Source organism: Marmota monax, unplaced genomic scaffold (assembly GCF_021218885.2).
Source record: "Marmota monax isolate L192 unplaced genomic scaffold, Marmota_monax_Labrador192_F-V1.1 WCK01_AAM20220418_F8-fsc00045, whole genome shotgun sequence".
Classification (NCBI taxonomy): domain Eukaryota; kingdom Metazoa; phylum Chordata; class Mammalia; order Rodentia; family Sciuridae; genus Marmota; species Marmota monax.
Window position 1 is genome coordinate 6,518,543 of NW_026692132.1, and position 144,179 is coordinate 6,662,721.

At 34.1% G+C, this 144,179-nt stretch overlaps 1 protein-coding gene and 1 non-coding gene across 3 annotated transcripts; one reads left to right on the forward strand and one right to left on the reverse strand.

The window, feature by feature from the left end:
* Positions 1-8,000: 8,000 nt before the first annotated feature.
* Positions 8,001-102,407, forward strand: Cwf19l2 (CWF19 like cell cycle control factor 2). Of its 2 annotated transcripts, XM_046466429.2 has the most exons (18): positions 8,001-8,156; positions 9,618-9,728; positions 10,869-10,991; positions 19,960-20,073; positions 21,225-21,344; positions 26,490-26,583; positions 31,646-31,761; positions 33,127-33,785; positions 44,464-44,554; positions 45,782-45,874; positions 60,453-60,566; positions 62,379-62,516; positions 78,049-78,261; positions 86,531-86,647; positions 89,886-90,041; positions 91,834-91,914; positions 98,242-98,343; positions 101,172-102,407. In XM_046466429.2, the coding sequence occupies exons 1-18, from the start codon at positions 8,052-8,054 to the stop codon at positions 101,313-101,315; spliced, it is 2,691 nt and encodes an 896-aa protein (XP_046322385.1). In that variant the 5' UTR covers positions 8,001-8,051; the 3' UTR covers positions 101,316-102,407. The 2 variants fall into 2 exon arrangements, 1 of the variants encoding a protein (XP_046322385.1); XR_006856612.2 differs by lacking the exon at positions 101,172-102,407 and having other exon boundaries at positions 91,823-91,914; positions 98,242-98,301.
* Positions 80,360-80,492, reverse strand: LOC124108781 (small nucleolar RNA SNORA66). Its single transcript, XR_006856779.1, has one exon. It is a non-coding gene; the product is annotated as a small nucleolar RNA SNORA66 (small nucleolar RNA).
* Positions 102,408-144,179: the final 41,772 nt, after the last annotated feature.

Genomic DNA, 144,179 nt, shown 5'->3' on the forward strand with positions numbered 1-144,179 from the left:
ATCCTACTAAATACAGTGAGATGACAGAGAAAAGGAAAAGTGGTATGGGAACAAATATTCCAACCCCATAGGATGAGCAACACTTGCTTGAAGAAGTAGGTTTTATTTATTTATTTATTTATTTATTTATTTATTTATTTATCAGGAAGTAGGTTTTAGATGAGTCTTGAAAGTATGAATTGAATTAATGATCATAAGTCTGAACAATATCAATAAAATAGCTTTTCTCTAGTTATGGATGCTGAAAATGAAATTTTAAAATCTATATCTAAGTTTGAATTTTATATAGATAGCATTTTATATAAATGAGCTTTCTGGTGTCAAGAGAATAGCATTTTATAGGCTGTGTCCTCAAGAGGAAAAAAGTGTCACTGTGGTCATTTTGCTGTTGTAATTCTTTGTTGTGATAAATGCCATAACCAATGAACCTGCACTAAGGAAACATAATAAAGGAATAACATGAAAAGAAAATTTAGTTTTGCCCTTGATAATTGAGTCCTCATTCTTCTCCTGGTGTCTGGTTGTAAAACATGTTATTTGTAATTATCTTAGAGAAACATGGATTATATATAATCATCTGTTGAGTGTAATCATATAAAAATATAAAATATATAATATTTAAATACTACTTAATATATAAAGTACCACTTAATCACTTTAATTTTGAGCAGAATCCATCAATTTTCATGTGCTTTTCTGTGGCTCATAATTTTGTTTTGAATCATGCACACCTTCCAAGTGAAACTCATTGGTATACTTAAGACAGATTAACTTATTTCTGTATCTATTAAAGTAGTTGAAAAAACCTGGGAAACAACTGGTGTTAGGAGCCGTCCCATGGGTTGTGTGTGGACCATGTTGCATATCGTAGCCTAGTGAGGTGATAAAAAGTCTGGCATTGGGAACTTCCTGTGGCACACCCCACCACCTCATGGATTGACTGCCTGATGCAGGTGAACTCCCCCCTCAAACTCTGCCAAAGAACCCACACAGCACCCAATATGGGTGTGACTTGCCAAGATGCCAATCAACCTGCTTACTACAAAACATCATGAAGCAAGACTCACCCTTGAAATGTTATCCCTGCCTTTGATGTGCCCCCTTCAGTAAACCACCAGAGCCATCTTTCCTTTGTCTAGTTCCAGCACCTATGTGGACTAGATCTATCACGTGCTCTGAGTTATGTAAATATATTTCTGACTATTTGTCTTTTCTTCTTCACTAATTAATTTAGACTTTAAGTTTCCAGGTGGCTTGCACCCTCCTCAGCAGGAAGAAGAACCCCCCCCCCCACAAGGAGATGCTGGCCATCACCCCTGTTAGACTGGTACATGGTAAATCCCTCAGATTTAAAGAATAAATAAACAAATGCTTTATTTCATTAAAATTATTATCAAACCATTTTAACTAATTGAAAAGCAAGAAATTACTCAGTAAAGACTAAATTTTCTCATTTGTCATTAACAGGGAATGTAGAATGTGGCTAAATAGTCACATATGGGACTACACATTACTGGTAGAATATATATTACAAAAGTAATCACAAATAAATATACCACATTTAGATGCCTTTTTGTTAGCAACATTTTTTGTGAATAGACACAGAAACTTTGTATTAGAAATTCAGACTTTGGATAATTTTTTTTTAAAAAGCTATTTTTTCTTTTTTTAACACATTTTTATTGGTGTATTATAGTTTTATATAATGATAGGATTTGTTGTTACATATTTGTAAATACACAAAATATAACAATATAATTTGTTCAGTATCACTCCACAGTACTTCCCCCGTCCGTCTCCCATTCCTTGGTCCCTTTGCTCTACTGATCTCCCTGTGATTTCAATGAGATCTGCCCCAACTTTTCTTTTCCTTTTTAGATTCATATAAGAGAAAACATAAGTACCTTGACCTTCTGAGTTTGACTTATTTTGCTTAACATGATGGTCTTTAGTTCCATCCATTTTTCTGCAAATGACATAATTTCATTTTTCTTAATGGCTGGCTGAATAAAACTCCATTGTGTATATATGTCACATTTTCTTTATCCATTCATCCAAGCAACATTATTTTAAATGTATCTCTCTCTCTCTCTCTCTCTCTCTCTCTCTCTCTCTCTCTCTGTCTCTATAATGATAAAACAAAATAGTTAAGTTAGTATCATTAAGAACCAAAATTTGTGTGAATAGGACACAGATATAGATCAAAGATAAGTAAAAACCTTGGAATCTCTTATTCAATTTGGAAATATCTGTATGAATAAATAGTTTATTTTTATCCTTTGAAAAAAATATATATCTCCTAGTAGCAATGAACACCACTCATGCCCAAATTGTGTTTTCTAAGTATCAGTTTTCTTTAAAAGGAACTAGGGGGCCTTATAAAAGCAACTGATTGTAAATATAGGGTAACACATAGAGAGAGAGAGAGAGAGAGAGAGAGAGAGAGAGAGAGAGAGAGACAGACAGACTCATTTTAATGCCAAATGCCAGAAAGCAAGGAGGCTACAATGCCACTTGTGTTATGTGCAATGAATGAATACAGAAGGCCAACCCAAAAGGGTTCCCACTGACTACAGGTGGCCACTTTTGAAAATCAAAGGAGTAATGACTTTAATGGGCTGACATAACGCTGTATAAAACATGACATGAGCTCATAACGATACTAACCATGCTACATATCACTGATTCCTGTTGGAGACTATTAGGGAACCAATTTATTATTCTGAAGATTGATTAAGAGAAATAATAAAACATTTATCCTCTTTGTCCTGTATAGTTTTTATTTTAGGGTACCAACCAGTGATAAGAGATTTTTTTAAATAGAATAACCCCATCTAATGAATGCAGAGAGAGTGGTAAAATTTGAAAACCACTGTTGTATAAGCCCTTGAAAAAGAGGGATCTTGACAACCATCATCAATGGGGTCAAACTAATGGACTGATGGAGGTCCTGATAATGGATCAATTCAGGATAACAGTGCCTAAATCCACTTATCAGTCTTAACATTATGAAAAGTGTAACCGCTGTAAATGTGCAAGACATGAAGTAATAGGAAATAGAAGTATGTTTCAAATAATAGTGAACTGAATCCAGTCAAATCTCAAAATCTAACTACCAATTTTTAGCAAACAGGGGATAAAGATATATGTTAAAATAAAATTTTTAAAATGATGCAATAAACTAAACCCAGAATATAAGATATCTGAAAAAAGAGACCCAGTTTCTTCAGTACATAAATGGCACAAAAATAATAGAGGATAAGTGAAAATTGTTATAGATAAAAGAGACTTAAATATGTCTTCCTGTTCCATTTATTTTCATTCAGTGTCTGAACAAAGTATGCATCAATGTGGGTGAATTGGGAGAAGAGGTTCAAAGCACAAATGGGGAGAGGAGGGTACTTAGGTGTTGAGAGCCACAGTTTAGTCGGAATGACGCCTGGCATTTTGCTAGAGGGAATGGTTGAAAGGTGACCCTGCTCTGGGATTAGGGTGGCTCTGGGATTAGGGTGGCTCCGGGATTAGGGCAGATCCTCAGGGAATAGGGCGGCTCCAGGGATTAGGGTGGAGTCTGCTGGGATTAGGGCGGATCCTACTGCTTTGGAGTTCCCATTGAGTTGAGTTCTCCTGGGGTTCCAAGAGAATTGGCGAGTGGAGCCTGGTGGAGGGAGTGTGTTCCCGGGGAAATGTGTGTAGAGGGCCGGTGAGAGTTCGGGAGTAAAGGTTGCTGTTTGAACCTACAAGGTTGTGTGCCGGCTCGGTTATTTTGTGCCCGCCAGACTGAGGCACTTAGGTTGTGAGGAGAGTTGAAACATGGGTGTTACAGTCCAAGCAGAACAAGAAATGCTTGTTTGGGAAGATGATTCAGTTTAGAGTTTTGGAATGTGAATGCGTATCCTAACACAGAATGTCAATGCCTCAATCAGGTAGGGAGGGCATCCATTGCTAGGGAGAGGGCGATGATGGCAACAGGAAGTTGGTTACATACTGGATAACTGATCAAATTAGTGAATATATTAAGTATAATAGGAATAAAGTCTATTCCTGTTGGAGAATGCATTCATAAATATGGAAATGAAGGAAACCAGAATGAACCCTGAGGTATTTAGACTTAGAAGTATCTATATGAACTCATTGGTTTTAATATAGATATGTAGATACAGAAATAATAGTTACGTGTATATATATCTTTATATGTATTTGTTTCCCCAGCTCTGCCCACTGAGATGACCGAGGCTTCTAGAAAGCAATGACATCAAAAATCTCCCTAGTCTTTGGTTGTCCAGGAATGAGCTGTTGTCACTATATTCTAGAAAATTGTCTCACTCCTTGTTTATCTCACTCCCTCAAACTTGGTCTTTCTAGCTTTTAGTTAACTTTCCATTGCTGTGATAATATATCTGACATAAATAGCCTAAAAGGAGGGAAGATTTATTTTGGCTCATGGTTTTAGAGGTTGAGTCCATGATCACTTGGCTTCACTGTATGTATGTCTATGGTGAGGCAGAGCATCATAGTGAAGGGTGGTGTGTGTGTGTGTGTGTGTGTGTGTGTGTGTCTGAGCAAAGTTGCTCATTTCCCAGCATCTAGGAAGCAGAAAGACAGAAGTGGGCTGGGGACAAGGGTACACCTTCAAGGACCCACTCTCTGCAATTATGCCCACCTCTTAATAGACCATTCAGCTAGGAACTCATCAATCCACTGATGAGGATAGCACTGTCTTGACCCAATCGTCCCACCCCACCCCCAAACGTTGCTGCATGTGGTACCAGATGTTTAACCAGAGCCTTTGGGGACATTCTGGATCCAAACCATAACACTAGCCTTTTTTTTTTTTTTTTTTTTTTTACTTTTTCATATAAAATAAACACCCTTTCTGCTTGATCTTTGAGAACTTAATAGATCTTAGTTTCAGAATGTTCCTTTACAATGATCCTCCTCTCCACATTGCAATAATTCTTTTAAATAAAGTCTTTCTTTACTTAAATCTGGATTTGTTTTGGACTTGGCAGCTTATAACTGTCATTTTAAACTAAAATAGACTAGGGATTCTGGGAGTTGGGAGAAGGCAGATTCTAGGCTTAGGAAGAGAAAGTACAAGATGTACCTAAATCATCTTCTACCATAAAGTGAGGAAATGTTTAAGGAATATGGATGCATAAATAAAGACACAGAAATCAGCATGAAGGGGCTCTCACTGGCCAAACCAGGGACAATTTGAGCATCAAAGTAAACATTGGTAATAACTTATTATCTCAAAAATAGGAATCCAGGAGAAATGATTCCATATGATATAAAAATAAGCAAAATATTTGAAAATTTGATCCAGAATTTACATAGTTTTAAAAAACCACATCTCACAGTACTTATTAGCTTTATAGTGATGAAACCTAACATACAGAACATTAAATGATCAGAGTGAACACCATGATGGAATGCTGATGGAACAAAGGAAATCACATCCTACCCAACTTATTGAAATGCAGGAAGAGACAGATCACTTTTGTGAATAGTCTTGCTTGAGATGCCTAATGTGAATCTAATCACAAAGAACTCTCAGATAAACCCAAGCTGACATTCTATAGCAGAATTGTCCTGGAATCTTCATAACTATTTTGTAGTTAGTTGTGGCCATGTGACCTACATCTGACTCAAGATTTAAATGGAAGAAACCAGACCATTTGAAAAGCCATAATTTTTCTAATAAAAATTGGGGTTGCCTTAGCTAATAAAGACCTTACTTTTAATTCTTTCCTTTTATTATTGTGTTCAATAGAGGCCATTAACAGATGTAGAGGAATGTGGTGCCTCTACTTGTGATTACAAAGACTAAAGTCAGACTATGACAAAACAAAAAGGGAGAAATAAGCTGGTCCCTTCAAAATCTGCATCCAACCTGAACCAGCTACCTATAGGCTTCCTATCACATTGCCCTAAATTTGATTAAACTATGTGATTGGATTCCTATTATGTGTGGACAAATATAAACCTAGCTATTAGTCAGATTTTTGTAGCTGTGACCAAAATATCAGACACAAACAATTTGGAGAAGTAAAGCTTCATTTGGCTCACAGTTTTATTCCATGGTCAGATGGCTCCATTACTCTGGGTCTGAGGGGAGGCAAGAATATCATTGTGGAAGAGCAAGTCAGAAGAAAGTTCCTTAGCTCTTGGTAGCTGGGAAGCAAGTTGGGAGTTGGGGAGAAGGAAGGGAGGGGAAAACAGAGGAAAGGGCCAGGGAGAAGATAATATCTCCCAGGGCATGTATCCAGTGACATACTTCCTCCAACTAATGATGATCTTATCTTTTCTTAAAAGCCTTAGGTCCATACATTGCTGCACTGGAGAGCAAGCCTTCAAGTACAGGAGTCTTCTAGCACCCTTCATCACCAAACCACAACACTACAAAATAACCTGCTTTTCCTTTTTTTTTTTTCCATTGTATTTCAACAGGTCTAGTCCTCCTCACTGATTTCAACATTGTTTTTCTGATTGGCAATTTTATTTGTATATCACCATAATAAAAATTAATATATGAAGAATTAATTTTTTATGTGAGTCTTCTTTAAGCACATGGTATAGCTCTTCATTTGTTCTTGTCTTCTTCTGGCGCACAATAAGATTGTAAAGTTTTCTTTATATCACTTTGCACATTGTTATAGACTGAATCACTGTGTTCTGCCCACATCCTATGTTTAAACCTAATCCCTAATGTGGGAGTATCTGCAGGTGGGGCATTTGGAAGGTAAGTAGGTCATGAGGGCAGTACTCTCATGAATGAGATTATTATGCTTACAAAAGAGGTCTCAAAGACCACTTTCACATATGAGGCATAGCAGAAAGATTGCTATCTATAAACTAGGAAGAGCCCTTTCTGAACACAAAATCTGCCAGCATCTTGATCTTGTATTTCCCAGCTTCTGTAAGAGTGGGAAATAAATGTTTATTTTTGTTTCAGCAGTCTGAGTGGACTGAAACACACAATATTCTGCTACAATCATTATTTTCATCTGTCCTGTTATTGATGCAAAGGAGTTATGTATGTTTTTTTCTGAATCCTGAATCTTAAGACTAATGCTAGTTAATTATGACAATATCAGTCAAATATCACAAGATCAATTAGTAAATTAAAATCCAACTTTCTATAACAAATTAGTAAATTCTATTGAATATCAAACAAGAAAACATTACATGTTCAAGATTAGGACTTTCATAGCACGGTAAAAAGTTTCTTTCTTGTACATGCACATCCTATTTTATGAAACCTGAAAATAATATTTACTTCAACTTGGCTTATGCTATTCCTAGTGTTTTTAAGGTATCTAGTTTACAATTAGTCTCCTCAGCCTTCTTTATCTTCATGATGTTTTATAGTCTCAAAACAAAATAATTACTTTAGAATGTTTTAATGCACATTGAACTGAACTATGGGAGATACAATGATAAACGCCACACAAATTAATTGACCACAGTAATGAAAAATGCTGGATGGATTTAACTATGAGCAAATGAGGGCAGAGGAAAAAAAATGCAAACTCCTAACAATTTAAATAAACACGTATAAGTCACCAAGTATAATGCAAAAATCACTATTGCACATATTTTAAAAAATTCATCAAAGCAAAACACTTAATCTCCAAAGCGATTTTGCTTTTCCTGTCAGTTCCCACTGACTTTCAAATGTCTGATGAGAACCAAGTACTTCGGTGGAAAACTTGGAGATATGGACTTAACGTCTGGAAGCTTCTAACTTGTTCTGGAGAGTTTAAGAGGTAATCAACTGGATAAAGCGGCAAGGTGCAAGACGCATAGCAAAGGTATTAGTCCTGCTCACAGCGAACCCAATGCGTGAAGCAAAACAACACTAAAGCCGGTTATCAGGTTTCCTCTGAAATGGTGGAATGAGCACCGGAAACTCGAGCGAAACTCAGATCCGCGCATGCTCTGTTGGCAGAACACCGCCCCTCCTCCCGTAAGTCGGAAGTGCTGGTTTGTTTATTAAATTGCGACTGTCGTAAACTGGGATTTCCTGGCGGCTTCCTAGCTTTACGATGACAACAACTATGGCGGCGTCCAGTGGTAGATTTGAAAGTGCGAAGAGTATCGAAGAACGTAAAGAACAAATCCGAACTGCCAGGGCTGAGATCTTGCGTCAGGTATCTCCGTTTTGGGGCTTTTGTGGTTATTGAGAGTTGTGGGAGTTGAAGGCTCCTGGGAGCAAGACCACCCACTCTTCTTTCACCATTTCAGTAATCTCAGATTGTCTGGGTGTTATCTCCCTTTGCATTGCCGGGAGACTCTGTGTATCTCTTGTCTCCTAAATGCTGTGTAGGTTCCATTGACCATTCTCCTTTCAGAGAGATGTTTCTTCTCTTCCAAGTTTCCTTACTTTTTAAATCGTCCATCTTGGCTTTATAAGTACTTGCAACGACTCTGCCCAGGTATTTAGCAGCCTCAGCCATTGCTCCTGCTGTATATGAAATGAAATTTATCTTTTTCAGGAACACAAGTAAGGCACGTTTAAGTATTTGCCGTTTCATTCGCCTTACTATTAGTTTCGATTCCAGACTTATTGTCAGCTTTTACTTATCTAAAAAAGTTAACACAAGAGACTCAGAAAATTTAGCCTCTCACAAAAGATTGCTAAACATTGTATTTTTGGTTAAGATTATGATAACGTAGAGGTGATATATAATAGAATGGAAGAAGTAAACTATGGTGTTATCTGACAAGCAATTCAAGATTTAAGAAGTGTGACAATGAAATAACAAAGTTGTAGTTAGAAAGCAACATAGGACACAGTCAAGTTTTTGCTTTTTGTTTGTTTTAAGATGGAAGAGTTTTAAAAGTTGGAATGAGGGTAAGAAGGGGTTAGTTGAGAAGAGGTAGAGGAATGACTACAGCCAAATTTTTAAAGGGAAAGAGCAGATGATTAGTTTTATACTGGTGAAAGGTTGTTATTCCCCAATTTCAGTATATGTGTAATAAATATTATTTATTTTTTTCTCTGGTATTTCAAGCGTTTTTTGGAGGGAGTAGGGTTTTTAAGCTATGATAAATTTTATAGTGAAGATGTGTATAGAGTTTGAAGAGGAACAAACCCAGATTTGGAGTTTGGGAGTAGTAAAGAGAGGGCAGGAACAACCTCCTGGGTAAAATCTGCTTTATTTGACTATTGTTGAATGAATAGAAATTAGCAATATAATCTTTTATTTTTAGCAGGATGATTTTTCCTAAGGTCTTTTGGTTTTCAGACATTGCATATTGAAGGCATGGAGGTCAGTCTCTTACCAGTTGCAGAAGTCTAAGGCAGTAGCCACAAAAGTGGTGAATGTTTTCCAAGAGTCCCAAGTCATATTTGAGATTGGGAAAGGGGAAGGCATAAAATAGATTCCAGAATCCTGTGTTTGGTGGATTGACTTACTAGAGACTGATAATGTGGAATGAAAGATTTTATTACATTTTAAAAAATCTTTTTTATACTGGTAGAAACAGATTACTGGCAGGAACAGACCATTTATTCATGAGCAGGTACCTTTATACAAAGGTGGTATCAGTTTTTATTTTACTTAAAAAAAATGAAGCAATTGTCAGTGCATCTTTTCATGTTCTTGTAGGCCAAAGCCAATTTTGAAAAAGAAGAAAGACATAAAGAAATTAAGCGACTTCGGGGCGATGATACATGGATGCTACCTGATGTGAATGAGAGAATTGAACAATTCTCACAGGTGAATATTAACAGTTTTACTTGCTATATCTATCTTTTTTTGCACTCTCCAAGTTAATATTAAGAAAAGAATTTAATACACTGTTTTCACAAGTTACAGAATGAATACAACATAGTTGGCATTATTGAATAGCTTTCTCTCTCTGTCAAAAGTAACCTATTGTAATATTTTGGACATCATGACATTGAAAAATTTTATTACTTGAGTTGGGTAATAGAAAACTTAGCTACAAATTTCTGACCCACATATGACAAGCTTATGGTTTGAAAATATTGGGCATATTATGCTCTTCTCTCTTCCCACTCTGCCCCTTTTATGACTCAGGCCTTGTTTTCTCTTATGATTTAATTTTTTTTTAATTTGTAAATAATAATGGTGTATATTTGTGGAATACAATGTGATGTTTTGTTCTATGTATACAATGTGGAAGATTCAGTTAAATTAACATTTCTATTACTTCCCCAACTTAATTTATTTTGTAGTGAGAACATTAAAAATCTATTCTTTTAGCAATTTTGAAATATGCATTATTATTAACTGTGGTCACCATGTAGGGTATTAAATCACTAAAACTTATTCCTGCAGTCCAACTTAAACTTTGTATGCTTTGATCAGCATCTTTCTTCCTCTATAACTTTCCATATCTCCCCTCCCTTCTAGCCTCTTCCTACATTTTAATTCATATTATCCTATGTATTTATGGCCTAATAATTGTGTATAAATTGTTTGGGACCATGCATAAAAAGTGTGTGTGTGTCTGTGTGTGTGTCTGTGTGTTATATGTTTGTGAGTACACTCACTTATGTGTGTGTGTGTGTGTGTGTGTGTGTGTGTGTATGTGTTTACTTGATTATATGTGTGAATCACATAAATCTACAAATAAAACCAAATTTTTTTTTCTGGTAAAAAACCAGGTGATATTATATTATAGATATAAAACATGTATCTATATTATAGATGGCATGTTAAGAGTTCTTTGAAGATTTTATTTGTTTAATCATGATCTTTAATCATATTCAGTGTCTCTATTCATGAAAGATTTTAAGTTTTTTGGAATATGGATTTTTTTCCTCCTTAAAATGCTCCTTATAAAGTATAATAAAACTAAATTCTTTTCTTACATGTTTAAAATAAATATAGGAACATTCTGTGAAGAAAAAGAAGAAAAAAGACAAGCATTCCAAAAAAGCAAAGAAAGAGAAGAAAAAAAAGAGTAAGAGACAAAAATATGAGAAAAACAATGAGTCCTCTGATAGTTCATCGGTAAGTATGTACTAAAACTAACCAAAGCAAATGAGAAAATTTTATTTAAAGGAACCTAAAATATATGAGAACTTAAAAAAACTACTACTTAATGATATGAAAATGGCTCAGAGGCCTCTACTTGGAGATGTCCAGGAAATATTGGAAATGTAGGTCTTGGGTTCCAAAGAAGGATGAGAAGATGGGGATATGACTTGGAAATCATTGCTGTTGGAATGATTAGAATGGATGAATGACTAGGGAAATTGAAAAGAAAGAGAAACACCATTACTGAAGAAACACATAGGAAGTAAAGGATGCTAATTAAAAGTGGAACATTAGAAGGAGAAGCAGGGAAGAACAGTATTGCAAAAATAAGGGAAAAGAGATTCAAGATATTTAAAAAGTCTGTGACACCTACTGTTTTTTTATAGAAATTAATATTTACATTTTTCAAGTAGAATTTGTTTATATATTTAACCTTTCAGGACAAAAGAAAGAGTGCTGAGTTAGCTGTATCTCTAGCCAGTTCTAGGCTGCAAGAATTCACAATGAAAAATAAAGCAGGCTGAATCTTTCATACTTGTTTTCAGAAAGAAACAGTTATATTTAGAAAATGATGAGCTAAAGATGTTTAGGGAAAATTGGTCTTTTAAGTATGATCTTCAGTGAGTTATCCTCTCACTTGAGTAACCAGAGTCGAAAGTCTGGCCCACCTGTCCTTTCAGAAACTAAATTTTTGGCAGTACTGTCAAAGATAAATGCAGCTGGATATCAGTTAAAGTGGTGAAAATAGATTTTACTTGGTAATTATTGAAAGTAGGGCAAATTGCTAAGCTACATTCCCATTTGTGAGATGATTTGGTGTTTTAGAGGGAGAAAAAAGGAGAAGAAAGAGGTAGAGAGTAGAGTCAGAAAAGTTAAAAATTATAAAGGGTTAGTCCAGGTAAATTGACATCTTAAAATACTGAATCTTCCTGTTCATTATGTTTATGGTTGGGAAGGTAGAAAAAGAATAGAACATATTTAACATCTCTTCATCAAATTTAAGTCATTATTCATTTCTCCACATGTTGTAAAATTTTCAAAGTAGAGGTCTTTTACATCTTTTCCAACTTTTTTCTTGGAATATTATTTTAGAATGGATTTTTAAAAAAATTTATTTTCCATGTGTTTGTGTTTAATATATTATTATACAATTGCCTTTCATATTTAACTTTTGTCTTATCACTTTGATAAATTCACATATACTAGTATCTTCATTAGGTTTTTAGGTAGATTTCTTAGAATTTGTAGGTACATAATTGTGTTTCAATCTCTGCCTTCCATTTCATTTAATTTTTTGTTGGCTGTATCAATCAGAAGATAGGACTTTGAAATAGTGTGGACTGCACGTGCTGAGAGTGGATGGACATAGTTGCCTTTATCCTGTCTTAGGTGGAGAGAATTTAGTGTTTGGCTTTTAATCATAATGTTAGCTGTGGACATTTTTTTTTTTTTTTCCTCTTTCCTCCCCCATCCCCCTCCTCCTCTTCTTTTTTTTTCCTGTGATGCTGGGGATCCAACCCAGAGCCTTGTATATGCTAGACAAATGCTTTGATCTGAGCTACATATGCAGCTGCCCAACTGTGGGAATTTCACATATACCCTTTCAAATTGAAGAAATTCCCTTTCATTTCTAATTTTCTGTAAGTTTTCTTGAAGTTTGTATCTGGAGTATTGAATTCTATTAAATGTTTTTTTCCTGCATACATTGATCGTAAGATTCTTCTCCTTTATTCTGTTAATATGAAAGAATTACTTTAACCTGCATTCTTGGGAGAAACCAAGTTTGGTTTTGTATGAGTGTATGTGTGTGTGTGTGTATGTGTGTGTGTGTGTATTTACATATATAGTCACATGCCACATAAGGGTGTTTTGATCAGTGATGGACTACTTATATTCAGTGCTAGTCCCATAATATTATTTTGCCTAGTGACATCATAGTCTTCTTCTTTTTTTTTTTTAAAAGAGAGAGAGAGCGAGCGAGAGAGAGAGAGATTTTTTTCTTAATATTTATTTTTCAGTTTTCGGTGGACAAAATCTTTATTTTATTTTATGTGGTGCTGAGGATCGAACCCAGGGCCCCGCGCATGCCAGGTGAGCGCGTTACGGTTTGAGCCACATCCCCAGCCCTCATAGTCTTCTTAATTTGTGTAAATACACTTTATGGTGTTCATACAATGATGCAATTATCTAATGGCATATTTCTCAGAGTGTGTTCCTATTTTTAAGCAATGAACGGCTATAAAACTTATATTAGTTATGTTTCTGGGTTTGATTTACCAAAAGTTTGTTGAAGATTTTTTATCTGTGTTCTTGAGAAATACTGGGATCTTGGTATAAGGATAATGCTATTCTCATACATGAAGTAAAAAGTATTCTTCCTCTTCTGTTTTATCAGTTTGTGCAGGACTGGTGCAATTTGTGCCTTCAGTGTTTATTAAAATTCACCAATGAAGTTATTTAGTCCTGCTGCTTTCTATGTAGAATGGATTTTAGTCACAAATTCAATTCTTTAATAGTATATTAAATATTTTCTATTTAATCTTGAATTTGTTATAGTAGGTTGAGTTTTTAAAGGAATTTATTTCACTCAAATAAATATTCCTTTTGTCCTTTTAATGTCTGTAGAACCTATAATGATTTTTTATTCCTGAATTTGGTAATTTCTATTTTCTATTTAGTTTTCTCAGTCTAGCTTGAAGTTTATCAACTTTGTTGATCTTTTCAAAGAATTACATTTTGGTTTTGTTGATTTTTGCTTTGTTTATTTTCTATTTCATTGATTCAGCTTTATTATTTTTTCTAATACTTATCTTGTATTTAAGTTACTTTTCTTTTTCTACCTTCCTAACATGGGTGCCTAGCTCATTGATTCTCTTTTTTCTTTTCTAATAAGTACTTAATCTGTTAGTGCTCATCTTATCACTGTTGTAACTTCACCTACCTCATTTTTTAAAAAATGTTTTTCTTTTTTTTTAAGTATTTTATTAGTTGTTGAGAGACCTTTATTTTATTTATTTATTTACATGTGGTGCTGAGAATCAAACCCAGTGCCTCACACATGCTAGGCAAGTGCTCTACCACTGAGCCACAAGCCCAGCCCAAAATGTTTTTCTTTTTTAGTTGTAGATGGACACAATAACTTTGTTTTATTTATTTTTATGTGGTGCTAAGGATCAAACTCATGCCTCACATGTGCTAGGGGAGTATTCTACTACTGAGCCACAACCCCAGCCTTCGTCTACCTCATTTTGATGTGTCATATTTTCATTGATATATTATTAAAAATATCTTAAAATTTACTTGTTTTTACGCATGGATTATATAAAAGTAAATTTTGAATTTCCAAGTATTTGTACATTTTGCCAGTTATTTTAAAATTTACTTGAATTCTATTATTGACATAGAACATACTTTGTATAATTTTAATTAAAAATCTATCCAGATTTATTTTATGGCCTAGTCTATGTTCTATTTTGGTGAAAATTCCATGTGTATTTGTTTTTTTTTTTTTTTTTGTGATGCTGGGGATTGAACAAGGCAGTCACTCTACCAACTGAGCTATATGCCCAGCCCTCCTTGTATATTTGAAATGAATGTGTAATTTTGCTGTTGTTAGATGTTGGGTTTTAAAAACGTCAATTAGGAAAAGTTGATAAATAGTGTTAAGTCTCCTGTATTCTTGCTTGTTTTTTCTTTACTGGTTCTCTTTCAGTTTCGAGAGATTCATACTGAAATCTCTTAACTGTAATGGTTGACTTTTCTATTTCTGTTTTCAATTTTTGTCTTACATATTTTGAAACTTTACTAGGTATGTACATTTACATTTAGCATAGTTACATCTTCTTGATGAATTAATTGTGATATTATTGTGAAATGTTTCTCCTTATCTCTGGTAACACTGTTGTCTATATTCTGCTTTGTTTTGTATGAATAAAGCCTCTTTTATATTATTTGTTTTTTATGGTTTATATGTTTTAGTTTTAGCATATCTTTCTTTTATGTTGAAAGTGTATTTTTTTGTGGACAATGTAAATTTGGAATTTGAGTTTTCATCTAGTCTATCAATTTCTTCCTTTTTAATTAGAGAATTTTTTTACACTATCCAATGTGGTAATTGTCTATAGCTTTTTAAAATTTTAATTAAAATTTATTCAAATTATATATAAAGCAAAAGAGAGGGTAAGAGAAGATAAAACTTCAAGAATTAATAAGGACTTGTAAACCAAAGGCTTTGATTTTTATTCCATAGGAAGTGGGTCATCTATTTAGGGTCAGCTAAATTTATTAGAAAAATCTCAGCATACTCATTGGTTGAACAAGATAGAAGTTTTTGTTTTGTCTTATTAAAGAAATGAGTAGACCGACCAGGGTATTATGGTCTTCTACGACCAAGGTTCTATTGTATTGGTCTTTCTTTTTTTTTTTAATATTTATTTTTTAGGTATAGATGGACACAATGCAATGCCTTTATTTTTATGTGGTGCTGAGAATCCAACCCGAGTCCCGCCCGTGCTAGGCGAGCGCTCTACTGCTGAGCCACAATCCCAGCCCCTTGTATTGGTCTTTCATCATCCTTGCTGCACTACCTCTTAGTTCAGATAATAGGAAATAGTATATTCTTTTCTTTCTTAATTTGACTTCCAGAAAGTCCCACTGAATACTTTCATTTACATCTCATTGGATACTTGATCATGTTTCACTTTCAGGCACAAGAGGCACATTATTTCTCCAAATAAGATTGAGTTCTATTCGTAGAAGAGTAATAATTAGTATCTTTGGGACAGACAGCCATAGAAGAGAAGCACTGTGGTTGAATGTCTCCTTCATTTAACTCTAAATGCATTTAGGGGAGTTGGAGAAGAAAGACTGGAGTCTAAGAAACATTTTTGGTCTTTATTTCAATTATGTACATAAGAGAAAAAATATCTAATTTAAGACTGCTACTTTAAGAATGAAAATGAGGGGATATATATTGGTTGAAGGTAATGGAAACCAAACTTAAATTGGCTCATGCAAACAAAAAAAGGGAAGGATTTATCATTAGCGTACAAAAATCTTACAGGACATCTAGGTGTATAAAACACCTAGGAATCAGCTGGCTTCAGGAATATCTGAAATTAAAGTCACAGATGCCTTTTATAATCTTGCCATTTTCCATGTTTTTCCTTTGAGTCCTTTTGTTTTCTTGTTACAGATCAATTTCTGTTGAATTCCATTCTTTATGATGTAAATAGCTTTTGCCAATGCCTTTCCTGCTCCTTAGTTTTAAATCAGCTCCTTTGGATTTGATTTCAAATTCTTGAAGAATAACTTATATTGAATTGGGCCAGCTACCTACGTTTGGGTCAGCGCTGGTTAGGTGGAGGTAGGCTCCCATGGCAATCATGTGGTGTTTTCTTTGTGGTATATTTGGTAAGTATTTTAGAGTTGAAAATTTATAGGTTTGGATAGGTGATCTTGATCCTGGTATTTCTGACTTGGTGAAGTAGGTGGTTGATGGTGCCAGGTAACTCAGTTCAATAATAGAGTAGGAGGAACAGGTGTTACAGAAGAAGATGATGAGTTTATTTTTTGTCCTTGAGTTCAACATGACATCCAAGTATAGCAGATAGTTGATTGAGTCACTGAAACTCACGTTAGGCAAATTTGAAAGAAATAAGCAGGAATGATGGTAGTTGAAGCTGTGAGAATAGATTTAATGGCTTATGGGGAATGTTTAGAGCATACAAAATATAGTGGGCAAAGAATGGAGCATGGATAGTTTAGGACTGAACATAGGAAGAAGAATGCAGGAAGGAAATGGAGAAAAAAATAAAGAGGGGGAGAATTGGGAAGTATCCTAGAAGGGAGAACTAGGAATTATCCTAGAAGTTAAGACAATGAGTCATTAGCAGGGTTGTATCTTGTAGAGAAGTTTAAAGAGATAAAGACTAAAGCATTTTGTAGAATTTGGCAAAGTGGAAGCCATTGAGTTTTGAAGAGTTTTCACTAGATTAATGGGGGAAAGCAGCAATTTTGTAGAGGTTGGAGAAATGTTTGAAAGTGAAGGTGTAGACACAGTGCATTTAGTACTTCTTCAATAAGATAGTCATAGAATAGAATTTGGAAGATGAATTGCTGCTAAAGGGATATAGAGGGCCTCCTTTCCTCTAGAGGAAAAAAAAAAGTAAAAACACTTCACATTTCTAGGCCTTTAGAGACCTTTGGTAGAAGCATAAGAGAAGGAGATAATTAATGAAGCAAGGTTCTGGAAGAACAGGAATGGTTGGGATCAAAATCTTTGGAGGAGGACTTTTCTTGAATCGTAAAAGTTAACAGAGGGTTAGGATTGGCACAGCTATAAATAATTTTTGTCTAGGGTAAACTGAAGGTGAAGTGGCCTATTTTTTTCTTGATGAGGTAAAAGGAGAGATCATTTGCTAAGAGTATGGGGAATGGGAGTTGGTAGAAAGCTTGAGGAGATTGTTGAAGAAGGGAAGGATAGTTGCCCAGTTGTTTAGCAAGGTACTTGGGGATACAGAGTAGACCAAAGCAGATGTGGTTCCTGTCCTCATATAACTTATTGCCTGATGAAGCATTAAATAAATAAATCACACAAGTAAATGTAAAAGGATAAATGCTTTAAAGGAGAATTAAGGGAGTAGAAGAAAGAACTCACCAAAGCCAGTAAGGGGAAATTCTAGTTTGGGTTGAAAGTCTAGTTCAATTGAAGTTACAGATCCTGCTGATTGGATTTCTCCAGAGTAGGAAATTAATTGCAAGTAAGGTGATGAAGCAACTGATGGCTCCAGTTAAAGAATTTCAGAGTCATTGGTCAACATCTGATGTTTTAGTCAGCTTTTCATTGCTGCAATAAAATACCTGAGAAAAGCAACTTAAAGAGGAAAGATTTATCTTGACTTATGATTTCAGATCATGGTTGAGTCCGTTGTTTTCATAATATATTGCCAGAGGTGAGACAATATATTATGGAAAAAGGGTGTGGAAGAGCAAAACTTCTCACCATATGTGGCTATTAAGCAGGGAGAAAGAGCCAGTGAGAGACCAGTAATAAGATGTGCCTTTCAAAGGCATGCCACAGTGACTTATAGGGCCCCGCTTTCTCATAGCCCATTCATAGTGTCCTGATCTGTTCACTTCCCAAAAGCCTCACCTCTGAACATCACTGCATTGGGGACCAAACTTTTACCACGTGAGTCTTTGGGGAATACTTAATATTCAAACCATAACATCTGATAAGATAGAGAAAATCCGTAAAAGAATCTTGTAGAACACCAAGTTTTAAATTATGTAGAGGGCCTCCTTTCCTCTAGAGGGAAAAAAAGTAAAAACACTTCACATTTCTAAGCCTTTATAGACCTTTTTGCATTTTATAGGGGAAATGGTGTTTTGTGGGCTTATTTCCAAATAGTGGGTTTAGATATTTTTTCCTGCATTTTATTGCATTTTATAGGGGAAAGACTAAGGTATAGAGATTAAGAAACTTGCTTAAGATTATACTGTCATGTAAAATTTGATACAGCTTTTAGCAGATTGGTGTCCCTAAAGAAAGTGCTGATTTTTTTCAGACTATAAACTCTTATTTTAATGAATGACATCAAGAATTAGGAATAAGATTCACTAAACTGAATTGATGATGTAAACATGAATAGACCAAAAATGCATTTATAGAGATTATCTTAAAAAATTTTAACTATAGGGGCTGGGGTTGTGACTCAGTGATAGAGCGCTTGTCTAGCACTGCAGGGTTCCATTGCCTGCACCACATTAAAAAGAAGAAAAGAAAAGAAACAAAATAAAGGCATTGTGTAAAAAAAAATTATAGAGTTAAGTTTTAGGGTTTCTGTAAATCTAAATGAAGGCCTAAATGAATGAATGAAGAAAATTTGCTTTGCTTTGGGAAACAGTTGGCTGTTGAGGTGGCAGAACATAAATATGTTTACTCCACATGGTTGATACCTTTCAACAGACATATTTATGTTAATTTAAGCTTTTGGTAATTTTCAAGAACTTCATGAAATGGAAGAACACTGTCACATTTCAAGAAATTCATATTTCTTTGCTGTTAAATCATTTTTTCCTCTTGGCCTCAAAGTTTCTTAACTGTATACTAACAGTTGGTTTGAACAAAGTGATTTCTAGAATCCTTTTTATGCTTTAGTTCTATAGCTCCAAAAAATAGATTTAGAATCAGACAGATCTACATTCCTATCTTGGTTTTTACAGTTGGATATCATGTAACCTGGGCAAATTAATTTTAGGGAGCTTTTCTTATCTATAAAGTCAAAAGAATATAGAGTTACTTTAAGGATTTAGGGTGATAATTTATGTGAACGTACTTAATATACTACTTGATATAGCAGAGTAGTTTGATATATTTGTTGAAAAACTCCAAACCTGGCATAATAGCACATAGGGAATGATAACTGAGTATACTCCTTAGTTGATGCAGTAATCTGATGTTTAAACATATTAGGTAAAATACCTTACCTGTCTAGCTGTTACTTGAGATCTTTGCAATTTTAGATTGAGGGAAATCTCAAAATTTGAAGCTTAGGGGCATACAGCAAACTCATTTATTTGAGTGTCATTTCCCCTCTATTCTGGGGAACATGTGAGTACTACTTGATGTTGGTAGGAACTGAAACTCTGTTTTGAAGTAATCTTTCTACCTAGAAGATCTCACTTTTGTTTTTTGCTTTTCTTTAGCTCTGTAATATAGCTGATAAAGAAATAAAACTAATTTGGTGGTATTTTATGGGTTTATTTCCAAATAGTGGGTTTAGATGTTTTTTCCTCTAATTTTCAATGCCATTTTAAAGGGGGCATAATATAAGAATTTTATCTAGAAAGTTAAGTTGTTACCATTTAACAACTGCATAGAGATTTTTTTTATATATATGCAAATTGTGAGTTTTACTTATGTGCTAAACATTCTTAGAGCTCTGAAGATGAGTGGGTTGAGGCTGTTCCATTCCAGACTTCTGGCAAGGAAAAGGCCTGGAAAGTGAAAGATGAAAACTCTGGAAAGGACGAAGACAGTCAAGTTATTCAGGTAAGCAAGCCACATGATTTTACAGAAAGAAGTGTCAGCTTCTAAGAATAGATGAATATTGAAGTGAAAGGTAATTAATTTCTTTAGGAGAAAAATTAGACTTTGAGAGCAATATATATTTTGAATAATTTAGACAGTAATGCTTTTTGCTGAGTGTTTAGGCTCCTTTCTTTCTGCTGTGAGAAAGTAAGTGTTTATTCTAGTCCCTCAGAGATTATCCTACTTTTGGTTTTTGATAGAGAAGCGGCACTTTCCCCTCTTGTGCATTCAGCTTTGACTCTTACCTCTGTCTGTCCTTTCCATGATGGGTAGAGCTCAGTTGCAGTTTTTATTCCTCTTCTCCGTATGTCATAATTTACTTAACAATACTAAAAGTTGAGTAGTTTAGAAATTTTGGGTTATAGTTCAAATAGTCCTGATTATTTTTTTGGGTACTGGGGATTGAACTTAGGGGCACTCGACCACTAAGCCACAACCCCAGCCCTATTTTGTATTTTACTTAGAGACAGTGTCTGAGTTGCTTAGTGCCTTACTTTTGCTGAGGCTAGCTTTGAATTCATGATCCTCCTGCCTCAGCCTCCCAAGCCGCTGTTTTTTATAAGGACCCCTAGTTCCTTTTAATGAAAACTGATACTTAGAAAACACAATTTGGGCATAAGTGGTGTTCATTGCTACTAGGAGATATATATTTTTTTAAAGGATAAAGATAAACTATTTATTCATACAGATATTTCCAAATTGAATAAGAGATTCCAATGTTTTTACTTATCTTTGATCTATATCTGTGCACTACCATGCCCCGCTTTGGGTTATGGTTCATATGCCTGAAAAAGAATGTAATTTCTCCACTGATGGCCAAAAAGGAAGGGAAAAAAGATGAACAGGAACAAATGTTTGGTTCTTTTTTGTTTGCCAAGCACTGTGTTAAATGTTTTCTATTATTTTGAACAATAAATAATCCTGAAATGTTGACATTTTTTTGCATTTTATAGGGGAAAGACTAAGGTATAGAGATTAAGAAACTTACTTAACAATATACTGTCATGTAAGATTTGATACAGCTTGAGTGCCTCCCAAATCCCTGCTGTCATTAAGTTCAAACTAGTTCAGACTGAAAAACTTCCTTTTTTTTTCTTTTTTCTTTTTAACAGAGGGATGAGTGGATGACTGTTGATTTTATGTCTGTTAAAACTGTGTCATCATCATCACTCAAAGCTGAAAAGGAAACTATAAAGAAAATAGAGCAAGCAAAAACCCAAGCACTTGAACAGGTAAGAGAATATTTACAACGTGTTAACTTTCTAATTTACCTTTATTAAACTGGTAAGACATTCATATAAATGCAATTTTACTTGTGAAATATTTTTATCTTTTGTGGTGTTTAATAAAATTAGTGTGAACAACAGTGAAATGTGATATAAATTTTATTTAAAGTAAGTTTCTTGTATAGAGAGTCAGTTTAAAGGAGTAATAGACTTATAAATCTAGAGCATATATAGTTGAGTTATATTGAGTTTATGTTACTATCATAGAATTAAAGCTGAACCTTTTCAACTTCTATTTCAGTGTACATAGTGAATTAGATACCATAAAAATGCTTCCATTTCAAGACACCTAAAATTTCTGGATTTATTGTTGTTACTGCTGGTAAGAAAACAGCAGGAAATCTTTTAAAGGTCAAAAGATTAGGCAAAAGCATGGTTCCAGAAAGTAAAGAAGTACTGAAGCTGGAGGCCTTCTTGGAAATACCACACAATCCTAGTAATCTAGAATTTCGAATGATTGCTCAGAGATAGCATATAAGGCAAGTGCCTGCATGAGATAGGAATGTCTGATTGATAAACACTTATAAATCTGGGACCCTCCTGGGATTTATTCCTGATGAAAAGATGAACTTGGAAAAAATTCAGTCAAAGGCAAGAAACGGTTTTTTGTGTGTGTGTGTTTCTGGGGATCAAACTCAAGGTCTTATACATGCCAGGTAAGCATTCTACCACTGAACTACATCCACAGCTGACAACTTGCCTATCTTCTGTCTTGTCATGCAGTTGATTTCATCCATTATATCCCACAACTAAGTATATCGAATAATTTTTTTAAATATGCACCTTTGATCATGGTATTATTCCTTTTAGAAGTCTTCTTTGATTCAAATTGAAAGAATGCTTCTTTGCCATTTCTGATGTTTTCTTTTTAGTGAAGTAAGTTTTACTAGTGATATTTCATGCTACTTTCTATTCTCACTCTGTCCCTGAAGACATTGAATAAATTTTCTATTGGAAAATACTGGAAAGAATAAACTGATCAGGTTTCCTTAGCTCTGACTATCTTGTTTATGAAACGAGTTACCTGTGGAGACCAGGTGGGAACAAGGGAGATACAGGGTTTGGCTTGGAACTTTCTGTAATTGGTAAAGTCTTCCTCATTGTGGGATTTAGTTTAGTAGGTCCATTTGTCTTTCACTGAAAGTTTTCTTTCAGTTTAGCCTTTATTGGTAATACAGGTAATTTATATTTTATCTTCTATGTTCTTCTTTCTCAACTTGTTCAGAACTTAGACTGAAAAAAAAGGTACTGTCATTGTTTTTTTTTCACACCCCTAAAGCTGCCTACAAATGTAGCCCAAACCCATTAGCATTATGCTTAAGGCAAATTTTCTTTTTCTCAGGTAATTTATATTTCAGCTAAACTAATTTAATCACTTTCACTCATATTTTTTTACAGATCTCTGCCTCTGAATTGTTCGTGTGATTCTTTTTAAATGAATTCCCTTCATCTCTTATGTTTTCATCTTGCTTATCCTTCAAGCCCTCCCGATTTCATACATCCTATAAGACACCTGCTATTTATTTTCCATGACTAAAATAAGTTATGTTTCATGTTTTCATATCACTTTGTTTCTTTGCTGTAAGTTTCTGGTACAGTGATTTAGTGGTTGTATCCTCTTTCCATTAAAAGTTATAAACTTTTAAGAAACTGTTTTATTTTATTTGTATCTTCCTTTACAGCCAGTATAGAACTCTGCACATAATACATGCTTTTTACCTACAAAATTTACGATATGAAATTGTATACTTAGTCTTTTTCTCTCCATGAATTCTAGTTTACTTTGCTGCTCTTTGAATCCTTAGATTTAGTTCTAAAGTTTGGTAATCTATAGTAATTTGGAATTTTTGCTTAGGTAAGAATTCCAATCATTTTGTGCAGCAGTAAATTATCTAGGCTAATGAGTGAGATTAGCCAATTTTTACATGTGCACATTTGGATGTGTTGTTTTTTTGCATACCATAATATTCTTAAAATTTCTGAATGTTCGAGCCTTTTTTGAGGAAAAAATGGCTCTTGCTTTAGAACCAAATGTTAATTTTTTTTTTTTTTTTTTTTTATCCTCAGCCCTTTTTATATTTTATTTAGAGACAGGGTCTCGCTAAGTTGCTGAGGCTGTCTTTGAACTTGTGATCCTCCTGAGTTGCTGGGATTATAGGTGTCAGCCACCACACCAGTCCAAATGTTAATTCTTATAATGGCAGTGAGGATAAAAAGAAGGTAATGGGAAAAAGACCAAAATGAATGTCCTTAATTGTTTGGTATGAAGCTTGTTGATTTTGGACCTTTATATTGGAAATTTGTATTTATCTAGCATTTATCTATAGACCAAGTCTGTACCTTTTACCAGTTCTATAGTATTCTTTTGCTAACAGGAAATCTTACCCAGGAGACCTTTGCTTCATGTAGACTGGCTCTATTTCTTTGTCTCAGCTGGAACACTTAGTATTCATTATCATATACAAATTGAACTCAGGATGATCACATTTGGCTTGCACACAGAGCCCAGTAATCCTGTGGCTTCATTTCTGTGTACTGCTTTGCATTTATGTTCTGTTTATGGTCCACAGAAATATTTATCTTATGTTGAATTACAGTAAGTTTTACATTATGTATCTTTTCTATTTGTGCTAAGCAGAGAGATAGTGATGAAGTGGAACCTTAATAAGCCATCTTGGCTAGAAGGATTGAATGTATTATAGAGAGATCAATTAAGGTTGATATATTTTATTTTTATTGCATTCATTTCAACTTGTTATATAGTCTGTCATCATCTAACTGTGCCATACTGTAAATGTTCATTCCTTTACTTATGGACACTTACATTGTTTACTGTTTTTCACTAAACAGTTCTGCGACAAAGACATTGTATGTATTTTCTTATGCATACATGTATGAATTTCTTCATGGTACATATCTATGAGTCGAATGGCTCAATTACAGAGTATGCACCTATGTTCTTTTACAAATATTTGCAAAGAAATTATAACAATTTATATAGCTTCAGCAATGTATGGTTCTTTTGTAATACTTAGTATCTCTAATTATCAAACAATTTTTTGAGTTTAATTAATGGGTAAGAAATAGTATCTCATTGTTTTTGTATGCTTATTGTTCTGGTTTGGATATGAGGTGTCCCCCAAAAGCTCATGTGTGAGACAATGCAAGAAGATTTGGAGGAGAAATGATTGGGTAACATCCTTATCCTAATCAGTGAATTAATCCCTGAGTTGTAACTGGGGGCAGGTTGGAGAAAGTGGTTCATTGGGGGGGCGTGGCTATGAGGTATATATTTTGTATTTGGAGAGTGAAGTCTCTCTCTCTCCTTCCTGAGCATCAGGTGAGCTGCTTCCCTCACCACACTCTTTCTCCATGATGTTCAGCCTCACCTTGAGTCCTGAGGAATGGAATCTGCTGTCTATGGATGAGACCTCTGAAACTGTTAGCCCCTAAGTAAACTTTTCCTCCCCTAAAATTGTTCTGGGCGGGTCCTTTAGTCACAGCAGCAAAAAAGCTGACTAAAAACCACTTATATATTATGTTACATATTTTTATATATTTTGTATCTCCTTACTATTAGAGAGATCTTTCCTTTTTTTGTGTGAATTGTTTATGTTTTTTGCTTACTTTTCTACTACAGTTGTTTCTCTTTTTCTTACTAATTTGTGGAAGTTCTTTATATATTCAGTTTTTTATCATTTATACATTTCCAGATAGTATCTTACAATTTGTCTAGACTCTTGTCAGCTCTCCTTTTCAGTGTGTAATTCTAGTTTTTTAAAAATCATGTCAAGTATCTGATGTGTATGTCTTTGAGTATCTAGATAAGAATATTGGGAGAAGTTCCTTGATGATAGATATTGAGAGATTTTATAGAAAGTAACAGGGAAATTAATTTTTTGCTATAGATAATGTAAGAAATCAAATCTGGTTTTGTTTATTCCTCTGAGTTAACCTTTAACTTAAATTTGTCCTTTCAAGATTTTTTACTTTTTTTGTCAGCTCATTTAAAAAGTTATCCAACATTTTTGTTTTTAGCAGTCTGGTTGGTTTACATTCTGGGAAACTGAAATCTCTAACATTCAACACTTCCTGTTCCCCCCATCCTGTTGCCATTATTAGTTCTTGTAGGAAGCATTTTCTGATTTCCTGAGGTTCAGTTTGTGTCATCAGTATATAGTTCTATATAGCTTCCTTTGCTTTCAAAGCATTTATGTGTATTGATGTTGCTTAATTGTCTTTCCCCTTTCCTTAGACCATAATATCTTTGAGGACCCAGCACCTGTCTTATTCCTTATAGCCCCTGGGCCTGATATAGTGCTTGGAACACAGGCTCCCATCATCTCTTGCTTGGATTACTGCCACAGTCTTCTGACTGGATTTGTAATCTTGCTCTTCTCATTTTTCCTCATGCCAAGATCAGTTTGTTCTGTGTGTAACACCATTGCCCCCAGCATAAAATGTAAACAGCATTTCACAATAGCTCATGTGTTGTAGTCTCTGATTATCCTCCAATCTAATTTCTTTTCACTACTTATTCACATTTCTGAGTTTTAGCTTGTCTGAATTACTTTAAGTTCCCTGAAAGTGATGTGTATTTTCTTTCTCTATGGTTTTATGAATGTGAACATGCTGGAGCATGTTTATGCTCTTTCCCTCATTCCCCTCAAAAGAAAACTTAGCTCATTTCTGCATGTATTTAGGTCTAAGATTGCACATAATGCTTCCTCTAGGAAGTCTTTGATCCTTTAATGTATGAGAGGTTTAAATTCTTTGTGTGGCCTTTGTACTCTGAATTTCTGTCTTCAAAGCATGTATCAGTTATTTATTGACCATATTGTCACTATAGTATAAACTAGTCAGGGCCAAATAAGTATTATCGACTGTTATATCTTCTATATATAATGCAGTTCTTAAACATGATAGGTATTCAATTAAAACATTGAATGAATGTAAATTTAAACATTATTACCTGCAAATTACAGAACAGTGTCTTAAGAGTGCTTTAAATGATTTGTCTCAGATTTATTATTAACTCTTTCACGGTGGATTTATTTTTAAATTCTAATTTCTGAAAATGTTTTTTTCTAGTCCAAACTGCTGGAAAGAGAACTGAATCCATATTGGAAGGATGGTGGGACAGGTCTTCCATCAGAAGACTGTAGCGTGTCATCAGTTACTAAAGGTATCTCTATATTGTGGGTGCTGACACATAGGCATTTCTTATAAGTTGGTATTTCTAATGCAAAGACTTGAGTTTACATGGCAGTAAAGCATTGATAAAATATTTGCAATCTTTTTAAGTCTTTTATTTAAATCATTAGTACTCAGTTTTATACCTGTCTTATAATGCTTTTATGTATGAATTTGTTTCAAATGTGCTAATGCTAAGTATGATTCTGTGAGGATGTAATAATATAATTCATTTGTTTTGTAAAAAGTATTGTGTCTGAATTTCACTAAAATAGTATGTAAACAAAGATCTGGTTTTATATCTTTAGAAATTTCTATTTTGCCAGCAGCCACAAAATTTGTAATAATGTTGAGTGCTATTATTTTCCAGCAGATGGAGACAAAATATTTGTGTCACATAAGCATACTTTGTAATATAATTAAAAAGAACTTACATGACTATCAAGTGTTGTATTGATAACTCAATGAAAAGTTTATTTAATTACAGTGAGCCCAGCGTATAATAGTAGTGTTGTAAATTATATTACTTTTTCATTTTAATATTTTATTAGTAGAAAGTTTTCTTCCTTTGTATGCATAATTTGTTTTTATTTTGGCTATTTGTTTAAATTATTTTATATTTTATGTGTGTATCCTTAGAGCCACCTTATAGGCTCCTTTATAATTTTTTTTCCGGCAATTTAACTAAAGTTGTTAGTAATCATAAATTTATTTTTAACTTTTTGAATGCTGGGTTAAGTAATAATAATTGTAGTTAAACAAGGTTCTCTTTGAAACACTGTTTTATAGAAACAGTTTGGGGAGCAATAAGCTAACCCAGCCTAATTTTGTGATCTGGACTTTTATCATCTCTAGTGTCAAGACAGTCAATAAATTTATCTTTGGGGGAAACCTAGAATTAGCAAACTCAATCTTTGTTGTTTTTAGTCAATAGGTTCTTAACTTCACTAGGTATAGAAGACCTGGAGTTCTGCTTTAGGTAGTAGCTTTTAGCTGGTGGAAACAGCACAATGATTAAGGAGGAGAGTGACCTTATATAAAGCTTTTGGAGAGCCTTTCTCCTTCCTTTTCAAATCATGCCTTCAGACTCAGCTCCCAGGGAAATTTAGTTTTAAAAATTATCTGCAATTGAATAATTATGATGAAACAAGGAAAAAACAGTCTGCAAGTTTTACTGCTTATGATAGTTTTATCCTTCTACTTAGATTTGTGGCAGGGCTAAAACTGTAAGGCACCTGGAAGTGTTAGAACATTAGTATTAAGGAAGTATTGATGTTAGGGAGGTAGAGGTGACACAGTGTTGTTCTTATAGACTCAGATTTTAGAATCAGTCTAGTTGGAATTAGAATTCTGGCAGTCCCATTTACTAGCTTTGTCATTGTGGGAAAGTGTACTGATCTTTCTGAGTCCAGTTTATTTATCTTTAAAAGGAATAATGATGGTAACTATCTTATAAGTTAAAATTAGAAATAGTACAATATCTAGAATATAGGAATCAATGGATGATGATGTCAGTTATTCTGTGATTAAGTGTCTTGGGAAGATTATATCAAGAGTCTTGGTAATGTTCAATGTGCCATATTTTCAATTCATTAATCTTTAGAGAAAATTAAATGGAAAACTCAATGATTTTTAAAGCTCATAAAAAGAAAATTTAGTAATGAAAATTTTGTGCAACTTTAGAGTTTACATGGCTCACTTATATATCAGTTTATTTTCATGGTAACCATGAAAGGAAAGCAGAGTAGATGTTATTGTCTCAATTTTATAGCTCAGGAAACAAAGACTGGATAGATAATTTCCCTGTCATCACATGAGAACCCAGAATTCTGATTCTAGTCCTGGATTAGTTACTCTACATTCTTTTTTAAAATTGATTTAAAAAAATGTATGCAGAATGCATTACAATTCTTATTATACATATACAGCACAATTTTTCATATCTCTGGTAGTATATAAAGTATGTTGACACTCAGTTTGTGTCTTCATACATGTACTTTGGGTAATGATGTCCATCATTCCACTATCCTTGCTAACCCCCTGCCCACTCTCTTTCCCTCTCACCCCTCTGCCCTATCTAGAGTTCATCTATTCCTCCCATGTTCCTCCTCCCTACCCCACTATGAATCAGCCTCTTTATATCAGAGAAAACATTCAGCATTTGTTTTTTTGGGATTGGCTAACTTCACTGAGCATTATCTTGTCCAACTGCATCCATTTATCTGCAAATGCCATGATTTTATTCTCTTTTATTGCTGAGTAAAATTCCATTGTGTATATATGCCACATTTTTTTAATCCATTCATTACTCTACATTCTTTAGGAGACCATTTCTTACAATGTAGTTAGTAGAAATTCTTGCTTACAACACTTCTATTGTGATTTTGCTTTTCCTATTGATTTTTTTTTTTTTTTTTAACCTTCTCCAGTTTTTGGCTTTCTGTTAGAATCTTTGAGTTGGAAGGATTTTTAAAGGTGGCATTAATCAGCTGCGTTTTTTTTTTTTTTTTTTGGCAGATTAAGAAGCTAAGGTCCAAAGAAGTTAATGACTTGCAGTTGATCTTAGAACTGTTCAGTTTTACTGGCAAGACTAAAATCTAGGTCTTCTGATACTTTGTTTATTGTTAAATCTCTATTAGCCTATCTTTTAAAGAGAAATGGGAACACAGCCTAGATTCATTTGACTGTGTTCTGTTTATAATAATATAACTTACAATTATGATGGAAACATAATTTTTGACTTACTATAGAAAACAAATTTGAGATATAAATTTTAAGTGCTGCATACCAGTAAATAAGTATACTGTAATTATTTGATATATCTTCATCTTAGCATAGAGGATGGGGACCAGGCCTTATGAATATTTTTATATCCTAATGTGTTTAGCAACTTTTTATATTAATGATAAATATTCATTAAATATTAATTGAATTTGAGGATGGTGCTGTAAGTTGGTATTTTTGTTTACTCTGTAGATAATAAATTTGGTGTTTTCTTTTATTAAAAATACTTTAATGATAGCATCCTAATCATAAGATTAATAGCACTTTTGATATTGAATATACATCAGCTAAAGGTGATGATATTACATAGATATTTCTAAAATTGTGGATTTAATTCACAAGCAAATTAGCTGAAAGTGTTTATTCTGTTAGATTTTCTTGATAAGTGGAAACAGAGGAATTAAAGCAGTTTTAGTTTAGCTCAGATAGTTTTCTCTGAGTTTTATTAGTATTTTGGTGATTTTTTCATGGTATTTTCACTGTGCCCATCTACATGTTATTGGTTTCACAGATAATTCTGTGGAGTAAACAATTTAATTATAAAGCTGGGATAGTAATAACGATATTAATTATTGTGGGTTTCTTTTACTTATCACTGTATAGATTACATTTTTAGATTAAGTTCCTTGAATGGTTGCCCCATTAATTTTGAATTTATAGACTATATACATAAGAAAAAAGATCAAAAGTAGAATAAGTTTTTGAATGTAAAGAAATCTTTGAGTTAACTAGAGATCTGGGTTTTAGAGTACAGAGTATTTTAGACCTTTAAAGAAAGATTGCCAGACATGATGGCGCATGCCTGTAATCCCAATGATTTGGGAATCTGAAGCAGGAGGATCTCAAGTTCAAAGCCAGCCTTAGTGAGGCCTTAGGTAACTTAGCAATATCCAGCTCAAAATAAAAAATAAAAAGGGCTGGGGATGTGAGTCAGTGGTTAAGCACCTCTAGGTTTAATCCCTAGACCACATTATTATCTTAGAAGAGATTGCTTAATAAAGATAAACTGTTGAGATTTGAATGATAGAAGTACTTTAAATAGATTTAATTAGAGGATTGTAATCATTTTTTCTCTTTTTTTCCTTAAAGTCTAACTTACATAGGAAAGTGAGTATACAACCATAAGTGTACGGCAGACTGTTCCTTTTCACAAAATGAAAACATCTATGTATTCAGCACACAGGTCAAGAAACATTATTAGCATCTTGTTACCAAAGGGTAATCACTATCCTGGATATTAGCACCATAATCATTTGCATACATTTTTGTTACCATCCTCTTTTATCTACAGTTTGAGATTCATCCATAATGTTATGAATATAGTTAATTCATTCTATTTGCTGTGTATGTATCTTATGACTGTATCATGGTTTATGTGTTCCTTCTTTTGTTGTTGGACATTTCCTGGGTTGTTTCCAGATTGGAGTTATTGCAGATTGTTTTGTTGTAAACATTCTTGTACATGTCTTGTGGAATCTGTGTGTATGCATTTTTTGTTTGTTTGTTTGTTATAGACCTGGAGGATGTTAAAGTATCACTTGAGGGCAAGGAAAATCAGGACCAGAATTTTAATTCATGTAATTGATTTGATTTTCTCTTTACACAGATCTAAAGTGTAGGAAATGTAAACAGCTTAATAAAGTTCATTAGGAGCATTCACATGTTCATAGTTGGTAATCATGATGAAAGTAGGACAATTTGTTTTAATATAATTTCAGCATTTTCTTCTCTGACTTGTTTGTTCTTTTTATGTTTCTGTGGTAGCTTTTTCTCCTCTGTGTGTGTCCTTATATCTGGGAGTGCCCTTTGTACTCTTAACTTTTTCTTTTTTTTTTTTTTTTTATACAAATTCAACCCATTTCTTAAACTTAGTTTGTGGAATTTTTCTTGACTTCGTAGTTAGAAGTAATCCTTAACTATTATCATTATCATTTTGTATAACCCTGCATATCTTTACATAATAGTTGTTACATATTATCTTTATTGCATTTATATACTTTTGTATTCATTCTCTTAAATTGTAATTTTCCTGAGGATAGTTTTACTTTTATTCTTTAGTTTATTATTTATCTTTTCCTTTCTCCAACTGGCAAAACTCTGTAGCTTGCATATGTACACACTCAAATATATGTTGAAATTTAAATGTGGTTATAATTTTTACATATTGAAGAAAAAATATTTAATTTTATACTTTATAAGTCAGAATTAATTTGATGATAACCTCATTCAAAAGTATAACAAACATTTTCTAATTTTCTATTGGAATTTAGCTTCAGGAGTGGAGGATGGTGGATTAAGCTGGCTAAAGAAGTCTTATCAAAGAATGAAGGAACAAGCTGAAAAACAAAATAAAAAATTTGAGGATATTGTAGCTGAAAGATATGGGGTAGGTATCTGAATTAAGAACATGTGTACTATTTTCATAATTATATAAAAGATTATGTGGTTTAACTTTGTTTTATGCTATGACACACTTTTGAATTGAATTGATATTAAATTTCTTATCTTTGTACTGCTGAAATAACTTCTGCTTTTTTATTATTCTGTATACTTGGGTAGCATATCTTTGCTGACATAAATAATGCAAGACTTAAATCTGTATTTATTTAATGTAAAAATAATATTTTATCATTATGAGAAAATTAAGTAATGCTGAAGAGCTTTCCCAGTATACCTCTGGAGATAACCACTTTTGAAATTTTGGTATATTCCAGACTTTAGTATTTTTCCATCTTTTGGCATTATCCAGGGTTTTTTTGTTTTTTTATTTTTTAGAAAAATATATATACACACTCTAAAATGAAAACTAGAAAGTGTTGAGGGTGCAGTTTAGTGGTAAATAATAACCTCTGGGTTCAATTGCGAATACTCAAAAAAAGTATTAGAATGTGTATACTCTTAGAATGATGTAACCATGCCCATGCATTAGTATATAGTATTTTAGAACCAACTTATTTTCTTTCCTTTGTAGGTAATGTGTTATCTACCCACATATGCATCTGGTATAGTCTTTGTGAAGAAAGTTTTATTTTTGAGTTTGTAGATTCACAAATTAGGAATTTTTAATATAGAAGTCTTTTTTTTCTTTTTCCATGCAAAACTATTAGATGAGCCCTTCTGATCCAGAAAATCAACTTGGAAAATTTTCTTACATACATTTATTTTTTTATTAATGCTTTGCTTTCATCATCTTTTCTCCTTTCTGGAAATAACAGTGCACATGCATTAACTTCTTTAGAATCAATTGTGCATGTTTCTTTTTTCCTATAATTTATGTTTATTTATTGTCATTTCCTAAACTTTAAAGAATTCCCAGGCTAATTTGGTTTTTATCACTTTCTATTCTTTTCAGTATTTCAGGGCATTTTTTTTGGATACACAGTTTTTCACTTCTTGTACTTGTAATGTTCCTTTTTCATGAGTCTATTATGTTTTAGCAGTACAGTAACTTCTTGAATCGTGATTACCAGTTATATGTCTTCCGTATTGTATGTTAGACTTTGTTAGTATAGACCATTTGGTTTAAGAGTGTCCCCTTTGAGATTTTTTTTTTGTTATTTGGTAATTTTTCTGTATTTTCTCATTCTTTTTAGTATTTATTTTAGTGTAGGATGATCATTTGGGTCTACCCTTACCTTGGTAGGTTTTTCTTTCATTGTGCCACTTGGCGGTGGTTCATGGCCAATGACATGTGGGTAAAACATCAGTGAGCATTTTATAACTTTCAATATGTTATTTTTCTCCTTTGTAGTCAATGGAATTATTTCAGTCAAAATTAGAAGAAGCTGAAAAAACTGCCTCCAAAAAAGAAGATTCTAGACGAGAACGGTGGAGGAAGCCCACATATTCAGATAAAGCACAAAATAGTCAAGAAAATAAAAAATTAGACTTAATAAAATACAATAAAAGTTCAAGGGATAGATATGGTACAACAGAGATCACAAACAATAACAATAAAGATAAATTTAGTGGGGATGAAAAAGATGAGAGATCTGGGTCTTTAGAAACGTGTAGAAGAGAATACAACCCAAGGCAAAATCAAGAGCTCTCTTCTGGAAATTTGAGACCTAAATTTTTAAGACCCACTGATGATGAAGAACTGTCATGTCACAGCAAGGGACGAAATTTTGAACCATCTAGTTCATCTTTAGCATTAGTGACTCAGGGTGCTTTGCATTGTGGTTTTCAAAAACCCACAGAGAACAGTGAAGAAAGTTTAACATCATGGAGTTCATCTTATGGGAGAAAAGAAGAGAAGAAATATTCAAATCAAAAGGCATTGGAAACTAGTAGCAGTATTGACTATCAACACATTTCAGGAGACACCAGAGAAAAATTACAGACTGAGAGCTTGAGTGATGACCCTCCAACGAGAAAAAATTTGCAGGATGCAAAGGCTACATATACTGGGTATTTTATCATTTGTTTTTTAAGATGATATTAATATTAAGTCCCTGAGGATCCAAAGAACTAAACTGTTCCTCAGAATGTCATTTGTTAATTAGACATGAGTATGGTATCCTCTTTCTTAAATTGATGGAAAAGATAAAATACGTAGATTTAACAATGTAGTGGTTTTGTTTTATGGATTGCATTTAATTTCACAGTTTTTATTTAACAAGGATCTGAAATAATTCAGTAGCCATAAGTTGCTCAAAATTTGTCGCTTCTATAATTTAAAAATATGAATGTTATTCTTTTAAGTAAATGTGCTATAGAAGACATTTTGGTAGATTTTGTTACTTTGTTATTTCCTAAGGAAATTACCCCATCATTAAGTTAATAATCACCATAACTACATGAGTCAAGGAGGTCTAGGAGACGGAAGAAAAATTTGCTGCTATCGCCCAAATACAAAGTTACAAAGCTATACTAAAGATCCTGCAGTGGGAACTGTGAATTATGGAGTTATTTTACAGAGAAGGAAATAATTTACTTTGGGAATTGATGGATTTCAAATGTGATGTTAGAACTTTAAAAGTGAAATTTAAGATGGGATAGTAGTGGTATCCATAGTGATTAAGAAAGTAGCACCTACTGGTTTTATTTTTGTTGTATCCATTGCCTTTGTATAGGACTGGATCCAAAGATGAAGAAGCACATATTGAGTGGTATCAGATCTAGACAAACTTTATTTAGACATGGAACTGGCCCCACTGGCGATAGAAATACAAAAATGTATTCAAAGGATAACTTATACAATAAAGTGACATATTTTTATTGGTCATTAGAATATGTTAAAATACTATCAGTTAAGACAATAAGAGAATAAGTTTTAGGAAATAATAGAAACCATTGTTAGTAAGAGGTATAATTGTGACTTGAGGTGGTAAGTCTGGCAAATTGCTTTTGTTATTGACTCCATCTGAAGTAGTGGATTGTAAGCACATTGTGGGACTTTCAGTAGAAGGGATCTGGCAAAGTCTGGACCAAGTGATGGAGCCCAGTAAAATGAGCTCTAGTTCAGATTGGGGCTTTCCTTCCTGGAAACTGAAGGATAAATCCAGTTGTGTTGACTGCATGTATGTGGCACAGATTAGCGAATGTTTGTGAGTGTATGAATATATAATTGCCCAGGCTTCATTCCAGGTGCCTTGAGTGGTAGACTGTTTCTACTCCACAGTTGGTGGTGGGATGAGTCTTATTTCCTGGTGATCATTTGAGTTGGTTTAGCATTTGGGCAATCTGTGGTTCTTGATTTCTGTGACTACAGCTAAGCAAAGTATATAGTGCAGTCTTACTATAAGTAACTCTATCTGGTTGTCTAATTGCCTCATATTTGTATATTCTCTTTAAATTGTTAGCTTCTGATAAATATAACATAGAATTATGCAATAACAGCAGTTTTGGAGGGTGAGGTCTGAAAGCAGTATTCTTTGTTAGATTTGTTAATTTTGATGTTAGAAGGGTTTGAGGTGTTTGGTGAATTCCATGACACGAGAGGAGAAGAAAAAAATCTAGGAATTTTCCACATTTATGTGAAAGGAAATACAATTTCTGAGCTTATAGAGTGATGTATTTTTTTAAAGAGAGAGAGAATATTTTAATATTTATTTTTTAGTTTTCGGCGGACACAACATCTTTGTTTGTATGTGGTGCTGAGGATCAAACCCGGATGCCAGGCGAGCACGCTACCGCTTGAGCCACATCCCCAGCCCTATAGAGTGATATTAAGAAACCAAGATAGGACTCTGAAGAGTGCTAAAAAGATTGAGTGAAGAATTGTTAGTGGCTATTAATTTGTCTGACTATTATCTTGGAGATATGTTGAATTACTTAAAAAATGATAGAATACTAGGGAGTTTTAGAAACAGTGACATTTAGAATTAGAAAAAAATTAAAGAACTGATTTTGAAACTAGAAGAAATCATAGTCTGAGCCTTACATTTGCAGATATAGAAATTGAGGGAACTCAGATTATGACTTGCACAATATTATGTAACTGAGGTTGCCAGATTTAGTAAATAAAAATAATAATTCTCTTACAGTATTTGAACTTATGAGAAAAAAAATCTTCATTGCTTACTTGAAATTCAAATTTAACTGGTGTCGTGTTTTTTATCTGGCAGTTCTGTAAGTAACAATCATTTCTTGGATCTGTGACCTTTTATAAGGTATTGACACTTGACTTTCTTGTGCTACTTTCCTTGACTTAAAACAAAGTAATATAAACAACTTCATGGAGTTACCTCATGAGTTAGTATATATGAAAATGTATAGTATCCTGTACACATTTTTATTGTTGCTGTTAAAAGTACTATATAGTTATTTGCAAAACTTAGATTCAGTATCTTCTGATATCCATTTAGCATGGTTTTCAAATAAGGATTAAAGGAGAACCATAAACTGGCTTTGAATTAAAACACTTTTCTTTTATACACTAATTGTGAAAAGTTATTGATAACCTTAGTGAGATTTATGTTGGTAGAATATGAGAGAAGTTGACCAAATAGAGGCATAAGAGAGAAGAAAAGAGATTAACTGCCCAAAGTAAAGCATTTTCACTAGGCCTAGAAAATACTTTTGAGTTCATTATAAAAACAGACTTTGGAATAGTCAATCTCACATTCTGCCTCAGCCCCCTGAGTTGCTGGAATTACAGGCTTGTGCCACAATGCCTTGTTCTGTGATTATTTTAAATGGCTGGAAAACATCTTCCAATAATTGCCCAGGTAGTTAAGAACTTATTATAGTTGGAATGAAATATATTTACAGACATATTTTTCTTTTGTTGGAAAATATATTAGCTAAATACTTTTAGGAGTTTGAAACCTAGAGTAATATGTAGTAGGGGAAAAAAACCTAACTAGATGTCCTTAAGTTAGATTTTATAATTTTGATCAGAACTAACTCATTTAGTACCTTAACCTTTAGATGTTATTCTTGGCAGAGTTTGCTTTTATATCCCAGAAGGGCAAGAGAAAGATTCCATGTTGTCAAGGTTGTGAGTATAGTGATAAAATCCTTAGGCAGGGGAGAAAATATGAAAATCAGTGGTAAGGAAAAGAATAATTAAAGAGAGATCTTTGAACACTATCAGGAGGAGAAGAATAATTGCAATATAATCAAGGTTTCTGAAATATCATTAGTCTAGAATTCTTTTAATTACTGCTTCCTGAAAAGTTTTCAGTCAGTGTTAATGTGTGTGTACATATATTTTAAAGAACATATTTTAATGAGGTAATTTACTTTTTAGAAATAAGTTGTAATGGGAATGTGTGCACTATAGGTGTAATCCAGGAAAATGCTAAAGCTTGGGACTTCTGGGTTTAGACTAATTGCAGATATTATGGTTATGTTTCTTTTAAAGCATCTGCTCATCTCTATAAATGCTTAGAGAACATAGGAAAGAGTTTATTATTATCTTGAAACTTGGTGGCTTTTGGATAGACTAATAGTGCCTTCCCTTGATTAAATCTTTAAGCTTCCAACCTGAGAAGGGCAGGGAGAGGAAAGTTTTTCAACAAAGGGAAGAGTAAAGTAAAATCACAAAGGTGTGTCCTTTGGATAAATAATAAGAAGTTTTTGACAACTCAGTCAAGAACATTTTCATTGTGAAAGGATACAGAAGCCAGATTTCAGTAGACTAAATTTGAGTACTGGTTTTAAGTTGGCAGAGATAGAAAGTATATGCGAGTGAAGAGGTTAAATTTAGTACCTCCCTCAACCCCTTTATCTTTGAGGTGTAGATACTTAAACATGTTTATATTTTAATGGAAGAAATCAGTTTTACTTTAGAAAAGAGCTCTGTATAGAGTTGATAATTGAGCAAGATCCTTGAGGTTATTAATATGGGTCCTGTTTATTCATCCAAGTAGGAGGATTAGCCATGGGTAGAAATGTTTTAAAGAAGAGAAAAGTGTGGCTAGTTAGGCAGAGAAGATTCTTTCTTGGTGACTTATATCAGTGTTTTTCAACATGTGATCCCCTAGAATGTTCGTGATTCTCTAGGTCCTTATAAGGAACACAGGAGTTTGGAAGCTTCAGGTGGGAAGAGAAAGGCAGTGTGACAGTTTGGTTCACAAACAGCTCACACAATTGAAATGTACTCTCATTGTTATGACTGTTATTAATTTTATTCTGTTTTTACCTCCAAATTTTGATGAACTTTTAGAACACAATTACTCCAAATGCTTTGTCCCCGTGCCTATCATTTCCCTTAAAGGATCCTTGGATACTGAAAGATTGAGAACAGACTATTTCTTTCATTCATTCAGATTTGTAAAAGTGTATCTGAATTATGTGATAAGGATTGTTTATTTTTGCCTTAAATATATGCCTTGAAGCTTAAGTTGGATCCCTTTCATTCGTTTTGCCATTTATCTTATATTCACTGAATATTTTTATTTCCTAGATCTCACGGTACAAAAATAATTTGACATTGTATCTGCCTTCAAGGAACTCACATTGTAGGAGAGGAAGTCATATAGATACCTAAACAAATATGGTACATACTTGAAGTTACAGGTATTAAGTATAGAAGGTTTTATAGTTATTACACATAGGGATGGGATAATATTAGGGGCAGGATAATAATAGTGGCAACAGGGTCTGGTAAGATTGTTCAGGCAAAGTTGTAAGGTCTTTATGAAGGATGAACCTGTTGGGAAAGGACAATCAACTTGAAGAAACTGGAAATATGAGACAGCATAGTGTAGTTGACTATTTGCAAATATGTTTTAGAATTTGTGATAAAGTAGCTCTGAGAGCAGGGTATATCTCTTTCTAATCTGTTTCTCTGGATCCTGATGTAGTGCTTAGCATATGGTAGCTTCCCTCTGATTTGTAGAATTTGGTTAAGAGGAAGACATATGGGAGGAAGTATACAAGGAAGATGCCTTGTACACCTTGTTCCAGAAGTCATGCTTACAAGTGGGACATCATTTTATGAGTGATAAAGAAGTATCACAAGGATTTTAAATAAAAAAGACTTGGATTTTTAAAAGATTCCAAAAGCACTGTGAAGGTTAGATTGAGAAATGAAACAGATTTGAAGCAAATGCACTGGTCAGTGTAACTATAGTTGAGAGACAAGAAATTCTGAATCAAAAAAGTGAATGTAAAAGAGAGAGAGCGCTTGAGTTGGCATCCATGACCCAGTGATGAAGCTTTTAATTCTGTGGTCTCTTGAAAAAATTTGATTACTTCATATCTGTGCATAGTTCTAGATATTCTAGTTTTAAATCTTTTCTTGAAGAGATTTTGCCATTGAATTTTAAGCATGGCGAATGTAGGAGTGATTGGAGAATCCTCCTGTGACTCAGTAATTGGCTGTCAGTGGCAAAGGGAACTAATGATTATTGAATACCAAGGTAGGTATTTGGAATTTTGTTACATTATTGAAATTACTGTAATTCTATACATTTCTGCATTTAAGTGTGATAGATATTAATCATTTTCTTGATTTTTATAGTCACAGATTATGATGCCTATCTAATCTCATAAAGCTAGTAAATGGCAGAGAATGAATTTGACTCCAGAACTTCTTTTCTCATAGTACTGAGAAGGATTTCCCATTTATGATCAAGAAAGAAGCAACTAGCATAAAGAACTTTTGAGTGCTTCATGAAATTTTGCATCAGGAAGTTGGAATTTGAAAGTCTTTCACTTTCATTTGTACTTAGTGTATTAGTAGGAATGAATCTATTTCCTTATTGACACATGAGATATAGTAGTTTGTGTTAATATTCCTAAAACTTTGCACTTCAAAAAAAGGAAATGACTTGATGGATGAATTTTGTCCTTCCTTCTTCTGATCCTATCAAAATTAAGCTTGCTTGCAAGATTGCTTACTTTTTGAGTGACTGAGCTGAGTAAGAGATCTTGTGTAAAATTGTCCTTTATATCTGGATTTAAATAAGCATCTTTTGGAATAACAGAAAGAGGGAGAAATAATGGGGAAACTACCTTCTTATCCATTTTACCTTCTCTCAGTTGATTTTCTCAATTGATTGCTGTTGAGATGAAAAATGGATAAATAGACAGCTTTGTTGGGAAGGGAAATCTGGTTAGGTACTTGAGTTCTTGGAAACCGAAGAAAAGCAGAAAAGGTAGATGGAAAAGCAGCCAGGAAATTTGTCACTTAGGAAACAGGAGAGTTTGAAAGGCAGACCCTGGAGCAAGCCATCTTCATGGGGGCATAATTGGACTAATTCTGTTTTGAAAGGATGTGTCCTGTGGTTATTTATTTTATTTTGCATTATTCATATAAAAATATCACTAATACTGTAACAGTTAAATCTCAGATAAAGAATTTTGGAAAATTAGTTGAATAGGAAAGACTGCAAGTTGCTTAGGAAGTAGAAGTTTATGGAAATATGATTGGGTTGCTCCAAATTCAATAAATTATATTTATAATACAGTGAAAATTGTATGTACCTCAATTTAATTTGAGTAAAAGTACTGAAAATATTTTCTTTATAAAAGTACAACTAATTATACAAGCAATGACTCAACCCATAGAGGCATATAAAACGTTTTAATGTTCTTCTGATCACATGAATGCAGTGCCCCTACTGTTTGTTTTAATTGTTTTTTAAAATATAGACTGAAAGAACATGGTGGGAAGGATAATATGTTATGGAAATGGGTTCTATAGCAAAGATATTATCTTAAAAAAACTTAAATGCTACATGTTAAAGATTTCTTTTTTATGACAAGAAATTTGCTACTTAAAAAAATTCCACATAGAGTTATTAGGCCAATTTTTGAATCATTGCAAATATGAACTTTGCTATTCCTTGCTAAGAGGGTATATTGAGAACATGACTGGATGAATTTCAATAAAATAGGTTAAGAAAACTGAATTGGTAATGTAGATAAATCCTTTATATTTGAGATTATGTCATTGATTATGATATATTCAGCTTTTAACTGTTTCTCTGCTTTGAAGATTTTTAAAAGTAACTTTACTGAGGTGTAACAGACATTTGATAAACTGCATATATATAAGAATGTAATTCAATAAGTTTTGAAATGTGTATGTTCTCATGAAACCATCACCTTAAACATTTCCTGGTGCCTTTTATAATTTTTTCCTTCCTGTCTCTCCCCATATCCCACCTTCTACTGCAGGGCTCCCATCCATCTGCTTTCTTTCATTATAGAAATATTTGCATTTTCTAAAGTATTATGTAAATGAGATCATACATTATGCATTCTTTTGTGGAAGGAGGGAAGTCTGACTTTTTCTTAGTAGCACTTTATCCATGTTAGTACATGTATTAATAGTTTATATATTTTTTGGTCCATGGGTACTACACTATTGTTGTATATACCACAATTTGGGTTATCTGTTCTCCTGTTGATGTGTATTTTGATTGTTTATGGGTTTTGACTATTACAAACAAGGCTCCTCTGAACTTTCATGTACATATGCTATTCTTTTGGGTAATTGCCTAGGAAAGTAACAGCTAGATCATATGGCCTTTATATGTTTAAATATTAAGAAAGTGCTAAGTTCTGTTGGTCTTTGCCTCATAATTTAAAGCTCTGTTATTAAGTACATAGACATTTAAGGATTCATATGAACTCTAAATGTGTCAAACCTTTTTCTTATGAAGTCATCCTTTTAAGTCCCTGGTTTTATATTCACACACACACACACACACAAACACCCAGGGATGCTTAACCACTGAGCCACATCCCCAGCTCCTTTTTAAAAAATATTTTTATTTAGAGACAGAGACTCGCTGGTTTACTTAGCCTCAGTCTCCTGAGATACTGTGATTACAGGTGTGCACCACACTGACTAATATTAACATGGAATATCTTTTTCTATCCTTTTGTGTTTAACATATTTATCCTTTTATATTTTTGGGGCTGAGGACATAGCTCAGTTGTTAGAGTGCTTGCCTCATATGCACAAGGCCCTGGGTTCAATCCTCAGCACCACCAAAATAATAATAATAATAATAATAATAATAAGATAAAGATTAATATCTTTATAAAACATTTTTATAGTTGTTTTTTTTCTTTTTTATCTATACAAAATTTCTGCTTTTTAATGTAGGTGTTTAGACCATTGATTTATAGTGTTGTTATTATTTTAGATATATTGAGACTGGTTTTTTGACTTAGGTTTATCTTGATTGATGTTTTGTATGTACTTCAGATAAGTATCCCTTACCTGAAATGGTTGGGACTAGGAATGTTTTTGATTTTGAATTTTTTTCCTTATTGTGGAGTATTTACATACATATAATAAGATAACTTGGGGATAGGACCCAAATCTAAATATAACATTCATTTATGTTTTGTATATATATCCTGATGGTAACTTTCTATAATATTTTTAATATGCCTGCATTTTGAATGCAACCTTGTCATATGAGGTTAGGTGTGGAATTTTCTATTTGTGGTATCATGTTGGTGCTCAAGAAGTTTCATATTTTGGAGTACTTGGGATTTCAGATTTTCTGATTAGGGATTTGTAACCTGTAATTAGGTTCATACCTGTAATTTTGTTATTTGTCCATCTGTTTTTTTTCTCTTAATTTTTTTGGATTGAATATTTTTAATTCCAATTCATTTCTTTTGTTGCTATATTATATATATCTGCTCCTGTATGGTATATGAACTTTATACTAGAGTTATAGTATAAACTTTCCTTTCTGCTAGTGTTACCATACATTTTATTTGAACTTGTAAAGCCTCAATAGATTGTTATTTTTCTTTAAATAGCTCTCTTATAAAGAGACTTAGGTAACAGAAAAATCATATATATTTACTCTAGTCATTTCTGGTGTGTTTTTTTTTTTGTTGTTGTTGTTTTTTTTTTTTGCTTTGGGTTGATCCATATTTCAGTCTTCTATTTTTTTCCTTCTTCCTGAAGGTTTCTCTTTAGCATTGTTTCAGCTTTTTTATGTCCAAAAAGTCCTTGTTTCCCTTTTGTGTATTTTCTCTGGGTGTGGAATTCTAGGTTGACAGTACTTTAAAGATGTTGATCCTTTCCTTGATTGCATTGTTTTTAAAGAGAAAGCTGTCATAGCAATCTTGTTTCTGTGGGCACAAATGATGTCTTTTTCTATAGTGCTTTCAGATGTTTTTATCACTACTTTTGAGCAGTTTGATTATGATGTGTCTTGGTGTCATTTTTCTCATGTAGTTTTCTTTCAAATTCTTTGGCTTCTTAGTTTTCAACAAATTTGGGCCTTTGTTTCTTATATCTTCTATTCGTTTCTTTTAGGGACTCCAATTTCATGTATGATTGGCTTTTTTCATTTTTTTAATTCTTTTTTTCCCCTGTATGTTTCATTTTGCATTATTTCCATTGCTTCAAGTTGACTATTCCTTTACAGTCTGATTTTCATTAATCTTGTCCAGTGTATTTTTACCTCAGATATATAGTTTTTATCTGTAGAAGTTCAATTTGTGTATTTTTAATGTCCTTATTATCTCTAATTTTTAAACACAGTTATAATAACTTTAAATATCCTTGCCTGCTGTTTCTTACATCTGTGTCAGTTCTGGATTGTTTCTGATTGATAGTATTTACTTCTAATTTTAGGTTATATTTTTCTACTTATTTGTATGTTATAATATTTGGATACTAGGTATTACAGATTCTTGTTGAGCGTTGGGTATTTTTGAATTTCTATAAATGTTTTTGTACTTTGTTCTGGGTCATGGTTAATTGGAAACCATTTGATCTTTTTGGTTCTTTATTTTCACATTTGTTAGCTGGACCCAAAGCAGCATTTCTTCTAAGGCTTGTATTTCCCAAGATCCATAATCCTCTACCTACTACTTTCAGAATTAGGAGGTTTCCTACTTTGGGTAGTGGAACCAGACACTTCCCAGGAGTGCCAAATACTGTCCTTCCATTCCTTTAGGATAGTTCTTTCCTTGGCTATAAGTATTTTCTTCCTAAATACTCAGGTGAACTCTCTGGGATTCTTTCGCCCCTCAGGTATTTTATTTAGTAACAGTGGCTGCTTTGTAATTCTTGGATTTGAGCTATTTCTCCTTTTGTTGGGTTCTGCCTGGGTCTACCTTCCCTGTCCTACAACCTTGAATCTTTCTTAAGGCAGTAAGCTGGGGGAATATGAGCTTGACTGGAACTTTCTCTTTTCTTTTATGAAGCTTTTATAGTATTGGTTTGTCATATGACCTCAGTTTTTAGTTTATGTGTCTAATTCTGGACTGACTTTGAAAAAGAAAGTGTGATTATTGTTTTTATTCTTGACTATGGTTAAAAGTATCATCTCCAGATTATTAGTATCTTAAAGTATTAATAATATTACATTGAATGATAGGCTTTTGCCAAGATGTGTAGAATTGTGGCCTGATTCTAGTATTTGTTTTTTTTACAATGAGTATGGAAATATTAAATAATGAAGAATGGTTGATTTTTGTATCATTTACCTCATTGTTGCTGGAACTTTTTCCTGTTATTATATCTGCCATAAGCCATCATGGGTTTGTGACAGAGAACCTTGAAATATTAAGTAGCACATTGAGTCTAATTTTTAAACCTTAGAGTCATGATCTCCTATAGGTGCTGAATACTTTGTTGAGGAGAGTTAAAATAATATTGGAGTTGCACCTGTATTTCATTTGCTCTTTGTCTGTTCTATTCAAATGGCAGTCCGAAGGATGAGTCCATCCACATCCTGAGTATGGATGAGAAGAACAAGTTGGGTGCCAGAATTATCAAGGCAGAGATGATGGGGAATTTGGTAAGATTCTTAAATATCTTTTTTTTTTTGGAGGATAGTGATTAAATATTTAACTTCTTGTAAGTAATTTGGGTAATTCCTCAGCAGTGGGGATGTAGCAGACTTTGAAAATAACTGCTATTTATTTATTCCTTGAAGAAATTCTTAAACCTTTCTAGAAATAGTACTATCTTATAAATAAATTATCTACTTTCTCTATCAGATTTCTGAAATTTTTATTTATTTACTTTTCTGTTTGCTATATTCTTGTAATTATGGAATGTATTTGGAGGAGTTAAAGGTATGACTATTTTCTTTCCCATTTTTAGTTATTTATTAAAAATTCTCATAACAAAACCATTTTACTTAGAACATAAAAATTGAAATCTTAAATAGGTGATTAATTCATTTATTCAAAGTTTAAGGTGATATGTTTGTAGTTGATACTGTGTTAGATACTTTGTATAGTTTAACTCATTTAATTTCTGTAATATGTTTAAGATCGATTTACCTCAAATTAAATAGAAATAGTGACGATTTGATAAGAGCTGTTTTCATTCATTCATTCGTTCATTCATTATGAATGTTGTACTATTGTACTTACTTGTGTTATTGCACATGGTAGAACAGCAGAACTTTCCACTCTCTGACACAGTAGATTCACTTTTGGTAATGTGTGTGCATTCATCTTAAACTCAAATACTTAAGTGATCTTTAATTGATCTTATGAGTCACATAAATTTATTATTTAATTTGCTAGTTTATGGTTTGTTGCTTTCTATGTTAGGTGTTTTATAAATTTCTATAGTAATTTTTTAGAGTAAAAATGAAATATATTCATAATTTTTATCATATTACTTATAACAATGAAGAAAACAGTATTTTAAATGTCATGATAACTTCCTTGTAGCAAGTAACTGATTTTTTAAGTATTGAAAGCTTTAATATCTAAGGAATTATAAAAACTTCATTCTTGAGGTTACATATTACTTTCATTATCCTGTCTCCCTCAAAATGTATGTCTTTGAAATGGTTTACCTTCAAATTGTAAACAAATGCCATAGGTACTTGAGAAGTTTGTAACTGAAATAAGTTCATTAAAATGTTATGTATTAGGCTGTGAATTGGTAATTGAAATTCGCTATTGGTTACATAGGGTTTTATTATGCTGTTTTCTGTTATATAAAATTCTGTAATGAAGAATTAAATGACATATCATAACTATTTTGCTTATTTTTCTTTTCAAAGGAATTAGCTGAACAACTTAAAGCCCAACTTGAAAAGGCAAATAAATTCAAAGAAACTGAAACACAGATATCATTAAAAAAATCTGGGGTAGAGGTAAGTAATAAAAGTTTATTTGCTAGCATATAATTACCTTGTGTAATATTATTAATTTTCAGTAGTCATATTTTAATTTGAGATATGTTAGTATCTGTGTCTGTGTTTATATGTGTATATTTGTTCACTTGTTTTTTAAATTTTTTTTTTATATGCATTCTCTTCCATTTCACCAATATTTCTCTGTTAGAATAAAGCCTAGACCTGGGACCAAGGAGAGCTGTTTTTGTTTTAGACTCTGTTGCTTGACCTTATGTAAGTCAAACTGATCCATAAATTCTTTCCTACAGAGTTAGAGATTTCAATTGGATATCCATTCCATACAAGGCAAATTATTTTGTTCTTGTTCTTCATCTACAATACAAAACAGATAAAAACACTTATTTGCATGGCATTTTCATTTGGTAGAGATGGAGAGACAATAAAATAATAGCTAAAAATATGATACAACATATTAGGAAATTATACATTCTGTTGGAATGTAGTGGAGATTTTGAGCAGGTTGAGTACATGGGCCAATTCTAATTGAGTAAGTGACATTGATGCAAAGATTGGAAATAAGTGAAGGAGTGTGTCTGTGTATCTGAGTGAAGAGCTCTCTAGGTATAGGTAATAGAGAATTAGAAGGCCCTAAGATATAATTTGTCTGATGTGTAGGAAGAACAGCAAGGAGATCAGTGCTACTGAAGTGGAATGAATGAGAGAGAGGGAAAGATTAGGGGATCCAGGTTGGAGACTATGGGAAGCCAGATCATGTCAGATTTTGAAAAAATATAGTAAGGAAGGAGGTTTTATGCTGTTTGAGATGAGAAACTATTAAGAGTTTTTGAGCAGAGAGTATTTTTTGTTAGCACTGGCCTGCCTGTGTTAAAAATAGATCAAATGAGAGTAAGGGCAGAAGGTGGAGTTCAGGTGTAGGCTCTTGCGATAATATAGATAAGAAAATGATAGTAACTTTGACCAAAGTAGTAGCTAAGGAGATGGGTTGAAGTGATTGTGTGTGTGTGTGTGTGTGTGTGTGTGTATTTCTCTTTATTTTGAAAGGAGAGCTATAAGGATTTTTATTTTCATGATGGTTTAGATTGGGATGTACTAGATGGGTAATGAGTAAAGAGAGGAGGCAAAGCAGTCTTTAGCTTGAGCAGCTGAAAGAATAGGGTAGCCATTATTTGAGTTGTAGAAGAAAGGAACAGTAGGTTTTGGGGTGAAGATAGAGGCCTGTTTCAGATATATTGAGTTTGGATACTCTAGATGAGGAAAAAGTAGAGATATTGAGTGGGCAGTTGGATAGTGGAAGGAGCCTAAATTGCAGATAGAAATTTGGTACTTATTAGCATAATAGTATTTAAATTCACAATGCTATATGAAATAATCATGTATATAGAAGTTGAAGGGCTGAGATTGATGCAATACAGTGTTGAGAGGTTAGATGAATTAACTCACTTAGTTTTCACAATATTCCTTTAGGTACTTCATGTCATCAGCACAACTTTGTAAATTGAAAGACTGAGGCAGGCATACTTCCTCAGACATAAAAAGTAAATGAAGAAAATATTTAAATCAATAAAAGTACTTATATATCCATGATACTTCTTTGATGCTAAAAGATAAAATTCATAGCTGAAGAGTCACTTTTAAGACAGGATAAGGTTTATAGTGAATTTAAAGAGCTGTTCTCAAAGATTAATTTATACAATTACTATCATAGAGAGATTAGAATGTTGAGTTCCATAGAATTTACTTCAGGCTAAGATTATTAATGACTTAGATAATAGCACAAAGAGTATGTTTATAAAATTTGCTATTTTCCCTATGGTGTAAGAGCTAATATTTTTGAAATAAATTATTAAAAATTTCTCATAGACATAGAAACTGAGAATGAGAAATTACAAGTATGATTAAAAATAGGGAGTAATGAAGGAAAGCTAAAATTAGATATGTTGTTCAGTCTCTCTTACATACTTTTGCCCAGTTAATTTTTTCAACAATCCTGTAATCATAATAGTTTTGTACTATGAAGCTTTCATTGGTTTCTTAGAGCCAAGCAAATTAAGTACAAGGTCTTCCACAGTATAGCTCCTATTTCCAGCCTTATCTTGGAAGCTGCTTACACACAGATAACATGTCTTTTGGCCGTTTAGATATGTAGTATATTATTTGTCTCATAAATATCATCCTCTTGAAGCTTATCGACTTCTCAGTGTTTGTCTTTACATCTTTTACGATGCTTTTTTTCCTGATCCTCTTAAAAGATTGCAACTTTTTCCTCTTTTGAAACCTTGAAGACAAAAGAGTTAATTTTTTTTTTTTTTTTAGTACAGTTTTAGGTTCATAGCAAAAAGAGAGCTGAAGGTATAGAGATTTCTCATAAAACCCTACCCCTATGTATTTACTGTGTGCCCTGTTATCAACATCACCGACTATACTGGTACATTTGTTATAATTGATGAATTTACATTGATACATATAATCCTCCAAAGTCTGTAGTTTACATTAGGGTCCTCTCTTGTTATTATATATTCTACAGGATTGGACAAATGAATAATGACATGTATCCATCATTATAATATTATACAGATTGTTTTTATTTCCTCAAAATCTTTTGTGCTCTAACTATTCATCCCTCCCTATTCCAAAATTCCTAGCAACCACTGATCATTTTACTGTTCTCCATAGTTTTACTTTTCCGGAATGTCACATGCTTGAAACCATGCAGTATGTATCCTTTTTAGACTGGCTTCTTTCACTTAATAATAATGCATTTAAGGTTTCTCCATGTCTTTTCATGGTTTGATAGCTCATTTCTTTTTTAGTGGTGCATAAAAATTTATGGTTGATAGGTACCATTTTTTTAATCCATTTACCTGTTGAAGGACATCTTGGTGATTCCAGATATTTGCAATTATGAATAAAGCTGCTCAGAATATCTCTGCAAAAATTTTGCTTGGATGTAAGTTTTCTATTTCTTTGGGTAAATACCAAGAAGTGCAGTTGCTGAATCATATGGTAAGAGTATGTTTAGTTTTGTAAGAAAACTCTTTTAAGATTTTTAAAGTATTTGCTATGGCATTTATTCTTTCAAATTTATGTTTATATACTTGTTACCACCTTATAGTGTATATCTATCTCTTTCCAGACTCTTGTCTTTTTTTGTGTGTGTATGGTGGGGGTGCAGGTACCAGGGATTGAACTCAAGGGCTCTCAACCACTGAGCCACATCTCCAGCCCCTTTTAAAAAATTCTATTTAGAGACAGGTTCTCACTAAGTTGCTTTGCACCTTGCTTTGGCTGAGGCTGGCTTTGAACTTGTGATCCTCCTACCTCAGCCTCCTGGGATTACAGGTATGTGCCACTTAGCTTGGCCAGACTCTTGGCATTTTTATTATAGGATTTTAAAAACATGGCTGGACTTCAGGGGATTTCTGAATCAGGCATTTATTTTCCCTTTAGATTTAATTGTTGGAACAGTTATCATTATAAGAAAAGTCTTCTTGAGATCAAGTACTATTTATTTCAAACAATGGTGGGGACATGGCTGTTTCACAGTAGGTAGTATGGACACTTATCCATTCATCTGTTAAAGGGGACCTAAGTTGGGTTCTATAGCTTGGCTGTTGTGAATTGAACTGCTGTAAACATTGATGTGGCAGTGTCACTGTAGTATGCTGGTTTTAAATTCTTTGGGCATAAAACTAAGGAATGGGATAACTTGGTCAAATGGTAGTTTCATTCCAAGTTTTGTATGGAATCTAGAGTAATTGCAACAATTTACAGTCCCACCAGCAATGTATGAGTGTACCCTTTACCCCACATCCTTGCCAACATTTATTGTTTCTTATATTCTTGATAATTGCCATTCTGACTGGAATGAAATAAAATCTCAGTGTAGTTTTAATTTGCAAGGTAGTACAGACTTCACAGGAGTAGTGCTGTGGTCTCCAGAGTGACTTCCAGTTGGTGGGACTAACAAAACGTCTCATACTGAATACTCCATCTCTGCTTTTGCCTCTCTTTTTGAATAAGTATGAAGAAAAGGAAACATGATGATTCATAATTATTCTTTCATTTTACTTTACTCATATGCAATAGAATCAAAAATTTTTTTTGAGGGTAGGATTTTTTTAATGTCTAAAGAGGCATTGAATGTGTGTTAGTATTAAGGAATACTTCGTTACTTGTATTTTAATATATTTATTGAATTTATTAGTTACAGAACCTGTTCTTTTTTAATCCATTAAATATTATTGATAACGTTAATAAAATCACTTAACTAATCTAAGAAATATAACAGATTAAATTTTTTCAATACCAATTTCAGTGCTAACTAATTAAATTCCCTTATATTTTTAAACCATTATTACTTTTTTTTGGTACCAGGGATTGAACCCAGGGATACTTAACCACTGAGCCACATCCCCTGCCCTTTTTATTTTTTTATTTTGAGACAGTTTCTAACTAAATTGCTAAGGGTTTTGCGAAGTTACTGGGGCCTGCCTTGAACTCGTGAGCCTCCTATCTCAGCCTGCCAAATTGCTGGATTACAGGTGTGCTCCACAATTACTTTTATATACCTTATTCACTTAAGGATTTCAAAAGCCTTCAAAAGATTTTTTAAAAAGTTTTCAGAGCTACAATGATACTTTTACCTAAACTCAATATAAAAGGTTAAGTTTGATTTATTTTTTAATCTCAGGTTTACAAAATTACTTAACCAAACTAAGGGGAATTTACTGTTTCACGTTGGCTAAGATCTCTCCATAGAGGATTTTGGAACTTGATACACTTAACAAGTTTGGAATAATTGATGAGGGATTTAAGATCAGTATGAGAGACCCTAGACAATAAGGTTGAACCTGAGCTTGAGATTTTTGTTGATGAGAGATTTAAGATCACTATGTGGGACCCTGGAAAATAAGATTGAACCTGAGCTTGAGATTTTTGTTATGTGTCATTTCTTGTGGTCAAGCTCTGCTGGACTTCTCAAATGAACTGACAATTTCTCATCTTTTGGTTGAAATCTGTCCTGTTCCATAAGATTTCATTTCTTAAAACTAAAGTGAAAAACATTTTTTTTTCCATAATTCTTTGTAGTTGCTTAATGTGAAATCAGATTTTGAAGTATCTAAGACAAGCAAAAGGAGCGATGTAGAGAAATACTGATGAATCTATGCAGTCTGAAAATGCTGAAGCTACTTTGTGGCTTGCAACACAAGGGAAAAAAATTGAAGCATATATTCTGTAGAATGACGTGGCGATTCAGTAGAGTAGAATTCAAAATAGTAGATAAAGTACAATTTCTATTTGCCAGTTGTTTTGGAAACTGTATAGGCCTTTGAAGGTTCAAATAAAAAGATTTTTATTCTAAGGATACTTTCACCAGAAATAAATATTTTCATCCTTGTGAAGATGAGATACTTGCACATCTGGTTCAAGCTTTTCTGGGTATATGTGTAAAACAAACCTCTTCTAATAGTTCTGACATAATTCTTTACTGCTGGTAAAGTAAGATTTTCTGTCAGCATCAGGACCTTAACTTACCTAACTTTCAAAGTAGTTTTGTTAAGAAATGAGGGTAGCGAAACCAGACAAAGACACTTCAAAGAAAGAAAACTACAGACTAATATCTCTAATGAACTTAGATGCAAAAATCCTCAATAAAATCCTGGCGAATCGAATACAAAAGCATATCAAAAAAATTGTACACCCTGATCAAGTAGGATTCATCCCTGGGATGCAAGGCTGGTTCAATATACAGAAATCAATAAATGTTATTCACCACATCAATAGACTTAAAGATAAGAACCACATGATCATCTCGATAGATGCAGAAAAAACATTTGACAAAGTACAGCATCCCTTTATGTTCAAAATGCTAGAAAAACTAGGGATAACAGGAACTTACCTCAACATTGTAAAAGCTATATATGCTAAGCCTCAGGCTAGTATCATCCTGAATGGAGAAAAACTGAAGGCATTCCCTCTAAAAACTGGAACAAGACAGGGATGCCCTCTCTCACCACTTCTATTCAATTTAGTTCTCGAAATACTAGCCAGAGCAATTAGACAAAAGAAATTAAAGGCATAAAAATAGGAAAATAAGAACTTAAATTACCACTATTTGCGGATGATATGATACTATATCTAACAGACCCAAAAGGATCTACAAAGAAACTACTAGAGCTAATCAATGAATTCAGCAAAGTGGCAGGATATAAAATCAACATGCATAAATCAAAGGCATTCCTGTATATCAGTGACAAATCTTCTGAAATGGAAATGAGGACAACCACCCCATTCACAATATCGTCAAAAAAAAAAAATACTTGGGAATCAACCTAACAAAAGAGGTGAAAGACTTATATAATGAAAACTACAGAACCCTAAAGAGAGAAATAGAAGACGACCTTAGAAGATGGAAAAATATACCCTGTTCATGGATAGGAAGAACTAACATCATCAAAATGGCAATATTACCCAAAGTTCTTTATAGGTTTAATGCAATGCCAATCAAAATCCCAATGGCATTTCTTGTAGAAATAGAGAAAGCAATCATGAAATTCATATGGAAAAACAAAAGACCCAGAATAGCAAAAACAATTCTTAGCAGGAAGTGTGAATCAGGCGGTATAGCGATACCAGACTTCAAACTATACTACAGAGCAATAGTAACACAAACAGCATGGTACTGGTACCAAAACAGGCGGGTGGACCAATGGTACAGAATAGAGGACACAGAGACCAATCCACAAAACTACAACTATCTTATATTTGATAAAGGGGCTAAAAGCATGCAATGGAGGAAGGATAGCATCTTCAACAAGTGGTGCTGGGAAAACTGGAAATCCATATGCAACAAAATGAAACTGAATCCCTTTCTCTCGCCATGCACAAAAGTTAACTCAAAATGGATCAAAGAGCTTGATATCAAATCAGAGACTCTGCGCCTGATAGAAGAAAAAGTTGGCTCCAATCTACATATTGTGGGGTCGGGCTCCAAATTCCTCAATAGGACACCCATAGCACAAGACTTAATAACTAGAATCAACAAATGGGACTTACTCAAACTAAAAAGTTTTTTTCTCAGCAAGAGAAACAATAAGAGAGGTAAATAGGGAGCCTACATCCTGGGAACAAATTTTTACACCTCACACTTCAGATAGAGCCTTAATATCCAGAGTATACAAAGAACTCAAAAAATTAGACAATAAGATAACAAATAACCCAATCAACAAATGGGCCAAGGACCTGAACAGACACTTCTCAGAGGAGGACATACAATCAATCAACAAATACATGAAAAAATGCTCACCATCTCTAGCAGTCAGAGAAATGCAAATCAAAACCACCCTAAGATACCATCTCACTCCAGTAAGATTGGCAGCCATTATGAAGTCAAACAGCAAACAAGTGCTGGTGAGGATGTGGGGAAAAGGGTACTCTTGTACATTGCTGGTGGGACTGCAAATTGGTGCAGCCAATTTGGAAAGCAGTATGGAGACTTCTTGGAAAGCTGGGAGTGGAACCACCATTTGACCCAGCTTTTGCCCTTCTCGGACTATTCCGTGAAGACCTTAAAAGAGCATACTACAGGGATACTGCCACATCGATGTTCTTAGCAGCACAATTCACAATAGCTAGACTGTGGAACCAACCCAGATGCCCTTCAATAGATGAATGGATAAAAAAAATGTGGCATTTATACCAATGGAGTATTACGCAGCACTAAAAAATGACAAAACCATGGAATTTGCAGGGAAATGGATGGCATTAGAGCAGATTATGCTAAGTGAAGCTAGCCAATCCCTAAAAAACAAATGCCAAATGTCTTCTTTGATATAATGAGAGCAACTAAGAACAGAGCAGGGAGGAAGAGCAAGAGGAAAAGATTAACATTAAACAGAGACATGAGGTGGGAGGGAAAGGGAGAGAAAAGGGAAATTGCATGGAAATGGAAGGAGACCCTCATTGTTATACAAAATTACATATAAGAGGTTGTGAGGGGAAAGGGAAAAAAAAACAAAAAACAAGGGAGAGAATTAAATTACAGCAGATGGGATAGAGAAAGAAGATGGGAGGGGAGGGGGGATAGTAGAGGATAGGAAAGGTAGCAGAATACAACAGTTGCTAATATGGCATTATGTAAAAATGTGGATGTGTAATGGATGTGATTCTGCAATCAGTATACGGGGTAAAAATGGGAGTTCATAACACACTTGAATCTAAAGTATGAAATATGATATGTCAAGAGCTATGTAATGTTTTGAACAACCAATAATTAAAAAAAATAAATGAGGGTAGAATACAAAGTTTTTTATGCTACACAGAAATTTGATGACTTTCTGGAGGAAAATCCAGGAGTACTTCGCTAGAAACTTTACCCTTTCAGGGAAAAGAAAACCCCATTCATTAGAACAGTTGAACAGGAAGGAATTCTTCATTTGTTGGAAATGCTAAGTTATAGGAAGAAGATAAAATCTCTCATTTAAAAAATTCAATTTAAATTTATTTTTACCTTATGTATAAAAACTCAAAATTATACTTACTGGAGAACTATGTGATGTTTCAGTACATGTGTACATTATGTATTGTTTAAATTAGGTTAAACATATCTGTCTCCTCTTTTATCATTTTTTTATGATGAAACATTCAAAATTCTTCCTTCTAGTTTTTTGAGATAGGCAGTACATAATTGTTATTTATACTCATCCTACTGTGCAATAATAGCTCACCTTTCCAGCATTCCACCAGAACTTCTTACTTCATTCTATTTTCAACTTCTATGAGATTGACTTTTTATATTGCTGCACATATGAGTGAGGTGATGCAGTACTTGTCTTCTGTGCCTGGCTAATTTCACTTTACATGATAGCCTCCATTTCCGTGATATTATTGCAAATGACAGGGTTTCATTCTTTTTGTAGTTGAATATTATTGCATTGTGTATATGTGCCACACTTTCTTTATCCATTGATCAGTTGATGGACACTTAGATTGTGTCCATTTCTAGGCTATTATGAATAAACATGTTATGCATACAATAAACATGGGAATGCAGATGTCACTATGAAAATATGTCCTTTGTGTATATACCCAGCAGTGAAATTGGTGGGTTGTATGTTAGTTCTCTTTTTAATTTTTTGAGGAATCTCTGAACTGTTTTCCCTAATGGCTGTACTAATTTATATGCCCACCAGCAATGTGTAAAAGGATTCCATTTTTTTTCACGTTCTTGCCAGCCCTTGTTATTTTTAGTCTTTTTGTTAATAGCCATTCTTCCTGGGGTGAGGTAACACTGTAGTTTTGATTTTCATTTTCCTGATGTTTAGTAATATTGAGTATTTTTTCATGGACTTGTTGTTAATTTGTATTTCTTCTTTTGAGAAATGTCTATTTAGATTTCTTGCCTGTGTTTTAATTGGGGCTTTTAACTATTGATGTTTGGAGTTCCTTTTGTATTCTGTATATTAGTCTTTTGTCAGACGTGTAATTTGCAGGAACTTTCTCCTATTTCATAGGTTGTCTCTTTACTCTGATGACTGTTTCCTTTGTTGCCTAAACAATCCATTTTTAGGTTCCTATACTCTGAAACATTTCTCCGTTTTTCTCTTCTGTAGTGAACAACCTGTTCTCTTGAACTGACTGTGGTTGTAATTAGAAATATAGTAGAGATTGTTCAAAAGTCATGAAAAAATTAGAATAAAAGCAACTGCCTATTTATTGAAATTTTAAAGATTAGGTTGAAACAGGTGCCATGACCTTCAGTAGTGGCAGACTTGGGGAATATCATCATCAATTTGTGGAAGATCAGTGACCACTGGTGGGAAAGCTGATCTAATGGAAGAGTTTGGCATTATTTTCAAAATAGTAGAAAAGGTTTTTAAACATTTAGAATTTTTAATACCAGCTTTGACTCAAAGCCATGTATACTTTTTTCTTTTTAATCAATGTTACATAAAGCAGTACTAAAAGGATGTATTAAACAACTAAGTCACAACTATTCAACTGCTGTTGTAGCATAAATGCAGCCTATATAATATGTAAGTGAATGGACAGTGGCTCTGCTTAATAAAACTTTATGGCTACTAACATTCAAATTGCATATAATTTTTATTTGTCACAAAGTACTATTCTTTCAGTTTCATCCTGATCACATAAAAAATGTGAAAACCATTCTAAGCTTACAGGCTGCGTTCCCTTTCTGACAGATATTCTTAAACCTCATTTTCCATATTAATGCAGTAGCAAATTGGAAACTTACTCAGTATTTCTGGTATCAATATTCTGTATTGGGTAGCAAATTTGGAAAATGTAGTGTCATTTTTGTTGGCTTCTTTGAGAAACGGAAAGTAGGAAAGTGGGTAGAAGAGGAAAGTTATCGGGGAAAGTGGGCTAACCTTGGGAGTATAATTAATCTATATGAGATACTCGTTTGTTAATTCCATTTATCAAAGATTTCTTGAGTGCCCACTGTTTGATACCGTTCCATGTCCTTAGATACAAAGAAATACATTGCTTGGCCTTTGTCCTGGAAAGGGGGAAAGACAGTTGAGTTTTAAATATCTGTTGAGTTACTATAAAATCAATAATGTACTTTGTGGGAGATTATTATTTACTTTTCCATAATTATTGTAAATACCAGTTGGGAAAGTTCATTGTTGGCCATGTTAGTAAACTGATTTTATAACTTCATGTAAAGTGTTTTGTTTTCTCCTTTCTTCCTTGAAATAAGAATTCGTGATTTCCATCAGCCAGAGGGATGGATAATGATCTGTGGATAATGAATGAATGGTCCCTGAACATTTTGAGAGTTTGTAATAAGTGTCTAGATAAGATATTTAGAATAAAGCAATCATTTTTTGGTGTTTTCAAAGTAAAAGTCCTACAGAGCAAACTGCAGTTGTTGGGGATAATTTAAAAATCTGGAACATTAGGCATTTTTATGAAAATTAAACAATTTTATAAATGCTTTCCAGTTGTACCAAAATGTGTTTCTGCTTTCTTTGGAGAGAAATTAGTAAATCACATGGGTGATTAAAATGTTTGTGCCTATTTTTTTGTGTAGAAGGAGCTTATTTCTATCTTTGGTTTTAAACCAAATAGATGGTTAGAATGCACTCTGTCATAAGTACCTAAAGTGGGATAACCTCATGTCTTTTGTGTTGGCATGCCTATAGAAAAGAAGGTAGACAAAGGTGGTCAGGCAGTGAGAGAGTCAGCTAAGAGGAAAAGTTGGTTAGCTTTGGGAATATATTAATATGTTTGAGGCACCCGTTTGTTAATTATATTTGCCAACCATTCTTGAGTACCCACAGCAGTTTACATTGTGCCAGGTCCTATAGATACCAAGTAGTATAGTTTGGCCTTTGGCTTAGAAAAGTTGGCAAAGACAGAAAATGATAAGTAGTGAGATGTAACTAAAAAGGTTATGTTCTGGCAATGTAAATGTGCCTGAAATTATTGGTAACAGAGCATTAAATGTGATTATATCCTTAGTTTCCTAGTTGAGCTAGAAGGGCTATGTTCCATGCAGAGGAAATAAAATGTATAGTAAATATATAGAAATTATGAGGAGGTGGAAAAGCAGTCAAGAGCCAGAAATTAAAGGCTTTGTATACTATGTTAGTGTTTGAGTTTAATTCCATTTCTTAGTACAGTGCTTCTTAGACCATGGTATAGAATCAGATTTATTATTTTATATATGTTATATGTAGTATACATAAATATATAATATATAAAATATATATGAATATATATAATATACATATAAACACTCACGTTTAAAGTTTTCTGGTTCATCATGGACTAATTGATTTATAAGATGCAATAAAACGTGTAGAAAAATGAAATAAAGATATATGAAATATGTCTCAAATTTTTATTTATGTTGAATCAATATAAAATTGCTTTATGTAATTGCTGTGAAAGTTATATAAATACTCAGGTTCTGTGCTTACCTCATCATGGATTATAACAAATATTTTATGGCTGGTAGTCTCAGGCTTGCGCTGGTCTGTGGGCTATACTTGGTGTGGTATTAGTCTGGGTAGTCTGGGTCCCTCAGGGTTTTCAGCAAAGAATAGTGTGATTATAGTTGTATTTAACACAGTGAAATTCTGGCAAATACGAATGATAATTAGATTTTAGTCTGGAAGACTGGAAACTAAGGAATCTTGGAATTATCACTTAGCATTTGAGGGATAGCTATAAATGGAGGAGAAAGTAAAGATGACTTTTTTATATTATTAATTATATAGGGAGCAGTTTTCCTACTAGGCTATAAACTTGTTAAGGCAAGGCTGTATTTCTTTTGACCACTATAGCATAAGATAGGCACTTTAAAAAATTATTATTATTATTATTTTTCTTTAATAAGACATTACAGCACACAACTGAGGCCCCAGTGTGTCAATTAAACATGGGGATATCCATTTGAAGAGAACGGAAACAAGTTTAATCTTAACCCCGTTTCTTTTGGCAACTATTAAAAAATTATTGAATGAATGAATAAATGACTAAATGAGCCAGGGAGGCAAATGCAGAGAAAGTATTTGAGGCAGAAGGATATAATAACCAGAATCAAATGTTTTCACACTGAGAAAGATGATAATTTAATAATATTTACTGGATTTAATAATTTTAAGGTTCTAAGATGATCATCTTTAGCAGAGTGATGAAGTTAAAAGTCAGATTGTAGGGGCTAGGGATGTGGCTCAAGTGGTGGTGCCCTCACCTGGCATGCGTGCGGCCCGGGTTCGATCCTCAGCACCACGTACAAACGGGGATGTAATAATAAATATTAAGAGAAAATTCACTATCTCTCTCTCTCTCTCTCTCTCTCTCTCTTAAATTAAAAAAAAAAAGTCAGATTGTAATGTCTTCCTTATCTCTATTATCTATCTGCTAAGGAAAAGAATAGAGAGGTTCTTCAAAATATAACATTTCATTAATTAATTTTAATTTACTGAGGAGAAAAGTAGTGATATATCATCTTATTGTCCATTTGGTATTGTATGGAAAAATACCTTCTTATAAGATTAATAATAGGAGTGTAATTTTTTTCTTCATTTCTGCAGGACAACTAAATCTCTACTAAATGAAATTGAAATTGATTTTTTTATATTTGATTCTGATTTGAGAAGAAAATTGAAATGTGAATAATTTGCTTCATCTTATTTTCAGTTGATTTTTAATGAATCTATTCCCTACTATTCTTGATTCTTTATTAGAACTTTACCAATAACATTCCATTTTCATCATAAAATAAAGTCTATTTTATTTTGTGCCAGGCATATGTTTGGCTAAAATTTTGTAGGAAGAATTCTGGGATGTGGGATATAACTTCTGAAGAGCCAGAAGCAGAAAAAACAAGACTAGGATCCTAATTAGAAGAAGATATATTCCATGTGTGTGTAAATATGTTAGAATAGCTACTGTCATATATAACTAAAAAGAACAACAATGACAATAACAAAATACCCAGCCTGAGCTAGTCAACCCTCCTTAACACACTCCTCGAATACTGCAGTGGTCTGTTATTTATTTCCCTGCCTGCAGGCCAGTGGACAGCTAGGCCATTGATTGCCAGTGGTGCTTGGAATGAACACTTGTTAAGATGTGCACACTTTATTTTTGAAGAACTTCCACCTGAACAATGTGATATCATCATGCTGCTTTAATTGAAAGTCCAGTTTCAGGGGCAGTTGTTTGCCCTCATCAAAAATTCCTTCACCAGCTAGTCATCTGGCTTTGTATCAGAAAAGCCATGTCCAAATATAAGATCACAAGGGCTTCATCAATACCGGCGGCTTTGCTAATTATTTAGCAAAGTGGAAGTCAGAAATGGATTTTCATTGATAAAATTGGTGGTCTTGTTAATTTGCATGACAAATGTTAGAAATTGATTTTTGGTAAAAATAAAGGTATTCAGGATCTTAAAAAATAGATTATTAATAGAAAGAAGTGTGGGGTATCATAGTAGCTAATTTACCAGGTTTGTTTTTCATTTAGTTGCTTTATTTCTTATAATAAAATTTCAGTAGAATCTTTAAGAAACATTCATCAAATATGACATTTGCTATAAAATTGACGGTGCTCTCAAACAATGTCTGGTGAACTATTAATACTTTGTCATCTGTTTTTTTGGTACTGGGGATTGATTCCAGGGGTGCTTAACCACTGAGCAACATCCCCAGCCCTTTTTTTATATTTTATTTTGAGACAGGGTCTCACTAAACTGAAGCTGGCTTTGAATTCACAAGTCTTCTGCTTCCACCTCCTGAGTGCATGCCACCATACCTGGCATCTTTGTCATCTTTATTAGTGTCTGGCTAGAAACTGTTTTGCAGTTGGTTCTGTGATTTTTTTTTTCCATAAAAAAATAAACTCTGGCATTTTCCCTGAAAATATTATGGTTGTTTTACCGTATAGTGGTAATGAAAATCCAGAAGAGTTAAAATAATACATAATATTATTTGAAAACTAGAATTTTTTCTGTTTTTTTTATTGTTGTTGTTACTAAATGTACACATTCAACATTCTTCACAGTTATTTCAAAAGATATCCCTGCATCTTTTTGTAGAATGAAGAGCAAGAAGTGATCCTTGTTAGAACAGATGATTCTGGAAGAGTGTGGCCTGTGAACACACCAGGAGAATCTCTGGATTCAAAAGCAGGAAGAAGGAAGAGACAGAAGGTATAGTTAACATATGTCCTTGTTTCTTTTTGCATACTTACTATATCTCTTAGGGAAAAGCTTTATGTCCCAGACCTGTTGCTTCCTTAGATGGCTATTTGAGACCTGGTAATGGTGTATCCACATAAAGTAATGTCTTAATTATGTAGGTGCTATGAACCCTCATACACCTAATTTCCTTTTCCATCTTTCAGTTCGAGCAATTAGTTTTTAGCACCAACTTGAGGCTCTTAAGATGGCAAAACCTGCATATTTAGTTTTCCTAAGTAAGGTTTTGTTTGTTTGTTTAAAGAAAATGACATCCCTGGGGAAAAGGAAAAGTAAAGGGGCAGAAATAGGCATTGTAATTCTAGTAGAAGTTCTTTAATATGGAAGCAAGATAGTACAAATAATAATTGAGAATACAAAAGATTTAAGTGTCTGTTGCTGTCAGAGATACTAGTTACATTTTTCAACAAACTGAAGTGGGGGAGATTTCTCTTCTAAAGTAATGAGGAATTAGGGGAATACAAAGGAGCTATGTAGGAGAATAGTAAAGGTTTGAATATATAAAATGACAGAACTGCACAGGGATCCATAAATGCATTGAAAGGGCACTGAGGGCCCTTTTTTGTTTGTTTGTTTGTTTTGTTTTTGTTTTTTTTTTTTGATAGGCATACTGTCAAGCAAAAGGAAGGCAGACAGATTCATTCAGGACTGGGATTTGCTCTTTGAGTATAATGAAAGGACAAAGGGCAAGAGGGCCAGATATTAAGGATCTGGAGCCAGGGAGTGACTGAAGTCATTGCATATGAGGTTTAAGCTAGTGAAGAAAAGCATAGCAATATTGGAAAAATAGTGGGACTCTGGTTGCAAAGATCTCAAAACAGTTGAAGACCAGCTTTTATTTGGATAAGGAAATGCAAGAACAGCATTCAGCAGATTTTTTTTGGAAGGAAATAAATAGCACTCAACTATGCCTACCTGGAAATGGATCCAACTGAAAGGAAAAGCCAAGATTGAATTAGATGGGAATCAGAATATCGGTATTATTTCTGATAAAGCTGTTTGTAGATTAAGGTTTTAATAGAAGTGGATGTCTTATCATTTCTATTTGCTGTAACAATACCATAGACTGGTGGCTTACACAATGAGAATTTATTTCTTATAGTTCTGGAGAGTGGGAAGTCCAAATCAGCTCTGGCAGGTTTAATGTCTGATTGAGGGCATGCTTCCTGGTTTGTAGCTTGTGGTTTTCTCATTTTATCCTCATATATTAGAGAGGGGCAAGCAGAGAGAGAAAGTTCAAATGTCTACTTATATATAGGTGTATTAATCCCATTTGAGACCTAATTACCTCCTGAAAGATTCCATCTCTTAATAGCATCACATTGAGATTTCTACTTGTGAACTTGGGAAGAATACAAAAATTAAGTCCATAGTCATGGATTTGCTAATATTTTATCTTTGTTTTTGATATTTGATCTCTGGATAACTGTAGTCTTTCTTCCACATTGCTAAGAAATTTTAACTACAAGGAGAAGAGCAGAGAAGAGAAGAAGTGTAGGTTAAGTTTACTTTTATGCCCAAATTCAGAAATCAGATGATGTCATTCTATCCCTAGGGAAGAGGACAAGTAAAGGACAGAGGTAGGGATTATAATTCTAGTGGAAGTTCTCTCACATAGAAGCAAATAGTGTAGGGAAAAACTGGAAGTAATGGTTCTGATACATGGTAGGATTTTCACATATATTATCAGATTTATCGATAATCTATTAAAAAATGCTTCAGGGACATGTTTTTACCAAATTAATTATTTTTATCTTGTCATAGGTTTTTACTCATGAGGAAAAAGAAAGGGTTCGATATTTTCCTGATGATGATCATCTCAGTCTGAATGACTTAGTCAAAAATGAAAAGATGGGAACAGTAGAAAATCAAAACAAACTTTTTATGAGAATGGCATCTAAGGTAAGAATTATGGTTTGGATCTTTAGTGTCCTTTAAAAAGCTCATTTGTTAGACAATGCAGGAATGTTGAGAGTTGAAATGATTAGAGTATGAGAGGAATAACCTCATCAGTGGGTCAGTCCATCCATGACTGGAAAGCGGAGTAGCTTTCCCCTTTTATACCCTTCCAACATGATGTTCTTCTTTACTCAGGCACAAAGCAATGGGGTCTGTGACTATGGACTGAACCTCTGAAACCATGAGGTCAAAATAAATTTTTCTACTCTAAATTGTTCTTTTGGTCACAGAGTTACAAAACTAACATAGAAATACATATTTCTAGGATGCCTTTGAATTTTGAGAAGCTGGTTCTACAATCTCACAATGATCAACTTTTTAGAGATTTGATTCCAATCTTGGTTTATTTTATTAAATTAAATCTCGTGTAAGACATTAGGAAAATATTAAGACAAAAAATATATTTTGATTTTGGTTTTAAATATAGAATCTGCTATACTTCTCTAATGTATTCTAAGAAGATGTTAATTATATATTTGCTTTACCATTTAAAGGAAAGTTAGGGGCCAAAATTTAATGATTGGCAATGTGCTGTTTGTTAAATTACCAGTCTGTCTTAATTTAATATTCCTCTGGTTCTTTATAATGATATCATGAGGTAAAAAAAATATTTGGAGTAATAGATTATGGATTATAGAGAAGACATCTTCTTGAATGTGTCTACATAAATGTATATTACTTTAACAGATCATTATGAGTAGTAGAATGAATAGTTGTGTTAATGCATGTTCTTTGTGATAGTCTCTTCCTTTGCAATTCCTTCAAACACTGCCATTTCCATAAAAGAGACATTGTTTTTAAATTTTGCTCTATGTTAGGATTTGGCAAACTATGCAGGGGAAAATTCATTTCACTGTCTATATTTACAAATAAAGTTTTGTTGAAACACAAATATACAAAGTGTATACATTGTCTAAGGCTATTTTTGCTGATATGACTCAGTTGAGTCGTGTGACACAGACTCCATAGCCCACAGAGCTGCAAATATTTACTAACGAGCCCTTTTCAGAAAAATTATCTCATCCTTTACTCTATAATACCAATAGTTATGTTTTGCAATTGAGAATTTAAAAAGGGGTATCTGAGAGGAATGGTGAGGTGAAACTGTTCACTATATACCTTTTCTGATTTGCAAATTTTTTTTTGTATTATGTGAATATATTACTTGGTCAACAATTAACTTATTGAAACTTAAAATAAAGATAACCCAGATATCTGAATGTGTCAGGAACATGAGAGGGTGAGGAGTAACCTAAACTTAGTTTAAAAATAGAAGTGGTCATTGAATCAAGATCCAGGAATTGTATGGAATCTTAAATGTAGCATATTAGCATAATTTTACCTCTGTTTAGCATAATTTTACCTGTATTTAGTTTGGAGAAATTGCTTAAATTTTCTAGGATCTGGAAATTTAGTGCAGAAAGATGGACATATGTATTTTTATGAAGTTTCTCTCAGAAATGTTACTTTTTATATTAGTCTGAATGAAACACAGTTTTAGTAATCTCAACATAGTCCATTCAAGTTTACATGTAAATTTTTTTTTTTTGAAAACTGTAATAGTCATTTATTAATCCAGCAGTCCTTTGTGAACCTTATTTGTGCCATATACTCAGTGCTAGGTACTGAGAAGCAATCAAGTTGAAGTTAGTGCCATCAGAGGGCTTATATTTCTCTTGGATGAAACATACAGGGAACAAATACATAAAATAAAATATTATAAAACATGAGTAACACAGAAAATATATTTTTCTGTGAAATAAAGCAAACCACAAGGAGATGGTGGGTGATGTTTTCAGTAGAGTATCAGGAACAAAGTTTCTTTGTGAAGGGGGTGTTTCAGCAAACTCTGAGCAAAGTGAGTTCATGTGACTATCAGAGAGGAGACTATTTGAAATATAAGAAACAGCAAATGAAAAGGATCTGAACCAGAGACAAGCTTGAAGAACACCAAGGGATAGTAAAAAGACAAATGTGACTGGAAGTAAAGGGAGAAAGAGAAAGACAAGATGAGATTGGAGACGCACAAGAAATGAGATATTAAAGTCTCACAGACCATATAGTGAGAAATTCTGATTTTGTTTTGAATGATGGGAAGCTATTTGAAGTTTTTTAGTGGGTATTGGCATGATCATGGTTTCTTATATTTTGATCTTATTTTTCTACTATTCTTTTGAGAGGTAATATACAGTGAAATTCTTATGATAGACAATAGATATTCAATAAGTCTTTTCTTCACTTTCCATTCATTTTTTTGTTTTGTTTTTACATGATTTAGATATTTCCTAAAAATTTTAAGCAGAAATCAGCCAGTATTGATTGCATAAGTTAAACTATAAACTGGACAAATAAGTGTACAACTGATATAAATTCAATCTTGATTTTTATGAAAGAGATGGTTTGGATGACTTATATATTGTCAAATGTTTAGTTCTGTTGTATTAACATTTTGGAAAAGATGTTATTTTTATCCAAGCAAATTGTTTTCTTTGTATTACTTAATGGAGATGTTAATTTGATTGAAGCAACTAAGGAAATGAAGACAATGCCAACCCTTTTCTCCTCCTATAATTAATTGTGTTAAGTTTTTCCTATGTGTTTTTGGTGAGTGAAGATTGAGTCATATATGATAGCAAAGGGAAGAAGGTAGACTTGAATTACATTAGGCAATTTTATATTAGAATAAAGGACAAAGGTGTTTTTTAAAATGCACACTTCAATACCAATTGTTACCTTTTTGCAGTAGAACTAATGGAGGTACGTACGGTTACTGTGGAAATGCTGATTTGGTATTGTGATTTTTAGTTCTGCCTGACAAATATCACACAGCATAGTAACAATGGGTTTTTGTACCACTAATAACTATAATTAGTTATGGAAAAAATTTGAAATAATAAAGCTTATGAAGTATTTAGAATATTAACTATGTCTATAAATACTGTACTTAATTATTTTTAAGTTTACGAATGAAGTAACTAAGTTATTACATTTTTTAGAACAAGTAATATCATTGATAGGTAATTTAGAGATGTTAAATATTTTCACGAAGAGACAGTGAAAGCTCCATTATATTTCTTCTTATTATTTTGAAAGGCATTAGTCAAGGATAAGGGTCAATAAAGTTTTCCTGTAATAGGCAAGATGGTAATAGGGTTGGCTTTCTGTTTCAGCTTTTTGCTCTGCTATTTTGGCACAAAAGCAGCCATATATAACATTGCTTCCTAAAAATTTTAAGCAGAAATCAGCCAGTATTGATTGCATAAGTTATGCACATTTTCTTTATCTATTCACCTGTTGAAGGATACCTATGTTGGTTCCATAGCTTGGCTTTGGTGAATTGAGCTGCTGTCAATATTAATGTGGCTGCATCACTGTAGTATGTTGATTTTAATCATTTGGGTATATACTGATGAGTGGGATAACTGGGTCAAATAGTGGTTCGATTCCCAGTTTTCTGAGGAATCTCTGTTCTGCTTTTCAGAGTGGTTGTACCAATTTGCAGTCCCACCAGCAATGTGCGAGTGTATCTTTTTCCCCACATCCTTTCCATTGTTTCTTGTTTCTTGTATTCTTAATAATTGCCATTATGACTGGAGTGAGGTGAATTTTCAGTGTAGTTGTAATTTGCATTTTTCTAGTCACAAGTGATGTTGCACATTTTTTCATATATATGTTGACTGATCATATTTCTTCTTCTGTGAAGCATCTGTACAGTTCCATTGTCCATTTATTGATTGGGTTATTTATTTTTTTGGTGTTGTTTTGAGCTCTTTATATGTCCTGGAAATTAATTCTCTATCTGAGGTGCTGTGGCAAAGATTTTCTCCCATTCTGTAGGCTCTCTTCATGTGCTTAATTGTTTCCTTTGCTGTGAAGAAACTTTTAGTTTCAAACATCCCATTTATTGATTCTTGATTTTACTTCTTGCACTGTATGATTGTTGTTAAGGAATTTGGTTCCTAAGCTGACAAAATGGAGAATTGGGCCTGATTTTTCTTCTGGAAGGCACAGGGTCTTTGGTCTAATGCCAAGGTCCTTGATCCACTTTGAGTTGAGTTTTGTGCCGGGGTAGAGATAGAGGTCTAATTTCATTTTGTTACATATGGATTTCAGTTTTCCCAGCACCATTTGTTGAAGAGGCTATCTTTTCTCCAATGTATGTTTATGACGCCTTTGTCTAGTATGAGATAACTGTATTTATGTGGGCTTGTCTCTGTGTCTTTTATTCCTTACTATAAGTCTTTATGTCTGTTTTGGTGCCAATACCATGCTGTTTTTGTTACTATAGCTCTGTAATATAATTTAAGGTCTTGTATTGTGATGCTTTCTGTTTTACTTTTCTTGTTGAAGATTGCTTTGGCTATTCTGGGTCTTTTATTTTTCCAAGTGAGTTTCATGATTGCTTTTTCTATTTCTATGAAGAATGTCATTAGAATCTTCATAGGAGTTGCATTAAATCTGAATAGTGCTTTTGATAGTATGGCTATTTTTACAATATTAATTCTACCTAGCCAAGAACATGGGAGATCTTTCTGTCTTCTAAGTCTTCCTCAATTTATTTCTTTAAAGTTCTATAGTTTTCATTGTAGAGGTCTTTTACCTCTTTTATTAGATTGATTCCCAAATATTTTATGTTTTTTGAGGCTATTGTGAATGGAATAGTTTTCCTAATTTCTCTCAGTTGATTCATCATTGATGCATAGGAATGCAATTGATTTATGGGTGTTAATTTTATATCCTGCTACTTAGCTGAATTCATCTATGAATTCTAGAATTTAAATATAGAATCATGTCATTGGCAAATAGGGATAATTTTTTTCTTTTTTTTATTGGTTGTTCAAAACATTATAAAGCTCTTGACATATCATATTTCATACATTAGATTCAAGTGGGTTATGAACTCCCATTTTTACCCCATATACAGATTGCAGAATCACATTGGTTACACATCCACATTTTTACATAATGCCATATTAGTAACTGTTGTATTCTGCTACCTTTCCTATCCTCTACTATCCCCCCCTTCCCCTCCCAAATAGGGATAATTTAATTCTTCTTTTCCTATCTGTATCCCTTTAGTTTCTGTTTTCAAATGTCTCTGATTAGATTCCAGGGCTGTGTTGAACAGAGATGGTGAAGAGGGCATCTATTGAGATAATCATGTGATTCTTGTCTTTAAGTCTATTGAAGTGATGATTTATGTTTATTGATTTCCTTATGTTGAACCCTTGGATGAACCCCACTTTATTATGGTGCACTATCTGTTTAATATGTTTTTGTATGCAATTTTCCAGTATTTTATTAAGAATTTTTGCATCTAAGTTCATCAGGGATATGGGTCTGAAATTTCCTTTACTACTTGTGTCTTTGTCTGGTCTTGGTATTAGATACTAGCTTCATAGAGTGAGTTTGGAAGGGTTCCCTCCATTTCTGTTTCATGAAATAATTTGAGGAGGATTGGTTTTAATTCTTTGAAGGTATGGTAGAACTTGAAGGTATGGTAGAGAATCCATTTGGTCCTGGGCTTTTCTTTCTTGGTAGGCTTTTGATGGTGTCTTTAATTTCATTGCTTGAAATTGATGTGTTTAAATTTTCTATGTCCTGATTCAATTTGAGTAGGTCATATGTCTCTAGAAATTTGTTGCTGTCCTCAAGATTTTCTATTTTATTAGAATATTAATTTTCAAAATAGTTTCTGGTTATCGTCTATATTTCAGTAGTATCTGTTTTGATATTTCCTTTTTAATCACTAATTTTAGTAATTTGAGTTTTTTCTTTCTTTCTCTTCATTAATTTGACTAAGGGTTTATCAATTTTATTTATTTTTTCAAAGAACCAGTGTTTTGTTCTGTCAATGTTTTGAATTATTTCTTTTGTTTCAATTTAAATTATTTTAGCTCTGATTTTAATTATTTTCTGTCTTCTACTGCTTTTAGTGATTTGTTCTTCTTTTTCTAGGGCTTTGAGATGTAAAATTAGGGCATTTATTTGTTGACTTTCCATTCTTTTAATGAGTGAGCTCAAGGCAATGAACTTTCCTCTTAGCACTCCTTTCATAGTATCCCTGAGAGTTTGATATGTTGTATTGCTATTCTTATTTACCTATAAAAGTGTTTTTTTTTATTTCCTTCCTAATTTCTTTTGCTATCCATTTATCGTTCAGTAGCGTATTTAGTCTCCAGATGTTAGAATAGCTTCTATTTTTATTTTATCATTGATTTCTAATTTTATTCCATTATGATCTGATAGAATGCAAGGTATTATCTCAATTTTTTTGTATTTGTTGAGAGTTGTTTTGTGGCCCAAGATATGGTCTATTTTAGAGAAGGATCTGTGTGCTGCTGAGAAGAAAGTGTGTTCAGATGGATGAAATATTCTGTATATGTCTGTTAAGTCTAAATTACTAATTTTATTTTTTAGTTCTATAGCTTCTTCATTTAATTTTTATCTGGAGGATCTATTCAGTGTTTTGTTAAAGTCACCCAGTATTATTGTGTTGTGGTCTTTTTCATTCTTGAAGTTGAGAAGGGTTTGCTTGATGTATGTAGATACTCCATGTTGGGGTCATAAATATTTACAATTGTCATGTCTTGTTGATATATAATTCCCTTTAACAGTATAAAATGTCCTTTCTTATCGCTTCTGATTAACTTTGGCTTGAAGTCCTCTTTACCTGATATGATAGAAACCCTTGCTTGTTTACCGAGATCCATGTGAATGATATATCCCATCTTTTTACCTTTAGTCTGTGGATGTCTTTGCCTATGAGGTGAGTCTCATGGAGACAGCATATTATTGGATCTTGTTTTTAGATCCAATCTACCAGTCTATGTCTTTTTTTTTTAAGATTTTTTTTTCTAAGATGGACACAATATCTTTATTTTATTTATTTTATGTGGTGCTGAGAATTGAACCCAGTGCCTAACCTGTGCGAGGCAAGCTCTCTATTGCTGAACTTATAACCCGACTCAGGTTATAGAAAGAGAGAACCATTGTGCTTGGCTGATAGCAGAAGAAAACAGAGAGAGATTAAAGGGAAACAGATAAGTGAGAGAAAAAAAATATAAAAAAAATATAAAGTAAAAATTTTTTAAATTAAAATTAAGAAAAAAACAAGACTGAAATATACTAACAAACTTCTTAGTCGTCAAAATACTGATTCATGAAAAATAACTTGTTTCAAAAATGATAGACATGAGAAAAGAAAAAAAAAATATGAATATGTATAAATGTCCATGAACCATTAAGTCCACAATTAAGCAGAGAAAAGAAAAAAGATAAAGAAAAAAAAAATCCTAATGAAAAGTTAAAAAGTTGTTTCTGTTGGAGTTCAAAAATTTCTCAGCTTCTCTTCTCAGTGGTTAGGTGGGGCTGTCTGGAGTATGAGTGTGTGGTTGCTAGGGTGAGAGAGGTAATCCCATGGGGAACTCCTGGAAGTGAGGTTTAGGTTTAGGTAGGCTCCAGGCTCTTCACCAGTTGGATGCCAGTTGGTCTCAAGATTTAAAATCATACACCTCTAGGCCCCACCAGTTGCTGGTCCATACTAGAAGATTATACCCTAGGGATCTCCCCTGAGTTCTATTTGTGTGGTTGAGGAGCCAATTCTTAGTTCACTACCTCACCTGTATAATCTAAGTTTCCTGGTCTTAGGTTCAATCTCCAAGTCAATCTCTCCTGCACCTACTCTTTCAAATTCCTGGCCAGGTGCGCCTCTCCTGGCCAGTCCTGCAAGCAGCCAGATAGGAGGGGGAGAGAGAGCCATTTGGGTTTCAATGACCAGTTATCACTTGTGTAAACCTCTCTTCATGTTTGATTTTCTCCTAGTTATTTAGGCATACTCTATGTCTTGAGTGTGAGTTTGATAGGCCTGTATTTTAGGCTGGACTAGGGTTTGTCAGGAATCATCTCTCTCAGCTGCTGGTCCCCATGCCGTGGTTGCAAAATGGTTCCTTCTTCTGTCCTCTGCATGCTACTGGGAGAGATTCAGTTTCTTTCCCATACAAGGCTGTTGTGCAGCATTCCTTTCAGTTTAGTTGGGCTGTGTTTTTGATCTATAAACCTCTGTACTCAGATATGCCCTAGTCCTCCTAAAAATGTGCGTTCCTTTAATTTCCGTATCCCTCCACTGTGCTCATTGAGGGACTGCTGTGGTAATGCCTCAGTAGCAGCTGTGGCACTGGAGATTTTGTCCTTATTTTATTGTATCCAATCTCCTAAATCCTCTATCTGCTTTGAGTGTCCAATATTAAATTCCAGTAAAGTCCCCCACTTTTTGTTTTGTTTTTGTTCACCCACCTTTCTGAGAAGCTGCCTGTCTGTTTTCTTGATTTTATGCCACAGAGTAGCCTGGAAAGTGACCTGCTCTATTTTGCCATCTTCAACAAATATTAGTTGATCTCATTCAATGTGTGTTCTCTTACTGCTGATATCATTGGCACATGAGGAAACATGCTCCTTGCTTTTGGAGCTTATAGGCTTGTGAAGGAAAAGAAAAATAGATAATTACAAAAAATTAATTCTGTAATTATGAAAGTGCAAAATACTGTGAAAGATAAGGACAAAGTCTTGTGAGAGCAACACCAGAGATCTAACTAAGAGACAGGAAAGAGTTAATGTCAGACAATAAGTCTGATATTCCCTCTGTTGTGTTTTTAAACATATCCAGCTGTCTTTTGCTGTTGGTGTATATTTTACTTTTTATTGATATCTTATATTGATTCATTTGACTTTTACTATCCACTTTTTTCTTGCAACTCTTTAATTCAGGTTATATTCAGTCTTTCCAATTGTATTTTTACAACTTCAATAATGTCTCTTACTTATAATGAGGTCAAGAAGGCACCTGATGCCAAATATGAGCTTGATCTTACTTGTTTTAATAGGGAATTATTTTTTTTAATACTTTCTATATTTCTTGGTTTTTACAAAAATAATCTACATAATTAATGAAAAAAGGAACAGTAAGAAATATCCAGAAAAAGAAGAGAGTATTCATCTATTTTCTTACAATATATATGCCAGTGTATTTATTATGATTTTCTACATATATTAAACATATATTATCTTCCTTTGAAATAACAGAATCAAGAATTTAATATTTTGGGAAGGGAGCTTACTAATATTGCTTAACCTTCCACATTTTACAAGTGAGGAAACTGAGACTCCAAGAGAATCAAAGGGCTTATGCAATACCAAGTGACTTTCCTAATTCCCGCGTTGCAAAAGGCAGCACCAGAGCTTCAATTTTTAACTCCCAGGCCAGCTTTTGTCATTAAATAGTACTGCCTTTCAAATGACTCATGTTAATGGGTAGTTGTTGATTACCGCCTAGATTTAATTGTCTTTGTCTAATTTGCATGTGTCATTTATTGGTATTGGGAATAATAAGTTGTGTATGCTTTGTTCTTTCTTAAAATACATTGTATTGACTTCAACATTGTTTAAATATAAACTCTTCCGTTTAAAATTTAAGACATCAGTGTTTCCTTGGCAACATAAACTCTGCCACATTTTCATGAGATCTATATACATCTTTCCTCATTAATTTTGTTTGCACTGTAGGCAGTAATTTTGTCCTTTTTGTATGACAAAGCATTAAAAATGGGCTGGAGGGAGGAAAAACAGAAGGTACAAGAGAAGACTAGTAAGGGAGAAGAAAAATTACCTGATTCCCTCACAGGTAATTAGGGTTTTACCTTAGATTTTCAGATGATTTTATCATCTAATAACAGAAGTTTGTATTTCTATTGATAGTTGTATTATTCCTGTGTTATACTTCTTTTTAGGGTTTAATATATTTTCTGATGGAAGTAAACTTTAAAATACCCATTGCATACTTCCAGAATACACAGTAGAACTTAATCTTTTACTGTTTTATTTTCAGCAAACTGTAGCATTAATAAAAAATCTTGAGAGATTAACTGACATACCTTTATTAAAAATTTGATTAGAATAAGATAAGGGATATTGAAATTGCCAACTTCTTGTAACACCCTTTGGTCATTTTAGTTTTCATCGTAGACATTTCCATTCTCATAGACATTTTGTAGATACAGGGTGAAATTAGATTTGGAAGAAGCTAATCCAAGCATGTGGAATCGTGTCTATTTTCTTCTGACATCCCCTACAGGAAATTTGAAATTTGTATGTCAAAAAATGGGAGAGGTTATATTTTGCTTTTATATGGGACTGAAAAAGATGTTGGCATGAATCCATTCCAAGCTTCTTAACTAAGTAGTTTATTTTTCTGAAACTCATTTGATGGGTGCAGCAAGTGGGAGAGATTTAGGAATGCCAGAGAATTAATTTACTTAACATTCTTTAGTTCAGAGTCAGTTTTGTTTTTAACCATAACAACTATTAAGATTTTAACCACTTTAAGTATACAATTCAGTGGCATAAATACGTTCACAGTGTTGTACAAACAGCAGTATGGTCCATTTCCAGAACTTTTTTCATTATCTTAAACAGATGTTCTATACCCATTAACAGTGCCTCCCCTTCTCACACTCTTTCTCTTTTCTCCTTCCCTCTCAGTCTTTATGAATTTCCACCTTCTAGGTAATTTACATAAGTACAATCATGTACACTATTTGTCATTTTGTATCTGACTTTTGTCTCTTAGCATGTCTTTAGTTCATTCATGTTATATTATGTATCAGAATTTCATTCCTTATTAAGAATGAATCATATTTTTTTTCTCATTTGTTAATTGATATACATTTGGGTTGTTTCTACCTTTTAGCTACCGTGAATAGTGCTGTGAACATTGTTATCGTACAGGTATCTGAGTCTCTGCTTTCAATATTGAGGGGTATTATATCTAGACATGGAATTCTAAATCAAATGGTAGATCTGCTTAACTTTGAGGAACTACCACAGTTTTCCATAGAGGCTGTATAATTTTACATTCTCAGGAGCAATGCACAAGGGTTCCAGTTTCTCTACATTCTCCTCAGTATTTTTTCTTCTCCTCCTTCTTCACAAAAGAAAAAAAAAATAGCAATACTAATGGGTGAGATCCCAGTTCTTAATTAATTACTTTAATATTTTAACCATTTTAATTATACAATTCAGTGGCATAAATACATTCACAGTGTTGTACAACTAGCAGTATGATCCATTTCCAGAACTTTTTTCATTATCTTCAACAGGTGTTCTATACCCATTAATAGTGCCTCCTCTCACAATATTAATGTGGTGAGGTCCCAGTTCTTCACCATGGTGAGGTTTTATAAGGACCACTGGACAGTTCTCTCAGATTTTGACCTAAATTTAAATTACTTTTAATCAAATATACTGATTTAATAGTTTTTTCCATTTTTCTCTTTAAGGAAAAAAGGGTAAAGCATCATATGAAATTTATATTTTATTAGCAAATTCATCTTTTTTCCAATGAATTTGAGGATTTGGAGTTTGAAGGATAATTTTAGAGTTTTGATTAAAACTTGATTTAAAAGCAGTGTCATAAACTTAAAATGCTTTGGTAAGAATTAGGCTATAGTTAGTAATCCCTGTGTAATACTGCAATATTAATTACATAAGTTTGTTTCACACCATTGTTTCTACATAATGATGCTAAAAAAAAGTCTTCAGTTTTCATTGAAGGATCATATTAGTGTTTGATTTTTTTTCTAACATGCAAATAAATTTGTTAAATTTTAGGGTTTTTTTAATTCAGATTTCAGAATGGGAAAAAAGTTACTTTTTAAGATTAGAAGATATTTAATATTTTTGTATGCTTAATATTTATGTTATTTCACCAACTTCTTCTATTTCTAGGCCTGAATTTAGAAACTGATGAAACAGATTATCAGTAATATTTTATCTTAAGTCTCCAGTTCATGTAGATGGTTATTGGTAGTGAACACAGAATAACTCCCTACAACAATGTCATCTGAATTCCTCGGGGAAAAGGTGTCTTAACCTTGGTACTTTTGACATTTTGGGCTGGCTAACTATTATGGAAGAGCTCTCTGTGTAGGCTGTTTAGCAGCATCTACCCTGTCAATACCAGTAGCAGTCTCTCCTGCTCCAAACTTGTGACAACGGATAATGTCTCCAAACATTGCCAGATATCCCAGGTTGGGGAGTGGCTTGGTCACAAAATTGCCCTTATTTGAGAACACTCTACTGGGAGTATCTGGGAAAACATATTAGCAACTACCATTTTTTGAGGACTTGTTCTATGCCAGGCTCTTTACGTACATTAATGCTTATAAATATCTGTCAGTATTGGTATTAATCCATTTAATAAACAAGAACTGAGCTGATATTCATTAGCCTGTCCATGATTGTATATCCCCTTTTTTGTGTCTCTTGTCAATGCACAGTGCTATCTAACCTAGCTCAGAAAGCAAAGAGTTATCCCAAAGGGTATTACTATACTCTTGCATGTTGTTGCCACCTAGATGGCATTTGTAATTAAGTCTTCTAAAAGTCATTTCACTGTTATATTTTGCCAGCTACTTCAGATGATTGAGAACATGGTAAGAAATGTGAATTCAGTGAGCATAGAGCCATTGCCATACTTCATTTGCTGTGAAATTAATCCCTGGGTCAAAAGTAGTGATGTGTGGAATCCATGATAGTGTAAGTCCCCACACAGTTTTGGTAGCAGCATTGTATGCAAAGAAGGAAAATCCATATCCAGAAAAGATATCTATTTCAGTAAGAACAAAGCACTGGCCTTTGCGTCATGGAAGCACTCATGTATTCACCTTGCCACCAGGTAACTGCCTTATCACTCTAGGGAGTGCCATATTAGATTCTCAGTATTGTTTTCTTGTTGGCATATTAGGCATTCAGCAGTGGCCATAGCCAGTTTGACTTTGGTGAGTGAAAATTCATGTTACTGAATTCATACATATTTCCTATCTCTGCATGGCCACTTTGTTTATAAACCTGTTGGGGCAATGGTGGGAGTGACTAGTGACTTAAGTATTTTTATATAGAACACAAATGTCTTCCTAGTCTGTATTCATCTGGAGACCTGTATTCCCAGACCTCCTTGTTACAGATTCTTTAATTGTGTTTTGAGTTCCTAACCATCCAGCTAAACATGTTAGAGTGTCCTAAAGCCCACCAACACTTCTGACACCAACTATAAGTTTATCAGACCCCATGATCACCCTCGGGTTAAATATTTTGCTAGAAGAACTCACAGAATTCACTTAAAGCTGTTATTCTCATGGTAATGGCTGATTACACAGGAAGGATTCAGATTAAAATCAGACAAAGAAAAAACATGTAGAACAGAGTCTCAGAGAGCTCTGAGTATAAAGTTGCCAGTTGTCCTTTCCCAGTTGGGACTTGTATGCAGGGCTTCTTCTAGGAATGATTTGTGATGATATACACAAAATATTGCCACAATCATGGAAGCTCACTCAAGCCTTAGTTTGCAGAATTTTTATTAGACTTTTGTCACATAGACATGAATAATTGACCATGCTGATGACCTTGATTTCTGCTGTGGAGGTGGAGCTGATATTCAGCCTAAAGCCATATAATAAAGCCACTTAAACACATTGTTAGCACTTACTATCTAGTTTGGCCCAAGGATTCTAGGTGAACACAGATCCTTATCAGGCAAGACATTCTGAAGGTTTAGAGAATTTTTCTGAGAAGCAGAGGGCAAAGGCCCTATCTCTCTCTTTAGATGAAATGAATTCTTTTTTTTCTTTTTTGGTACTGGAGATTGAACCTAGGGGCGCTTAATCACTGAGCCACATCCCAAGCACTTTTTATATTTTATTTAGAGACAGGGTATTTTGAAGATGCTTAGGACCTCACTGAATTGCTGAGGCTGGCTTTGAACTTGTATTTCTCCTGCCTCAATCTCCCCAACCATTGGGATTACAGGTGTGTGCCACCATGCCTAGCTCATTTTTTTTTTTTTTTTTTGTGATGCTGGGGATTGAACCCAGGGCTTGTGCATGCGAGGCAAGCACTCTATCAACTGAGCTATATCCCCAGCACCAGTCTTGCTCTTTTTAAATAGTTTTATTAAGATAGAATTAATATATCATTCAATTCACCCATTTGTAAGTGTACAATTCAGTGGTTTATTAATAGTGTACAAGTATCACCACTGCCAATTTTAGAACATTTTATCACCTCAAAAGGAAATATTATACCTTTTAGTTATCACTTCCTAATTCTCTCAACTTTTCCCTTTTTGTCTCTAACCAACCACTAATCTATTTTCTGTCACTGTAGTTTTCCTTGTAATTTTATATGAATGGAATTATATAATCATTTCTTTATGTATGTATGTGTGACTGGCTTTATTTCACTGAGATAATGTTTTTACAGGTCATCCATGTTGTTGTAGGCATCAGTACTTCATTACTTTTTAAGGCTGTGTAATATGCCATTATGTAGATATACCACAGTTTGTTTATCCATTTATTAGTTGATAAACATTTGGGTTGTTTTCATCTTTTGAGTCTATGAAGAATACTCTGTAGAGATTTATGTATTGAGTTTTTACATGGGTATATGTTTTTATTTCTCTTCGCTAGAAGTGAAAATTCTGGGTCTTATGGTAACTCAAACCTTTGTTTGAGTTAAAATGTGTTTGTTTGAGGAATTACCATTGTGTTTTCCCTAACAGCTATATCATTTTACATTACTACCAGCAGTGTCTAAGGATTTCAATTTCACCACATCCTTGACAACAGTTGTATGTTTGATTCCAGCCATCCTAAAGTGTGAAGAGGTTAATTCATTGTGGTTTTGATTTGCATTTTCCTAAAAATTAATGATTTCGAGTATCCTTTTTCAAGGGTACACAGATAGGAGATTCAATCTCTCTATGGTTGTTTTAGCTGAAGAACCAAAGCTTTTATTAATTATGTCTTTCTCTGTGTGTGATTTTATAGCTTACACCTAAGGTAATTTGACCATCCATATAATGTAGAGCTTTTAAAAGTTTCAAACAACTTCTTAAATAAAATTTGTGTTTTATGTTTTAAAAGCATTACTCTTTCCATAGTTTATATTGGGGAAGGTATGGCAAAGGTGCCTGGAGATAAGGCAGAGTTTCATGTTTATATAGTGTGTGTGCTTATTTTTTAAATGAAGGTAGTTACTTGGCCTCTCTTGTTTCAGTTTCCTTGTCTCTTAAGTGAAAATGACAGTGTCCCCCCATTGGAGTATAAAATATAATACAATTGCATGGAATTGCACATAGTTAGTATTCAGTAAACTTTAGTTGTGATGATGTTGTTCGTGATAATGATAATGATTAATTGACCCTTGAAGATCAAGTTCAGACTTTACTTATTTTTGTTGTTGGGTCAAACACAGTAAGTGCAATATCCTCAGCTCACAAACTTAGATTTTAATTAAGTTTTCTTTTTTCTTAATATATGAATTTTATCATAGAACGCATAGATAAGATTTTGATATACTATTATACAATAAAATATTAACTGCTGCCTTCTTTGCCCTACTACTTTTATTGATTTTTCAGTTTATGGGAAAAACTGATGGAGATTATTATACTCTGGACGACATGTTTGTCTCCAAAGCAGCTGAGAGACAACATCTTGGCGAAGAGGAAGAGAACCAGAGGAAAAGAGCTATTGCTGAGCATCAGAGTCTTGCTGCACAAATGGAAAAATGTCTTTATTGTTTTGACAGCTCTCAATTTCCTAAGCACCTTATTGTTGCAATAGGTATTAAGGTAAGAAATATGACATTTATTGTTCTAATGAGAAGATTTTATAGAATATGTAGATTTGCCTCTTTCTTCATATATCTCTAAGATTCCTAAAGAATGTCTTTGTTTTTTCTGTGTTTCAATATTTTTTCCATCCACGATTCCTCCATAGAAAGTATAAATATTAAAATGACATGAAGCTCACATCTTGAGTGATTCTATTTTATTGAGAGGAGCTACTGGGAAGTGATTAAACTGCAGACTTTGGAATCACATTTCTTGACCTCAGATTCTGCCTCTATCATTTATCAGCCTTCTGACATTGTACCAGGTGATTCTTAGCATTAAAGTCACCTCAGAGGGGTTCAATCTGAAGTAGCTTCACTTTCTTTTTATACTTTCTCATAAAACTTGTTTCTTCATAAAATAATAGCTCACAATTTGAAGATTTTTTACTACATTTTTTAACTTGGTTATTAGACCTCCACTCTAGTCATCAAACTTCATGAACAGATGTAGCTTTTCCTCGCCATCATATATCAGTCATCTGCTTCTGTTCCTTGTACATAATAGGGCTTTATTTCAATTAACATTTTTCTTACATTAGGTAAATATTTTTTTGTATCTGTAATATGCCAAAATCTAATTACTTATGAGAAAAGTGGAGAATCAGGTATACTTTTGAAGATTATGTTATAGTCCTAATTTAAGAGACAGTTAATTTTTATAGAGCAAATATAGTAAGGAAATGGGATAAAATGATGGGGGAGTATATAATTTTTTAAAAAGTAGACTTCTGAGGTATTTTAGTAAGTTGTAAAAGATGAGAAAGAGCAAGAGATATGAAGTTATGAAGGAATATGTTTCAGGAAGGGGCATCAGTGAGTGAAAAGTCATGAGGAAATGAGTTTGGCATTCGTAGAACAGAAAGAAGCCTGGAGTGAAGTAAGAAAAAGTGATAGTTTAAGAAGCTGAAAGAATGAATGCTACTTTCAGGAACTGGTAGTTTGGGGAATAGACACAAACATTTATTTATTTGTTTATATACTCTTGTCTATGTATGTGGGCGTGAACCCCACCCGCAGTCTTTAATATTTTTAGATCATTAGGATAGTCAGTTTGGGTTTTAATTTCTTTTATGTAATAAATATTTATTCCCCTTTAGTGTCATTTATACCTTTAAAAATATAGCAATAATTAAACATTAAGTAACATTTAATATGTTTCTATAATGCCTTAGAAGTTTGGGGATTATTTTACATGACTTCATTTTCTCTAGTATACTGAAAATAGACTGTCCAGGGAGACAGGTATTATGAGTGTAAACCAGTTGAAAGCCTCCTGTTTTATATATTGTATCTTTGTTTCTTTTGTATTGCTATAAGAGAATTCCTGGGGCTGGAATAAAGGAAAGAGGTTTATTTATCTCACAGTTCTGGAAGCAAGTGGTAGAGTTTGGATCTGGAACATCCCTCAAAGGCTCATGTATTGAAGGGTCCTCAGGGCAGCAACGTTAAGAGGTAGAGCTTTTGGGAAGTGACTGGATTCTGAGGATTTTGATTTTTTAATTGACTAATCCATTGATGGGTTCATAGCTTGATGGTATTATTGGAAGGTTGTGGAAACCTTAGAAGGGGGCTCAGTTGGGGAAAGTTGATCATTGGTTAAATCTTGTCCCTGGTTCCTCACCCCCACCTACCCTTCTCTCTGCTTCCTTTTCTGGCAGCTTTTCTCTGTCATGCCCTTTCACCACGACATTTACCTCACCTTAGGCCCAAAGCAGTGAGCTGGTTGATCATGGACTGAAATCTCTGAAACTGTGCCCCCAAATAAATATTTCCTCCTTGAAGTTGTTTTTATAAGTTATTTTGTCACTGTAATAAAAAAACTGACTGCGACATGAGGGAAGTTTAAGATCATGGTGTCAGCACTTGTTTGGCTTCTGTTGATAGCTTTATGTTGCTCCGCGCTTGTTGGAAAAGTGTAAAGAGAGCCTGGAGGGTAGAAGAGATCACTTGGCAAGAGAATGATAAGCCAAATTCACTTTATAACATCATAATTTCGTGGGAACTTTATAAGGGTGGAGACCCCATGACTCAATCATCTCTTAAAATTTTTCTTATTCTGTATTAGGACAGAGTGGGCTACCTCAGTAGCTTCTAAGGCTAATACATTCCTGTCACAACAATTACTTTAGTAAAGCTGGTTTCTTTATCTACTGACACATCATATAAAGCTAGTGACTGAGTTTGCACCCTGTTTACCTCCTAAGCATCCTAACATATCTCAACACATTATATTTCAACCTGAGTTTCTGTGGGGACTTCCCATATCCAAACCATCACAGGCTGTGTTTAAGGAAGGCATTTGTTATTTCACTGCCCAGTGGAAATGGTCAGCCAGTAGATAGATGTTTCTGTTTCTTCAATTCTTTCTACTATACCATCTCATGCATCCCCTTTCCCTTTCTTCTCAGTTTTCTTCTTTTACTAAGAGATAATCCATATTTTCCAAAATACTTCTCTGCTTTCAGTTTACTAAGAGTTGGCCAATTTGTTTGTTTGTTTGTTTGTTTTTCTTTCAGGCTTGGCTTTTCATTCTGAAGTCTTTGAAATTATTTGAATCTCTTCTTTCTCCACCTGTGCTTTATTCTGCTATTTTTTCCCTAAAAACTATAATCTACCTTCAGTGTTACATCTATGAATATTTCAATATAGAAATGTTTTAAATATTGATTACAAAGAATTTCATCAATTTCCTACAGTATCTGCCTGTCTCACCCATTTTAACTATAGATCATTTTCTTCACCTGGACAAACCAGAGGTCTTTCTCTTTAGTAAGTCACATATGATTGTGAGTTTCCCTTAGTAAGTCACATATGATTGTGAGTTTTTAAGGAATTACTTGGAGCCTAAGGTGAAATAGCAAACAGTATTTCAGAGCAATTCAATAGTTTTCACTGAGCTTGAATTTGTAATATTTAAAGTAATAAATCCAAATATGTTAATGAGATTATATTAGTATTACTTAGAATCAGACAGTTAATAACTTTCTGATCATCCCTATCCTTTTATTTTTAATAAAAGTTTTTTGTTTTCCTTTTTGTCTTAACACTGTCCTTTATATTTTAAAAGGTATATTATTTATTAGAACAGTTTTATATTTACAAAAAAATTGAGAAGTTTGTGTATATAGTTTCATATACCCCATGGCTGGTTTCCTCTATTTTTAACATTTTATACTAGTACAATACATTTTTAATAGTCAATTAATAATTACTTATATTTTTACTGAATAGTTTTTTTCACATTTCTACCTTATATCCTCTTTCTCTTCCATGATCCACCCTAGGTTTTATGTTACATTTAGGAGTCGTGTCTCCTTAGGCTTCTCTTGGCATGGACAGTTCCCTAGACTATCTTGTTTTTGATAACCTTGATAGTTTTGAGGAGTACTGCTTAGGCATTCTTTCCTCATTGGAATTTGTCTAATTAGACTGGGATTTTACTATTTGAAAGGAATTCCACAAAGCTAAAATGCCTTTCTTATATCAGTGGTACATGCTGTCACATGACATGTCACTGTTGGCATCAACACTGATCACCTTGTCGAGTTAGTGGTTTTCATGTTTCTATATCTGTTGCCCCTTATCCCTCCCATCCATATATACCCCTTGGAAGGAAGTCAGCCCACACAGCCCACACTCAAGCAGTAGTGATATGTCCTCTTTCTACACTAATTAACTTGGAATTTTTCTGCACAGTAGTTTTATCTCCTTTTTCCTCATTTATTATGTATTAACTCATTTATACTTATTTAGTGTTTTTTCTTGTAGTCTAATACTGCTTTATTTTATTGTTCAACATGGCTGTTGAGAATTCTTTTAGTATTCCTTTGACATACTCCCATCGATGGGGTTTTTTGTTTTTTAAAAAATCTCTTCTTACTTTTTGGCACTATAAAGTGCTTCAGGTTCATCTTGCATTTCTCCTGGCTGAGTCCTAGAGTTGGCCACTTCTTCAGTGAGTCCATATTCCTTGTATTGGAGAATGGATCAAGATCAGTACACTTAGGTGTGCTCATTGCTACTGGCATGGTGTTCTTTTAGTCCCTCTGGGAGGAGAAGTAAAAAGATACATATGTGTATAAGCTACTAGATACATTTATCTATTACTGTTGCTCTTTGTAACCATCTGTATGTATATCAAGCTAAACATGAATTCATATTGATATCTTCAACTCTTAATCCATTACCACAGGAATTATTCTAGTTTCCTCTCTATGCTGATCTGTAAATTCTCACCCCAACAGTGAATATCCAGCTACCCATCATCCATTTACTTAATCATTCCATTCCAGTTCAATTCTATCAGAATTGCTAAGTTGTACTCCTGTGGGAAGCAACTTTTTATACTAGAGTGCAGTGGTTGTATCTAATTATATCCAAAAGGCCTTTAGTCTGCAGACTCCACTTATTTCTAGATTGACTTAGGTCCACACCTTTTGCTTTGTATTCTTTTCTTTGAGGTTATTTTGCATCTTATAAAGCAATTAGATTCTCTTGTTATAGCCTACATTCCTTACTGGAATTACTTAAATTTTCTTTTTAATCTCATATATGACGATTCATTCTTTGTGCTTTAAAATTCAATGGGTTTTAACAAATACATAATGTCACATATCCATTAATATAAAAATGATATTTTTACTGACCTGAAAATTACTGGTGCTGCACTTGTTCAGACATCCCTGTTTTCCCCTGAACTCTTGACATCTACTAATCTTTTTGATGTCTCTACTGCCCTTTTTAAAATGCCATATGATTTAAATCATAATTGATGTAGTCTTTTCTGACTGATTTATTTCACTTTATAATATGCATTTAAGGTGCTATCACATATTTTCATGGCTAGATAGGTATTTCTTTTTATTGCTGAACAGTTCTCCATTCTGTGGTGTACTAGTATGTTATTTCACCTATAGCATCCTATTTGCTTCCGATTTTTGGCAATTATGCATAGAGTTGTTACTAACATTTGCATATAGGTTTTTATATATACAGAAGTCTTCAAATCAATTGGGTAAATACTAGCTGGATTTTATGAAGCTTTCTTAAGCTTTGTAAGAAACTATATTCCAAAGTGTCTACCAATTTTGCATTCCAAATAGCAGTGAACAAGAGTTTCTATTATGCCACATATTTGCCAGCATATGGTATTGTCAGTTTTCTTGGATTTTAGTAATTCTTTTTTCTATTTTTTTCCACCTTTATTGAGTTATAATTGATGTAAGTAAACCACACATATTGACAGTGTACAGTTTTTTGATGTGTATATGTACCTTTGAAACCATCACCACAATTAAAATAATGAATATATCCACCATCCACCAAAGTTTCACCAATTTTATAGTAATATTTCATTGTTTTTGTTTTGTTTTGTTTTGTTTGTTTTTGTGGTACTGAGGATTGAACCCAGGGCCTCATGCATGGTAGGCAAATGCTCTACCGCTGAACTACATCCCTAGCACTTTTTTAATTTTTATTTTTAGACAGGATCTTACTAATTTGCCCAGGCTGGCTTTGAATTTGTAATCCTCTGCCTGAGACTCCCGGTAGTTGGGATTGTATGTGTGTGCCACTGCTCAGCTTTTCTGTTGTTTTATTTGCAGTTTTCTGATAGCAAGAATGTTGACCATCTTTTCATATGCTTATTTGCCATCTCTTTATCTTCTTTGGGCAGGTGACTGTTAAAAGTTTTGCCTTTTTTTTTTTCTCCCTTTGAGATAGAGTCTCACTAAGTTGCGGAGGCTGACTTTGATCTCCTGGGTTCAAGTTGTGTTTCTGCCTCAGCCTCTTCAGTAACTGGGACTATAGGCATGTGTCACTGTGCCTGGCAGCTTTGCCCATTTTTAATTGTTTTCTTGTTGAACTTTAAAGAGACCTTTTTGTTGGTGGTGGTAGTGGTGGCTGTTTTGTGTGTTTTTGTTTCACATATTTTGGACCCAAGTCATTTATAAGATATCTGTTTTGCAAGTATTTTCTCTCACTCAGTGACTTGTGTTTTCATTGTTTTAAACATTGTTTTGCAGAGCAGAAGTATTTAATAGAGTTCAAGTTACCAGTTTTTTCTTTAATGGATTGTGCTTTTGGTATTATATCTACAAACTGATCAAACTCAAGGCTACCTAGTTTCTCCTCTAATTCTAGAAGTTTTGTGGTTTTTGCATTTTGTGGAAGGTATAAGATCTGGCTGGAGGTTCATTTTTTCTTTTCATATGCCTATCCATTTATTCTAGTACCAATTGTTGAAAAAGAGTTCTTTTTGCATTGACTGTTCTGTGCTTCTTTGCCAAAGGTCAGTTCTCTATTTGTTTGGGTCTATTTTGGTGTTTTTTTTTTTTTTTCATTGATCTGTTTACCCATTCTTACACCAATACCACATTGTTATATATCATTACTGTAGCTTTATATTAAGTCTTGGAATTAGGTAGTGGGAGTTCCCCAACTTTGTTCTTTAATATTGCTTTGACTTGTCTGGGCCTTTTGCATTTCCATATGAAAATTTAGAACTATTTTTTTAATATCTGCAAAAAACTTTTTGGGATTTTGATTGAAATTACATTGAATCTATAGATCAATTGGGGAAGAATTGATAATAATATTGCATCTTCTAATCCATGAACATAATGTTGTTGCATTTATTTAGATCTTTTGTTCTTTCTTTTGTCAGAATTTCAGTTTTCTCCCCTAGGTCTTATACATATTTTGTTAGATTTATACCTAAGTATTACATTTTGGGGATGCTATTATAAATGTTATTGTATTTTCAGTTTCAAATTTCCTATGTGTGTTACATCGGAAAGCAATTGACTTTAGCATATTAATCTCATACCCTGTGATTTTACTATTATCACTCAGTAGTTCTAGAAATTCCTTTGATTTTTTATGATTTCCTACATAGACTATCATGTCATATGTGAATTTTGTACTTTTTGTGATATGGTTTTTAGTATTTTCAACAAACTACGGGATTTTTTTTTTCCTGTAAAGAGTCAAATAAATATTATATTACTAAGTAATATTTGTGCTCATTTTTTAATACTCTTCTATGATCCCACTCACCTACTTTTATTTTGATTTAGAAAAAGAAACAAAACTTTAATAATTCATTTAACCATCAAACATGTTTATTGAGCATGTATTGTATGTTAGGCCCTTGGTTAGGTCCTAGATATGTAAAGATGACTAAATTCCCTCTAGTCGCTATAGTTTTATGGGGGAGCAGATATCACATAAGCAGATCAGTTTTAATGCATGTGTACAGGAGTGTTATGGGAATAAAAATGAATATTTAAGTCACTGTAAAGTATCGAGAAAGGCTTCCTGGAAGATACAGGTCTTGTGATAGTTTGATGGTAGAATAGAAGACTGGATAGCATGAGCAAAGGCTCTAAAATATAACAAAAAATAAGAGAAAATAAGATCAAGCCCTTTTGCAGAATATTATTTATGCTTCTCATGAAACCTTTTGTTTACTGTATCATACTAATTGACTTTTTGTATATGTACTAATTGACCTTTTTTCAGAAAAGACAATTTGTATATAATGGAAAATTGCACCAGATATTAGGTGATTCATGTTTGTAAATAAACAGCTTAACCAGAGCAGCAAAGTCATCCTAAGGTAATTTCCTTTCTCTCTTAGCTGGGTTAATTATGTTTTCTCAGCTAATGAGAGAAGGAAAGACTGATTAACAGGCATCATACTCATACTATTCTACCTGGTCATGCCATGTATCTTATATTCTTTCAAAGATTGTGTTGTTTCAAGGGCTTTGAAATTATATAGCTCCCTTAAATCAGGGATAAAGTCATTCATTCTTGCCCTGCCTTGGGGAATCTTAGTTATTGTGTGATGTGTAGCAATGAAAATTGAAATTTGTATTCTAAATATCCAGTTTATTAAATGCCGTTTTCACCAGGTGAAGTGTTGTACGTCTGTAATTCTAGCTACTCAGGAGATTGAGGCAGGAGGATCACACATTTGAGGCCAGCCTGGGAAACTCAGTGAAACTATGTGAAAATAAAATAATAAAAAGAACTGGAGGGTATAGTTCAGTTTTAAGTTTAAAAATCTTAAATTTTTTAAAAAAATCTTTAAAATATTAAAATAAATATATGTCTTGTAAAAAGTATAATTTGTATAAATATTCATTTTCCCTACCAGGAGGCTCATCTATAACAACTAAGAATAAATAACAATATTTCACTTTTGGAATTTCCCTCCACAGGTTTATTTATGTTTACCCAACTTCCAGTCTCTTACTGAGGGTCACTGCTTGATAGTCCCTTTGCAGCATCATCGAGCAGCTACCTTATTGGATGAGGATATCTGGGAAGAAATTCAGGTCAGCATGATAATGCTCATTAGTCATCATATAGCTCATGAGCAGATTTTGCAAACTTTCATGATAAGTTCTAACAGGTTTTATACCTTTGCTCAATGATTTAGTTTCTTAATTTTCAAACGTGTATTTTCATTGTTATATATATCTGTGGTTATAGTGTTCCCAGTGTACCCTACCTTTTAATATTGCTTCCTATGTACTCAGTGTTTTGAAAACTTATTTATGTGACAAAGTAACAATTATCTTTACCTAAATCAATCTTAAATTTCAAATAAGTACTTGGAGTAGCATGAGATAATCATTCTTACCATAGTAAGCTAGTAAATTTCAGCCAAAAGGAAAGAAATTTTCAGATAACATAAAGAAATTTGGGAGTCAGTCAGCAGTTGCTATATTTTCCTCTAATGAATCCATTTTCTTGCTGTGGTGATTTTGTTACTAGCTTTATTTTTTGTCCCTTTCCTTTCATAACATGGCCCAGCTTTTGGATTCAGGGATCTGTTTTAGTGACTGATTTTTCAAGAGATTGAAAGGCCCAACATAGGTAAAATTGTTGCTAATTATTTCAAGACCTCATAATGATGGGATACAGGTGTGGGTGGGGTGGGGGGAGAACATGCATATTTTTTTAAATGCCCGACAACTAAATAGAGATTACAGCAAGCACTAGTTAGAAATGCTAGTTGGAAAGGACTATTGTACATACTAGATTTTTCAGAATGCTGTTAAAGATGCCAAATGAGATATTTTGGCTGTATTTTATGAAATTTAGCCTCTTACTCCCTGTGCTTTTTAAATTGATACTGTGAAAGTGAAAAAAGGGGAAATTGTTTTGTTGCATAGAAGGCCAAGTAAGAGTAAGAATGTGGACAAGATTTTTGATGTGGAAAGTTTTTGTTTTCATCCCTAGTGGTGGGTGCCTGTAACAGTAGGGAATTTAAGGGAAAACAACAACAAAAACAACGAGAACTTGGTTTTTAATTATTATAGGACTTTTCTGGAGTGTATTTTAAAATTGATTTGACTCAGAATGAAATACAGTGCCAAAAATATTTAAGTAGTTATGAGAATCTAGTGTGTATGCTTTATAAATTTTTGTAAGAAATTAAACTATTTGATGAAAAACATTGAGGTGAATATAGAAGAAATTTATTTAGTTCAACAAATATCAGATATTGAGTACATGAACATGGTATTTTAGTTACTATGAGAAATACAGATGTAAAATCACTCATTATTTCTGTACAAAGGTATAATATATTCTGGTACAGGTTACAGTATAGTTTAGCAGAGTTTTGTAAGCTTGGTGTATTATGGAAAATTGAGTGAGGGAGGAAAAGACAAATTGTTTTATGCAAATAATAGTAGTAAAGCTCTTTCTGTGTAGTAAAGGAAAAAAATTACTAGCAGTTCAATTATTGAAGGATAGTGAAATAATGAAATATGTGAATCTTAGCATATTTGAAGAAGTGCAGTTTGCTTGGTTTTTGTTTTCACTTTCATATAGGCACAATTCAAATTAGTTGAGTATTAGAATATATTTCTTATAATTATTCCTCTTTCATTGAATGCATTTTAAAAGTGACTTGACTTAGCACAAAATATTGTTTGCAAAGCAGGAGCTATTTAAATGTAACTTTCATATTTAGAAGAACATTCAAAGGTAAGTTTTAGCAAGAGCATACTTAATAATCACAAATTTCAAATAAGTAAGATTCACATTGTTAGTTTTGTTAAATACATAGTGGTACTTCATTCCATTTAAGTTTATTCTTCTCACTTTGTCAAGTATGCTTGAACATGTGCTATAGTCAGACTCTATGGGCCATTTGTTAAATATCCCAAATTGGTGATATGAGAAAGGAGAGTAGTTCATGGTGGCCCTCACTGAGTGATGTGGTGGGGCCATTTCACTTGGAAACTGCCAGTGTTGGCCTTTTGTTCTTTCTTTTGGGCTATTCAGATCCTCCAGAAAAGACTTTGAATCTCCAGCCTGTACTGTCTAAGCTTGCTTACCAGTATTATGGGAGATGAGTGTGTTAGAAAGCAGAGGATGACAAAATGTTGAGTATTTAAGAACATTAAGTAACTTTTCCTGTTTTCAGATTGTATGCTCTGAATTGTGTCTGCTTTTCCCAGATCGGCTATCTTGAGTTACTTTTTCCAGAGAATAATCTAGTATTCTGCTGGTAGAGAGAGGATCTGGCATGCAAATTGCTTTTTAAAAAACTTTTCATCTAAGTCATCTGTTTTTAGACACACCTTGACCTCTGCATCCCTGAGGCTTTTGAGGGTTCTGTAGGGCATCCTGGGTATCTTCCCTGCCATCCCTGCAGTTTCCTCTTCTCCCTTGAAAGGTATGAACCAGCTTTCTAGCATTTAAGTCAGATATCATGGGATGATTTGATTTTCATTGCATCTTCTCTCATTCTTTTTGTTCAAGTAGATTTATGCCTTTTAAAAATTTCTTTTAATGCCATTTTCAAAGGGTTACTCCATGGAGAGAGTAGAAATGAATGTGTGTCTTCTGTTCTCTCTTATAACATTGTCTTTGGATAACTTCTTATTTAGATACAATGTATTTTAAAAACCTGAAAATATTACAGCATTAATGCTGCATAATTAACTTCATGTGGCTCGAGTATTTTTAAGAAAAGTACTTTAAACTTCAAAATTATTTAGTCATATTTAATTGATTTTATAATGTGATAATATAAATTATGACTGCAACAACCTGCAGTATAGTTTATTTAAATAGATTATAAGAAATTTCAATACAGGTGTATTGATTAAATGAGAATGGGAAATTACATGAATAATAATAGTTTTAAATGTGGAAAATAAGGAGGACTTCCTGTTTTCCCAGTATATTCTACAAGGAATGTAGGAATTTTACATCGTCCCCATATTTTGGAATCTCCATATTTTTCTGAAGTATAAAATAGTTTTGGGTATAATGTGTCAAATACACTCTACTATCATGTATTTCTAAAACAAATAAATAACATAGTTTTGATATATCTTATAATAACAATGTTGTTATATAACTAAAAATGATTATTATTGAACTACATATAGTATATTTTTATGTTGAACTTGGAGAACATCTTGCTTTTAATGGAATTGATCACCTCAAATTATTTCATTAAACACACAGTTTTAATTTAAGTTTTTACCATATGTAGGTGAGAAGAAATACTTAAATATACACGTGTCTTTGTTTTCTTCCTTCCTTTAGATGTTTAGGAAATCGTTGGTAAAGATGTTTGAATGTAAAGAATTGGACTGCATATTTTTAGAAACAAATATGAGCATGAAGAAACAGTATCACATGGTTTATGAATGTATTCCTCTCCCCAAGGAAGTGGGTGATATGGCTCCCATTTATTTTAAGGTATTTGTTGGCAATTTTTGCTTACATACCCATTTTTGCTACAGTACTACCTTATGGATATAGTTGTCTTTAGTCATTTTTTTTCTCATACATGTCTATAAATTATGACTGCAACAACCTGCAGTGTAGTTTATTTAAATAGATTATAAGAAATTTCAATCCAGGTGTATTTATTAAATAAGAATGGGAAATTACATGAATAATAAGTTTAAAATGTGGAAAATAAGAAGGACTTCCTGTTTTCTAGTAAAATGAAGTATATTCTACAAGGAATGTAGGAATTTCACATAGAATAAACCAGATAATCCTACAGACCCATGCTTGTTCTGTTAATTTAGTTGAGAAAGAGATTATTTTACTTCCAGTACAATATGTGTATCAGATTTTGTATAGTATTAGCTTTTCATTGGGACAAATACTGAGAAAATAACTTATTGGAGAAAAGATTTATTTTGGCTCATGATTTCAGAGGTTTCATTTTATGGTTACTCCATTGCTGAGGTCTGAGATGAGGGAGAACATCATGAGCAGAGCAAAGCTGCTCAGCTCATGATAGCTAGAAAGGAGAAAGAGAGAGAGATAGACAGACATAGAGAAAGAGAGAGAGGGAGACAGAAGAAGGGGCCAGGAATAAGATGTACCCTTTCAGGACATGCCCACAGTGACCTACTTCCTCCATCTGGTTTCTACTCCCTCCCAATAATGCCATCAGATTATGAATTCATCAGTGGATTTATTATTTATGAGGCCAGAGACCTCATGATTTAGTCACCTTTGCAAAGGCCCTACCTCTGAACACCACTGCACTTGGGACAAGCCCTTCAACACATGAACTTTTCGGAGAGACATTTCAGACCCAAACCATAACATCTAATATATAAAGAGGCCAAGCGTAAAATATTCTGCTGAACAAATTTCTATTGAAAGAAATTTGGATTTTTTTTCTTTTTCAAAGAATGTTTGCCTAGAACTATGAAGATGCTACTATCCAGTAGTAATTCATAATTTCTATTTTTGTTTCTCATTTCTCTAGTGAAATCCATATTTTTACTAAGAAGCATTTTAAGTTAAAATTTGTAGTCATAACTCTAGAAAACTTACCATTGAAAAATGAAATAGATAACATACAAGTAGTACAAATTACAATTGCTGAGACAAGTTATTGGATGTAAATATTAGTATTTAATGTCTCATGCTACTTATAAAAGAAATTCTCATCTTTAATGTCACTGCAGCATTCATGAAACTTTTACTAAATGGTATGTTTGATGCTGACCTGATATGTTTTTAGACTAATGGAGATGCATAAATGACAAACCATATGTGAAATACTAACATGTGTGAAGAAAAAGGAAGGTAATGGCCTGTGCATTAGAGTAATGTGATTGCACCTGAAATGAATTGAAATTTATTAATATGAGCTGTAAATTACAATTAAAAAGATTATGAGATCTTTTAGTGAGCTGGTAAAATTGATTTTCTTTTCAGAAATCTTTAAAAACACTTGGATCATTTGATTTAAAGACTTAGGTTATTAAAGTGTAGAATAAGCCAGATAATCCTATAGACCCATGCTTGTTCTGTTAATTTAGTTGAGAAAGAGATTATTTTACTTCCAGTATAATATTAAACTTCCAGTTTTAAATTACTCTAATTAAAGACTTAACACATTCGGAAAAATGTCCTATCATATATACTATACTCTGTAATTAAGTCACCATATTGTTTTATTTCAAATGATCTCTTTGCTTTTGCTATTGTATTGTTCATTTAACAAATAGCTGTTTCTTAGAAAGCCATAATGGAATCTGATGAAGAGTGGTCCATGAACAAGAAGTTGATTGATCTGTCTTCAAAAGATATCAGAAAGTCTGTAAGTATTATTTTTTTTTCTAATACAAAAAATTAGTTTTTAGGAACTTCATTTATTTACACATCTTATTTGATGAATAGACCATTTGGCTGAGTGATAAAGGTAAAATAACCAGTTCCACAGTTTATTTGTGACATTATTTACATCCTACTTGGCCTACAAAATGTTTATTAGTTTATGGAGAGGTTATTTGTTCAAATGAATGTTTCTTCCTGACCATTAGCCCCCTGTTGTTGTATTCCCCATAATTGGTTAATGGAACTGATCAGAATCTGCCATGAGGCCATCAGCCCTGTGGGATTGAAGTGAGAAGGACATTATTGTTACTGAAATTATTATTATTATTTTTAAATCTATTTTGCTTTTATTAGCAATCATTGAAGTAATACTTTCCAAAGTAATACATTTTTTCCCAAGTATTTTATCTAATAATTTCTAAAGTATTTCCTAATTAGACCCCATAATATGCCCACAAAGCAGGAACTACATTTTTACGAACTTGCTTAAAATTTTATATGAAATAATAGTCATTGTCTTTTTATAGTAAAAACATTTTTTAAAAAAGCACTGTCAACAAGATTCACTGGCTTAGTTATATCCACTAACTGAAAGAAAAAAAAAATCTTCAAATATATCACCAATCAGAATCTGTTACTGTACAGATTTTAAGAGGTTTTGAGTCAGTTCCAGTGCAGAAATAAGGCCAAAACATTTCTTTAAAATCATCACCAAAAGTATAGAGAAGAGCTCCATCGTCCATATTATAAAAGGAAACCTCACCCATTTTGGAGTCTAAAAAGAAACACCAATCTTACTAGGTATTACTTTTGGGAGAATACTAATTTTCTTAGAACTGAATGCAACATAATTAGTCTAACTACATTGCCCAATTCCCCATAATCCATCCTGTACTACAATTGTTTGACTTTGAGTCTTCCTTCTTCTAGAAGAGTTAAAATAGTCCTAACAGAGACAAAATGATCCACAAAACCTAAAAAAATTTATTACATGGCCCTTAAAAAAAAAAAAAAGAAGAAGAATGTGTGGAACTGCTGGTCTAGTAGATGTGACTGGAATATTTCCCCCCCCCCCCCCCCCCGTTTTTTCTTTTGAAAATCAGACTCCTGAAACATAGGAGTCTGATAGGATTTCTTATTATACTTATTATATCCTGGTCAAAAGCTTCAAATTTCATTGCAATATTAAAGATACTTAGTTTTAACTCAGAGGTAAAATATTTCTACAGTATTTTTCTCTTCCATTGTTGTTGAATTGAGCCAGATAATATATTTAAGAAACAAAACAAAACACAAACCAAAATAAATCTAAGTATTCTATATACTTTTATCCCTTATTAGTCTATATAAAAAAGTGTAATGTGTATATATTTTTGTACTATTTTCATTTCTTAAATCATAATTACCCATACCATTAAATATGCTTTTAGAAAACTATTTTAATGGGAACTGAAAATATTTTAAAGCAGAATTTTTTCATAGTTCTTTTGATTATTTTTATTGGTGCATTATAATTATACATAACAGGGGGATTCATTATGCCACATTTGTCCATGCATGTAGTATCATTTGATCAATCTCATTCCCTAGGCCTGCCTTTTCCTATCCTCCTCCCTTTATCCATTTACTCTATTCTGCTAATCTCCATTCTGATGCTATTATTATTATCATTATTTTAATTAGTACATTATAAATGTGTATATATGTACAGGATACATTATGACATACAGGGACATAGCATAATTTGGTAGATTTTATTCCCCAGTACTTCTTGATGCTCTCTCTCCTCCCTCCCTCTCAACCCCCTTCTATATTCTGTTGGTCTCAATTCTGTTTTTATGAGAGCCCCTTTTTTACCCCTCTCTCCCCCGCAGCTTTTGCATGCCAGAGAAAACATTCAATACCTGACTTTCTGAGTCTGGATTATTTCACTTAGAATGATTTTTCTCCAGTTCTATCCGTTTACCAGCAAATGACATAATTTCATTCTTCTTTATGGCTGAGTAGAACTCAATTGTGTATATATATCATGTTTCTTTATCCATTTGTCAGTTCATAGGCAACTCAGGGGGTTCCATAAGTTGGCTGTTGTGAATTGCACTGCTATAAACATTGGTATGCACATGTCATCACAGTATATTGATTTTTGTTTTTTTGGATGAATACCAAGATGTAGATTAGCTGGGTCATATGATGGGACCCATTGTAGTCTTTTGAGGTATCTCCATACTTCAAAGCAGAAATTTTAAAAGAAATGTATTATTCCCCACTTGATGCACTATATATACAGTTCTATTACTGGTAAACCATCTAGTATTTATTGTTTATTTTTTTAAAGCAAAGATAAATACCAGAATCAAGTAGCCAAGAGGTCTCATTAATTTAACCAATATAGAAAATAAGAAACAGACACAGATCCTTATAAGAATGGGAGTTGAGCCTGGTGTAGTGGGTCACAGCTATAATTCCTGCTACTTGGGAGCTGAGGCAGGACAGTCATAAGTTTGAGGCCAGCCTAAACAACTTCTTGTCTCAAAATAAAATACCAAAAGGGCTAGAGATGTAGCTCGGTGGTAAAATACCCCTGGACTTGGAGAAAACCGCCCTATGTGAAATAACCCCTGGGTTCATTCCCCAGTGATACAAGGAAAAGAAACATCATTAAAGCATTTCAAAGATAGTAACCATTGCTTTTACTAAGGAATCACATAGTTCTATATGAGACTCTTAGGGAGTAGTAGGTAGGCAAGGAGCCAGATGACCTTGTGAGGTACTTCTTAGCTATAGGCATCTATGGTTATTAGATGAAATTGTGAAGAGAACTTTATCTAAGAATAATTCCAAAGGAGGTCACATTTTTAGGTTAACAGGCTTTCCAGTATCTTTTAAAATAGTATTTCTGAACATGAAGTGAAAAATCTTGAGTTATTTTAACATTTTTTTTTTGCAACTGAAAAAGCTTCATTATTCTTCTTTTAAAAGCTTTATGTCCTTAGTAATTTTGTAGTTTTTTGATTATTTCATTGGAGGTAGAGTGATTTTGTTTTTCACTGAGTAAATTTTTGTTGTATAATAGATACTGGCATGTTTCTTATTCTGAGTTTTGTTTGAATGTTATGTTTTTCTTTGCTATGTGAATATATGATTTCCATTTTCTGCCAATTTTGTTTACTTTCTCTGGGTCTTTGATTTCTTGCAGTATAGTGTGAATCCTGTGACATGTGGCAGGTGATGGAAATAGATCTGAATGTTGAATGCAGAGGAGTTACATGTTAATGAATAAATTGTTGAAAAATGGCCATTTTTCACGGCTATTGAGATTTCATGAGAAAGTGTTTTAAGGTTAATTTTGTGGAAACTATAGCAATTTAAAAAATCTAACATTTAATGACACAGTTTTTAAATTAAGGAAGATACTTTTCAAGGAACATTTGGGTTTACCAGAGACCTTATAACTCAAACAAAGACTCAGAAATTAGAGCTAGAGGAAAGGGGAGAAATTCATATACTACTGTTTTATTCTACCACAAATAAAATTTTGGCCTATAATTCTGACTGTACCTTTAAAGAGTAGTACCAGAGTTCCAAAACACTCTTTTCTCTGGTGTCCAAGGCAATAAAAAGTGCTAGAATATGCACAAATTTTTGATATTAGAGATATTGCGTGTGCTGACTAACAACCCTGCTAGCAAGACTGCAGACTCTACTGTTTGTAGCCTGGGAGAAATAATAAAAAAATAAAATATGCTTGTGACATAACTCTCTTTGGTACAAAAGTAGTTGCATATTCATTGTGTCATCTTAGCAAATATGGCATAGGTTGTTGAGCCATACACACACACACACACACACACACACACGTTTCCTACTGCTGCTAGAACTAATTACCATAAATCTAGTGGCTTCAAATACATTTATTATCTTATATTTCTGGAGATCACAAGTATGAAATAGATTTCACTGGGCCAAAATCAAGGTGTCGGCATGCCTGCATTTGTTCTGGAGGCTCCAGGAAGGATTCCACCTCACCTTTTCCATGTGCTAGAAGCTATCTGCATTCCACAGCTTGTGACTCCTTCCTTCATCTTCAAAGTGAAGAGTGTAGTGTTATCTAGTCTTTCTCTGATTCTGGTCCTTCTGCTGGGCACAGTGACTCATGCCTGTAATCTTAGCTGCTTGGGAGTCCACGGCAGGAGGATCACAGGTTCGAGGCCAGCCTGGGCAATTTAGCAAAACACTGTCTCAAAATAAAAATAAAAAGGGCTGAGGCTGAAGCTCAATGGAAGAATATCCCTGGGTTCCATCCTCAGTATATTAAAAAAAAAAAAAATCTGTGTGATTATATTGACACCCCACTTCCTACCCCATCAATCTGGATAACCCAGGATAATTTCTTATTTCAAGATCATTAGCTTATTCATGTATATACAATCTGGATAACCCAGGATAATTTCTTATTTCAAGATCATTAGCTTATTCATGTATATAAAGTCCCTTTTGACATTTAAGGTAACATATTCATGGCAAATAGAAGACTAGGAAATTGACATATTATGGCAGGACATTATTCTGCCTACAATAGTATGATACAAATAAAAGAAAAAAGGGTACTATCATCACAGATAACTTCCTGAAGTTATTTCTCACTGTCAAAGTACTGTCTTTTAGTCAACATAGTTCCATAACCTCTTTTTATCTGTTTGGATTCATTTTTCATACCTGGTGATCTACTTTAGATGGCACAAATGTTCTAATGGAATATTCTAATGATGCTTTCTATCCTTTTTTCATTGACCAAGTTTGCACAGAGCAGCCTTGTATGGGAGATAGCAATGAAAGTAATAATCTTCTGTGTGCTAAGAATTGGACTAGCACTTTACATAATTGTCCTATATGGTCTTCATAGAAAACCTCTGAACTTTTCATATTTCTCATGAGACTCAGAAATGTTAAATAACTTGCCTGAAGTCACACACTTTTAAGAAGCAGAGATGTACTTAGAGCCTTCTTTTTCTCTCTTTATTAGCTTTATTTTTTCTAATTATCAAGGTCTCACATTATTATTATATTAAAAATGGAAATTTGAAAAATATAAAGCCACAAAGTGGTAACCAGTTGTTCTTCATTTTGTTTTATACTATTTTGTAAACTGATTTTTTGTTCATGTAACAGGAACATCCCTTTCTTACCCTTAATTTTTTTGCTTTATAATATTTTAAGGTTGCCCCTTTTTCCACCATATCAAATTGTGCCCTTCCAAATTGCAGCTTCCTGAGGAGAGACTCCAAAATTCATTTTTTTAAAGAGAGAGAGAGAATTTTTAATATTTATTTTTTTGTTTTCAGTGGACACAACATCTTTATTTTATTTTTATGTGGTGCTGAGGATCGAACCCAGCGCTCCACACACACCAAGCGAGCGCGCTACCGCTTGAGCCACATCCCCAGCCCTCCAAAATTCATATAGTCAAGTAGGAATATGTGATTAAGTACACAAATGAGTGAATGTTTATTATGTAAAAGAATTGGAAGGGGAGAATATTACTATAAATTGACCCACTTGAGGATAATTTCTAGTGAAAATGTTAGGGCTTAGAAGGAAAACAGATGTACTTAACTGATAGAGAAAGCAAAAATTAATGTTTTTTCCCCTTCAGGATATAGCTTAAAATACTGTGTGTGTGTGTGTGTGTGTGTGTGTGTTGGGGGGAGAAGAGAGGGAGGGAGATATGGATAGATAGATAGATAGATAGAAGAAAGGGGGGGAAAGAAGGCTAAAAATTAATCCTGTATATTTTTCAAAAATTAGGTTGATAAACTAAGCATTGTTATACTTATCTCATCAGTTCATTAAAAAAACTGTGATTGTTCTTGTTTATCATGGTCAAGATTTCAACAATATTGTAAACAAAGTTCAAGTATATAGCCAGGCCCCTCTTCCAATTCTGCAATGTTAAGTAAAATATGAGAAAATATATGCTTATTTTTTATTGTGCAGTCTTAGGAATAACTATTCTCTGATTACAAAAATATTTTAAATACCTTATTTTTTCCTCAAGAACAGGAAAATAATTGACTTTGATTATAATTGCAAGGTATGATGGAGCGATCTGGCTGAAAGGCTATCAAAATGCAGTCTTTTACTTTGAAAGTTAATTCATTACTTCAGTGTCTATAGAATTGGAAATTTATTGTGTACATTTGTCTTGAAGGATGTTTAATTACTCTCATGTTAAAGAGCAAGAAAAATAATTAAGGGTAACTTTCTGGTTTTGTACTATATTTCATGTGTGATTTGTCTGCTTATTTAGGTACCCAGAGGCTTACCTTACTTCTCTGTGGACTTTGGCCTCCAAGGAGGGTTTGCCCATGTCATTGAAGATCAACACAAATTCCCTCATTACTTTGGAAAGGTATACTAACAAATATGATTTATTCTAGAGGTTAGCAGTTTGGTTAACATGTCTCTTTGAAGGGAGATCAAAACTTTGGGCACAATATACAATAAATTGATGAGTACTGCTCCACTCAAGTTTTAGAGAGAACCCAGAAATTATTAATAAAAATATCCCAGAATATTTAAAACAGAGGCAGGAATGCCACTTTGGAACCAATGCCTCTTAGAGTTCAACGGTGATTGTAATATTTTCCTCTGGAATCAGCCAGTCTTGTACTGAGAATGGTGATAATTGCTAACAATTGTTAAAGGCTTACAGTGTGCCAGCTACTCTTGTAAGCACTCATTTAATGTTCACAATGACTATTTTGTGGATGCTCTTATAACTCTCATCTTATAGATGAAGAAACTGAGCTACAGAGATATTGTGTAACTTGCCCAGGGTTATACACTGATAAGTGACAGAACCAAGGTTACATATGTTCATGGTTGAACCAGAGAACAAATCATCTCACCTCTTCATTGATAGTTAAGCAAGGTACAATCCTAGAAGAACATGTAGCTCATTTCACAGATAGTTTCTGGGAGGATATTAGGAGGATATTTGGTTGCCAATACTTTCTTTGAGAAAAAGATTACTTTCTGGGTATATATTCCTCAAATCAAAGGTCTACTGAGTCTCTAGGAAGTATATAAGTTAGTGTGAGGAACTAGAATAAAATTAATTCCACAATTGAAACTGAAAAGTCTGAGTAATAACTCAGATACCAACAATTCTAGAAGTGACCTTTTAATCTAGTGTAGTAAAGGCCTTTCTGCTTATGTCATTTTTATGTTCCAGTGCCTCCAAAATTAGAGGGGCCTTGATGAACTCTCAAGGTTCTCTCTTCCTCCTTTCCCCTCACTTTCATCTCCTGCTTAAGACCATCTTCTACAATTGATAAGGATGTGTCAAGAGTCTGAACTACAGAAGTTTGGATTCAGAACTTACTCTTGTCCTTAATGGGTTAACCAGAGGCCAAAAATCTCATGTATCTTTGAACTGTTGCAACATATTACAGAAACTTGTTCGAGAAATTTTAAGAATTTTTTTTTCAATTAGCTAAAAAGAAATTGTATTCACTGCTCTGAACAATTCTCTTGTTATTATTATTCTATAGTATTTTATAACTAAAGGTTCCCGAAGTCTGGGTTTTTCTATTAGACTTGATTCTGGTTGAAAGGAAGTAGATTTTTCATTTTCTGCTCATTTAAATTTATTTTGGAGATTACTACCTCACTTCAGATTTTTAAACTTCAGATGTATTATGGTTGATAAAAACTGTTTTACAATTAAAAGGAAAGCTTCCCGGTTGAATTGTATCACTGAGCAGCTTTCCTCCAAATTGTTTTTTCAAGAAATAGCCTGTGGGCCCAAGAACTTCCTTCAGTTTTCTACTCAAGCAGTTGTTCAGAGATTATTGGGATGGCCTCTCTCCATTAACATCTGCATCAGTAATAGAACAAGAGTCCATCCTGATGTACACATAAGATAAGCTTGATGTTTTATATAAAGACTATTTCAGATAAACCCATAAGCTAGGCTTTCTTAAACTATGTTGCTAAGTTGAACTGAGGCCAGGAAACTCTTGGACTAAGTCCAAATTTGCCTCATTTCCCTTGATGTCTTATATAAACCACTATCTCTTTTAGACCTTTGATTTCCCATTTCTCATGATTAGAGTTTCTCTTTTCCTTGAAGCTTTTTCTGATTTATCCAACAAAGAATTTTTTTTTTCTTCCTCTTGAGTCTCCAAATGATCTGCTTTGCCATTACCTTATTCTGCTTTATAAGACAGTCCTGTGTGTATAGTTCATTGACTTCTCATTCTGGATCCCACCACAGCTCCATACTTTTATAAGCCCTTTGAAGACAGCTGTTATCTTTAGAGTTATCTTTATATCCCCTGTAACATATGGTATTTGCATGGGCTTAGTAAGTCCTCGTAGTATACTAAGGTGAAGAACCTATGACTTAGATCATGCTATGTGTCTAATATGTCACTGCACAGCCCGGCAGAGCTAGAATGTATATGCAAAATTTGACCCTTAGTCCCATGTTTCATACCTTAATTAACCATTTAACATGCTGCCTGCCTTCTTAAGCATTGTAAATCTCCCCCTTATCTTTCTGTACCTAAATAGTCAGATACATAAATTTGATTAATTTCTGTAGCATAGGAGGAGGATCATGAAGATGATACTCTAGAATAATAAGCACAGAATCAAAAAGCTATTTCCTTTCAGAGTGTGAGAAAGTAACATTAAAAGAAAGCGATTAATAATTTTTAATTCTGTGTTTATTTAAATTAGTATTAAAATACTAATTTTCCTGGAAAAAAATATCTAGCTAATAGTAGGAGAAACTGGCTCATAAATATGGGTAACAAAAGGAACATTAACCTATGATTCAACTGCAGTTGAACAACAAAGTTAATTGATGCAAGGTGATTTAACTTTTCTCTACACTGTTTATCAGAGCAACTAATATTGACCAAAAATAATTAAATTTCACTTTTTCTCCCTCCCTTTTGCTACTATCTTGAAGATGTACTAATAAGCAACAAAATGGACAAATTACTTGATAGGCAACATAGCTAGAACTCTGAGAATCACAGAATTTGCATAATTAGAATTAATTGACAATAAAGTTTTTTGCTCAGAATAATATTTATGCAATATTTAAACATTGTCTTGGGGAACTACTTAATGTTATATTTAATAACAGACCAAACAAAGGTTTCATTCCTGATTTCATTATTATTTGTACATATAAGTGTTTATATTTTTCTCATTCTTTAAAAGGAAATCATTGGTGGGATGCTGGATCTAGATCCAAGACTTTGGAGGAAAGGGATCCGAGAAAGCTTTGAAGACCAGAGGAAGAAAGCATTGCAGTTTGCTCAGTGGTGGAAACCATATGACTTCACCAAAAGTAAAACATGCTGAAGTGTACCTCTCTTTTTAAATTTCCTCTTCAGAATCCATTTAATTTCTATTTCCATTGCGTCTAACTGACAACGGAGCTTCAGGTCATAAGGAAAAAGCAGAAGGAGCAGACTTCTCTGGGTCTGTGACAACTGTGCACTGTTGGATTGTGTTGTTTTCTCCCATATTTGCTTCTGGGGAATTCATTGTCATGACTGTGGATTAAGAACTGATGTATTGGATCACCTGCTCACATTCCTGTCCTGTACCCATTTCTTGGTGTTCTGAATTATTCACTTATCTAGAGAAGGTTTTTTTTTTTTTTTTTTTTTTAAAGAAATAGGAAATATAGCAAATCCTTGATTCAGAGGTAAGTGAGTGTGCTTTAAGGCAAAGTCTGTTGGTTGGCTTATTTTGTAATTTTTAGACTAAGATTTGATGTATTCAGTAATAATCAAAATTTATTTTCATAAAATTTTATAGAAGAACTCTTAATTTTCTACCAGTAGCAAATAGTATTGCTATTATTCTCTGTATTAAAGGAAGAATATCCCAAAGTGTTAAATATTAAATGATAATGAAAGTATAACATTCACAATTCAAATGTTTCTGGATTTTAAAATAGTTTCTGAATTTTGGTGATTTTTAAAGGTAATGGTTTTAAATACCATAATTTATAGTTGTTTGGTATTTGTACAGAAGATACTGTTTTTAGCCAAATCATTTTTTGGGGATTATATTGATTATTACAAAATCTTAAATAATGATAGCATTGTAAAATGCCAGGAGCACACTTTGTTGTATCTTACTTGATCAAGTCCACTTAATTTTTATTGTTCTAAACACACTTGGTGTTAAGAGAAAACCTGTATGAACAAAATATGGGATTTTGTTATGAGTGGACCTACTTTTATATATCTATATATGGAAGATACTGTTGTGCAGTAACTCTTTTTCAAACATGTTGGTTTTTGGAAATTGAACCTTGACATTTTGTCATGAAATGTTGAATACCTGGAATCAGTGCGAAGCATACTTCAGAGTAAATCACATTTATTTTTAATATTGGCATCCCATTATTTTGTTTATATATTAAAAAGGGAAAACATTTTGTATTCCTTTTTTATTTCACAAATGGGTTTAAGTTTGATGGTTTTAGTTTTTCACTACTTCTAAATTGAATTTAAGTGTATGTGTGTGTTATCAAATACATGCTTAACAGTATTGCATTATTGCTGTTTTCTAACTTGGCTTCATCCTGACGTCCTGAAGGAATCTCTTAACATTCATTTATTTAATCAGTGAGTTACCAAACATTTCGTTGTAGATTACTGTTTTATATCTGGTTTTGCAAAAATTAAAAGTACTTCTTCCACCTTAAATTATCTTACATTTTAGGGGAGAAAGAGACTTATACATAATTATAGCACAATATGATAAATTCTAAAATGAGATATATGCCAAATATATTTACATATAGTGCTATAAAGTACTTCTTTTTACATACCTGATTTTCATTTTCAGCTTAAGACCTTGCTGTTTCACTGAGAGAAATAGAAGCAGATAGTATCCTGCATTTATAGCCATGTACTCTACTTTTCCTCTTGGTGACTAGAAAGTATTTTGTTGTTCTTGAGCCAGTCCACTTGTTTATGAACTGGATTTCATCTCTTTCCATCTTTTCAATCCCCAGTTCTCTCTATTTTCAGTTTTTTTCTACTCTTTACAGGGTTATTAGCATACAGAAACTTTCTATTCTATATCAATAACAAACCCTGGCATCATATTCCCACTAGCCATTTCTGTAGTTGATAACAAAATATATCTAAGAAGTCTGTTTTCTCTCCTTTGCCCTTTTCCTGTTTTCATTACAGACTTCATCTTTATTTATGCTATCAGACTTCAGGTGAAGGTCATCAGTGACTTTCCTCATTAGCAAATCTAGCAGTGAATGCTCAGTGCTCATCTTACTAAACCTGTCAGCACATCGATGACATACTTGATCATTTTCTCCTCTTTAAACTTTCTTTACAGTGTCTCTAGAATAGTCTTTTTATTCATTCTTTTTCCTAACTGCATTCTCCCAGTCTTCTTTGCTGGGTTCTTCTTTATTTGCTCAACCTCAAAATGTTAAAATGCCCAGTTTAAGCCTCACCTCCCACCCTTTTAAATGTTTACTACACTTTTAAGATAATCTCATTAAAATGGTGGTAGGTACCTTTTTAAAATTGTTTTGCTTATTCAACAAGTTTGGTTTTTCAAGATGCCAATCAATGTTATTCAAGCAGGGGATACATTGATTAGTAAAACAAACGGCCTTATCATTGGAGAATTAACATAGTACCAGGAAAAGATGGACAATAAATGTTAGACAAAATGATAAATTAGTTAGAAAATGCCAAAGTTGATATATTACTATGGAAAAAAAGGCAAAGGATAACAGGCCCAGGGGGATATCATTACAACTTTATATGTTCACTCTTAACAAATTTGACATCTTGATTATATTTGTGTCTGTAACAGGCATCTCCAAACTGAACTTCTGATTTTCCCCCTGTTCTATTTATTTATTCCTGCATTACAAATATCTCCAAAATTTATTGGCTGTACTATCATCTATTTTCTTATATCTCATGGCTTTATAGTTGAGACTCTGGATCAGAGCTCAGATGGATGATTTGTCTATGCTTCATGATGTCTGAGGATTCTGCCTACATGGTCAAACCTTTGGAGATGATTTGAGCTGCATGTTAGGGGTTTCTTTATATTCTTGATATGGTGTGTACTGGGTCTGGGGTATACAAAGCGGCACATGTCTAGTGCTTGGACTGGAATGGTTGGAACAGGCGGACTTGCTGGTGTCACCCTCTCTGTGTATGGCAATTTCACAGTAGTTAGACTTGTATGGTTTGGCTTCCCAGAGCAACCATTCCAAAGAACAATTCCCAGACATAGAGGTATCACATACAAGTCTCATAGGGCCAGGGACCAGATATTGATATAATTTTATTTTTGCTATACTTTGTCAAAGTTGTCTGAGTCCACCTACATTCAAGAAGAGGGCTATAATCTTACTTTTTAAAGAAAATTTATTTATTCTAATTTGTTGTATGTGATAGCAGAATGTATTATAATTCATATTACACATATAGAGCACATTTTTCCAAATCTCTGATTGTATACAGAGTATATTCACACCATTCATGTCTTCATACATGTACTTAGGGTAATGATGTCCATCTCATTCCACCGTCTTTCCTACCCCCATGCCCCCTCCCTTGCCCTCCCACCCCTTTGCCCTATCTAGTGTTCGTCTAATCCTCCAATGCTCCCCCTCACCAATCCCATCATGAATCAACATCCTTATATCAGAGAAAGCATTTGGCATTTGGTTTTGATGGGAGAAGTGTGAAATAATTTGTGGCCATCTTTAATTCATTGCTGTCCACCCTTTGGTCACAAGTTTACATTCCTCCCACATCAAAAATGTATTCACATCCTCCTGAGAAAGTCTCATCTTAATAGGCTATCTCTTGAGATTCAGGGTCTATAAATAAAGTTTGTGTAGAGGTGAATGTACTTAGATGTTTTTCCACTCAGTCTGAATGAATACCAGTGCACTTAAGAGACAAATTACATGTACCCTCTACTCACCTATCAACATAAATAGCAAGAGAGGCATACATTTAACTGCAGTAGGCACAGTCATTGAAAAAAGAATGAGAGTAAAAGGAACATAGCAGTCACTGTTCACTAGTAATTCTAAAATTAAGTTGAACATACATTGCTAGTTTCTTGATTTAGGTTTCAGTCCTGCTTTTTGAGAAGAAATATTCTGTGGCTCTTTCTTCTGCCCTCTATTCTCCTGGTTTAACCCTGCATCAGTCTTTCTTTTTTTATAGAAAATAGATTCAGAATTATGCTTCTAGACAAATAGTGACCACATTACATTCCTTCCTGAAACATCTAACAAACAGACCACATATATAACACAATGATTTAAAGACATGGAGAATAACACAACAAAGTACAGTGGTCTGTAACAGATGAGAAACAAATGAGATGGGCCCCATCTTACTATCTTGAGAGAGTTTCCACATTGTGGTGCAAGGTAGAAGAATCCAAGAAAATCCCAAATATACCTATCCAAGTTGAAGAAATACAGCTGTGAGAATAGAGAGACCTAGACTACAAGGCAGATCACCATAGGAAGGATTGCCAAACAGAAAACTCCAGGCCTCTGTGGTGTGTCATCTTTGAGGACCAGCTAGAATTTAAAATTTTATGATTGATTGGGAATTGAGTAGAGTACACAGATGGTAATGTGTAGCATAAAATGATTGCCTCAGTAGTGTAGAATAATTATGCCAAGGCAGAACACAGATCTGGTCTTGACAAATGTTTAAAGTGAAGAAAAAAAAAAAGAATTAAACTGTTTAAGTAACATAATTGCATCCCAAAACAAAGCACAAAAATATTTACAGGAATAAGAATATATCAAATATATTCAGTAGTCAGAAAATGTTGAAATGTCTGACATGCAGTAAAAAATTATCAGGCATGCAAAGAAGCACTGAAACTGTTGCTACTATGGGTAGCGTACAAGTTTTTTTTTTATTTTGAAAAACATTTTACTGTTTAAACAAAAATAACTGGTGTGGAATTTATAACATGTAAAAGTAAAGTAAATCACAATAGCAAAAACAATAGCACAAAGGTGGGAAGGAGAGAAATCTAAGTGTACTGTATTAGATTGTTAAGTTGTACTTGAAGTAGGATAATGTAGCTTAAATATGGATGCTGATAAATTAAGAATGTATAGTTATAAACTTTAAAGAAGACCCCAATCAAGATTTATAGTTCATAGGTAAAATGGGATAAAAAAAAAACCTCAATCTGAATAATGTCAGAATAAAAGAAAAGGGGAAATAAAGTTCAGATGTAATAAATACAAAACAAAAAGATAAATTTCTCCCAAACAAAAAGTATATTCAAATCCTCATGAGAAAGTCTCATCTCAGGAGGACTTACTCTTGAGGTTCAGGTCTCATCTAAGTCAAGTCCAGATGGAGATAACTCAGGTGATTTTCCACTTACTCTGGAGACCTATGCATATCATAGTAATTTAGTATTGCTTCATAGCTTATCACTACAAATTTAGCAGCTTAAAGTAACATGCATTTATGATCTCACAGTGTCTGTGGGTCAGGATTTCAGGAACAGTTTAGCTGAGTTCTCTACTTAGGGTCTCTCAAGGCTGTAATCTTTTGGACAGAACAAGATTTTTGTCTGGAGGCTGAACTGGGGAAAGATCTACTTCCCCACATCAGATATGGTTGTTTGCAACATTTAGATCCTTGTAATCAGAACTGAAATTTCAGTTTTTCCAGGCTGTTGGGCAGAGACTATCCCGAGTTCCCATAAGTCATTAGCAGTTCCTTACTTTGTGGTATTTCCCATCATGGCTACTTGCTTCTTTCTACCAACAAAATAAAGGGAGATTCTCACAAGATGTCCACTGAAGTCTTATGTAAGGTGATCATATGATGATTTGAGCAAAATCAAATGTGGCCTGTCCCCATTGTTACATATTGGTTAGAAGAAAGTCACAGGTCCTCCCTACTCTCGATAGAATGAAAGCACACAAAGTTCTGAAGAACAGAATCAAAACATAAAGGAAACCACCTTAAGAGTCTGGCACTGGTATTTATGCAAGTGATGTCTCAAGGTGGCTGAGTATGAATAGCCATAATCACTTAACAAAAAACAAAGAGACCTACTCACAAACCAGAATTTCCCTGGCAAAGTTCAAGGGTCCACTTAAGAATTCATAGATTTGCAGTGAAACAACAACAAAAAGGGGAGAATATCCACACAAAAAGATCTGGTGAAACTGGCATACAGAGATGCCACAGACAGCTAAGAATAAAGAAAAATTGCAGAGGATATTGGTATTAGCAATATGGTGAGAATCGTGATGATCCCTGGAGACCTGATCCATAGAGAACATTATCTTTTGCCGTCATGAAATTAATAGCCTTCCTTATGCAGCTGCATACTTCTCCTCAAGAATCAGCTACTGTTGTGTAATTAGTACTTCAGTACCCCTAACCCTATTCGTGCTCCTGAACAATTTGTGGCTGCTCTATAAATGCTCACAGTGCAATGATTCTTGTGAGAGTGTGCATACTCATGCTACACCAGCGTCATTGCCCTACCAAGCTTGATCACTCCAGGACCCTGGATTCAAGGGGTTCTGTTCATACCCATGTTCTGGATAACTGTTTACCTGCCATAGAAAACTATCCATGGTAGCTTGACATGTCTGTGCTCCTGTCACAGGCTCCCCAGGTCTCTGGCTGTTTTGTAAATGACCATGCCTTTCACACTATTACCAACTCAAAATAGGGATACCTGTCTATGTTCCTGCATTGATCCATTGGCATCCAGGACTCAGAGCTGTAGTCCCCCCACCTGTGTTCCATGTTTCATGGCTTGGCTCCAAAGCCACTCCATAGGCATCACTCATCAGATACCTGTGCCACTGCCACCATGAGCAAGCCCACAGCTGGTCCTAATGCTAAGAATTCCCTCAGTCATAACTTTTCCAGTGACAGAAAAGCAGGGCATAGCAGCCATTACAAGAGAACTCCACAGCATTGTGAACTTCCACAGCATTGACTTTTGAGCATTCCTGTAATTTTTGTTAACACTGAAAACTGACAGATACTCAGACTATGTTGCTCTGACCCTGCTAGTGCAAAAATATTTTGCTCACCTCAGCCAGTGCCCCAATAACTTCCCATTGGAAGATATTCTCTCCCATTGGAACCAGTCTGGAAAAATTGACTAAACCATCAAGTGCAGAGACATCAACATGAACCCAAGAAATCTGTAAATCCAAGGAAACTATCACCACCAAAAGAACATAATTCCTAGTAGCTGAACTCAATGAAATGGAGATCAACAAATTACATTCTTAAAAAATTTAAATAATTTTAAGGAAGCTTAGTGAACTTCAAGAAAGCACAGAGATTAATTTAACAAAATCAGGAACAATTCATGAATAGAATGAAAAAATGTATAGACTGAAGTCATTAAAATTTTTGAACTGGAGAATATAATGAATGGAATGAAAAATATAGTAGAGAGCTCATAAGAATTTCCCAGAAGAAAGAATGTATGAATGTGAAGATAGATTATTTTAAAATATAGAGCTAGATGAGAAAAAGGATAGAAAGAATGAAAAAGACTAAAGATTGCCTATGCATTAATGGGATGGCATCAATAGACTAACATTTTCATTGTAAGGATTCAAGAAAAAAAAGGAGAAAAGGGATGGTAAGATTACTTTAAATAATGACTAAAACTTCCCAAATATGAGGAAAGATGATAAATATTTAGGTATAAGAGGACTATAGGCTTACAATTACAGTCAATCCTAGCAGACTACACCAAGACATACAAACAAACAAACAAAAAATTCAAAAGAAAAGATTCTAAGAACAACAAGAGAAAAGAAGCCTATTGTATAAAAGTCAATATCAGTAAAGTTATCAGCATGTTTTTCAGAACAAACATTACAGGCCAGGAAAGAATGTGATTATAAGTAGATAGATCCCTAAAAACTGCCATCCAGGAATATGTTAGCTAGAAAGGCTATACTCAGAATTGAAAGAAACAAAAAATATTTCCCAGACAAGCAAAAGCTGAGTCTGTTCATCACCTGTAGATCTTAATTTACAAGAAATGCTAAGAGAGTTCTCAGTCTGAAAGAAAAGAATGCTAATTAGAAAAATGAAAACATACGAAAGTATAGAATTAACTGGTAAAGGTAAGTACATAGTTGAGTTCAGAATACTCAAATAATGTAAGGCTGGTATTTAGCATGAAGTTTAAAAGACAAAACTATTAATGAACACAACAATTTGTTAAGGAATGTACAATATGAAAATGTCAATTGTGTCACCCAAATACAAAATGTGCAAGTAGATAAAAGTGTAGCTTTATTTTTATATAATCAAAATTAATTCATCATCTTAAAATAATCCATTTTAATTATAAATATTTCATATAAACCTCATTGTATCCACAAAGCAAAAATGGATAGGACATATGTAAAAGATAAAAAGTATTGCTGGGTGTGGTGGTGCATGCCGGTGATCCTAGTAGCTTGAGAGGTTGAGGCAAGAATCATAAGTTCAAACCCAGCCCCAGCAATTACTGAGACCCTGTGTCAAAACAACAAAAGGGGCTGTGACTGTGGCTCAGTCGCTGATATAAAAATAAATAAATAATAAAAAGGAATCAAACATGATAACTATAGAACATCTCATCACAAAGGCAGACAGGAACAAAGGATCTATTGAAAAAAACGTGAAACAAGTTTTAAGTGGAATAACTTAATGCGTATCTATAAATAATCATTGAATGTAAATGGGTTGAATTATATAATCAAAAGACGGAGAGTAGTTGAATTGATTTTAAAAAGCTGAACTTTATACTGCTTACAAGGGACTCACTTCACCTTTGAGGACACATGCATTAAAGGTAAATGCCACAGTCAAAATAACTGGGAGGTGACAAGCAACTTGAAGGTTGAACTGCTTTATTACGGAGCAGCAGAGGTATATATACCTAACTGGTTACACACAGCTTGACTCAATTAGCATCATCCAGTTATGGCAATCAGCCAATAAGGAATCTCCATCAACTTAATGGCTCGGTGGCGTTGCTTCACAAACCACTCCTCCTGGCAAACTGCCAGGCACCATCTTGACTTGATTTGTGGTCCCCAACAGGTAAAGGGAAAGAAAATGTATTCCATGGAAATGGAAAATGAAGGAGAGTAAGAGTAGCTGTAACTTGCACTGGATAAAATAGATTTTAAGTCAAAATCCATAAAAAAGAGACAAAGGTCAGTATATAATGACAAAGGTGTCTTTTTATCAAGAAATTGTAAGATTGTAAATTTATATGCACTCAACTTTGGGGCACCTCAATATATAAAGCAAATATTAACAGATTAGAAGAGATCTATTAATAGATCCAGAATTCAGCATGATAGAATTAGTAGAGAACTTCAGTACCCTGTTTTCAACAATGGAACACAATATGACAACAAAATCAATTAGGAAGCATTGTAATTAACAATTTACACAAATGAACCTAACAGACATACAGAATCTTCAATCCAATAATAGCAGAACACACATTCTTCTCAAGCCACACAAAACACTCTTTGCAAGAGACCATATGTTAGGCCACAAAATTAGATTTAATAAAAGTTAAGAAGACTGAAACACATTAAATGCATTTTCTAATCAGAGTGGTGAGCAACTGGATATCAATAATAAGAATTTCAAAGAAGTTACAAATATATGGAAATTTAAAAAACATACTCCTGTATGACCACTGGGTCAAAGAAAAAGAAACAAATGAAAATTTATATTGAGACAAATGAAAATGGAAGTACAAGATACCAAAATTTGTGGGTAGCAGCAAACGCAGTTGTAAGAGGGAAATTTATAGCCATAAACACCTATATCAAAAAAGATCTAAAACATCCTAAATATTACACATCAAAGGACTAGAAAAAGAACATTATAAACCCCAAATTAGTAGTAGGGAGGAAGGAAATAAAGGTCAAAACTGAAATAAGACTAGAAAAACAATAGAAAATCTCAAACTCTTGAAAAGATGCATAAAATTGACAAACCTTTGTCTAGATTAAGGGGGGGAAGGACAAAATCAAAATTGCAAGAGTAGACATTACAACTGATGCCACAGAAGTTCAAAGGATCATAAGAGACTACTATGAACAATTATTCAACAACAAATTGGATAACCTAGAGTAAATGCGCAAATTCCTTGAAACAACTACCTAGCAAAACTGAATCATGAAAAAATAGAAAATTCTATTGAACCAATAATGGCTAAGGAGATTGAATCAGTAATAAAAAGCCTCCCATCAAAGAAAAGCTTAGGACCTGATGGCTTCACAACTTAATTCTACTAAACATTTAAAGAAGGATTAATGCCAGTCCATAAACTCTCCCCAAAACACTTCCAAACTCCTTTATGAAGCCTGCATTACCCTATACCAAAACCAGACATGAGTACTACTATAAGCCAGAGTCTCTGATGAGCATATATGTAAAAATCCTCACGTAGCAACTGAATTCAATAGCTCATTGAAAAGGTCATTCACTCGAATCAAGTGGGTTTTATCCTTGGAGTGCAGTGATGGTTCAATATATGCAAATCAATAAATGTGATATGTCACTTTAACAGAATAAAGGGCAACCATATAGTCATCTCAATAGATACAGAAAAGTTATTTGACAAAATTTAACACCCTTTCATGATGAAAAATCTCCACAAATTAGGTATAGTAGGAGTGAATTGCAATATAATGAAGGCCATATATGACAAATCCACAACTAACATAATACTCAATGGTGAGATGTTGAAAGCTTTTCCTTGAAGATCAGAAATGAGGCAAGGAGCCAGGAGGGGTGGCACACACCTGTAATCCCAGTGGCTTGGGAGGCTGTGACAGGAGGATTGCCAATTCAAAGCCAGCCTCAGGAATGGTGAGGTGCTAAGCAACTCAGTGAGACCCTGTCTCTAAATAAAATACAATATAGTACCCCCGAGCTCAATCCCTGCTACCAAAAAAGAAAAAAAAGAAAGAAATGTGACAAGGATGTCCACTCTTGTCATCTCTTGCCAACATAATACTGGAAGCATAGTTAGGCAAAACAAAGAAAGACACCCAAATTGGACACACAAAAAAATAAAATTGCTTCTGTTTGCATATACTATGATTTTAAATACATAAAATCCTAAATATTTTAAAAACTGTTAGAACTAATAAACTGAAGTTGCAGGATGCAACGTCTTTGTAAAAAAATTAATAGTGTTTTTATATACTAATAACTATCTTAAAAAATGAAAATAAAACCATTTGCAATAGCTACCAAAAAATGAAATACTGAAAAACAAGTTTAACCAAGGAGGTGAAATATCTGCTCATGAAAATTATGAAACATTGTTGAAAGAAATTAAAGAAGAAACAAATGGAAAGATTTTTGGTGTTTACAGATTGGAAAAAATAATATTGTTAAAATACCAATAGCACCCAAAGTGGTCTGCAGATTCAGTACGATCTCTATCAAATTTCAGTGGGGTTTTTCCACAGAAAAAGAAATAAAAATAAGCAAATAAATATAAATTCTTAAATATGTATGGAGTAAGAAAAGCCCTCAAAATAGTCAAAGTAATGTTGAGCCAGAAGAACAAAGCTGGAGACATCACATTACCTGATTTCACAATCTACTCCAAATCCATAGTAATGAAAATAGCACTTTACTGGCAGAAAAACGGTTATAGACCAATGTAAAAGAAGAGGGAGCCTAGAAATAAATCAGTTTTTGACAAAGATACCAGGTACATACAATAGGGAAAGAACAGTTTGTTTGATAAATGGTTTTGGAACAATTTGATATTCATATTGGGAAAGAATGAAGTTTGACAATTATCTCACTCATTCAAAATTTATCTCTAAACGAAAGAGGTGAAAGATCTATACAATAAAAACTACAGAACCCTAAAGAAAGAAATTAAAGAAGACCTTAGAAGATGGAAAGATCTACCTTGCTCTTGGCTAGGCAGAATTAATATTATCAAAATGATCATACTATCAAAAGCACTATATAGATTTAGTACAATTCCGATAAAAATCCCAATGGCATTCCTCATAGAAATAGAAAAAGAAATCATGAAATTCACCTGGAAAAATAAGAAACCCAGAATAACTAAATCAATCCTTAGCAGGAAGAGTTAGCAGGTGGCATCACTGTACTAGACCTTAAACTATACTACACAGCAATAATAACAAAAACAGCATGGTATTGGCACCAAAACAGACTGGTAGACAAACGATACAGAATAGAGGACACAGAGACTACTAACTCACAAAATTGCAATTATATTATATTAGACAAAGGAGCCAAAAACATGCATTGGAGAAAAGATAGCCTCTTAAACAACCAGTGCTGGGAAAACTGGAAATCCATATGCAACAAAATGAAATTAAACCCCTATCTCTCATCATGCACAAAACTCAACTCAAAGTGGATCAAGGATCTAGGAATTAAACCAGAGACTCTGAATCTAATAGAAGAAAAAGTAGGCCCAAATATTTATCATGTGGGATTAGGCTCCAACTTCCTTAATGAGACTCCTGTAGTGCAAGAATTAAAACCAAGAATCAATAAAAGGGATGGATTCAAAGTAAAAAGCTTCCTCTCAGCAAAAGAAACAATCTGTGAGGTGAATAGACAGCCAACATCTTGGGAGCAAATTTTTACCCCTCACACATCAGAGCACTAATCTCTAGGGTATATAAAGAACTCAAAAAGCTAAACACCAAAAAAATCAATAACCCAATCAATAAATTGGCAAAGGAACTGAACAGACACTTCTCAGAAAAGGTTATACAATCAACCACCAAATATATGAAAAAAGTTAATCATTTCTAGTAATTAGAGAAATGAAAATCAAAACCACTCTAAAATATCATCTTAATCCAGTTAGAATGGCAGCTATTATGAAGACAGACAACAATAAGTGTTGGCGAGGATTTGGGGGGAAAGGTACACTCATACATTGCTGGTGGGATGCAAATTGGTGCAACCAATATGGAAAGCAGTATGGAGATTCCTTGGAAAACTGGGAATTGAACCACCATTTGACCCAGCTATCCCACTCATCAGTCTATACCTAAAGGACTTAAAAACAGCATACTACAGGGACACAGCCTTATCAATGTTTATAGCAGCACAATTCACAATAGCTAAACTATGGAAACAACCTAGATGTCCTTCAGAAGATGAATGGATAAAAGAAAATGTGGTATATATACACAATGGAATATTACTCAGCAATAAAAGAGAATAAAACCATGGCATTTGCAGATAAATGGATAGCGTTGGAGAAGATAATGCTAAGTGAAGTTAGCCAATCCCCCCCCCCCAAAAAAAAATGCCAAATATTTCTCTGATTTAAGGAGGCTGACTCATAGTGGGATAGGGAGAGAGAGCATGGGAGAAATAGATGAACTCTAGACAGGGCAGAGGGATGGGAGGGGAAGGAGAAGGGCAGGGGGTTAGCAAGGATGGTGGAATATGATAGACATCATTATCCAAAGTAAATGTATGAAGCCACAAATTGGTGTCAACATACTTTATATGCGACCAGAGATATGAAAAATTGTGCTCTATATGTGTAACAAGAATTGTAATGCATTTTGCTTTCATTTATTTTTTAAAAAATCAATTAAAAAAGAAAAAATTTATCTCCAGATGTGTTGGAGACTTAAATGTGAAACCTGAAACTGTAAAACATCAAGGAGAAATAGGGAAGTCCCATGATATTGGTCTAGGCAATAGTTTTCTGGATACGACCCAAAAGTCAAAGCAACAAAAGCAAAAATAAATAGAATTACATCAAAATACAGCTTTTCTACAGCAAAGTGAGGGGACATCCTATGGATTGGGAGATAATATTTTCAAACCATATATCCAATATATAAAACATAAAAGAAACTGAATAAAAAGAAAACATCCTGATTTTTAAAATGACCAAGGGATATAAGTGGATATATTTCAAAAGAAGACATAAAAAATCAACAGATATATGAAAAAGGGCTTAATATCCAAAATTATCTGGAAAATATAAAGCGACTTTGGGATATCCTTCACCTGTTCAAATGGCTGTTATCAAAAAAGATAAAAAGTGCTGGTGAAGATATGGACACAAAGCAAACTTGCACTATTTTAGTGTGAATGTAAACCAATACAGCCATTTTGGAAAGTGGTTTGAAGTTTCCTTATAACATTAAAAGTAGAACTCCCATGTGATCGTGCAATCCCATTACTGGGCATATGATTCAAGGAAATGAAATCAGTCTGTCAAGAAGATATCTGCACTCCCATGTTCATTGCAGTATTATTCACTGTAGCCAAGATAAGGAATCAACTTAGGGATCCATCAGTGGATAAATGGAAAGATATTGTTGTACATAAAGACCATGGAATATTATTCGGCCTTAACCAGAAAATCCCGTCATTTAGGACAGCATGGTTGAATCTGGGGGATATTATGTTAAGTGAAATAAGCCAGGCTCAGAATCCAAATACTATATTTCTTACTTATATGTGGATTCTAAAAAAGAGAAATGTAGACTGGTAGTTGAGGGGTGGGGATTGCAGAAATGATCAAAGGATTAAAAAAAATTCAGTTATACAAAAAAGAATAAGTTCAGAAAATTCATTGTATAGCATGGTGACTATAGTGAATTTATTGTATACTTGAAAATTGCTTACACAGTACATTTTTAGTGTTCTAGCCACAAAAACCATAAGTGAAGTAATATGAAAGTTATTTAGCTTTGTCTCAAGCCATCCATGGGCTGCATGTGGGCCACTGTGCATCCTGTGTAGTCTATTGAATAGGAGAATCTGGTGTCTGGGTATGACCAGTGGTCATTTCCTCTGATTGACTTTCCTGACTCACTGTGAACCCTATTGAAGCTCTGCCAAAGGTCTCCCGCAGCACAAGAAATGGGGTGACTTGCTGTAGCCTCACAACTCCTCTGAGAGGGGTGTGACCTGCCAAGATGCCAATCAACCTGCTGACAGCAATACATCAAGACTCCACCCTTGAAACCTTATCCCTGCCTTTGATGTATCCCCTTAAGTAAACAACTGGAACCATTTTCTTTTGTCTAGCTCCAGCTCCTGTGTGGACTAAACCTATCAAGGGCTCTGCTTTTGAAAATATCTTTCTGACTCTTTGTCTTTTGTTTTTCACTAATTATTCCAGACTTCAATTTCTCAGGTGGCTTACACCCTCTTTGGCAGGAAGAAGAACCCCCCAACGAGACACTGGCCATCTCCCCATACAGCTTGATATAGCCTCTTGACCACATGTACCTATTTCAAGATATAATATCCAACACACACACACACACACACACACACACACACACACATATATATATATATATATATATATATATATATATACACACACAATTGTTTGTCAATTAAAAAAGAATCTGTCCACCAAAGTATACCACTTTCTATATATTTCTGGAACCTTAAAACCTTATTCTTCAATTTCTCGCATCTTATGCTCTGTTGACCTACATTTTATTTCTGTATCTGTTATAATATATTGTTGTTATTTTTGCTTTAAACACTCTGTTGTATTTTAAAGAGATTCTGCATCCTGTTTAGCTTTTGCTTTCTAATGGAGGTTACAGTGTTGTTTGGATCATATATGTTCACTAGTTATGTCTTTATTCTGAATTCCAGATTTTAGAATTAAAAAGTTTTTTTGGGGTCATACTTATATTCTTTATCTTAAATTCTACTTTGCCTAATATCAGGATCACTGACCTACTTTCATATTGCATTCATTTGTCTAATGTTCATTGTCCATGCCTTTATTTTCAGTCTTTATAAATCACTTTGTTTCTTAAATATGATATACTGTTCATCTTGCTTTGAAAATCTGTTTAATAGGTGAGTCAGTTTATTCATATTTATTTACATGACTGAATATTTTTATCTCAACTTCATCATAAAATTGTATAATTATTATATTTTCTGTGTTTATTTCTATGCAGTATGTATTATTTGCTATTTTATTTACGAATATATTTATTAATATTTAAAAAGGTTTGAATTTTTATTTGGTGGTTGTCTTGTGTTTTTTAAAACCTATATAGAATGAATTCAGAGTCCCAAAAGAAAGTAACTGCCAACTGAAACTATTAGTCAGCAAGCCTGTTCTTTAGATATGAAGGAGAAATAAAGGCCTTCCAAGAAGTAGCATTTAAGGGAGTCCTACATCCACAACCAAAAGAAAGATAACTACTGTCAAAAAATGTAAAAGCATAAAACTCACTACAAAAGCAGATACTCAAAAGAGAAATGGAAAAGAATCAAATCTTATCAATATGGCAAACCACAAAACACCAAAGATGAGCAAGAAAGGAAGAAAGAACAAAGTGTATTTAAAATAGTTAGAAGAAAAATCAATAAACCTGCAGTATAAATGGACTAACTTCTCCTGTTAAAAGCTGCAGACTGGCTGAGTGGATTAAAACAACCAACAAAAAACAAGACCAACATATTCTGCCTTCAAGAGACTCACTTCACCAGTAAACACACAAACAGACTGAAAGTGAAAAGATGGAAAATATAATCTATACCTTCTTTATTATTCAGTATTTTTGCATTAGAATATGACCACTTAAAAGGAAAAATTTCATGTCTAAAATTTTGATTCTGTTCCAATTTTATAATTTTGATACCAATTTTAGAACGCTATGAGTATATTTCCTTCACTTACCATTTTAATCTCAGTTTTTGTTGCTGCATTTCTACCAATGCTAAATACATAATTCAGTTGATTCTTTTCCAGTGGGAAAATCTGTTTTAAGCGTAATTCTTGGGATCACATAATGCTTTACTTTGTGACTTGAATAAAACCCTATTTTCTTTTCCATTCTGCCTCAAAGAATTTTAAATAATATCATCTAAACTCACTAGCATTATATGGATTGATTAGTATAAGAAGATGTTTTCTCATGATAAATATCCTATAGAGTTTAAGTGTATAAAATCAACTCTTGAGGGCTGGGGTTGTGGCTCAGTGGTAGAGTGATTTCCTTGCATGAGTGAGGCCCTGGGTTTTATCCTCAGCACCACATAAAAAAAATAGATAAATAAAAATAAAGATATTGTGTCCATCTATAACTTAAAAAATAACTCTCATTTGATTTCATATTATTTACATCTTTACTCCTTTTAGTTTTTTTGCTTATTTATGGTTCTCCAATTTTCAAAGATTAAAATAATGTTCCTAGAATTTTAATGAAACATTCTTTAATTTACACATATGTGAACTGATCAAAGACCACCCGTAATTAGTGAAAAGTCTAAATTTTTTAGACCACTTTAGAGAAATAAAATTCTGTTAAAAAACAGTAAGCAGTTGCTGACAAAGTGAGGACAGGCTCAACTGACCAGAATTTTCTCTTCTTCCTGAGCAAGTGATCCTATTGTATTTGAATCTTCCTTCTTTTTTCTTAAAAAAAATTTTTAGTGCATTATAGTTATACAAAATAGTGGGGTTCATTTTGAAATATTCGTAAATACATATAACAGTTTGTTCCATTTCAGTCCTAAGTACTTCCCCTTTCTCTTCCCTCCTCCTTCCCCTGATCCCCTTCCTCTAATCTGTTGGTCTTCCTTCTATTTATTTTTCTAATGGATGCTTTAAAATTAATATGAAAATGGAATGCACTGTAATACATTCATATATGCACAGAGCATAATTTGCCAACTTTAATCTCCAGTTCTTCCCCCTTCTCTCCTTTTCTTCCTTTCCCTTAGTTCCCTGCCTCTATTCTTTTGATCCCTCTCTCTCTCTCTTTTTTTTTTAAGAAATGACTCTTTTTCTTCTTTTTTTTCTCTTTAGCTCCTGCATATGAGAAAAAACATTCAATCTTTTCTGAGTTGGCTTATTTCACTTACCATGATGTTCTCCCATCCTATATATTTATATTTATAATGACATAAGTTCATTCTTCCTTATAACTGAGTAGAACTCCGTGTGTATATACATCACATTTTCTTAATCCAGTCATCTGTTGACAGATGCCTGATCTGGTTCCATAGTTTGGCTGTTGTAATTGTGCTACTATCAACATTGGTTTGTGTGTATCATTATATATAGTATGCTGATTTTGCTTCTTTTTTATAGATACCAAGGAGTGTAATAGCTGGATCATATGGTTTTCCTATTCCCAATCTCTTGAAGAGACTCTATACTACTTTCCAAAGTGGTTGTACTAATTTGCATTGTCACTGTTGTGGTTTGGATGTGAGGTGTCTCTCAAAAGCTCACATGTGAGACAATGCAAGAAGGTTGGGAGGAAAAATGATTGTGTTGTAGCCTTAACCTGATCAGTGAATTAATCCCTGATGGGATTAACTGGATGGTAACTGGATGCAGGTGGGGTGTGGCTGGAGGAAGTGGCTCAATGGGGGTGTGGCTTTGGGGTATATATTTGTATCTAGCAAGTGGAGACCTCTCTCTGCTTCCTGATAACCACCAGAGCTGCTTCCCTCTGCCACACTTTTTTGCCATGATGTTCTTCTGCCTCACCTCAAGCCCCAAGGAATGCTCCCGGCCTTCTATGAACTTTTCTTCCCCTAAAATTGTTCTGGTCAGATCCTTTAGTCACAATGGCAAAAAAAAAAAAAAAAAAACCTCTCACCAACAGTCTATAAGTATACTTTCCCCCCATGTCCTTACTAGGAATTGCTGTATTTTTTAAGGCTAAGATGCAAAATGAGAGCTATGAAATAAAAGGCATTCTGTGGTATGTTGGGGATCAATTTCAGAATGTCTTGTGGATGCCAAAATATATAACTTACACACATGATTTCTGTAAAGGTGGAACTCATGACTGCAGAACCAGCAGGGGCAAATTCCATGAAAGAGGAAGGCCAATTGTGGTCATTACCTACATGACATCCTGTTGATTTGGTTAAACAAATAATTCTCAGAGCACTTTTCTATGTGAAATGAAGTTCCAATTGGTTCCCCTCTAGATGTTAAAACAGAGTCAATAAGTTAAATATAAGTGAAAACTTTTCTAAAGTCAACTTATTTTCATTCATTCTTTATCTTCACATTTTTTTCAAGAATCTTGTTAGGCAAATAATTCAGAAATAGTTTGTAGATGATAGAAATGACAGTAATGTTACAGCCATAAATTTCCCTGTAAGCACTGCTTTATCTCTATTTCATGTAGTGTTATGTTCTTCATTTGATGTATTTCAGAGTATTTTCTTTATGATTTGACTCTTTAGTGAATTAGGAATGTGGTGTTTAATTTCCATATGTTTAAATTTACCAAATTTATTTTTAGTTCGACTTTTAATTTCACTACATTATGGTTGGAGAGCAATATTAGTATGATTTCATGACCTTTATAGTCATTGAGGCTTGTTTGGTGGCCTAGCATATGGTCTGTCCTAGAGAATGTTTCATGAGCATTGAGTAAAACGCGTGTTTTTCTACTCTTGTGTAGTGTTCTACAAATGTCTATTAGATCTAGTTGATTAATATAGTATTATGCAAGTCTGCTATTTTTAGTATTATGCCTACTGATTCTTTATTGAAGGTAAGTCATTAGAGTCACTATTGACATGGGTACTGAGGTCTTCAATAATTACTGTTGAATTGCTTGTTTCTTCTTTCAATTCTGTCAGTTTTTTTCTTCATATATTTTGAGGTCTGTTGTTCACCATATATATTTATAAATGTTATATCCTTCTGATGGGATTGTTTCTTCTATCATAAGACTTTTCTCTTTATCTCTAGCATATATACATGTATGTCTATATATTTCATATATACATAGTATGATACTATGTCTATATTTTTCTTGTAAAGTTTTTTCTAATGTTAGTATATGTGTTTCAGATTTCTTATGGTTGCTTTTTTCATGATATATCATTTTTTAATTCCTTTATCTCTAACCTATTTGTATCTGAGTATAAAGAGTGTCTTATATAGGCAAATATAGTTGGATTATGTTTTTTAATGCAGTCTAACAGTTTCTGGTTTTTAATTAGGTTATTTAATTCCTGTGTATTTTAATATTATTATTGTGATAGTCTGATTTACATCTGTCACTGTCATTTATTTTCTATATTTCTCATGCATTTTCTTCTGTTTTTCCTTTGTAGTATTCTTTTGCACTAAGTGAATAGTTTGTTATGTAGTATTATAATTCCTTTAATAATTTACTCCTGTATTTTAATAAACATTTATTCTCTTAGTGGGTGCTCTAGAGCTCACCAAATACATGTTCACTTATAAGAATCTACTTCACAATTATACTTAGTCTCAATGAGCTATAGATATTTTCCTACATAGCTCTATTCTAGTTTTTTCTTTTTGTGCTAATGTTTTTATATATACTATGTCTATGTGTGTTACAAATATAATGGGATATTTTTATATATTAGTTCATATATTATGACTTTTAACAAAATTGAAAGAAAAAAGGAGACCAAATAAATCTACTTATAGAGTTTGTTATATTAGCCATTTGGTTCTTTATTAAGATTTCTGTTTTTTGTTGATTTTCTCTATTTGCTGACACATTATCATTATGTAATATTTTACTTATTTTAAAATAAGCATTGTTTTCTTTAGTTCCTTGGAGATATTTATAATAGCTCCTTTTCTATCTTTACCAAGTCTGACATCTGGGTTCTTTCAAAGATAATTCCTGTTACCTGTTTTTTTTTTTCCTGTTTTTCAGGTGATATCTTCCTGTATCTCTGCATGGAGATATCTTATAATTTTCTGTTGAAAAAAAAGGACATTTTGGATGTTATAGTGTGGCAACTCTGGAGATTGCTCTCGCCTCTCTGGGAATTTTTTGTTTGTCTGTTTAGTGATGTGGCTGGGCTATTTTAGTGAAGTATGTTTCCCTCCCTTTGTACAATCTCTGATGTCCTTCCTCTAAGGGTAAAGTTCTTGTGGTGGTCTCTGTGGTTGTCTCTTTCTCTGATCTCTCTACTAAGCAGTCTCCCTCTATTGATATCATACCCAGCTCTTAGAGTCTTCTAATTGTTAGGCTGATAGCTTTATTATTTTTTTTTTTGACAATGCCCTGGGACATAAATTTCTCCACAGTCTTACCAATTAAACTTGAGTCCCTTTGCAAAGATTATGTCTAAAGTTGTCTATTAGCTTTGTTCCAACTTCAAGAGGATTATTCTTCTTGTATATTTCCCCAATTCTCTTGTAAATTTCTAGTTATTGTCGGGTTCAGCTGCTGCTCTCATGGAGCAACCTGCTTTCTATTAATTACTTGCCACCAAAATCTCCATTGTTTTTGGATAGTAACTTTGTGCTTGAATTTTATCTATACTCTGCTCTAAAAAATCAATTTTCTTGAGAAAAGCTCTTCCTCCTTTCCTCCCTTCCCTCCTTCTCTTCCCTCTTCCCCTTATGTCTCCCTCTCCCCCTCTCCTCTCTCTTTCTCTCTTTTCTTGCCTTTCCCAGGGGAAAGTTTCTGCACTTTCTTGAAACCTGTGGTGGGACATTCCACTTCTCCAGAAGTGACACCCCTGTGCATGTGGTCGTAGCTTCTGGTCTTCTCAGCTTGCCTCAGCTGGCATGCATCTTCTATCCTGTGAATGAATTGGGGCAAGGCTGATTGGGGACCTAATAGTCTTCACCTTCCATTCCTATGCTCTCACCTCTTTCCCCAAGAGTGACATCTGGGTAGAGGAAATAAGCTTTTGTCCTCTTAGCTGCACTAATCTTTTTTTTAAAAAAATATTTTTTTAGTTGTAGTTGGACACAATGCCTTTATTTTATTTATTTTTACGTGGTGCTGAGAATTGAACCCAACACTTCACATGTGCTAGAGGAATGCTCTACCACTGAGCCACAACCCCAGCCCCAGCTACACTAATCTTAAGTGTAGTCTCTGAAGCTTGGAGTAGTGAGGAATGAGAATCACTGGAAGTCTTTCTCTTCCCGGGTGACACTGAAGTCCTTGATTTGGATCTGGATGACAGGGATCCCTGTGTTCTAGTGTGTACTTGTCCAAAGTGGAGCATCTGTCACTCGAAGCTGGCGGGGTGTGGTGGGGGGATTGAAGAAAGTAGTAGTTCATGACTCATTGATACAGAGTCACTGTTAGTCAGATTTTGTAGTCTGTGTTAAATAAACATTTCTTAATTTTCTTCATTCTTGAGACAATTTCCAGTGACTTTAAACATTTTAAAGAATAATTTTTACCAGTTACACTGGATTTGTGGAGATTCTTTTGCCAGCATTCCTGAAATTACTATAATGTACTTTAATATTTTGTTAGAGGCATTCATTAATGTAGAGAAAAGAAAGTAATGAGAAGCTTAAAGAATTGAAAAGAATTGCTAAAACTATATTTGTAGAGGTTAGCCAAAAAAAAAATAGAAAAAAAAAAAACACAATGGAAAAAGTACTATAAAATCAGGGACATGTATACACACACATAACTGACTTACCACGGTTCCACCTGTGACTTTTCAACTTTATGATGGTGCAAAAGTTATGTACAATTAGTAGTACCTGTACTTATTTTACTCTTTTTCTGGGCTTGTTATATGTAAGCCTTGTGATGCTGGGCAGAGAAAGCAAGCCACAGCTCCCAGTCAGCCATGCAATCATGATGGTAAGCAACAGATGCTGTAATAGGGTATTGGGTTGCTAAGAAATAATCTTTGTAGATTAGACTAGTAAATGCATTTTGACTTGTGTTTCAGCTTATGATGTTTATCAGGACATAACTCCAAAGTAAGTCAAAGTCTTCTATATATCTCTCATGCTCACAGGTGGGCGTATGTACACACATCTACTCACACTCTCCAACTGGAGATGAAATGAAGGAGAAGATCTCCCCCCAAAGATCCCCATAAACTATTAAAAAATTCAAAACCTGTATGAGAAAAACTGAATAATACTCCTGAAAACACCAACAAAGAGTTAAGCACATGAAAAAACTATCTTGCTCTTGGAGAGGAATTTTCAGTATACTCAAGATGCCAATTCTCCCAGTTAATTTATTTATTTATTTATTTATTTTTTATTTTTTTATTATTTTTTATTTTTTATTGTTGGTTGTTCAAGACATTACATAGTTCTTGATTTATCATCTTTCACACTTTGCTTCAAGTGGGTTATGAACTCCCATTTTTAGCCCATATACAGATTGCAGAATCACATCAATTACACATCCATTGATTTACATATTGCCATACTAGTGACTGTCGTGTTCTGCTACCTTTCCTATCCTCTACTATCCCCCCTCCCCTCCCCTCCCCTCCCCTCTTCTCTCTCTACCCCCTCTACTGTCCTTCATTTCTCCCCCTTGTATTATTTTTCCCTTTCCCCTCATTTCCTCTTGTATGTTCTTTTGTATAACCCTGAGGGTCTCCTTCCATTTCCATGCAATTTCCCTTTTCTCTCCCTTTCCCTCCCACCTCTCATCTCTGTTTAATGTTAATCTTCTTCTCATGCTCTTCGTCCCTACTCTGTTATTAGTTACTCTCCTTATATCAAAGAAGACATTTGGCATTTGTTTTTTAGGGATTGGCTAGCTTCACTTAGCCTAATCTGCTCTAGTGCCATCCATTTCCCTGCAAATTCTATGATTTTGTCATTTTTTAATGCAGAGTAATACTCCATTGTGTATAAATGCCACAGTTTTTTAATCCATTCGTCTATTGAAGGGCATCTGGGTTGGTTCCACAGTCTTGCTATTGTGAATTGAGCTGCTATGAACATCGATGTAGCAGTGTCCCTGTAGCATGCTCTTTTTAGGTCTTTAGGGAATAGACCAAGAAGGGGAATAGCTGGGTCAAATGGTGGCTCCATTCCCAGCTTTCCAAGAAATCTCCATACTGCTTTCCAAATTGGCTGCACCAATCTGCAGTCCCACCAGCAATGTACAAGTGTACCCTTTTCCCCACATCCTCGCCAGCACTTGTTGTTGTTTGACTTCATAATGGCTGCCAATCTTACTGGAGTGAGATGGTATCTTAGGGTGGTTTTGATTTGCATTTCTCTGACAGCTAGAGATGGTGAGCATTTTTTCATGTACTTGTTGATTGATTGTATGTCCTCCTCTGAGAAGTGTCTGTTCAGGTCCTTGGCCCATTTGTTGATTGGGTTGTTTGTTCTCTTATTGTCTAATTTTTTGAGTTCTTTGTATACTCTGGATATTAGGGCTCTATCTGAAGTGTGAGGAGTAAAGATTTGTTCCCAGGGTGTAGGCTCTCTATTTACCTCTCTTATTGTTTCTTTTGCTGAGAAAAAACTTTTTAGTTTGAGTAAGTCCCATTTGTTGATTCTAGTTATTAACTTTTGTGCTATGGGTGTCCTATTGAGGAATTTGGAGCCCGACCCCACAGTATGTAGATCGTAGCCAACTTTTTCTTCTATCAGACGGCGAGTCTCTGATTTGATATCAAGCTCCTTGATCCATTTTGAATTCACTTTTGTGCATGGCGAGAGAAAGGGATTCAGTTTCATTTTGTTGCATATGGATTTCCAGTTTTCCCAGCACCATTTGTTGAAGATGCTATCCTTCCTCCATTGCATGCTTTTAGCCCCTTTATCAAATATAAGATAGTTGTAGTTTTGTGGATTGGTTTCTGTGTCCTCTATTCTGTACCATTGGTCCACCCGCCTGTTTTGGTACCAGTACCATGCTGTTTTGGTTACTATTGCTCTGTAGTATAGTTTGAAGTCTGGTATCGCTATACCGCCTGATTCACACTTCCTGCTTAGCATTGTTTTTGCTATTCTGGGTCGTTTATTTTTCCATATGAATTTCATGATTGCTTTCTCTATTTCTACAAGAAATGCCGTTGGGATTTTGATTGGCATTGCATTAAACCTATAGAGAACTTTTGGTAATATCGCCATTTTGATGATGTTAGTTCTGCCTATCCATGAACAGGGTATATTTTTCCATCTTCTAAGATCTTCTTCTATTTCTCTCTTTAGGGTTCTGTAGTTTTCATTGTATAAGTCTTTCACCTCTTTTGTTAGGTTGATTCCCAAGTATTTTATTTTTTTTGAAGATATTGTGAATGGAGTGGTTGTCCTCATTTCCATTTCAGAGGATTTGTCGCTGATATACAGGAATGCCTTTGATTTATGCGTGTTGATTTTATATCCTGCCACTTTGCTGAATTCATTTATTAGCTCTAATAGTTTCTTTGTAGAGCCTTTTGGGTCTGATAGGTATAGAATCATATCATCTGCAAATAGTGATAATTTAAGTTCTTCTTTTCCTATTTTTATGCCTTTAATTTCTTTCGTCTGTCTAATTGCTCTGGCCAGCGTTTCCAGAATTATGTTGAAAAGAAGTGGAGAGAGAGGGCATCCCTGTCTTGTTCCAGATTTTAGAGGGAATGCCTTCAATTTTTCTCCATTCAGAATGATGCTAGCCTGAGGCTTAGCATAGATTGCTTTTACAGTATTGAGGTATGTTCCTGTTATCCCTAGTTTTTCTAGAGTTTTGAACATAAAGGGATGCTGTACTTTGTCGAATGCTTTTTCCGCATCTATCGAGATGATCATATGGTTCTTATTTTTAAGTCTATTGATGTGGTGAATAACATTTATTGATTTCCGTATATTGAACCAGCCTTGCATCCCAGGGATGAATCCTACTTGATCATGGTGCACAATTTTTTTGATATGTTTTTGTATCCGATTCGCCAGAATTTTATTGAGGATTTTTGCATCTAGGTTCATTAGAGATATTGGTCTGAAGTTTTCTTTCTTTGAAGTGTCTTTGTCTGGTTTAGGTATCAGGGTGATGTTGGCCTCGTAGAATGAATTTGGAAGTTCTCCCTCTTTTTCTATTTCCTGAAGTAGCTTGAAAAGTATTGGTATTAGTTCCTCTTTAAAGGTTTTGTAAAATTCTGCTGTATACCCATCCGGTCCTGGGCTTTTCTTAGTTGGTAGTCTTTTGATGGTTTCTTCTATTTCCTCAATTGATATTGGTCTGTTTAGGTTGTCTATATCCTCCTGACTCAATCTGGGCAGATCATATGACTTCAGAAATTTATCTATGCCTTCACTATCTTCTAATTTATTGGAGTATAAGGATTCAAAATAATTTTTGATTATCTTCTGTATTTCTGAAGTGTCTGTTGTGATATTGCCTTTTTCATCCCGTATGCTAGTAATTTGAGTTCTCTCTCTTCTTCTCTTCGCTAGCATGACTAAGGGTCTGTCGATTTTGTTTATTTTTTCAAAGAACCAACTTTTAGTTTTGTCAATTTTTTCAATTGTTTCTTTTGTTTCGACTTCATTAATTTCAGCTCTGATTTTCATTATTTCTTGCCTTCTACTTCTTTTGCTGTTGTTTTGCTCTTCTTTTTCTAGGATTTTGAGATGAAGTATGAGATCGTTTATTTGTTGGTTTTTTCTTTTTTTAAGGAATGAACTCCAAGCAATTAATTTTCCTCTTAGAACTGCTTTCAATGTGTCCCATAGATTCCGATATGTTGTGTCTGTGTTTTCATTTATCTCTAAGAATTTTTTAATTTCCTCCTTGATGTCTTCTATAACCCATTGATCATTCAGTAACCTATTGTTCATTCTCCAAGTGATGTATGCTTTTTCCTTCCTTCTTTTATCGTTGATTTTCAGTTTCATTCCATTATGATCAGATAAGATGCATGGTATTATCTCTACTCCTTTATATTGTCTAAGAGTTGCCCTGTGACATAATATATGATCTATTTTTGAGAAGGATCCATGTGCTGCTGAGAAAAAAGTGTAACTGCTTGATGTTGGGTGGTATATTCTATATATGTCAATTAAGTCTAGGTTATTAATTGTGTTATTGAGTTCTATAGTTTCCTTATTCAACTTTCGTTTGGAAGACCTGTCCAGTGGCGAGAGAGGTGTGTTGAAGTCTCCCATGATTATTGTATGGTGGTCTATTAGACTCTTGAACTTGAGAAGAGTTTGATGAACATAGCTGCACCATTGTTTGGGGCATATATATTTATGATTGTTATGTCTTGTTGGTGTATGGTTCCCTTAAGCAGTATGTAGTGTCCCTCTTTATCCCTTTTGATTAACTTTGGCTTGAAATCTATTTTATTTGATATGAGTATGGACACTCCTGCTTGTTTCCGAAGTCCATATGAGTGATATGACTTTTCCCAACCTTTCACCTTCAGCCTATGTATGTCTTTTCCTATCAAATGCGTCTCCTGTAGGCAGCATATTGTTTTGTGATCCATTCTACTAGCCTATGTCTCTTAATTGGTGAGTTTAAGCCATTAACATTTAGGGTTATTATTGAGATATGGGTTGTTGTTCCAGCCATATTTGTTTATTTATGTTACTAAACATGGTTTGTTTTCCTCTTTGATTATTCCTCCCCCCTTTACTGTCCTACCTCCCACTGTTGGTTTTCATTGTTATTTTCCATTTCCTCTTCCTGTAATGTTTTGCCGAGGATGTTTTGAAGAAATGGTTTTCTAGCTGCATATTCTTTTAACTTTTGTTTGTTGTGGAAGGTTTTAATTTCATCTTCCATCCTGAAGCTTAATTTCACTGGATACACAATTCTTGGTTGGAACCCATTTTCTTTCAGTGTTTGAAATATGTTATTCCAGGATCTTCTAGCTTTCAGAGTCTGTGTTGAAAGATCAGCTGTTATCCTGATTGGCTTACCCCTAAATGTAATCTGCTTCCTTTCTCTTGTAGCTTTTAAAATTCTCTCCTTATTCTGTATGTTGGGCATCTTCATTATAATGTGTCTAGGTGTGGATCTCTTATGATTTTGCACATTCGGCGTCCTGTAGGCTTCTAGAATTTGGGATTCTGTCTCATTCTTCAAGTCGGGGAAGTTTTCTCGTATTATTTCATTGAATAAATTGCTCATTCCTTTGGTATGGAGTTCTATACCTTCCTGTATCCCAATGACTCTTAGGTTTGGTCTCTTAATGTTATCCCATATTTCTTGGATGTTCTGCTCATGGTTTCTTAACAGTCTTGCTGAGCTGTCTATGTTCTTTTCAAGTTGAAATACTTTGTCTTCATTGTCTGATATTCTATCTTCTAAGTGTTCTACTCTGCTGGTAGTATTCTCAATTGAGTTTTTAAGTTGGTTTATTGCTTCCTGCATTTCTAGGATTTCTGTTTGTTTGTTTTTTATAACCTCTATCTCCTTGTATAGTTGATCCTTTGCTTCCTGGATTTGTTTGTGTAATTCCTTGTCGAAGTGATCTTTCATTGTCTGATTTTGCTGTCTAATGTCTTCCTTGATACTCCAGATCATCTGAAGCATATATATCCTGAATTCTTTATCTGACATTCCATCTGCTGCAGCTGTTACCTCTTCTAAAGTTGAGCTGACCTGCATTGCTTGTGGTCCTTTCTTTCCTTGTCTTTTCATACTGCTTGCGTTTCTTTCTTCTTGGTGAAACTGTTGTGTTTTTGAAATTTTTCCCCCCCTATATATTTATATTGCTCTTGTATAGTTGAAAAGTCTCCCTTGCAGGCGTGGGCGGGGGCTCTGCTCTGCCCCTCCTCCAATTGGAGTGAGGTGTCTACCATGCCCTCGTACCCCTGGGCCTGATCCGCTGTTCTGTCGCAGGTCTGCCTACCTTGCAGGCGGGGGCGAAGGCTCTGCCCTGCCCCTCCTACCACGCCCGCGGACCGCCGGGCCTGATCTGCAGGTTAGTCGCCGGTCTGCCCACCTTTCGGGCACGGGTGGCAGTTCCGCTTCGCCCCCACTCCAATTGGGGTCACGTGACCACCACACAGGCGGGCCGCTGGGCCTGACCTGGGCGCGGGTGAAGGCTCTGCTCTGCCCCTACTCCAGTTGGGGTGAAGTGTGTACCACGCTGGCAGGCCACTGGGCCTGATCCGCCGGTCTGTCGCAGGTCTGCTTACCTTGCTGGCGCGGGCGGCGGCTCTGCCCTGCCCCTCCTACCACGCCCGCAGTCCGCTGGGCCTGATCTGCAGGTTGGTTGCAGGTCTGCCTCCCTTGCGGGCACGGGCGGCGGCCCCGCTCCTCCCCTATGGCTCCACGACAAAGCGAGAGAGACTCGCGTGTCTGTGACTCACCCTCCCTACCAGTTGACCAACTGTTTCCGTCGCCGCTGGCACCGATGAAGTTCTCTCCTCGGCCGCTCTCCGATGACATCAGATCTCTGCCATGCTGGCATCCCCTGTTCTATGGCTGAATCCCATTTTCTTCTCTTCCAATAGGCGGAGCTGTGCCCTCCGAGCCGAGCTTCTGCCCTCTATGTGCTGACAGAAATCCCTGTAAGGTGGCTCCTGGGAGTCTCTCAATCCTGTTAGTCTAGAGCCCTTTCACTTATCCGGCCCCTCCCCCTGTTCCTCCTGCCAGCCAGCCAGCCAGGTCCTGTTCACCGGAGGCGGTTCCCCAAGGGTCTGATTACACCTGCAGCCCCACCACGTGTCCTATATCCCGAACGATGAACACCCTCTCTGTCATTCATCTAAGCCCCAGTGCTGTGGTGGGGTGATCTGGGAACCAACAGTTTAATTTTTCCGGACCCCTTTGGTGGGCACGCCCCCAGAAACTGGCAGCTAAGATCTTGGGTGTCGCCGCTGGTGTTAAGGGGAGGTGGGGATCTGGAATCCCCTCTGCTTCCCTACAGACACGCCCCCGGAGAGATTCCTGAGGTTTCCTGGCTGCTTGTATCTGGAGGGGGTGGGAGTCACACACCTGCTAACGTGGATTCCGCTGGGAAGGAATTCTGTAGGCGGAACTCTGGTGATGTCACCTCTCTGCTATGGTGGGCCCCAGGCTCCTTGCCGGAGTGTCTGAAGGGAGGGGTGGGACTGGTCTGTCTCTGGTTGGTTTCAGCTCCCGGTTCGCTATTTCATGAAGGCTTGGCGAGAGACCTCTTCCTAGAGTCCCTGCACCGCTCCTGCTGCGCTTCGCCGCGCCTCGGAGGCTATCCGCCCAGACGCAGGGGCTGCGTGCAGGCAGCCGACAGTCGCCGAGTCGCGCGGGCAGCGGCTGGCGGGTCTGGACCTCTGCTCTGCGTGGCGGAGATTCACTCGTCTAGGGCAAACTGTCACCTCCAAAGATCCTACCAATTCCTGGCCGGTCTCTCTTTAGTGGAATTTTGCTAGGAGTTTCTCAGCAGGTCGAATCTAAGCGTATCCATGCGTCTCTCTGACCCCGTTGTTGCGGAGGTACTGAAAGCGCTGCCTCCCCACTCTCCGCCATGTTGGATCCTCCCAGTTAATTTATAAATTTAAAGTAATCTCAATCAAAATAAGACCACTAATACTCTTTCTGGAGATGGACACATTGATTATGAAATATATTTTCAGGGAAAAAAGAGACTCTCCAAGAAACTCATTGGAAGAGTATTAATGAGGAGGGTGGCTAACCTACCAGGTAGTAGAAACACCTTGGTACTGGAACAAGATTAGATGGACCAATGAAACAGAAAGCAACATATAGTGACCAGCTAAACTGAGTATGGAAAACTGTATTCAATAAAGGTGAATTGATATTTTCAAATGATTAAATAAATAATTAACTTTGTAGTAAATGTTTTGGGTCCAACTAGATACTTGTATGTAAGAGGAAAATGGATAGATTCATTACACTGTTCACTAGGAAAAAGATATATAATGGATCAGATTTAAGTTTTAAAAACTATACTAGAGTGAGAAGAGGGTCAATTTATTTATAACCTGGGAATGGACAGCACTTTTCTAACCATTACAAAATCTGGAAACAATAAAAGATGGATTCATTTGATTATATATATATATATATATATATATATATATATATATATATATATATATATATAAATTAAAAATCCTTTTCTGTTATTCACAATTCTAGTTATAAGAATCCATACTAGGGATATAAATGAGGCTACTTTCTTGAGGCACTATTCCCCAACTGGAAGTAACCCAGCTAACCATCACTAGGATATTACACAATGGTTGATTAAACTTTGATACATTTATGATAGAGTATGATCCAGCCCTGAAGAATATATACATATATATTTTTTTTGAGGGGCGGGAACACTACTGGGGATTGAACTCAGGGGCACTTCACCACTGAGCCACATCCCCAGCCTCATTTTGTATTTTATTTAGAGATAGGGTCTCACTGAGTTGCTTAGCACCTTGCTTTTGCTGAGGCTGGCTTTGAACTCTTGATCCCACGTCTCAGCCTCCCAAGCTTCTGGGATTACAGGCATGTGCCACTGCGCCCGGCTAAATATATATTTTAATATGTATATATATATATACACATACACATACACATATACATATATATTTAAGTGTGTGTGTATATATATATATATATGTGTGTGTGTGTGTGTGTGTGTATTCCAGAACATATTGTTAAATTATAATAAGCAAGATTAACAAAAGAAAGTATAGCATGCTTCTATATATATCTAGGATAGGGGAAATATGTGGGAGTATGTATGTGTTTGGTTATGTTCAAAAATAAGTAGTAATCTTAAAAATTAAAAAATAGAAGAACTGGTTAATTGTAGTGGAATAAAGTGAAGGGGTAGGGATAGAAGCATGACTTCTTTGAATGAATCTTGTTTTATAGATTTGAGTTTGAAATCATATAAATATTCTGTACAAATATAAAACAAGATTGAAATTATTAAAGTTCCTAAAAATCAATAGTAAGATGAAAATAAATTCAACTGCATTGATTTGGTGGCATAACCACACAGAACTATTTATTCATTTATTTATTTATTACTTTTTTTCTTTTATTCCTTTTGGTATTGAACTCTAGGGCCTGAAGGAAGTGGCTGTGAGACCTCTCCTGCCCTGAGGGTTCTGCCTCCTTCCCTTCTGAGCTAAGCAGGCTGATTTATGGTATTTTTAAGCCAAGGAGTTTGTACATAGGATAAAGGCAACCACAACAGGACCTTAACCTGACTCCCATAATCACTGATAGTTGTAAGAGATTTTTGTTTTGGTTTCTGAGACTAGTGGGTGTTGGGTAGAATAAATTAAGTGAGGAATGATGCAGGGCCAGGAGTAGGTAAAGGACTAAGAAGGCCTTTGCCTCAGGCATGGAATATAAAGGGCTGCCAAAAATCTTAGTTGTTGAGATAAGAAATATTTTCATGCAATAGTTAAAAAAAAATCAATGCCCAAACTCCCCAAATTGTTACATAAGGCGGGAGCAGTGCCTGTGTCATGCTGAGTCATATTAGCACTTGAGGCCAGGGGAAAAACTCAAAAGTTCAGGCCCTGTAGTGGTTGAAAATTGATATTTTGTTTATCATGGATCCTGGCCTTGGAATTATATCAGAACTGAGATTTTCAGTGTGGGAGAAAGGAAATACAGAATAGAGGATTCATAAGACTTAGTGCAAGTTCCATATAGTTCTAAATTTAAATATAACTTATGGCATATCTTATCATGAAACCATATAACTATAGCTAAACAGCTATAGGTATCACTATAGATGCATATATATACATTTTTATCTGTGTATACTGTTGGTCCTCCTTTTCTATAGGTTTGTATTTGCCAATTATTCTACTTACTAAAATTTATTTGTAACTAACAAATCAATATTTGTGGTACTTTTGTGGTCCTCCATAGATGCATTCAAAGAAGCAAAATAGTTGAAACACCTGAGGCATAAGATTTCCTGGTCAAGGTTGAACAAAGCAACACATTCCTTTGTTGTTTTGGATCCTGGCTCTCGCCCCTCTCTGCACCCACCACGACCCCACGTAGACCCTCCTGTCCCCTCCTCCTGGCCTCCGTCTTTTGCCAGGCCCCCTTTGCCAGGTCCCTGGCCCACGATTTCTTATGGGAAACAGAGCCCTGCCCCTCACCTGGGCCCCTTGCTCTCCCTGGGCCCTTGGTCCTGCATCCTGATCTGTGACACCTGCCAGTGGCCCTGGGCCTCGATCCTGCCTACCCCCGGCTGGATGCCCTTCCTTCCCTCCCCAGCCCTTTCAACTTTTCTGAGCCCCCTGCCTCTTCTCCTGTAAGCAATTGTCCTTTTGAAGTCTGTTGTTTTGTTCAGGCATAAGTTATGTTAGTGGTGAGTTCAGTGTTAATGAATCAACACTATATATTAAATAAAGTGTTTTTAAATAGGAGCACACACAATATGTTATGTATGAATTGGTTGATAATATTTTGTGACCAGAGGCTCACAAGAACCTAACTTTGTATTTCACCAATGAGCAATGCTTTAGGATTGTCTAATTCAGGGTTCTGTGTAACTATCGAATATAGCTACTGTATATAATGAGAACCAACTGAATGTACACACACACACACACACACACACAATTGCCTATCCTGTTCACTGAAAAGGCCTAGAAAAAGATAACTACATAGGCGCAACAAGCATTTAGTTGCTACATTATAGTCTGTAAATTATTTTTCCCACCAAAAAAAATTAGGCTTCTTGGATAAATAGTCAATTCAAGGTCTCAGGCAGGGAATGTACAAGATGAATCCAAAACATTTTGTCCTACCAAAAAGCTGACAAGCTATTCAAAACTATTAGACTTGTATCAAAAGAACACAGACACTGACCTGATTAAGCTCCCACTAAACAAACTTGGGACAATTAGAGTATCAGTAAAATCTGCTATGGAGTTAAGTACATCAAATATGTTCAAATTCATACAGATACAAAAAAATGCAACAACATCTTAATAGTTACCTTTGGAGCAGGCTAAATAATGGAATCATTCTTTTAAGAACTGGTAAGTAACTAGAAGGATATTTCCTATGAGAATTGTATATTGCAGTAGTAAGATAATTGAAGAAGTTTAATTTTCTATTTACAGAAGAATTTTAGCTAATAAATGGGCACAAATTATAGAATTACAGAGACCTGCTATAATTCTGGAAATTAAAGATTATCCTGATGTGAGTCTTCAGAATATGTTTGTGTAAAGCAAACTTTATATTTTAATTTAATAATAATAATAATAATAATAACAATAATAATATCTATTTTTCCTGCATTTTTTTACTGTGGTAAAATGCACACCACATAAAATGAACTACCTTAACATTTTTTTTAAAAAAAGAAATGATAGATCACCATTTTTAACCCCTAATGAATGAATAGATTTTAACAAAGATCAACAGTGGTTGAAGGCATTAAAAAATATGATCAGCCAGAGAGTAAGTAGTTCCTAAGAAAAGCAAATATTATTTATGAGGTCATCTTACAAAAATAAAAGGGAGTCCTGGATCTGATCAAACACTAACTACCAACTCATGGGAAATGCAAGAGATAAGGGAACCGTCAACTAACCCCAAGAAAATGTGATTTCAAAAAAACGAAACAAAAACTATAGTGAGTGGACCCTTCAGGACAAATGGCCTAATTTATTGAAGAGGCAAAGGGAATATATAGGAAATACATTTTAAAAACACTGAACATATTTAAACCAATCACAACATAAACATTATCTGTGTCCTGATTCAAGAAAATTGTTATGGGGGCTGGGATTGTGGCTCAGTGGTAGAGCGCTCACCTACTGTGCAAGGCCCTGGGTTCGATCCTCAGCACCACATAAAAATAAATAAATAAAATAAAGCTATTGTGTCCAACTACAACTAAAAATAAATTTAAAAAAGAAAATTGCTACAAAATTTATAAGATAGTGGAGGAACTCCAAACAGTGGTGGTATATTTTAAATTATTGAATTATGATTGTTGTTTTTAAAGTTATGATAATAGTACTACAGTATGTTTAAAAATAACTTTTACTTTTCAGAGGCATACTGCAATTTGACATAAAATGTTCTGATGTCTAGAATTTGTTGCAAAATAATCCAACGTCTGGGAAGTAGATGGGGTTTTATGGAACAAGATTTCACATATATGGATCATTACTGGATGACTGGTATATGAGGAACACTAAATTATCCTAATTATATGTCATTCTTTTTATATGTATTTATTTTTAATTTCTCATCTGCAAAAAAAAAAATATTTTCTTTGGAGAAAGTATTCGAGTCCCCAGATGCAATTAGTTTTGCTCTCTGTGCAAAGAAAGAAGCTGCTTTTTAAAAATTTTTGTTGCACACTTTATTGAATATTCACATATATGCTCTGGTGAATTGCTATTGAATTTAAAAGTTTTATGTCTAGATAGGCTTCCCTAGGTCCCTTCAGAGGTTAAAGCAAGGGAAGGTAAAAAGTTTTAACATATACACTTGATTTAATGTATATACCTTTATACATAAAGAGGCACACACGTGTACATAAAACATATAAAACTGTGAAAGCAAAGAAATCAAGCTAAATATCTGCCAGACATGTCATACAGGTTTTTATCTTTAACATATGAAGAATTCAATAATTCAAAAGAAAATCACACTGATAAAAAGTGGGCAAACAATCCATAGAAGAAATACAAATGCCTAATACACAGAAAGTAAGTTCTGCCTAATTGATCATCAAAAAAATTTTATGCAAATACACATAATGAAAGCCTCGTTAGCTCATTTAATATTTAACAATTATAACCACACTGGTGAGAGTGCATGATGCTCAAACTTTTGTTGGGAATGTAAACTGGAACAACTTTATTAAGAAATGTGACAATCTAGCAAAACTCTTGTACAGTACTGGGGATAATCCACAGCCTCATACATGCAAGGCAAGTGCTCTATCACCAAACTGCTTGGCTAGCCCACCTTTAAACCTCTAATTCTATTTCATAAGGCCTAGCATAAGTAAAAATCTTAATCAGATATAGTAAATAATTTTTGTATGCAAAAAATTCTCACTTAATGTTGAAAAACACTTTGAAAAAATGATGTAGTAATAAGAAATTGTTTGAATTAATTGGGGTATATTCACAATTAGGAACATGTTCATTAAAAATCAGGCGTTTGAGCCTAGCAATAGTGCATGCCTATAATCCCAGTGGTTCTAGAGGCTGAGGCAGGAGGATCTCGAGTTCAAAGCCAGCCTCTGCAATTTAGCGAGGCCCTAAGCAACTCAGTGAGACCTTGTCTCTAAATAAAATTTTAAAAAGGGCGGGGGATGTGGCTCAGTGCTTAAGTGCCCCTGAGTTCAATCTCTGGTACAAAACCAAAACAAAACAAACAAACAAAAAATCAGGCATTTGTTGTTTTGTTGCTGTTGCAGTGCTGGGGCTTGAACCCAGGGCCTTGTTCATATTAGGCAAGTGCTTAACCCCTAGGACACATCTCCAGTCCCTAAAGACTAGTTTTAAAGGCCTTAAAGACTTGGTAAAATTCTCTTTATAAGCTTTGAAAAAATAATTCAAAATCCAGTTATGTATGGTGTATAATATCATAATAATTTTCTGCTTTTCTATATTTGTAATGAGAAGATTCAGAAGGGAATGCATCCAAACTTTAACAGTGCTTATATCTGTATGATGAGTTTTAGATTACTCTATGCCTTTCTGTATGTTATTCAATATTTATCTTCTAGTGTATAAACATTAAAAAGGAATAAACATTTTAATAAAGCAAATCATGAGGCGCCTGTAACAGTGAAATGTATATCTGAGGAGTGGGTGAGCCTCAACGTCTGTTGATGCCCCAGACATTTCTGTTCTGAGCCTGATTTTCTCACCTAGAAAACAATTATAATTATAGTAATTATAATACACAATGATAATGAAATTTAAATGAAGCAGATGAACCTTGCATACATTCAATATTTTCTTACAATAACAAAGTTTAAACAAACTTTGGCTGTATTTTCCTTGTCTTTTTTTTCCTCCTTACATAATATAGATAACAGTTTGCAAAATCTTATATACTGCTGAATATGATCCTCTATATTCAAAACTAAGAAAAATTGATTTGATTATCTTAAAACCTCCATTTCATAGTATTATTTTTATTTTAAGAGCTTGACTTTAAGCTTGGCACAATTTACTCATTCATGCAAAAACTACTGTTTGTTTCCCATATGGAAGAATGCCTGTATAGAGTGAAACAATAAGATGTAGTTACTGGGGCTGGGGCTGTAGCTCAGTAGTAGAGCGCTTGCCTTGCATGCATGAGGCACTGGTCTCAATCCTCAGCACCACATAAAATAAATTAATAAAATATTGTGTCCATCTACAACTAAAAAATATTGAAAAAATATAGCTGCTATCAGGGAACAATTTCTTTCATTGATGCAACCAACAAATACATAAACATGCAAGGTTCTACAGGGAGTGTATATGAAATTTTAGAGTCCAGAAATTGCTTACATCTGGAAAAATACAGAAGTCTTCATTGGAGAAGTTAGTTTTAGAGGTGGAACTTATAAGATTTATCATATAAATAAAATGGTACAGGAAGAAAGCTTTGAATCATAATATTTTGATATATTTAAAATTTCAGCTTTCATTGAGTAAAATTTTATGACAAAGTTAAACAGGAATATAGAGAATAATCTTCAGTAAAGAAAGTTTTATTTGAGAATAAGAACAGGATTGCAATCCAGGACACACATGCAGAGGCCAGGGAGGCCTCTGAGATGCCCAGAGAATAAAGGGAATGTCGTGGGTTTTATTAGGACAGAGATATTTACCCAAGTTGTTCAAGGGAGCTGGCAAGCTCTGCTTCATGAGAGGCACCATGTAACGTTAATCTTCAGGTTATAGCTGGTAGTTCTGCCAACAATTGCTAAGAAGAAGAAAATACAACCTTAAAGATAAAGCAGCCTTTTGCTGATTGGCCTAGGTGGGCAGTTTTGTAACCTGAACGGTTTCTCCCCATGGACTCTAAGCTCTATTTGAGATGAGTTTGACAAGAATATTTTTATTTGTAGGCTCAATTTCCACACAGGAAAAGGTCATAAAAATTAAAGGTGTCTTTTTCATTCTACAGACAACGCTAAAAAATAACAATTGGATCAGAGCCCACTATTTGGGCATTGTAAGACTTATGTATTTGACAATGAAATCTGAACTAAGTACTGGAGACATTTTCATCCTATAAATTAAGGGAAGTATTAAGAGTCTTCTTTTCCAACTAATTTGTTTATACTGTTTGACACAGTTAATATGATTTTTTCTCTCTGTGTAAAACTATAAACTTATGATTGATAGTTGGTACTTAGTAATTTTTATGGATAATAATTATATGTAAGCTTTTAATATCCTTACTGCTTTATATCCTCCCACAATAAGATTCACTCACTTTTAAAATTTTATGCATGGACTCTTGTATATCATTATCCTTCAGTTTGCCTTACTCACCTTTTGTTTTATTCACTTTGACATCTGGTGTCATATATAGGAAGTTGTATGATGTTGACTTCAATCTCATGACTTCCAGAATAGGATTTTGGCTGACTTTATTGCCAAGTAACTAATATCCATCATGTGTTCAGCCTGAGAAATTTGATTATCTCCTTATCTGCCAAAAGCAAAACAAAACAAAAACAAAAACACAGCAGCCTTGCTAATAATACTACACAGTATAGAATATACCTACTTGAAGTAGTGCTTTAGGAAATTTACCTGTATGGGCATATACAAAATTCAGGAAGGTCATTTGGGATGTCTTGTAGTCATTTTGTTATAATAAAAGGAGGGCTGGAATAAGTGTTACAGCTTTGATCAAACTTTTCACAGACATATCACTGTAAAGATGAAAGAACAAATGCTATTCAAGTACAAAACAGGAAGATTTTAAGAATCTTTCTGAAAATTTATGTCTGCATCTCCTTTGATACATGCAACATTTTCTCTGTTCAGGTGGGGAGAAACTGGAGCGGGCTTCTTTGGTCCCATGGTATTCTTAAAGAAGGGCAGTTAAATGGTGTTTCTTGCAAGCTTTGCCTTCTTTATTTGTATTTTGTATCATTAAAATAATCAGCTTACAGTACTAGAGATAGAATCCATTAATTTTGACCGCAATACAATTGTCATTTTGGGAGCAGAAAAGGCTGTTTTCTTGTTTGAGTTAAACATTTCTAGAAACTCTTAAGTCTCTTATACATCTTGATAAAAATTAATAAAACTTTGGAATCTTTCAGTAGTACCTTCTAAATACATATTCACTACTAAGAAAAAGAACAGTTTTTTTTCCTTCATGATTTATTGGTGTTTCTCAGCTCCAGAACCATCATCTGGAGTTTTCTCTATGAAATATGCAGTAACAGAATTTATCACATAGATAAAGCATTTCATCAGTCTTGCCTTTCAAATTGGTAGTTTCAATTAAGTTGTATTTTAAACAGTAAGACACAACTCCATTTTAATCTTGGTCTATTATCTTATCATCTTCTCTTTCCTCTTTTGTGTGATGGAGACCATGATTTTGGAAATTTTATTGAGAACACAAAACAGATGCTTTGGAAGATTTACTTTGGATGCATTTAGTTAACTTTTTTCTAATGAAAGTTTTCCTTCGTATCTTTAATGAACCGTTTACCATTGCTTGTATCACATAATATTTTCACAAGCCATTTGTGGATTTTTTTCCCTTGTTGACTTATGTGCCTTCCTCCTCAGATGTTTTTGTATTATGTGTGTATATAAGCTGTGAAACCCAAATGTATTTCTACTAATCCTGTTACATAGTTTAGGATTCTCTATGTGATTGGGTTCATGCAACTCCTCCTTACATAGTAGACTCCCTTTGGCAGGTATTCCTTTTGATGTTATTAGAATTTAGTATTGTTTTCAGGATGATAAAGCAAGTCAAGAATTAAAAAAAAACCAGTAAGACATACCAATCTTCTATTAGTTATCTTATATTTATTGATCATAAGGTGTTGATCATCATTTATAGAATGATCTTATTTCATTCTAAATACTGTCATTTAGTACAGCTCAATGTCCGACTGAACAGTAGATGTCGTATACAAAACAACTGAATGTAGTTGTGTGTATTTTAGGTTTTTAATGAAAGTATTATAACAGCAAGGTAAATGTAACCCACTTCAATTTATTTTGATTTTTCCACTAATCTAGGAAGCCCTGTTTGGAAACATAATGGTCTGATGTGAGGAGCACTGTCTTTGAAGTGGTATATTCATAACCATGTGGCTGTGTGCACATTGTTTACTTACCCTGATGGATTTGCCATGAGGCAGGCATGCAAGATTATGGGGATGGAACACAAAGAGGATGGAACTCAGCTTGAAGGTGCTTTCAGTCTAATGAGAGTGGGAGTAGAGGTGTGGCAAGCAGAATCTCAGAAAGTTGAAATTAAATGAGTTAACGTATATTCAGTGCACAGAGTGATAAACATGAGGTTACATATATCATTTCTCCTTTTTCAAAGATTCCCTATTTGGCTTCTTTTATGAAAGACCTGATTTCATAGAGTGATAATTTGATGTAAATCCAAATCATAGAGGTAAATAGAGTTTTGCTGAATACAAAGTCTTATTTGGGTCAAGATTTGATTCTGAACTGTTTTATTTATGCATTCTCCTTAATGTGCAACTTGGGCTTCCCCACAGAGAAGCAGTTTTTCAAATATCTAATGGAATTTCCTGCTTACTTGAATTTAACAAATTAATCATATGCTTTTCTTTTGAATATAACTCAAGGGAATGAGGAACAAGATGTCATTGAGATGTACCAAATTATTAGATGGCACAAGTTTTGAGAATGTACAAATATACAAGGTGTTCATAAAACTCAAAGGATATTAATTTTCCAGTAAGTAGGAAATCAACAACTCATTTTTTAGACTTATACCTAAATATTTCAAGCTATTATGGTCTGTTAACTTTCATCTCTAACTACTCTAAATGAGAACCAAATGGGCCATCAGTAAATCAGGAATTAAAGAATTTCGGTGCTCATGCTAGTCTATTATGTGCTGTTGGAACACAAACACTTTCTCTCAATGAGATTTATTACAATTTATTATTATGAACTGTCCTTTCAAGTTCAAAGACTTGCCCTGAGTAAGACATAATCTTTGAACACTTCATGAAGCTACTTATTTACCTGGCACTTGGACTAAAAATGTGCCTGGACTTAAAAGATATATTAATACAAAATGTAGCCACATTTATATTGGTAAACATTAAACATGCAACTTGTGGTAGAGAGTGGAGTTTAATCAGCATAGAGAAAACATGAAACAAAAGTGCTTACTTAAGCTTTATCTACTGCATTTACTTAAATCTCTCCCTTTAAGAACCAATATTCTATATTTTAAATACATGATCATCCAACACATTATGTGAATATTGTTAATGTAACTTTCTAGCCACATCTTAAGTGTTGAACTTCTGGAATCTTCATAGCATCAAGTATAAAGTTGATAAGAGGATTTTCTGCACTCATGTGCTGAGCATTTAGTTTCCTTCTTTAGAAGAATATTACAAGGGGCTAGGGTTGTAGCTCAGCGGTAGAGGGCTCGCCTAGTACGGGGGAGGCCCTGTGTTCGATCCTCAGCACCACATAAAAATAAGTAAATAAAATAAAGGCATTGGGCTGGGGATGTGGCTCAAGCAATAACGCGCTCACCTGGCATGCGTGGGGTGCTGGGTTCGATCCTCAGCATCACATAAAAATAAAATAAAGATGTTGTGTCCACCGAAAACTGAAAGATAAATATTAAAAAATTCTCTCTCTCTCTCTCTCTTAAAAAGTAAAATAAAATAAAGGCATTGTGTCCAACTACAACTAAAAAATAAATACTTGAAACAAAAAAGAATATTACCAGGATACTGTGTGTGTGTGTGTGTGTGTGTGTGTGTGTGTGTCTGTGTTAGACAGAGATATGCGGGGGTCCAACCCAAGGCCTTGCATATGCTATTCCTTTGAACTATGCCTGACAACTTTAAAAATAAATAGTTAGTGGTCAGGCATGGCTGTAATCCCAGGGACTTGGGAGGCTGAGGCAGGAGGATTACAAGTTTGAGGCCAGTCTCAGCAACTTAGGCCCTAAGCAACTTAGTAAAACCTATCTCAAAATAAAAAAAAAATAAAAAAGGATGGAGAAAAAGGGATGGAGATGTGGCTCAGTGTTTAAGCACCAATACCAAAAAAAAAAAAAAAAAAAAGCCACACCAGTTACTTTTCAAGGGTAGGTATTTTCATGATCAAATGGTCAAATTCCAACATGATGGGATAAAATGTCTTTCTTTACTTCTTAATGGTGATACATTAAGAAGCTCAGATCATTACCCATATAATATTCTGGCAAAAATGTATTTTGGTGTGACTCTGCTTTTCAGAAATCAATCCAAATTGCAATATATACTGTAAAGCAAGCCAGTCCTCTTCAACAATGTCAGTAACATAAAAGGAAAGGGGATAGTGAACTGATTAGGAGAATAAAGAAATAAGGAAATTCATTTTAACAATAAGTATTTCTTGATGTCATCTTTATCATCTGGATAAATCTATAGATTATATAACCTATTTATACATATAATTTTAAAATGAATGATGGTCTAATTGTAACAAAAGAGAACAAAAGATTGTATCCTCAATAAGTTATTTTTTAGGGACAACTACACTGTTAGAATTATACCCTCACAGATTTCCAGAATTACCCCTGGGCAATAGTACCATTCATGTTGTGCACAACTAGGTCAGCTCCTTGTGTGGCAAGGATATCACCCCAGGCACCATTGAGATTAAAACATGACTGTGTGTTTGCTGAACATTTGAAAATGCACATGAGTTATCAATCTGTGTGTATTAGTTTGGGTGAAGCTTTTGAGTTTAGGGTTCTATTGGTTGGGAGACTCAGAGGGTGCAATGAGTTACAGATGAAGTGTGGACACAGCTACAGGGTAGGGTGTCTATTTTCCTGCAGGTTTTGTTTAAACTCCAGGGAAGAATGCTATTTTAGGTCAAAACGGGAGAAGCTGTTTTCTTTTTTTCTAAGGTTTCAGAGGGAGATGCAGACACCAATGTGTTATTTGGATATTGATAGATGGAACGCCATTCATTTTGTTTCCCTTGGTTTCTTAAAGTAAATATTGGAGAGAATCTTTTCCCGTGTCCTTGGATTAAACTAGGCAGGTTGATTACTAGTAGGTAGTGTTTTAGTCAGCTTTTTTGCTGCTGTGACTAAAAGACCTAACAAGAACAAATTTAGAGGAAGAAAAGTTTTTTTGAGGCTCATGATTTTAAAGTTCTCAGTCCTTAGACTCAGAGCCTGAGATGAGGCAGGGCATCATGGTAGAAAAGTGTGGTGGAAGAAAGCAGCTCAAGACCTTGCACAGGGCGGGGGCCAGAGTTGGGGAGAGCTCTGCTCGACAAGGA

Bases quoted from the DNA above. Each gene is read 5' to 3' on its own strand.
- Cwf19l2 (XM_046466429.2), top strand. From the start codon at position 8,052: ATGACAACAACTATGGCGGCGTCCAGTGGTAGATTTGAAAGTGCGAAG. The intron at 26,584-31,645 runs GTATCTCTATAT...ATTGGAATTTAG, and splicing joins CGTGTCATCAGTTACTAAAG to CTTCAGGAGTGGAGGATGGT. The intron at 45,875-60,452 runs GTAAGTAATAAA...ATCTTTTTGTAG, and splicing joins TAAAAAAATCTGGGGTAGAG to AATGAAGAGCAAGAAGTGAT.